The sequence below is a fragment of the Adelges cooleyi genome, unplaced genomic scaffold, assembly GCF_023614345.1.
Source record: "Adelges cooleyi isolate 19-005CV unplaced genomic scaffold, UGA_ACOO_1.1 ACOO_flye_CR_arks_rails_tigmint_CR_PRNA_247, whole genome shotgun sequence".
In the NCBI taxonomy this organism is placed as follows: domain Eukaryota; kingdom Metazoa; phylum Arthropoda; class Insecta; order Hemiptera; family Adelgidae; genus Adelges; species Adelges cooleyi.
This window is the reverse complement of record NW_026095912.1, coordinates 3,827,330-3,971,508: the sequence shown is the minus strand read 5'-3', so window position 1 is coordinate 3,971,508 and position 144,179 is coordinate 3,827,330. Positions and strand designations below refer to the sequence as shown.

Sequence of the window (144,179 nt, the reverse complement as noted above, 5' to 3'; positions counted from 1 at the left end):
TACTAGATTGACAATGTACAAAATAAAATGCAACTAAAAAAACCTTTTCATAGATCCTTAAAATGTAAAGGGTGGGATAGTGAAACGGGTTTTACCATTTAAATACATTAGAAAATCGCCGTTTTACTGCCTCATCCTGTATAATAATTTCTTGTTATTTTCTAAAGAAAAATCGATTTTCTTACATTTAAATTAAAATAAATCGTATACTGGTACTGTGATGGAGAAAACAATAAATTTTACCTACATTTATTACTTATTAGTTAAATATTACTAACGTGTATAGCCACAAGCAAACGGTGTGCAGGTGGTTTTATACGAAGGTGGAAATTTAACACCGAAAATTATGTAAAGAAAATATTTTTTTATAATTAAATATTTTTTACAATATGTAAATAAAAATAATAATACTCGGAACGACAGCGGATTGACACTCCGGATCAATTTTAAATCAATAACTGATAATCGAATTATCGAATGCTGACTGGCAACTACCTACAAATGTCATCACCCCCCGACCTCTCTCTCACACTCCATGACCGGCTCGGGCCGATAAGGGGTTTTTCGTTCCCACCTGTACCGTGTACATAAGACGGTGGACAGTTGATAACGCGATCGGGCGTTTATATGGTCACGATCGAATATTATTTTGTCTCGAAAATTGATAATTACAACAACTATACACTATAGTTTAAACAACTCATGTTATCATTTCTCACGTAATGGCTGCCAATTAAAATTAAATTAGTTACTTAAATTAAATTCAGTCATTCCGCAAAAAGTTCAAGTCCAAATTGATTTTATATCAACTGTGACTTAATAAAATCCACACCCAGTTAGTTATATTCTGTTGACAAATTGTTTTTTATTAAATAATGAAAATTGATAAAATAAACATCAACTACGTCATAAAAGTTTTATACAGCGCAATACAAGTTACAACCAGAATAAAAACTAGCGTTTTTGTAGAGATTTAAAAATACTATTTCAAACGACATACAATTTTTTCTATCATAACTGATTTCATAATTCATTACGGAGCAGATAAGAGCGCGCATCAATATGCCGTTCGTACACACGATGATGCCAATAGAACAAAAAATTATAATTTTTTTTTTCGTTTCTCACATCTGGTAGAGTGCGTTTGTACTTAAAAAAAAAAAAAAAATTGAACTTTGTGTCAACTTAAAGTCAAAAGTGTTACTTGAGCACAAAACTCAATAGTATCATTCTGCATAGATCTACATAAAATTGTTTTAATGATTTGATAACAATTTTTTTAAGATTTTAAGTGTTTTTTGTTAAAATATACGCAATCTGCGAAAACACAGTTTTCCGGCTATTAAAAAAAAACTGTAGTGCCGAATTATTTTTCCGTTTAATATGGTATGGATACATATGAGTTCCAACTACTGGCAAATTTTCAACCCAAAGGTCTTAAAATTACGGCTAAAAACCCCGAAAAACAAAAAAACCTGTACCCCCCCTAGGGGGGTGGGCATTGGGTTAAATTCAAATTTGATATAACTGACGTGCGCGGGCATACTAAATAAATATTTCTTATACATTTCAACTCGATCCGACTATTTTTCTCGAAGCTATAGCCAGTAAAAGTTCTAACTTAAAAACTCGTACGGTTTTTTTTTTGTTTTTTCAACTTTCGCCTGTGAAGAGTTAAACTTTTTCAACTTTTACCCCCCCAAAGTACCAACTAGATGAAAATTGCGATATATAGAGTTGCTATTCGAAGGAATTGGTCCAGTATTAAAGAAGTTACAGTGTATACAGATAAAAAAAAAACATACATCAGAGTAAAACCAATACCTTCTCGCTTTGCATCGAAGCTAAAAGGATTTTAGCATTTTACGTTTGTAACACGTGCACACTTAATATTTTAAAAAAATTCACTTATTTTCGAAAAAACGTGTGCTTCATTAAAATTTCCAAATTTATTAGTCTGTAACTAGAAAACTAGGACATATTTACCGTAGCTAATATTGCGAAAGAAATTTAAAAATTATAACAACTATAATTAAAGCAATCGTTTTTGTCTTTTGAAGTGTTAAAAATATTTATCCATCTTTTTTTCCCCCACATATTGTTGTAAACAGTAAAAAAAAAATGGTTTTATGTATGCTCTCGTTAAAAATGTTATGCCCGGAAAAACGTGCCGTACTGCCAGGGAATGGATTATGTGATAATTATAATAATAATAATTAATAACAATTTCTTTGGACTCCCGCGGAGATGGGCAATGGGGACAATTGGTCTATTTATGAAGCTTTTAACGTCGGTTAAAAATAGAACACCCACCTACGCGGTTTATTAATCATAGCGACAGTGAAAAATATAATTAGAAATTACCATTTAGTGTGGGAGTTTACAATTTGCTTGTTAATTGTTTACTGTTCGACAAAAATATTACAATATGTTTAGCTTAACCTAATCGCCGGATTGACTTATTGGCTAAGCTGTCCGGAAACTACCCTAAAACTGTTGTTTGATGGTTTTTTAGTTGCCATACCCTTGTATTTATTTTATAAAAATTGAATTTGACTAAAATGGACCCTAACCACATCTAGAAATGAGTTTAAAAATCTAAAAAAAAATATCAAAAGTTATCTTTTTGTGCAAATATTTTATTTTTAAGAAAAGAACAAAATATAATAAATTAAGGTTTTTTTGTAACACCCTAATATATATTATACAAGTGATTTTTTTTATGGCCACTTATATCTCACTGGGTTTAATTAATATTTTTTTTTATAGTGTTTTTAGATAATGTAATCTCAATTTTCCTCAAATTGGTATGCTCCTACCCCTCTCCCAAAATAATTTTTTTGATAGCAATTTTTGAAACTTAAATGGTTATGTACATGTTTTATTGGCTTTTTAAATAAGAATATTATACTAAAAATGTTGACTAGTTTTTAAACACTATTTTAAGAGTTTAAAAGTTAGAACAGGATGGGAAGAGCTCGCAGATAAAAATAATACTACACTCTACCTTTTCTCCTGTCTTGAACTTGAAACTTCATAAATAGTGCTCTAAGACTGGTTATTGAACAGTCAAAATTTTTAGTGCATTAGTGTCAATTTAAATAATTAATGGACTGTATGCAAAATCATTTAAGTTTTAAGAGTTGATAAAAAAATAATTAGTTTGGGAGGGAAGTAGGAACAAAAAAAAAATTGGGAAAATTAGGATCACATTATAAGAAAACCCTATGAAAATAAAAAATCAATTGTTATTTAAATCCAGTGAGATATTGAGTGATCTATGATAAAAAAATCACCTTAGATAAAGTTATTCTTGGCCATAAGGGTATTCCTACTGGTTTTTGATATAGTTTACATTTGAAGTTCTGCGAATTAATATAAAATCTAATGGATAATTGATCTTAAACATTTTTTAGATGTAAACCGACTTCTAATGGATGACTTTAAGTTAGTGGAGTTTAATCGGCGTATGGACCGTTTTAAACTGAAGTCATGCGAAAGATGAGATTAATATCAATTCTACAATTAGTTCCTTAAATCATAAACAGCACAATTATGATGTCGGGCTTGATAATGCTCTTTCCATTTTTTAACCAATGATATATATAACCAAATAATATACATATTTATACAAATACTAATCATAGTTAATTGTTGTCTTAGATAATTTGTCTAGTTTGTACTACATAAAATTGTTTTCATTACTTAAAGAGCCAGTTAGTATTGAAATTTAAATAAGAATTCAGGATTGGTTCAAATAAAAAAAACATAAAAATTATTATTGATTTGTTATCATCAGTAACTTTTTTATGAATACAACGGGTAAGGTGTCTAGAAATAATTACAGTTTAGATATTAAAATTATATTCTTACTAATAATATGCAATTTTGTGCAAGTCTAAGAAATACAAAAACCGACCGGAAATAATGACATGTGACACATTTTTGAAATTGACTATTCAAATATAATATTTAGCTTGCAAAATTTACACAATTAAGGTATTTATGCACATGTTATTAATCATTTAAGTACAAAACATGTCTATCACGTGGCTTATCAATCATGGTAAATAGACAGTAGCTTATATGTTAACTACTTTCCACGTTAACTGAAATTATTATTTCAAAAAATGATTTACACACTTTATGCTTCCCAGTTGACCTAACCACCGGATCCGACTTGTTGGTAAGACTTTCCATGACATTAGTTTTGATCTTGCTATCTAAGTGTAATCTAAATACGCACTCAATGTGTGCATTATGCACTAATATACTATTATAATATCATAAAAAAATTTGTTCGAACAAAAAAATTAGTTTTTTTTTTAAATTTTATTTGTATAAATTTAATAAAAATTGCTTAACAAATCATTGGCCATTGGATAATATACTTATAACCTGGAAAATTAATTTGCACAAAACTGGTATTTACAAGGGTCGCCTAGACCAGCTGGTTCAGTAGTCCTACGGTCAGTCGGCTGGTCGGTCGTCATTGGTAGCCGATATACTTAACTAAGTGTCGCTTAACACAAGATAAACACGAAACGATTCGAAAATAGTTAACAGAACAATGGTAATATAAATGGAATTTTAGATATTTGAACTGTTCAGTTTTAAAAAAAACATAATTAAGTATAAAATCGATATAGAATAAATAATAAAATATTCCAACTTATAATTAATTTACTTTATTTTACAGAAAATGTTGTTCAGAGTACAATAAATATGATACAAAAAAAAATATTTGTATGTGTGTCTAAAATAGGACACACCTGAAAATAGACTTTTCAGATAACAAGATTGTGTTAAGGGCTTCAAGCATAAATCACACATTTTTGCCCGTGTGTGTTCGTTTGTGTTTTCTAAGACTACCAGAATGTGTAAATGCCTTCAGGCAGACTTCACACTGGAAAGATTTCTCGCCCGTGTGTAATATTTTGTGATTTTTGAGACTATAAGAACGTGTAAAAGTCTTCAGGCAGACTTCACACTGATAAGGCTTCTCACCTGTGTGTGCCCTTTTGTGATTTAGGAAACTATTAGAATGTCTAAATTTCTTCAGGCAGACTACGCACTGGAAAGGCCTCTCATCCGTGTGTGTCCTTTTGTGAGTTGTCAAACTACCAGATTGTGAGAATTTCTTTAAGCATACTTCGCACTGATAAGGCTTCTCCCCTGTGTGTGTCTTTTTGTGAACTTTTAAATAACTAGATTGTATAAATTTCTTAAAGCATACTTCGCACTGATAAGGCTTCTCGCCCGTGTGTGCCCTTATGTGATTTAAGAGGCTTGTAGAATAACTAAATGTCTTCAGGCATACTTCGCACTGATAAGGCTTTTCGCCCGTGTGTGTTCTTTTGTGTTTTATAAAACTATCAGAGTATGCAAATGTCCTTAGGCAGACTTCACACTTGAAAGGTCTCTCATCCATGTGTGTTCTTTGATGCCCTTTGAAACTAGCAGGCCATGCAAATGTTTTCATGCATAATTCGCACTGATAAGGCTTCTCGCCCGTGTGTATCCGCTTGTGCATTGTAAGATTACTTGATTGTGAGAATACTTTTAAACATACATCGCACTGAAAAGACTTTTCATACGTTTTAGTATGTGCAACTGTTCTCAAGCATAAGGGACGTTGAAATACATTTTCGTTATGCTTTATGAGATCATCTCGGGCGGATGTAAATGGCTCTTCTTCAGTACAAGTTCGTATAGTATTTATTGAATCGCTAAAATAACATATTATAATATTTATTATGGTAGTGAATTCTCTATATTGTTTAAAAGTTTAGTGAAGCAATTGCATATCCTAATAGTTTATTAAGATCCTAAATAGTAAGATATTTTTAAATATTTATAAAAATCAATAGTCTAAAAGTCTGTTGGGTAGTAAACCCGTGTCATTCATTCATTATTTATTAAAATTGTTTTCACAACAAATATGTTCAAAAATATGATAACATTTTGGAAATTGCGTCACTACATATCTTAACATCTTATTTATAGCTGTTTTATAACATAAATATTGTGACCACGTTAACGGTTATCGTCTATATCCCATATTCAAATACTTTAACTTACTCAGTAATTAGACGGTCCACATGTTCGTCCTTTACAATTGATAAATCTAGATATTTTTCAATACCTAATTCAGGTTCAAAATAATAATCTTCAAGAATTTCATCGACTTCTGTTTTAATTATAGACACGTCATTTGAATATCTAACAATAAAAAAATATCCAATGTAAAATTATGTGTTACATAATGTATCCTAGAACATATTTTTATATTCGTAAAAATAGGCTGTGTTTGTTTTATTAAAGATTAAAATAAAGTGTAATTTGCCAAAATGATGGAGTAATCTACATATTTCTTTCAATTTAACTCGGTATTTAGATTGATATTCCAATTATACCAATGTAATGAATAAACCACTGTTTTAGAAACTAGTAAGATGCTAATAAGAAGAACTAGTTAAATGATCTAATATCAAAAATTAGGGTGATAATCTTATTATTAAAATGACGATGCCAAATACACTTACCCAGTAGTAAAAGGAACACCATCATCATTCTTTATAACTGCAAAATATTTATTTCCCTTTATTTCTACCTTAGATTTTAAACAGGAATCGCTGTCTTCTTCACCAAATTCCACTTTAATCAGTTTAGCTCTGTTTGATTTTCTAACAATAAAGAAAATTACTTATACATCCTAATGTAGTTATTTATGTCATCAAAACAAATTTTCATATAGTTAGTAATGAGGTACTCGAAACTAAATGGGTTTTAGTTAACGTTGCGTTGGTATTGACTCAAAATTACTTTGACTTACATACCTAATTGGTTTGAAGTTTGGTCCTCGTCGATTCATACGATAAAAGAAATGCAAACGAATAAAGGAATTGGTGTCTCAATAAGTTCCCCAAGTAGGTTTTTTCATAATCGGTAACCTAATTGAATCATCTAAGATTCCCGTTTACGTAATTTAAATGACTTTTCTTTGAGGGCCGTTCAGTAAAATCTTATCCCTACCATATATAGAGGGTTAAAAGGAAATAATAAGGCAACCATCATTCGTACTCTAACAGGCAAATGATTGAACCGGACGATCCCGTTGGCATACGACATAGTTAAAGAAGTAAATTTAATATATTTTTTTAAAATTACCTGTGATTTTGGTTGTCTGTCATATGCACAATTTTTGAACACGTTAAGCTCTCTTCTTCAATCATTGTTACATGTGTAATATCAATGAATACAAATTATTGAAATATCGATTTATAACAATTATTAAACATCAGATCACAGTTGTCTTGGATAATTTGTCTAGTTTGTTCTACATAAAATTGTTTACATTACTTAAAGAGCCAGTTACTATCGAAATAGGGTTTTATATAGTATATATTTAAAATGTTAAGTTTTTCTAAGACACTTGTAAAATATCAACAATCATCATAAAAATTGGATTGAAATTTCTACCAAGATATCATTTTTAGATTGTTCATTTATAATTCTTCCTCTAAAGAGCCACTAATAGCCACTAATAATGTGTAACTTTGAGCAAGTCTTAGAAATACAAAAAAAAAACCAGAAAATAATAAAATGTGACACATTTTTGAAATTGACTATTCAAATATAATTAGCATTTAAATATAAAACACGTATATCTACGTGGCTTATCAATCATGGTGATATCATGGTAAATAGACAGTAGACAAATATGTGCTTCAAAATAGTTAAAATACAGTGATTGTCTAAACTTTCTTTGTTAGCTGAAATTATTATTTAAAAAAAAATATTTACACACTTTATGCTTCTCGTTTGACCTAACCACCGGACCCGACTCGTTGGTAAGGCTATCCATGATATTATTTTTGCATTTGCTTCTATTTGGCTTGAGATCAGTGATTGGAAATCAATCATTCGCAAGATTCTTTACATCTCTCCGAATTTCACTACAAAAGTCTTTTTCGAGTGATGCACAATTTGCGTGTTAATTATTGCTGTTAATAATTATCCTAAAACTGATGTTTGATTTGCTGTTGGATGTTTATTTTAGTAGCCATAACCTTATATTTGTTTTATAAAAATTTTGTTTGATAATGTTTTTTCCATTTTTATTACACATAATGCATGTTTTTTTTAAATAATTCAGAAAATTGTAATTTAAATACGCACTAATGTGCAATTATAGTATTGAATATATTATAATATAATATAATATCTCGAAACCTACTATGAACTTTCTAAAATATTAGGTTTTTGGTGATCTTGTAACTGCTGAATTATTGGCAGGATTTGCAAGTAAGCAAGGTTTTCGTCCAAATATATCCGAATGTACTAATACATTAATTTTTTATTTATCCATTATTTATTTGTTTTTCTTACTATTAATGATTTTATTACTCTGACAATCCTCATTCCAGATTTTATATATAGGAGTTTGATTCTCCCTGTTTGTTTAATGGTGTTATTTAATCGGTTATCAACATGGTAATAGACTGCATTTGATTAGTAGAAGTAAGGGGATCCTTTTTTTTTTTAACTCTATGAAATATATTTTTTCATAAAATGCTTATTTTGTCGTTTCAAATTCAAGATAAATCAAAATGGTGAACAGCATTAGGATTTTATTAATTTTCTTCACACAGCTGATGTTGGAAATACGTTGTTATATATATATTAAAATTGTTATGTTTTTATAAGACACTTGTGAAAAATCAGCAACAATCACAATTTGTGAATTGGAATTTATAACTCTATAGTAAATCGACAGTAGACAGTAGTAGGTAGTTTCAAAATAATTGCAAAAGAGTTGCTGTCTAGCTAAGTTCAGTAGGTCAGTCGATCGTCGGTTCACACAAGTAAAAATCGAAACAGTCGAATAATTAACCAAAATAACAATTCGAAAATAGATAAAAGAACAACGGTATTGTTGATGGACTTTTAGATATTTAAACTATTCAGTTAAAAAAAAAACAAAGTATAAAATCGATATAGAATAAATAATAAAATATTCTAATTTATAAATAATTTACTTTATTTTACAAAAACTGTTATTCAGTGTACAATAGATATGATAAAGAAAAATATTCGTGTGTCTTATTTTTTCAGATAACAAGATTGTGCAAATGGATTCATGCATATATCATACATTTTTGCTCGTGTGTGTTCTTCTGTGATTTCTAAGACTACCAGGATGTGTAAATGTCTTCAGACAGGCTTTACACTGAAATGGCCTCTCGTCTGTGTGTATCCTTGTGTGATTTTTGAGACTTTTAGAATGTCTAAACACCTTCAGGCAGACTTCACACTGGTAAGGTCTCTCGTCAGTGTGTGTCATTTTGTGACTTTTGAGTTGACCGGATTGTGTAAATGTCTTCAGGCAGACTTCACACTGGAATGGCCTCTCGCCCGTGTGTGTCCTTATGTGGTATATGAGATTTTTAGATTGTCTAAATGTCTTCAGACAGATTTCACACTAGAAAGGCCTCTCGTCCGTGTGTGTCCTTTTGTGCATTATCAGAGTACTTGAATGTGAGAATACTTTTAAACATACATCACACTGAAAAGACTTTTCATGCTTTTTAGTGTGTGCAATTGTTCTCAAGCATAAGGGACGTTGAAATACATTTTCGTTATGGTTTATGAGATCTTCTCGGGCGGATGTAGATAGCTTTTCTTCAGTACGTATAGTTCGTATAGTATTGATTGTTTCGCTAAAACAACATATTTTAATATTTATTATGACAGTATATTCTCCAAATATTCAAAACATTAGTGTAGCAATTTTGAATCCCAATTGTATTTAATGAGATCCAATTAAAATTTTACAAAAATTCATAGCCTAATCTTTGTTAGGTTTCCAATGCAAGTCTTTCAATTATCATGTGATTATAATATAAGGTATATTAGAACATTTTTATATTCATAAAAATTGCCTTTGTTCGTTATTTCAAAATTAGAATGAAGTGTAGTTTACTGAAATGATGGAGTAATATAGATATGTATTTTAATTTACTTAGAAAAACACAATTGGTTTGAATTTTTTAAACTATACCAATCTAAAGAATTTTGGTTATATTAGGGTTCATTATTATTATTATTTTTGGTGTATGGCACATTTTGACCGCTATCATGCCCAATTTGGGCCTAGTCCGATCGCCAGATAGCGCATGACATTTTTGTCATTTTAGAGTACCTAATAATGATGGTGTAAGAAAATAACATATAAAATAAAAATATACTTACTGAGTAGACAGCGGCTGCGGAATGTAATACATCAAATCTGAACTATACTTGAATCCAGCTTCTTTGATGTTATGAAATGCTGTGTCTATATGTGACACAGATGCTTCACTAACACTATACAAATAACAAATGTTATGACAGTATTATCTAGAGATGGACAAGTGTGTTTTTATTCTGATTTATTGAAAAATATTGTTAAAATTATTTGTATTTTTAAATAACCTTACATCAGAAATAGGGTAATAATCTCGTTATAAAAATTACGATGACAAATACATTTACCCGGTAGAAAAAGAAACCACATCCCTATCCTTTATAACATCAAAATATTTATTTCCTTCTATTTCTATCTCAGATTTTAAACAGGAATCTCTATCTTCTTCGCCGACTTCCACTTTAATCACTGTCCCTCTGTATGTTTGTCTAACAATAAAGAAAATTACTTATGGTACCTTAATGTAGTTATTTATGTCATCAAAACATATTTTTATATAGTCAGTAATGAGTTATTCCAAACTAAATGGGTTTTAGTTAACGTTGCGTTGGTATTGACTCAAAATTACTTTGACTTACATACCTAATTGGTTTGAAGTTTGGTCCTCGTCGATTCATACGATAAAAGAAATGCAAACGAATAAAGGAATTGGTGTCTCAATAAGTTCCCCAAGTAGGTTTTTTCATAATCGGTAACCTAATTGAATCATCTAAGATTCCCGTTTACGTAATTTAAATGGCTTTTCTTTGAGAGTCTTTCAGTAAAATCTTATTCCTACAATACAGGGTGATTCTTTTATCATGAACCAGTCAATATCTCACTGGGTGTAATTAATAATTAAATTTTTTTTTTTTTATATTGTTTATATATAATGTGATCTCAATTTCTTACAATTTTTTTCGTTTTGACCCCCATCCCTACTTAGATATTTTGAAAGCAATTTTTGAAACTTAAATGGTAACGTATATATTTTATTACTTTTTTAAATAGAGAATAATTAATTACACATTTTGACTGGTCGATAACCAGTTTCGAATAACTATTTTTGAAGTTATAATAGTTCAAAAGTTAGGATGGGAGAGGAAGTGGAGTGTAGTATTATTTTTATCTGCGCGCATTTCCCAACCTCACTTCTCTTTCCACCGGAAGATCCCATTGGCATACAACATAGTTGAAGAAGTAAAGTTAATACCTTTTTTTTTTAATTACCTGTGATTTTGGTTGCCTGTCATAGGCACAACTTTTGTACACGTTAAGCTCTCGTCTTCAATCATTTTTAAAGGTGTAATAAAAATGATTACAAATTATCTGCTAAATTGAAAATTATCAATTATAAGTAAAGAAGTTTTTTATTTAAGCGTAAACGATACAACAACAAACATAATATTGATACAATTACTGTTCACAATTAATTGTTGTCTTGGATAATTTTTCTTGTTTGTACTACATAAAATGGTTTTTATTACTTAAAAAGCCAGGTATTACCGAATTTCATATACAAACATTCAGCTTAAAGTTTCCAACAAAAAATAAAATTATTATTAAAGGTTTATTTACAAGGACGAGTTTATAATAGAAAAAGAGAATGTGTTTAGAAAACAAAATTCACACTAAATACTTATAAGCAAAAGTCGTAGATTTGAAGTTTACATATTAAAAACCATATTCTAATATTATATTTTATTATAAAAAAAATAAATGTGAAAACAAGTGTTTAATGCATACAATTTAATTATGTTTAGTTATCCCACAGATCCCATAGTGCTCCTTGTTTACTTAACTCATATAGATTTTCTGTAAACTATTATTTTTTACTTATACTTTATAGAAATTTTGTTTTTGTTTGTGATGTTTTTTGTTTGAATACGACCAGTTGGATCTAGTTGATAGCGACTGAGGAGGTCACTGACTTTGGTCACATTCTTGAGGGTGTATTTTTGTTTTGTTAAAAAAAAATTATTACGTTTTGCTTGGGAAAAACACAAAACCAGTTTCTTTGGACTAGTCCGACAAGGAATTTAGTACATACTGATATGTGTACTTAATAAAATGTAAGGAAGCGACTATAAAATTAATAAATAAATAATATAACTGTGTGTTGTTGCACGTAGCATCTTATCAGCATAATAGCATCTTAAAAATAATATTTTCATCGTGCTCGAAGCAACAAAATATACCGTAAAATGCGTTCCGAATTTGTATCTGAAAATGTCAACAGTGAAATATGCAAAACTGCTCATAGCACTGTAATAACAATACCATCTTAGCTCCGGATCGAAACTAAAAGTAACATAAATCACTGAATTGAAGTATTAAAAATCTCTTTTTCAAATACACCAATATCGGCTTTCAGACACACCAAGTCGAGTTTAATAAGAAATAAAATCGTTTTCTCGCGTTCCCCTGAATTGCATGACGACAAAAGTGATCTGTCATAGCACACCGACCTTTTTTGTAGTAAAACTACCACACATATTATATAAATATATTTACAGGGTGATCCATCTGATGTAAGACACACAGGTACATATTTTAATATATTTGTCAATACTTTGAACATTGTTATCTTCTGAAACTGTTGTGCTACTCTTGTAAAAACCTAACAAATATTGATTTTAAAAAATGACTTAGTGAACGAAGAGATTGATGAAAATTAATATGTTCAAACCCTAACAATTTTTTAACATTTTTTGTCTGTAATATATAAAAACACAAGTCCTAACTTCTTTTCCATACAAGCGATGAAGGTGTTTATTGAAAAACATAGTAAAAATATGTACCTAAAAACGTAGGAAAAAAATAATTTCATAAAATCTTCATATTTTCCGAGAATATGAGTGTCTGACATAAGATGGAGCACCCTGTACGCATCAATTTATCTGCCAGAAACTATATTATGCTGTCCGTTATCCGTTCGTATCCCCATCGGAGCGGAATTCGATTAACCGACTCGAAATACGGCCTTTGCGGGTATAAAATGCCAAATGAGTCGCAGGAAACCTTGTGCCAATAATAATAATATTATAAAGCGTTGGTTATTATCTTTTCCTGCATTCCGGCCACGTCCCTTTTTGCCACGTCAGCATATTGTTGTGTATTATCGCATTTCCGGTAAAACCGCCATATTTTCCCTAGTCTTGTCTTTATTATAACGTTGCCAAAACGAACGCCAAAGGTTATCGCCTTTCCCGTGAACCTTCGTGACCTTTAACATTATGTTTACCAAGCCGGATCGATGTGTGTTTAGGTTGGCGGATCGGTCTAATAGTATACGTCTTACCGGAACCCTCGGTTTCTCGGCTCGGTTAACTAATGAGAAAAGGCAGGAAGTTTAAAACGTTTTAAATTAAGCCGAAATCTGCGTTCGAAAATGGCCTACACAATGATAATAATAATATACACTAATAAAACCGCAAATATGCGTATGATAATGTTTTTAATTTTAGTACATCAAGTTTAATAACAATTGAAATCACAAATTGTAAATTAAAAACCAAACATTTAACTAGGCATACTATATTTCTTTATTTGCCAATTATAGTAAATAAAATCAACAAACGAAACAAATTACCCAAACACACAAATTTAGTAAGTCGCTTAAAAAACCGATAAATAACAAACTACTAGTAAATACTGTGACATTCAGAATAAGAGGAAAAATTTTTAAAAATAGAGTTAGTTCTGGTTGCCAAACAAATGTCAACTTTTCATGTACAGTGGTCTTCCTAAAATATTTTGTAAAAAATGTTTTAAAACATTTCAAATACCAGTTCATTTATTAGTTTTTTATAAAACGAAATTACTATCAACTATGATATAATTTTTACTTTCGAAGATTTGGTTGGTCAGACCGAGTCAAGAGTTGTCAATTTGGTAACACTGATTAGATAATAATCTATAACTTTTCTTAGGTTACATCTAGGTTGAATACATGATTTTGGCCTTTTTGACATTTTTCTTTGCTATTGACCAAACTGATTCCCGATTCTGTTAGTCACTCCGAATCTCTTGATTTTCCTCTATTTTGAAAACTCCTATGTGGCTCTTTTTTGCTATATCTTGCTATATTATCCTCTTTTTTGTTCGTGTAGTGTTTATCGCTAAAATAAATGGAGAAGGTAAAATTACTGTTGTATTGGTTAAAACGTCTGTCTTGTAGCCTATGAAAATGGGTCACTGATTAATTTGAAATTCCATTATCTCTATAGGTTTTGACATGGTAATAATAATAATATTATAAACAGCCGTAAAAGCGTTTTCCAACGTTTAATATCCAAACACTCGAGTGCTTAGAGCCGTTAAGTGCTTTCGGTTTATTACATCATAGTGGTAAACGGTAGTATTGTCTATACATGTCATTTACATTCTACCAAAAACGACCCCGCACGAACGCATTAATATTTTTCTGCAAATCCCATTATTCATTTCAAAGTAAACAGTTAATTAACTGTTTACTTTGAAAAACATACAGTGGTTGGTTTAGCAGTTGACTGGATGTACTTAATAAATAATTGTTTACCGTTAAATTAATAACATTTAAAAAAGATTCGCCGCTTATTATAGAATGTGTTATCATCGTTAAAAAAAAAACTCTGTACAGTCCAAACCAAGCACAGTATAAATACACCTTTGGTGATTTCTTACGGTACTAGTTTTCACTGTGCTTGGTTTGTACTGTATGATAGGCAGAACTTAAAACGTATACTCTACTGGTTTAAGCTCTACTGATTTATACTGTACTAGGTTTGATTATAATCACTTTCCAATTAAATACCAATTAATTCTTGAACCACTATGCTAATTTATAATAATTGTCCATGGCTTATACTGTACTTGTTTGGACTGTACTGGTTAACACTGTGCTTGGTTTGCACTGTAATAGTTTAAAGACCTATACTCGGTTTGTACTAAACTGATTTAGACTGTACCTGCTTGGTTTATGCTGTACTAAGTTTTCGTTATTATTATGTCGATTTTGAATTGTCATTATATTTAAAAATGTATAAAACAACCTCGGAAAGGAGAACAAACAAAAACTCAATATTATAATAAATAATTGACATTATATATTTTAAACACTGATAAACCGACACCGGAAAGGAGAACAAACAAAAACCCAACAATAATATAATCAATCTTACAATCGAAAAATGTACTTAACTACAATATAGAATATGGTTGATTCCTACATGTAGCCAGGAAATCTATAGTTGATCTTGACTAGGTCGCGAATTCTGTTATAAACCATTCGACTGAACGCAGAACAATGTACGAAAACCGTCCTCTGTCCAAATGTCTTTGTCAAGCTGACGAGAAAATCTTGCGCTATCTTCAACAGTGCGGTATGTGATTTTTTCGTTTGCGGTTCTGTCAACGGGTCATATTTAAACATGGACTTACTTTGAAGGGCCCACTTAATTTTTTTTATAATATTTTCGTTATCACCACTTTCCACAAGTTTCACTAACTTTTCGAATTGTAGGTCATTTTCTAAAGCGGTTATGCGTACGAATTCGTTCAAGACGACGGCCAATTTACGTGTAGACTCTTGGGGCGATACCCTAACGTAACTCCACGCCAGACCTAGCATGACTGTTTTTAAAGCTTGGACGACCGTTATTTGATATAATCCCAGGTATTTTATACCTTTTAACCCGTCGGCGGATGCACCTTGTCTGATTTGTTCCATAGCGCTGAGTACGCGGTTCCAGTAGACATTCGACAAATGTCCTTTTGCCATATTATTGAAAAACGAGCCGTGACCCATTTTGTTGTTAAAATACAATACTTCGATGCCGGTAAATGTAACCGGTTCCGTACTCGCCAAGCCTTGGACATCTGCCATACTGTCTATCACGCTACTGTTGAACATGTACTTGTTGGATCTCACCGTCTCGGTTATCAGCCGATTGCACTTGCTGCCGGGCTCGTCTAACGCCTCCACAAAACGTTGATAATTATCACTGTATTCGGACTGCCTTTTGAAAGCGTCGTGTCCGTTGCAACCGGATTCCCTGATGTCGTCGATCAATTTTGATTCTACCAAATTGTGCATCTCTAAATTGTCCTCTCTGCACTGGTCAAGCCCGTACCAATTGGTTTTGACCGCAACGTTTAAGAAATTGTGCACCTTGTACGCGTATATGTAAAGCATCCAATACGGTTCCATTTCCATGTTGTTGTTGAACATGATGTTGACGGTCTTGACCACTTCGTGCTCGAACGAAAAGTCGTTTACCGGGAAGTCCGAAAGGTTTTCCAAGGCCATTGTGAAATACAAGACTTTACGACCTATCGGATCTTTGGTTTGAAAATTCATGCTTTTGGTGAAATACATGTGAAATTTGGCACTGTAAAAAATGTTACATTTGAATTCGGCAAGTGAATCGCTAACAGGGTCACCAAACAGTCCAGGGACAAGTTGGGCCATAATTATGGAAAAAGAAACGTTCCATAACAAATTCATGGTTTTTAATTTTAGAAACTATAACCTATTATAGTATTGTATTCGGACTGGCCGGTCAACGTGAACAGCTATATTACACTTGGCACGTTCGATACACTTTAAACGGTATTTTTCGGTTTTGTCGAAACTTAAAAGTACAAAAACAGTACAATCTGTCAACAATTGAACGCGGTTTAGTGTGTACAAATCGGGGTAGTGCGTCAGTAGAATGTATGTCAGCTTGAACAGTTGTTATTGACGTACAATGTTTTTCGGTTTTGTCATTTTAGAAAGACACACGTCTTAAGCTCTCCGGGAACTTTTTGCGAAACCGCGAAAAAACAGCGTGCGACACAGCCTACACAAGTATTGAAAACAACTACTCACAATAATATTATGACCTAGTTTTTTTAAATAAAATATGCTTTCTTTCTGACAACGGTTTTTGTTATGATTAATTAACTTGCAAGTATAATAGCTGTAAACCTAAGCCACGCTTATGAAAAACATGTCTGTCAAAAGTCACACGGGTTTGCTGGTGATTTTGGACAAACTTGTTTTTTTAAAAAAGGGTGAAAAAAAATTTGTTATTTTCATTTGGAAATTTATTATTTAGGTCATGACTAAACATAGTAAGACCATTTCCAGCCATCTGGTAACAGCACTTCATTGTCAAAATATATGTCTTTTAAAGAAATGTAACAAAAACTTTAAAATGACGTGTGATCCCTTAACTGGTATCTCTCGGTTTTGAGGATGAAGGCGCTGACTTATTTTACTTCTGACCCACCAAAGTGGTCCACAGGAAAACAAGTTATCGTGACTTCACGAAAAAATAAACATCTTTTAGCAAAAATAATACCTACTCAGCTATCGAAGCTAAAACATAATATTAACATTTATTTTTTTTTTGTATTTTACTCTTATCATAAATACATTATAAAAATAAACCTATAATGGGATTTTACGTCTAGACCCTAGTGTTACGATTTTATGAGATAAAAATATGTATTATTCATCGGTTCGGTTGAACTTAACAAACAAATGGTATACAAAACAATAATATTATTATTAACAGCTATTGTTTTTTTTAATATTCCTTAGTAGTACATGTTTTTGAACCAACTCAACGTCACCAATACCATCAAGTGTCTGTCGATTGACCGCTGGCTACTGGATTTCGATAACGATTCAAAAAGAGCTGGAAAAAAAAAAGTTTAAGAGAAAATAATTATACTAATTTGTCTAACGGTAAAAGCAGTATCAGGTCCATAAGGGATAATGTCGGTTTTTTTGGCAAAGTTGTGCATTATTTTAAACCTATACGATAATCGTCCAAGTGTTACACAACACAACTTGAACAATAATAAACATACGAGTTTGGTTACCCAAAAATTATAACTAACAACTCCAATTCCGATTGATTTGACACCATTGGTGGTGGGTTGTTAATTAAGAAGTTGTTAAGAGTTAAAACAGTGGATGTCAGGGAACAGCCCCCTTCCCCAATATTTTCAATACATGATGTCTGGCACCAAGAAAATAATTTTAAAATACCGAGACCGACCCTTGCAGACCAAAAGCCATGAACAAATAAGCTTAGGGTGTTTATACCGATATCTTCGTTGGATCTGGACCAACCGACCCTGTCGGCTTTGTTTTCGTTGATCAGCCATTGTGTGAGAGGCTTAAAGTATTCTATGAATGGTTGTACGTCCAAAGCACTCGTCCGTCCACCGGTGAGCATTTTTATCACTTGAGGCCAAGGTTTTGAATAACCCGACGCCATCACTTCACTGTAATATATAGAACAAAAAAATTACTCAAAAATATTTACTGAAATCGTTATCGGTTTTCCCATTTAGTTATATGTGCTATTGTACAGGGCGATTGGTCAACGGTGACTCAGTCAATATCTTAAAAGATATTAGACTACTTGCAATATTACTATTTTTCATACTTTTATAGCTGTTATTGTAATTGGCCCGAATTTGATATGCTTTCAACAATATGACCCATCGCCCCTTATGAACTCAAGATTTTCAAATTACAACGTATTACTAGCTTTAATTTTTAAATTAACTATAATTTGCTGAACATTTAAAGGTAGAAATTAGAGTTTGAAATTTAGGAAGAGAGCTAAAGTGCCCTTGTTCCATCGTTCTAAGCTTTAAACTTCAATAACTTTAAAAGTAATCGTTATTTAAAACCGTTTATCAACCAGTCGAAAAATTATTCTTCATTCTAAAAGTTAATCACATATATAAGTGCCCGTTTAAGTTTTAAAATACTAAAAGAGAAAACTATGTGGACATTGTATAATATTATAACTACAAAGTTATTTTCCAAGGAATTGCGTGTCTTGCGTTAAATGAAACCTAATATAACTGTTTACTTTTAGCGTTCATATTTATTACATTGAAAAAAATCACTGTACCGTTAAATTTCAATAACTCTGTGTGTGTGTGTGTGCTGAAAAAATTAATTAAACCATTCGAATTGCTCAACAATGTGTTCGACCTTCATACATATTATTAATATTACATTTGAAAATAATTGAAACTGCGAGCACAACTGAAGTGCAGAAAATATTGTTTGAAATACAACACCCAATTATATAGTTGCCACATTTAATATTAAACAAACAGAGCGCGAATGGTTAATAAATATTAAATTCATGTTTACTCAATGATTATTTTCTTATAAAACAATCCTGGATAAATAGTTAAATTAAAAACAAACAAAATCTGTCAATGTAATATGATTTTAAAGGTAAAGGTTAGATATACATTTTTTTATAAAATCGTTTATAAATTAAAAAAGTGTCAGCACTAAGAAGTATTCTTGGAAAAGAGATTTTATGGCTATTTTGCAAATTATAAAAAGAAAATACTCAGCATAACTTCTTTATTTCCTTACGCTTATATCATTTTAAACTTTTATAACGTGTGCTCGAAATTTACTATTTTTAACTTTTTTCAAAATTTTTAAGCGCACATGCGTTATTACTTACTTACTGTATTGCTATAAAATGTTTACAATAGTTACCTGAGTAGACGACCGGCTTCTTTTGAACGATATATATCACATTTGTGCATAGGTCCCACGTGTCCGGCCGCCGTGCATAAGGCGCTGTGCATTTGGAATTGGAGCACGATGCTGATGAAGTACCTATTTAATCAAACAGTCTTACACCGTGGTCAGGTCATCGTCGTGACAGGAATGTTATTAAAACGCTGAAACCCTTCCGGTAATTCACGTTTAAAATATTTTAGTAATAATAATAACACACTTGATGTAAGGAGCATCGGCTATCACGTGGTACTTGGAACTCGGGTCGAAATTCTTTTCGTCCCTAACCACTGGCGGAACGATTCCTTGGTACAGCAATTTCAAATCCCACCATCTAGCGTTCATACTGCCTTGGCCCTTGGAAAACACTCCCCATCGCCACTAGAACGGCAGTAAATTCAGCAATGGTTCTTTCAGTTATTTCGGTATTTCCACAGGCACAATTTTTGTGAGGGGGAGGAGAGGAGTTAAGGCAGCAAAAGTCTGTAGTGCTCAGGTAGAAGGTCGTGTCCACAAATTGCATAAACTATGTTAATATTTAAATAATGGTAACCCCATTTGTAAATAAATACGAAAATTGAATGACTTTATTTATATATTACTTGATGTAAAAAAAAAAATATTTTTTGTTGTGGGTAAAATGAAATATGTTTAATACCCATTCATCTTGGACTTAGGCCTTTAGCCGAGCACACTCAAAATGATTTGAGTTTTATACCAAAAAAAAAAAGGGAAAAGTGTTAAGCATCCCCCCCCATCCCTTATTTTAGCAAAACTATGTGAAATTCAGTTTTTAGCTCATAGAAAAAAAATAATATATAGTTATAACAGGAACACAATATAATAATTTATTATTATAGTTGAAATAACTTAACTATTTGTTAGACCAACTAAGTTTATAATTGCTTTACCTAAAGAATACATTTTGTTGTGTCTCTAAAATAACCAGAATTATAATAGATACAACTATAATAACGAATATTTTTATTTTTATTTTTTTAATGAGAAATTTGTTTTATTAGTTCATCTAGGCTCGTGCTTAACCTATTCTGTTAATCATACCAAAGATAATATTTTAGGTAAGCATTATAAGGTGTAACAAGTGGGTAGCTTCCTGTCACGACATTCAAACTATGTACATAATTGAAAGGAAAAAAAAACTCATTGTAAATTTAATTGTATACAGATGGTTTTTGTAAATATAAAAAAAAAATGTTTAAAAAAGGTAAGTATTAAATTAAAGCATTTAGACCAAAGGACTTAAACTGCTATACACAACAATCGCTTCGTTTAGAAAAATATTTATAAAAAGTTTTTAATTGCTTAATGGAAAAATATACTATATAATTTAATTGTTTTAATTAAGTATAATGTATTTATCGTAATTAATAATAGCCAATTACAAATAGTAACTGAATTCCAAACTACAACTAGCTGTGTAAAAAAAAAAATATTACTCACAAACCAATTAGTTAAAAACTATTGAAATTTCGCTACGTTAAAATTAAATGTTTTCCAATTAAAATATATTTTAAAAAATAATTCTAGGCGTGAAAAAAGTACACCCTTTACATTGCCTGTAATTCGATTTGCAAGTTTTTTCGCGTTTGAATTTTCCATGTCATGCTATGCTTAAAACTTGAAGTATTAGTAGGCCATTTACTAATAACTGTAACTTACAGTAACTAATAATAGTTACTTAACCCTTTGAGTCATAGTGGTATTATATTGAAACTACCTTTTAAATATTTTTTTTGCGATTGTGAATTGTAGAATCTTATTGAAACCACCATCAAAATAATTTGAAAAAATAAAACAAAATTAATGTGTGACTCAAACGGTTAATATTGTTATTAGTTTTACAAAATAGTAACAGTTTACTATAAAACAATGTAGCGTAATTAATTAAAATATAATATCTGAATAAGATAGAAACAAGTTTAATTGAAAAATAGAATAAATTATTGTTTAGATAAAAAAAAAACGTTTCTTTTCTCATAAAAACTTAAGCTGAATTTTATTATCTGGTCAGCTGACAAAACCTTTATAATTTATTATTTTGTCTAAATTTGTTCGACAATAAGTTTACACTTTTAACTTTGTGTAACTTTTTTAACTGCGTTTGTTGTTTTCAAAACGCGTGTTAGGTATGTAAAATGTTTTTTAGTTTGTTTTTTTTTTTTTTTTATGTGGAACACATATTTGACTTTGTCAACATATTCTAGAAGGAAACGTGCATATTCTATTTTGTTCATCTTACCAAGTCGACTGAATAAGCAAAAGGCAAGTACGCTATTTTATCCAACGCCATTTCCATTAGAAAATCGATTTGAGCCTCTGTGAAAACACACAAGGGACCGTTAAGAGGATAACGTTTCGACGTGACGCAATGGTAAAGTATAGAAGGGTGTCTCGTGTCTTGTTTGGAGTGCACAAGACAACACTATTCTACTTCAGTATAATATTATTATGTACACTACCGTAGTCGTCTGTAATGTTGTTTAACAGTCCGATCCTATGCAAATGTCGCGGTGTCGACACCGAAAGGATAATGGCGTCGCTGAGCGCTTCATGGAATCCTGAACAAAATTAAAAATTCTATTATTACACTTCGGTCGAGCCTATTTATGTACACTGGGACACAGGGAGTAATTGTTTTCCATTCTAACACGTTTTAACGACGCAAAAATTAATTGTTTTTTCCTTACCCGCGTTTGCACCGTCTTTGAACAGAAACGGTTGATCCGCATAATGAAGGTAATATTGAATGTGTGCCATTTCGTGATGGGTCGAGAACAGGTCGTCCATCGTCACTTCGGTGCATTGCTTTATCCTGAACACGTTTATAATATAGTTATCATATGTTTGGCAATAGGACCGATTAAAAAAATTACTCAATATTTGTACTATAAAAGGATTGTAAAATAAGAAATTGTCTTATGTATTTGTACATATTGAATAGTATGCTCTATCTTTTGGCAACCCACACGGTGGGCGGCTCACTTTGAATAAAAGTTGTTTCTCTCTAGTAGTAAAATTTAATTCTACAAGACAATTGGTTTTTTTTCAAAAACGCAGTATTGATTCTTAGTATTTACAAAAATCAATCTTTTTATTTAATTAATGTACTTGATTTTTTTTTAATTTATGACTTCAGTAATTTCTGTATTATAAATCAAGTTGAATTAACTTTTTAAACAACAAACATGCCTCAATATATAATAACAAATTTTTATTAAAAATATATTAGTGTAAAGTATAAGAATAATTAACTTGCACTTTTGATTATAATTATTATTATTGTAAATTGTTTTATGCAAACCATTCCTTGAATTAAGTGCTGTAGAAGGAATACGACCTTTTATGTACTTTTTTACTGATATTATGTTTGAAGAGAGAAGATAAGGAATTTTATTTTGTCATGAGACTTATTGTTTGTAACATTATATAATATATATATATACATACATGTTAATTTCTTTTAAAGTAATCAAAGTGAAAACATTCAAATTTGAGTCTAGCAGATTTTGATTGTAATATGATGTTTATTATTTGAAAGATGGATAACTCTTTAAATTTGTTTTATACTAAGTAAATCGAGTTGCACAATTATTATGTATACGTTTAACTTAAGATTTAGAAGTACCCAAATCAAGTTATAAAACATAATACCATTGAATAATATACTATAATAATATACTCAATGATAATACCAATTTACTAATTGTATAAAAACTATGAGTGAAAAGTATAATTATTCGTACAACAAATTATAAATTATAATATTTGTTTTTTTGTTAAAAGCTTTTTTATTAAGTCAATTTTACTAGCCAACTAAGACGAAAACTTGACACGACTTGGCTGATTTATGTTTTGCTATTTATACAGCAGCAATACTTAGCTTTTCATTATTTTAATAAAGTTAATTATTTTGTTTTGTTTATACTAAATGGTGTCATTTGTTAAAAGACGACAAGGCGCAAATGCAAAAAAGGTTGTTTTCCCAACAGATTAAGGTTATGCGCAATTATACAACACTAATGATTGTAATAATTTAAAATGCACCTATATTATAAATTATAGCGCAGAAATTCAACAGTGCTTAACTTATACCTAATAGCATATTCATAATCCACCCTGAATAATTATTAACCGCATCATGCCGTCATTTATTTATTTAAAACCTACTTAGTCGGAGTACTTACCTATACCATATAGATGCTCATAATTATAAATTTTATTTTGTTTGACAGTCAAGAAAATTAAATTTCTTGCTTAAAGCGCCACAACCCTTGATCGTAGTTTATAGGTTATATTATAAATTATAATATAATTGACAAATGGATTAGTATACCAAAAAATACATAGAAAACAAATACCACACGGTGGCCTTAAGTATAAATCCATAAGTATAGCGGTCTCTCGTGGAGTATTTGAACACTAATCGTTCAAAGTTTGGACGTTAAATCACAGAGTGGGCGACTAGTAATGTTCTCAGAGAAAATCTTTTGAGTATTATGGACAAACTGTAAAACACTATGACAGTACACGCAGTATATTATAGTTGACTGTAAATATTTTGGGAAAAAAAAGTGAAAACACTATTACAACAAATTTAGTATCTTTTGATGTAATTTACTCAAAAAACGTTTTACTCGATTTTTTAAACAAAATGATTCATATTTTACCATATTGTATTAGCCATATTTTTTTATACTGTGTGAAGGTATGATTGTTTATATTGCACGTTTCGTCTTCTTTAGAATTTATCCAGGCACTCTGTTTAGACTGTTGTGCGTGCACTGTGCATATATATATATATTTAACAGTGCTAATAGTTTTACCTGTAATCATGTTTGTCGCAAAAATCCCACGCAGACGCTTTACACGAAATTGGCCGATTGGACGGTTTTTCGAAAACCGAGTTGTGCCAAAACTCCACGGGCATTGCCTTCAGGCCGAGTGATGTAAAAAATTCTTCAGTTATTTGAAACATCCTATTCGTATACAACAGGTAGAGAGGTTAAATAACAAAATTATTGTATGTATTAATTGAGATGCATTCACTTTCCATCGACGATTCGTACTATACAAATGCTTTGAAATTCGACCAAAGATATCTTATAGGAATTAAATAAGACGTTAAGATCAAATCTATCAAGTATAAGCTATAACTGAACCAAACTATAATATTGTGCATCCATCTTCTTGACACGTTTGTGCTATAGACCCGTCTCAACTCCGACTAGCTTCACAAAATAAAGATTGGAGAACTAATCGGGGACCTTAGTGGGAACTTAATGGGAAGTCGAATAATTTTCGAAGGGTCTGAACTACCCACTTTCCCTATATTACAGCGAAAACAAATTGAACAAAGAGAAAGACAACAGAATAAGTCACAGAGCTAACATCTCAACACTGTACTTGACTACAAAGGTAATTCTAGATAATAACGAAAAATTCAAGTATGGACATCTTACTTCAACGGTGTGTATCCTTGACGAAGCATTTCGGCTGTTACATCAATCCGTCGTTTGCCGGGATACGGAATGACAAGGTCGATGATGTTTTTCCAGTTCTGTGCCCACATGTTCCCTTAAAAAAAAACAAATTTCAATTATAGTTCATCAGCACAGAATAAACACAAGAGACAGTCAATGAAAACACGAAATCGGTAAGATTTTTGAGCAAATCAGTGTAACTAGAAGCCGATCATAATAAAAAATGTTCTCCTTTGTGTCGCCAGAGATAAGAGAACATAACGGTAATTAGCCTTTTTGTACTGCCTACTCTGATTTGCCTGCAGTAATAGTAAATCTATCCCCTAATAAAACTTATATAGTTCTTGAAAAGTAAATCGTGCAATATTTTCCACGCTGCAACCAAATTTGCAGATGGTTTAACTATGTTAAGGGTGACCAATGACATACCTAGAAGATGAGCTGGAATAGGACCGTCTGGTTTAACCCTTCGAACTCCGTAATGAGAAACCAACTTTCTCCGGACGAACGAATGCAGTTGTTTATAAATGGGCTCCAACGATGACCATATATTTTCCAGCTCTCCTTTGAAGTTTGCGTTCTCGTACATGGCTATTTGCTGTTCTCCCGCGTCCTCGAATCCTGTATTAGTAAAACGCAATCAGTTCTCATTCACAGACGAACTTTGAAAAAAAAAGGAGCTTGCATGCTGCTCACATATTACAAAGAAGGAATCCCTAGCCACTATATCTTGCTAGCCGAACGAATAACGACTCCTCAGAGTAGCAGAGACAACCATTAGAAATACATATTTCACAATTCTAGCTAATCTATTCACTTCGCTCATCGCATTCATTTCTGCATTTTTTTCGCTTTTGAAGCTACTCCGAAATTACCTCGTATACAACTTGGTCACTTCACACATTCTTACTTTCAAGTGCTTTCGTTTTCCTTTTCACGCTAAAGCCAGAACCGACCAGTTTAAACCAAACTTTAATGAACAACGTCATTGAATCGTTCATTGATCTTAAAGTTTAACACAGTGGCTATATTTTTTAAGTTAGTATTTCAATTCACCGATATCCATTGCAGCACGGTTGATTAGCTCTACATATTTCGTGTACTTGGGACGAATTTCTTGTCCAATGCTGTCCCTCCAAGTCCTCCACGTGTACAATAGTTCTTCGTAGTCTCTGGAATTAGCCATGATTCTTACCAGATCTGCTCCGCAATTTTTAAAGTCAAATTAAAACAAACGTGTGTGTGCGTTAATGTGTTATTACTCATATTATCTGGTCGTACCTGGCTCGAGACTGAGTTCACAATAGGACGTCAATCGTTTACTGAACGGACAAATTTTCGTTTTGGCATAGATGTCCTTCATTTCATTGAGGAGTGTATGTATCTGCAATTGTTATAGAAATTCAAGTGTAAATCAGCGTGACTTATGGCGGAAGGTTTTTTTCATTAAATAAATTGTCTCAATTGAAATCACAAAACTAACAATTATATACGGAAAATTTAAATAGTACTTGACGCTCGTTTGGCATTAGTGTTTTAAACTCAAAGAGTTAACTAGAAGGGGTTGTTTGAACATTTATACTTAAAAATGAACCAATTTATTGCGAATTTTGTTGGGTACCTCGTTAAGTTTGCTATCCGGCATATTTGACGGGCCTTTAAGTGCCAATATCTTCAATTGCCTTTGCACAACAGGATCCGATATCCGAGTCCACATGAAATCTGATGCTTTTCGCCAAGATACCCTGTTGAATTTCGATTGTAGCTTTTGTTCGTCTGTCTTGAAAGATCAATAAAAATTATTACAGCCGTTTTGATATGAACATGTCTTTTGGCTAGGAGTCTATGACCAATTTGCGTCAGATTGTTTGTGACGATTTGTGCAACGCCACCAAAAGACATGATCATGATCCAAAGTCAGGGAGAGGTTTTTATTTCAAAGTCATCTTTGTATAACATTGATAATTAATAGCTTTCAGCTGTTAAATTAGAACGCTTTAGAATACAATATGAAAACATTTCAAGATTTGGGTCCATGTGCTAGTCTTGAGCAAAAATACAGACACGGTAGACCACCTTCTGTCAACACCTATTAATTGACTTACCATATGTTTTTTATTGTATTCAGTAATATTAGTGGCGTACGTCCATTGAGCGGTCGCAACTCTGTTGCATATTGTTATAGCCTCGTTTTCCCATTCTCGTAAGAACTGTACCGCTTCACCTAAGTTTGTATTGTAACCCTAAACGAAAACATCGGATAAGGTTAAACACTAGCAATAAACAGGGATGGAATCCGTTTGGGTTTTTTTATGTCATTCTACAATGGGTTTTCTAATTGTATTTGAAAATAAAATGTCGGTTTTGAATAACGAACTAGATTTTAATTTAGAATAGGTTTCCATTTTGGGTGAATAAACAGTTAAAACGCAAAAAAATTATTTTGTTTAAATACATCTTATAAAGTATAGTAAACATATTTTAAACTGCTTATGGACAAAAATTTTTTTTTATATCAATTCTATACTTTTTTGTCTGTGAAGTTAGTGTATGTTCAACTTTAAATGCAAGTAATAATTTTTATAAAGTGTCAATAGACCTACTCGTGTACTACTTTACTTTTTCTGGATTTAATTATAGTTATGCCCTTAATAAAGCTAAATTAATTTTCATCCTATACCATTACCACGGATTATATTATTTTAAGTCTAAATACATATTCTATTTAAATATAAAACAAAATAATAGGTATGACGTTAAGTCGTGATTTGTTTGACGTTTATAAAACAAAAATAATATAAATCTTGGCTTTTATAAACAGAATGCATTATTAAATATTTATTTTTTTGCACCAATGTTTTTGGATTTCAAGCTAAAATACTACTTACTAAAGCATTACTTTAACTGTAATAAAATAAAATTATTTAAAAAATGTGCAAGACTATTAAGTAAAAATATTTGTTATTTTAATTTTATATTCGATAAGAAAATTAATCATATTTTCCATATTATGTTATTTTTACTCTCTTTTGATTAGAAAATAAATGCTAATAATATCACTAATAGGACAACTAGATGATGAAATAGTCGGACCAACACCTATTAACTGCACACCTATCTAAAAAGTCATACAGACACGTCTAGAGGTGAAAGGTTTATCTACCCTTATGTGACGGCTAAAAGTTAGAACACAAAAATATCGATACCGATTTCGTGACCACAAACCATAGGACTCAGATTTGATTGGGTTAAATTTAGGTCAGGTATTACCGCTTTAATTAGTTTAATTTAACTATCAAACCTTAATTGTTTAGTTAATAGTTACTTTTTGATTGAAACTTAGAATTATTGACGGTTTATCTTAAGAGTTTACATTTTAGTTTAATTAATTGACAATCCAATTGTTTTATCTATAAAAAATATCATTATTTTTTTTATTTGCAAAGAATAAAATAAAACTAATTTTATTTATTATGAAAAATGTGCTAAAGTAAATAAACTATAAACGTAACGGTGACGATAATTATTATAAAAAAAATATTATTATTAAAGAAATTGTGATTAAGATGGTGTGATACTTAAAAACATTTAATTTTTTTTGTTTTGTTTACTGCAGTGACAGTTTTTTGTTTTGTAAATCTCAACCTTCAACTTGTCGTTGATAAGTTAAACTAAATTGGCAATAATATTCAACTATTGATTTTTGCATTAACCCAAGGTGATATTCAAAAACAACTATGGAAAACCTGATTAATAACCCAACAATTTAACTTGACCCATAATAATATTATCAGTTCATAGGTTCAAGTGTTTTCTTTTGTAAATTATATACCTATATCTATCGCATGACCCATTGAGCAGACACCACATTAAATGTGGTCAAAAGTATATTTTCTCATAATATTTACTTAGGCATATTATTGTTTTAAGCTGTTTATTGAACAGTTAACATTTTCAGCATATAGTTTAAAATTCGATTGAGTTCTAGATAATACTAAAAAAAGGTAAATATTAAGTAATTTTATAACATTGTATAATTACATAAATAAAAATATTTTCAAAATAAGTAAAGAAGAAAAACTACAAAACTGAAATTGTTTCAAGAACATATGAGTGTCATATCCTTAATGAATAGACTTATACTTTTGGTCGTTTTTTAATGCAGTTTCCAGAGGGTAAACCACTGTTGGTTAATTTGTACACCAGATTTCAGATTTCCAAACATTCAGATTTCAGATTTCAGATTTCAGAGTTTTCCAGATATTTCCAGAGTTTCCAGACATTTTTAAAGATTTCCAAAGATTTGTACATTGGTTTCCAAAGGTGGTTTACCCTCTGGTGGTTTCTGTCCTGTGATTATGTAAAGAGTCGTGCGGTTTAACCTGAATTTTCGAGTAATCCAACTGCACCGAACGTGGAACGGAGTAGGCGACAACAATTATTAACAGGGCAATCGGATGCCGGAAATAACTCGACGGTTCCATGGTTAAGCCCGCGGTCGTGGGTAAAAATGTTGGTCGCACTGATCGGGCCAGTTATCCTTTTTGGACGGACGGTTATCGCAAAATGTTCACATTTGAAAACCACCGGGAAAAAAAAACCAAACTAGAAGAGAGTATATGTTCAATACGGTTTACGGACGGCAACTGGATCGAGTACACGGTACCAGTGTTTGAACATTCTACTTTGGATGATTTTTTTTTAATGCTATTGCGACTGTCTACACTCTTCTACCTATCTAGTGTATCGTGATCATCGGCTGTGACGGACGGCAATTACTTTATATTATTATTATGCGTCGTCGATCGTAGGATGTGGATGATGCGTCCTAAAAAGCATAAACAAAAAACAAAATCTCACTGCAGTGGCTTTGCATATTATTATTATCATAACGCTGCACAGTGTCAAGAAAATATCGGTCACGAAGAGGATATATAGCTGTTATTAGATAACATAATGATGGCTTAGTGCACACTTGTTATAAGTCCACCTGTCACAATATTGAAATGAAATTGTTCAGGAGAGCGAATTCAGTTTTTTTAATTTTAATAAGATTGTAAGATTTCATTGTAAATGTGAATATTACAGAAAATATAAATTTGAGATTCAAAGGACTAAAACAAAGAGCATTTAATTTTCCATCAATTAGCATCAAAAAATGTATTTTGTGTGCACACTAAGCCATCGAGAACATCTTACCAGGGACTGGTTAAATCCATATAACGTTATAATATATATATATATATTTTTTTATTGGTTTCAGCATAATTACTACCACCTAACATTACAAAATAAAAATACAATATAATTGAGTTGATACAATGTCATCTGACCATCTGAGCAATGCTCGTATAATATGGTACTATGAGTTCTTTAACAATAGATTTACACATTTCTAAATTGTGTACCAACTAACAAAACTTAATAGTAATATATTTGAAACTTATTAGATGAATTATTATAATATATAGATTATAATTTGTTTCATTATGCTAATACCACTTAAATAGCCAACACTATTATTGTCAAAGACGTTTTCATGTATGTTTATGGAGGTTTTAGTATTTGATCGATACAAACGTTCCCATCTAGGCCATTAACTTTCTTACTATATTTAAGCTGGTAAGGGGTAGCTTAAGGTAGCTAGCTGTCTTTAAAATTTAGTTTATTTATAATTGGTAATGCAAAAAATATGCCGTAATATTTTTTTATTACAACCTATTAACATCATATTTATTGAAATTTTACAATAACATAATTGTTTGGATGTATCCTGGTGCACTTATAGCTCTAGCTAATGAAATTATTAATGGTCTTCTGTATAATCCTGTTCTCCTATCTAATATGTCTTCTGCCTTGTGAATACTCTGGTATGAATTTTAATAAGAATTGTATTGTATAACATTTTATTACACACTTCTGGTCCTTAAGTGGAATTGACATTTATAAATAAAAAAAAAGGTTTTACCATTTTTATAATTGAACACATCAACATTTTACTTTTATGAACTAATACTGTTATTATGTAGGTAATGGTATAAAATTTGTTTTTCCACTTAAATATTTTGCCCAGAACGCGTTGAAATGTTTAAATGAACTCGGAACGGATTTAAATACAATTTCAAGCGAACAGTCTAATTTGGAATAATATAATATTTTATACAAGTTTGGCGCATAAGGTGTGTTTCAAAGCGGTCCGTTATAGTCGGTTCATAACCATATGGCGGTAATCTGTTGAACAAATATAAGAGCAAACTGCAAAGCATATTATTCTACAACATAGTATTATGGTGGGGAGATTTTGCCCAAATGGCAAACGGTTTGGGATGATGATACAAACCGTATTGTGTTTTATTGCACGTTCAAATAAAATAGTGCGTTTCCTGTTGGATTACTCTGAACGTTTATGGTGACATGCAATAATTATTAGTTAGCAAATTAATTAGCAAAATAAATACGGCAAAGAAACTGAACTCTACCATAGAAAGAATTCAGATGTGGACATGATACGATAAATAAAAAGTTAAACATAAAATATACATTCACTGATTAAAAAGAAGTCAGCCATTATACCTACCTACCGTTGCTCGTTTGTTTCATTTAACGCTGTTGAAGATTGGCCTATTTTTGAATCTGAATCTTAAATATCCAGTATCCACTCCCAAAAACGATTTTAAAGAGACTATTTTTTGAATAAAACAAAATAAATTAATTATTAGGCAAATACTATTTGAACTTTTACGTTTGTCTTAATGGTAAATGAATTTATCCAACCGAAAGTATCAAAAATATTTAAAAAAAGAATAATCTTAGGTTATACTATTACGAAGATAAATTGAGTTGATAAAATAAAGTTTAAAAAAATTTATTTATTTTTCTAAAAAACTGTAAATTTTGACTTGAACAAATTTACAAAACCATTAAATAATTCATTTTTTTAGTATCTTATGCCAGTCCATTAACTTTTTTAACTTAAATGGTAACCTATATATTTATTTAACACTTTAAATATTTACTGAACATTTTTACTGGTCATTGATAATTACATCCAAAATTACTATACTCCACTCATGCCTGTTTTAATCATTCAAAACTGGTTTTCGACCAGTACACATTTTCAGTAAATAATTATGAATTAAAATGGGTAATTCAATATTTATATTCCCATTTCAATTTCAAAAGTTGAAAGTGTTCTGGAAAAAAATAATGAAGATATATTTTTGAATATCATCTAATATATTAAAATAACAAAAATATTTAATAACACTAATAATAGTAAAATCATCCGAAGTGTTTCCAGAATGAAAAACTACAAAAATAGCTAATAATTATCAGAGAAAATCAGTGTCTTATAATAATCTCTCATCTTTTATGCGAATATCTTTTTCTATGCATCCCGAATAATCTGGACTATAATAAAAATTAACTCTTTTTCGTTTTAACTGTTATAACGGTTACATTTTTTAAAAGTCAAACTCATTGCTCATTGGCAGATATCAGGGGGCGGGGGGCTTGGGTTTCTAAAATCCTTAAAACTTAAAATTAGAGCTAAAATTTTTTTTTTATTTCAACAAATCTCTCACTAAAAAATAAATGTGTAGGTATACTTTGAAAAATACTAATTTTAAGTTTTAAGGTTTTTAGTATGATCTCAGTCAACGGGCAAACTCTTTCTTGATTAAAAATCTATTTCGTTTTTGCACGTGACCAAAACCGTTATTAATAAAATAAACTTTTGACTTATAACTCGAATTGAAATTACCCGACACCGCCGATGATTCATCGAAACTGTTTTTATTTCTTATTTGTTTTTTTAAGTCGATAATCAAATTATTTTTTTTTTCAAGTGGCAATTTGCTCGCATCCTCCGACTCAGTGACTGCTCCGAAAGCGAGACGCCAACATTCATTTGGGTTTTTTTTTTTCATAGTATTATTATTATTATACCTACCGATAATATTCTGTCACAGAGTGACGTTGAATGTAATTAGACATGCCGCTCGTATAATCGTCTGAGACAATTAAAAAAATGTTTTACAGTAGTCAAAATATATAAATGTATAATTTAGAGCTAAACAACTATAGTCCAGTAGGTACCAAATTATACGTTTTAGCAGTTTGTCTTGCACACACACATATTCGGTCGTTGCTCGTTTCTAGCAAATAGTATAAGACACAACATAAGCTGACAAAAAAAAAACAACACACATAAACATGAAAATGTTTAATTGAATAAGTTAATCACATATATACGTTACCGTTTAAATATTAAAAGTTGATAGAGCTTCGGGAAGAAAATAAACATTTTAAACATTTACATATATTGTCTTATTTTAGATATAACATAAACTACAGTGTCTCTAAGTAAAAAAACTACAAATGTGCAATAGTTTTAAAAGAAATTTAATGTCATGTCTTTAATAGATCACCATGTATGTTTATTCAACATAGTTGAGTTATAGAATTGACTTTCGGTTAAAATGTTCTTAACATCAATTGATCAATCTCATAATACAATGCGGCCAATAATTGTGTATGTATTTGTAAATTTAGTTTATAATATACATATAAATACTATAATGTACTATATTATACCTTTGTATTGAACTTGTACTATATTAAATAATAGGTACCTACTTAAGAGTATTTTTATGCAAGAATTAATTATAAGTCATATGAAAAATGAATAGCCAATTATTCTAGCGCTATAATTAAATTCAAGGTAATAACAGCTGTTGCACTAAGTCACGATATTAAGATAACAAGACGTGTGCGATCAGCGATAGCTCCAAAAAAAAAGCGTAATTTTATTTTTATTAACTTTAAGTTTAAACTTTTGAAAAGTTGTTAATTCTGTTAAAACGAAAACAACGGCCCTTGAACATAATATATATATATATTTTTTTAAATCTATTTTCCTCGACATTATTACCTACCGTTTGACCTGTGGCCAATTATTTTTTTATAATTTTATTTTCATACTGTCACGACGTTGGGGCGTTATTACGGTAATCGTGTGGTATTTTAAACAAAATAATTAAAAATAAGAAGAAACACAAGACACATAAGACGCACATACGTGTCCGTTTAATCGATTTGACAACGCGTAACGATCCTTATGACAATTTTTTTTCTGTTTTTTTTTAACGGCCGCTATGCCTTCTCGTGTTATAATAACAGGAAGCCTCATTTCCGGTAAATGTGAACCGGCCTGAAACGCTCAGATTAAGGTGGCTCTACTTTTCTGTTATGGTCGTTTGGCACAAGGCAATCCCGTTATTATTATTGTAAATTATTATTTATGAAAACAATTATTGTTATATTATACTTATCTATATACCTTGTCCGTGTCGTCGTGCGGGATCGAGGTCAGAGGGTGACGGCTGTTTTGAAAAATCTGCATACACTAAGTCAGGCAAACTGCCAAACAGTCCCATCCCATTCTTCACATCCCAGCTGTACTTAACTTAAATGGTCCGCTAATCGAATTTGGCAGACTTTTTTTGACAGTGTTTTTTTTTTTTTTTAATATTGATAAAACTTGTCTCTTTTTTTAGGTTTATGCAACCTCTCCCACTGAAGAAATCGGTGGTCGAGTGGTTCAAAAGTTATATTCTGTTGTGGTCAGGTTGTAACGATTTTTAATAACATCATGACGTTATATACACATATAAGTATGTTACATAATATCTTAGTTTTGTGCTGTGAGTGGATTTCCACACACAAGTACTCTCGACACAACGATATCGTTGTGTGTTATTATCATTATTATCTAACAGTTCAATTGTTATTATTTTCGACGGTATCCTATATGAGTTTTTAATCAACTCCAGAGTAGGTACATCCGGCAGTCTTGGACGGTTTCTAAACGGCCAATCTCTATGCTAATCCACACCTTTTCCCACCGACTGTTGTCGAAAAAAATATATATTTTAAAACACATAAAATACTACTTTTGCTTGAAGGTATAACGAATCGGTCGTTTTCATGTTTTTGATTACAATATTTGTCAAATTTACAGACTATATCATATACTCTAATCCATTATAATATATATACCTCGGTTTGAAGCTCAAAACGGTTGTGTTTTAAAAATCAGATTTTTTAGTACAACAATAATTACAATTAATAACGCCCTGGGTATAGTTAAACAATTATTTTTTAATTATTACACTGAACAGTTCATTGCAAAGGAGACATTTTTAGAAGATGTATTTGACAAATTAATTACTGAATGAGGTTCGGTTAGGTTAGGTTAGGTGAAACGTTATATTTCAAATAATAATTGAACTTATAAATAAAAAATAAAAAACAAATTTTAAAAATATTTAAAAAACACTTTTTACAACAAAAGCACATAACAAATGTGTTATATTTAATTCCTCCGAATTAAACTCATTGTTTTTAACTTATACGCGTAGTTGAGAAGACATTATTTTGTGTAGAAAGATCATAAATTTTACCAGATAGAAATACTTTGTTGAGCGTTTAACATTTTAAAAGTTCACTCCTTCCCCTTTAAAATAATTTATGAAGTTATTAAGCTTACCGAGTTATGAGAGGAAATTTAAATGGTTTTGCTTATCTATGAATTATGGCAAAAAAGATTTGAAAAATTCATCTGTAGGTTAGGGCAAAAATAATGTCATACAACGTGTTCTATAATAAAACAAGTTATTTATAATTCATTTTTAATGTCATCTAAATCTTTGTTGTTGATCAATATGCAAGAAATTAAGTACTATTGTTGTTAACTATTAAGGTTATTCGTATGAAATATTTCACTTAAAACGTTCCTACTTGAAAAATTTCAATAAAATATTTAAAAATAAACATTTTTTTAAATATTTATTGGTTACGTTTCATTTCTAGGTTTTATGACTATGATCACACTGAGTACATATCTAATTCCCCAGAGATATCGTGAGTATGATATAAAGCCAATGATGTTAGTTCAGTCATTATTTGCATATGTTAACTGCATTGTACAGGACATTTAAAAACAAACCTCAAGTCTAAACTCAAATACTATGTAAAAAAACACAATGTTTTCAAAACGGATGCGTTCAATCGATTTAGTGAATTGGTATAATGTTAACTAATAAGCACAGAAAAAAGTATAATGTGTTTTTGGATCATTTATCATTATTGTTCAAAGGTATTTTTTATGATTCTATCTCCATGCTCTGGCGCACGTTCATAGTTATAAGCTATATCAAACGCTGTTTTTATTTTAAACATAAAGGTACCCACCTACTCTTAGAATACTTGAATGTACTTACTTGAAATTCGACGTTTTGTGAAAGTTTCCATCGTAAATTTTGTATGGATTACTTTAACACTCGAATATTATTATGTATTTATTTAATGAACTTTTTACAACTTCGTTTTCATCTCTAATATGAAGTTAGTAGCTCCAGCATAGAAACTAAGTAAACACGTTTGTTGTTAGTTACTAATTAAATGCAGCAAATTTCTAATTTAAATAAAGAGAACGAAAGAACATAATATAACATGTAAAGTGTAGTGTTGTATAACATTACTTAAAACAAATGCCATGGTTTACTTATACTCTCAAATTATCTCAGCAGTAATGCTCTGTGCATCTCTCCCTGTCAGATTCAGTCCAATATTAAAGAATCCGCCCCCCGTAGAGATCCACTCGAAATCAGTTGAATATTGGATCCGGTTAAGTTGAATCAGATGCGGAAAGCGAAAAGGGTCAGTGCTACTTTCTGAAACATGATTGATATTTGGACGATTTGAGACCTGCAGCAGCTACTGCAAATGTATTGGCGGTTTTCTTGGCCGACAAGAGTTCTCATTTTTGGCTTTTCCCGTTGCAAATGTGTGGCGCAGTCGTACAACAGGATGGTAAACGGCGATAAATTACATTTGCTAAATAATTATGGAAATGCGTTTCATGTCGGAAAATAAAGCGGAGTGCGTGTAAACAGAGGACCGACTGACCCGGGGTGGGGAGGGTGTTAACCGAAGAAGACCGCCGGAGGGTAGGTATACACCGTAGAGCCGTTTTCATCGGGAACGACAGGGCCGGCGTGGCGGGATGTATTTAACGGTTTTATTCCTCTCTCGTTGCCCATTAATCACGAGTTTTTACGACCGTTTCCCCCGGATCGGCCGGAAAACAGTTTTAATTAACAGCTAAACGTCTCTAATAGCTCCCCCGACATTACTTTAATCTGCAGCTAATTAGAACTGCGGCGAAAACTATACCCGCGTCGCCCGTTCGCATTGGCACGCCGGCGAACCGCTCGCCCCGCCTAACCGGGGGGGGGAAGGCAAACCACTTTTTAATCTCCGGATGCCAAATCGCAAACACACACTGCAGTTGTATTTTGCCTTTAACGTGGCCCCGGTGCTGGTATTTTTTTAGTATTTACAAAAAAAAACCCCTTTAATTTATCCCTGGTGCCCAACGGCGAGTTCTGGACCGCCAATGACTAAAATGCGAATCGCGCAGACTTATAAAATAAAAGTTAGCTAACTACTCAGTGTAATCCACTACCGGTGCTTAACACATAATTATCAAAATAAAGGCATCTGCTTACAACGACAATGATGTACAACTCATGGACTCTTTTAATAACGGTCCATCAAGGTGTAAAATTTTAAACATATTTGTCTCTGTTCAGTTTGCATTGACAGTTTTTTGTTTAGTATTTTCATGAATTCAAGTTTTTCAAATGAATTATTTTAAAATATTATATTATATTATTATATAACTATGTAATATGATATCGATGAAATGGATAGCCTTACATGGTATTTGATAACTTAATCCACTAATTTTTAATAATTTATTGAAAATACTAAAAAAAAAACTTCAAATCAGATCTACCGAAAAATTGAGGGTTAACATTAAAAAATCTTAATTGTTTAATATTTGAACGCATAGGTATGTAAGGCATGGGGTTATACTTTTGTAAATATATTTAGTAGGATTGTTTAATAACAATTTAAGGTCATTACTTATTAAATATATGGAATTTAATAAACTGGAAGTTATCAATAAGTACCAATCGCTCACGAATTCGGATCAATAGACGTTCTGCTTATAAGTAAGTCGGTTTAGAGGAAGTTATTGTGTTAACATACACAGCAAATAAACACATTGTATAACCAATACCTTCAGAGGGCTTAACAACGAAGCCAAAAACATTTGACAATTTTGCCAAGTCCAACTGTACTGCGTCCAGAGACAACAACTAAAATAATTCACAAAAAGAAATAAAACAGGTCATTAAATATTACTTGAATCTATTCAGCCTTCATTGATATATTTATAATTAATAGATACACATTTTTATATATACATTTTTTTTTATTAGTATTACGTTTTGCTGTTACATCTTGTTTTTACATTTAAATACAAATTATTTGCGCGCATGTTTGCATTTTCATGGGAACAAACCCATGCACGTGATCGATAGGAACTCCTAGTTTCTCAGCAAAAATATATATATATATATTTTTTTTTTTCACCTAACCACTATTTTTATTTTTCAATTAACTGTAATGATTTAAATATTATTACGTTTATACATTATATAATACTATTATCAGTAAACAATGAAAAAATAAAAACACACAAAGCATAAAATCATAGAAAAATTATTTATAATAACAATATTCGCCCCCAGACAAACGAGGAATAGCATAGACAAAAATACATTTAATATATTATTTAAATGAAAATATTTAATGGATAATGATTATGATGATATCAATATGTACCTATTGACGATGGACGATAAAGGTCGTTGATGTCTTTTTGAGGTTATGCTTGTCTAACGCGGTAAAGCGAAAGTCGTTTTACAAAATTCTACATACAAACGTTTGAATATGTATATGCGAATCAAGTATATTATATGAGAAAACATGTTTTAATTTCGCCTGCAGTCGATATTACATTGAATAAGTTCAGACAGAATCAACTGGACAATCGAATACACACTTGGAATAAAAGGACGGTTCTGTATTTACATTATATATTTTGATAATGGACGTTGTAAAATAAAAATGGTATACAACAGCGAAATAAGACATCAAATCGTACACGAATAGTAATAAAAGAGTAACTTTAGAAGCAGTGTCAAAAAAAAGTTGTTTACGGATAGTTTGTGGAATGAGTGGATTTAGCATGGGATAAGTAATCGAAGTAAATTATTGTTGCTTGGAAATTTCTTGTTCGACTGTCTTAGCCTCACGATCGTTGGCATCGTTTCAAACGTGTCCTTTATGAACGTTTATAGGAATGCAAGTGGTGCCAAAACACTAGGTCCGTATCTTAACGACAAATTGGAGTAATAGAAAAAAAAATGCATTACACCGACACCGATTCCGGAAAAGCAAAAGTCGCCGACTGACAGGTTAACCCTTCCACTACTGTACCCACTATGCGGGAAATCAGATTTAAAATACAAATAATAACGAGGGACAATTTGCAAAGGTTAAGTTATAGTCCAGGTGTTCTCCTAAATCCAACTGTGTTTTCAGAAACGCCTAAATCCAAGGAGATATTAGACTCGACTGCAGACGACATTGTGAAACGCCAAAAAAAAAAATGAAACAATAGTTATTTACAATAAATAAAAATGATCAATAGTAATTGTATGCCCCGGATTATGACACATAAGGTCGGTACAACGATTCGCAATTTACTTCTTGTTCGTGACGAGATCGTATCGTGGTATGGTAGTTGTTATGATTTAATTGAGCAGCTGTATTGTGGTTGGGTTGGGTCTGGATGGCCGCGGTTGCAGAAGGCATGGGACCATGATCGGTTTCGGAGTTTGGTTTCTCGTTGCAACCGGAAGTTTCTCTGGTGCCGTGCCCGTTTTTCGGATAGTGCTGGTCGTTGTTTCCGGTGTCGCAAGTCCGGACGGTTGGCGCAGTCCTCTTCTCCGGAACCGCGTCTTCCCTGGACGATATCTTGGCATCCTGGTGAGATTTTTTGCTGCGTTTCCACTTCATCCGCCGGTTTTGAAACCAAATTTTCACCTGCGAAACACATTAAAGCACGCGAGAGTTAATTGAATGGCATTATGCAGAAAACAACCATCCCGCAAAATCATGAAAAATGAGATACTACCGGATAGAAAATGTCATACTACACGTTTTGAAAAATGTAATCAAACTAAATGTTGATTGCTATCTATGTACCAAAACATGAATTTTTCAAATAGGGTGCTTACATTTGTTTTTGGAATTGTTTTCCCATAAAATATTGTCATTCGAAAAAGGTTTTTATTTTAGAGCTTACTAAAGAAAAATCTCAAAGGAATTCTTTAGTCACATAAAAAACTTGAGTCTTCTCTCCACTTGATCTAATCACACTTATTAGTTAATCCTATGTTTCACATCCTCATCTCATCAATCGTTCTTTTGTAGAAAATATCTTAAATACTTAAAACTCTCTACTTCGCCTACTAAGTCACCACTAATTATCATTATTCGTCTTGTACCGTCAGCCCCTTGTCCACTTCCTCCAAACTCATCCTCTACTAATCCTTAGTACCTCTCTTTCAAGCGCTACTCTCCATTTCTGAAGCCTACTTTTAACTTCTCCTAGATTTTCTCTTACCTAAACTATATAATCTACAAACTAACGAACAATCTCAGGTTTCGTTTAAAATGTTTGTACCTAAACTAATCGATTTATCTACGGAATTTTTATTTTTAAAATAACTTTGTATGGGCTTTAGCTATACCAATATTTCATGTACTATTCGATTTAAAAGGTAATAAATGTTGACTCATACCTGAGTTTCGGTTAACATTAAATTGGTGGCCACCTCGAATCGTTTGGGTCGAGATAAATATTTGTTCTGTCTGAATTGTTTTTCTAATTCCAAAAGCTGCTGGCTGGTGAACGCGGTTCTTGGTCTTCTCGTCTTCCCCAAGAGAGCGTGCGGATGTTGGCCTGAAAAACACATTCGACAAATATTTAATTACTGACATAGGTTAGGTTATTAAACCTAAAAACAAAATGTAAAACCATAAACGACAACCATCGTTGTTATCACTTATCATTACATATTACTATTGACAGAATTTCTGAATTTATCAACTTAAATTCCAGTCTAATGCCTCGATTTTTGTGTAAAATAACTACGTTCTAGGGTCTGATGAAATTAAAAGTCCTAGTTTAATATGAAAATGATAATTTTTTAATTATTTTGAAGAGGTTTTATTTTTTTTTGTCAGAAAATCAAATTGATAGAACATAATATTATTTGAATACAATTCGTTTTATGGTTTGAAAATAAAAACACTCATTATAAGAGAAAATATAAAGCTTCAACTTTTGTTACTTAAAATGTATATTCTTAACAATTTGTTAAAAAATTAATTGAGTTTTATAAATTAAACAAGTAGGATGAACAAACTATGAATGAAATTATGTTTTATATTGTATAGCTTTTGATGATCTTTATAATAAATTCTAATAATTAATTAGAACTGAACGATTATTACAAAAAATAGTTAATGAAAACTAATTTTAAAAATAAATTATTTTTCATATAGTAAATCGTTTAAACATACTATTATTTCGATTAATTCCTTTGCCACGGATTGCAAAATGTAACAATTTATTAAAACTTTCAAGTAATGGTAATTTAATTACATTAATAAAGTGTACGAATTTTCAGTTAATAAAATAGTATTTAGTTGGAAAATTGACGACAGTTATATTTTATTTTGAGCTCAGGATTATTTTTTTAGTGCAAATTTAGAGTAGTCTTACTCTTTTGAGCTCTTTAAATACTATTTAAAGTGTAAAAACTAAATCAAAATTATCCATCCATTGAAATTCCATAAGTCGTAACTTTATCAACTTGATCCCGTTGTGTTTACAATATTATATTTATGCACAATATCTAATGTTATGACTCACTATATATATATATTGTATCGTTAACAGTAGATTACTGGTTTTGAACTTAATGAAAATCACATAGCGTGACCAACCTGTAATGGTTCAATTACCCGTAAACTAATAACTGGTATGTAACAGAGCAGTTAATGTTATAAATCAATAACGTTTGTCGTGGATGCTTTAAACTAGTAATTAAATCAATAAATAAACTGATCCCTGCCAACTAATTAATGTTCTTTGTCATATTTTCAGGGCTTGCCGGTCACTTGTACAAACTGACATAAGCTGTCCACCCTTTGAATCCCTTCGGGCGCTTACATATTTTATCACGGCCAGTTTGATGGGTCAATTAGCAAAATATATTATTTCAATTCAATTGGCGCGAGGCCATAAATAATATTTTAATTGGTAAACAAGTGCCCGGCGATTGTGAACAAATGAACAAACAAAAAAAAAATACTATATCACAATAGGTACCTATACACGAACAGCGGGTCCCTTCCCCTTCAGCGCAATAACAATAATGTCTTAAGTAGAGCGTGACATGTTGCGCTCGGATGTGTCACGGTGGTGTGCTCTATTTATTTATTTATATTATATATATATATACACACACATTATTAACGAGTGTGTGTTTATATTATTATTATATTCGGTGACAATTGGCCGTGTGGGGTTAGCCGGCAACACGGATAATAATAATTACCGATGCTTTTTGCGAACCACATGCCGCGAGTAAACACAAGATCAAACCCTCCCCAGCCCCGTAAACCCCCGAGGGGATGAACAGTAAATGGCACTGCGGCATAGGACGACTTGTGACGGGTGTGTGTGTGTGTGTGCGCGGAGGGGTGACCTTTTTTTCTAATCGCACCCTTTATACAATATTGTGTGCAATATATGATTTGTGTTTATCCGTGAATTAAATTATCATAACAATGGCGCGTTTGTCGCCGACAAATGGTTAAACGTTTTTAGTCAATGTTGTCGTTATCTATTAACCCACCCCCTCCCCCAATCCCCTTGCGTGGTCCGGCCGTCGACACCCCCCCCCCCGCGTGGAGCCGGTGCCGCGGGTCGCTCTCTTGTGTCTCTTGTGATCTACCCTAGCTACCCACAACAACACACGGCTATAATAAAATTAATACAAATATAAAAAAAAAATTTTTTTTTTAAATCCTCCTGATTTAACGACCAACACACGCGGTAATCGCGTGCTTAATTTGCCTTAACCCAAGAGACAAGAGTGTGCGCGCGTTTTATGAAAATACCAAAAAAAAATAATGACTGTCTACCTCACCACAAGTCTATGCCTACCTTTAAATGATAGTATCAGACAGGTGTCTAACCAAAACTGTTGTTCGACTAGACGTCGTTTTCATTATCCATCTAATACAAATCTAACCTCACCCTATCTATCTAATCCAAATCCAAAGGTATAGACATGTCATAAGGTAGACTATTAGTTACAGTCTATGATATTATTTACATCCACACGCACCGCTCGCCGCAATTCATTCCTCGCTTTAACTTTAAATGCTAAGAACTCAAAAAGTATTTACTCAAAATTGGTCCAAAATGACCGGTCATCATTTTCATTACATAATTCCGCTTTAAATATACAATTAAAATATGTATGTTGCTGCTTGAATTTCAATAATTACCTACCGTTTAATATAATATTTTATTTTTTATAAATATTAAATATAATTTTTTACCATATTTAATTATAAATATAATAGTCATATTAATTAGGGTTTTATTAGAAAATGTTTTGAACTTTTACAATATGATAACAATTGAAAAAATGACTGTACATAAAAATAGAATTTTTTTCATTTTAAAAATATTTTACACATTATGTTATGGTTAGCGAATAACGGTAGATAAATGTTTTAAAAAGTTTAATATATATTTATCTCACAATTAAAAAGCGCTTAATGTGGTCATTAAAACGTTAATAAAAACGTTGAATAACATAATAAAATGTAGTTTTAATGTTTTAAATATGTTTGTTTGCTACTAGTTTCAAGGTCCAATTCCTAAAAGACGCCCTAAGAAAGCGAAATAAAGAAAATGTTTCTACCCTTTCTAGGGAAAGGATTTATGATTTTTTACTTGTGGACGTTTATCGGTAGTACTATGTCTAAACAAATTTCATACACATTTGGATCTAATTTGTCTATTATTAAAAAGAAATTCGTAAAGTTTTTGAGTGTTTTTATCGATTTTAAAGAAGTAGAGTTGAACTTTTTCAATTTTTTACTCAATATACTATTTTATAGCTACGATTTCTGATCTGTAAATCTGCTACATAAAGAAATCAGTTTAGCTGTTTTATAGATGTCGTTTAAATGTCAATTAAAACCAAGTAATTCAAGAGCTGTTGTTCCAATCACCAGAAAAAATCTGACCATTCTGAGTATAAATTACTAAAATGATTATTATTTTTATTAGGTATTTTGTCGCGTGCAAAATGGTTTCGGTTTAATGTAATGTGTGTGTGTGTATGTGTACACATAGAGACTGCGACGAAACAGGGCTGGTCGATATAACTATTATTACATTATTATATTTATTTGCCCGAGTCGCGTTAATTCGATTACTTTGGCTATCATTAATGATTGTTGCACACATATTTTTTGGGGGGGAAGGGTTAGGGTAGACGAGTGGGGGAGGGCCCGGGCAATTTGGTTTTCGGTCGGTTTACAAATAACGGCATAATTGATAGAGCCTTTTCGTGGGTAGGGGAGAAGGGCGAGGGGGGAGGGTTGTAATTTAGGACGTTTGGTCGAATGTTTACGGACGGAGCCGGATAGATAGAGAGAGAGAGAGAGAGAGCAAATTGTCCGCATCTGTTGAACTTTTTTTTCTTTTTCTTTTTTTTCCACCCCCACCCCCTATTTACCCCACGTCCGCACGTTTTCGTCGGGCAATATAAAACAAGGGACGACAACGCCCGGGTGAAGGAGGAGCAGCAGAAGAAGAAGAAGAACAAATAAAACTGGTCACTGCGCAGAGTCGACTATCTGTCGACCGGCCAAAAGCCATTTAGAGGGACCCCGGGGAGGAGGAGGAGGTGCGAGGGTGAAGGGCCGGGCACGGGGGGGGGCGAATCCCGGATTGCCTACTTAATTTAATCACTTAGCTTTTGGCCGTCGGGACCGTGTCGGGCGCAAACAGGAGGGAAGAAAAGCAGGCCGTGTACAAAGGGATAACGAGAAGTTCAAAAAAATTACAGATACAATCCGTATCAAACGGCAAAGCGCAACATAACGCTCTCTCCCCGGCCGGCCATTATACATATATATATATGTATATAAATTATACCATGTTGAACGGTATAACTATTATTTTTTCGACTAGAACGGTTATCGTTGCACTGTAATAAATAACGCTTCGGCCGTGTACAATAAGTATAATGATGATGATAATAATTGTATTAGATATAATATTACAGATGCCATGATAATTATTGCTTCATTCTTTCAGTTGCATTTTTCATCGAGATCTCTGTATTCAAAATTGTATCGAAACTATTTAGTTTTTATAACAACAATATCAGAAATATTAAAATAGTGATCCATTTTGATGTTATCAAATGTCTTATAAATATACCTTTTTTAGTAAAACAATTAATTATTCTAGGATATTCTATAGCAATTATTTAGCCAATAATAAAACTGCTTAAACGATCTATTACTAACAATTTTGATTAACTATGCCGATTTATAGTAAAGAAATGAATATTTAAACCCTTTTACTGTATAATATATAACCATAAACACTAAAAATAGTAGATGTAGAAAACTAGGATAATTTAGTACTATAAGAAAACTCTGTTAGTCATTTAAATGAGATCATGTCAATTATACATAATTAATCTTTTTGTTTTTTCTATATTATCAAAACAATCTGTATAATATTTATTTTACAATAAGTTTTTTTTCTTACAAGGATATGTTAATAGCTTGAATAAGTAGCATGCGAGGAAGCCACCCAGTGGTAACACCTCAGACATAATTAATTTAAATTATTTATAGTTGTAAATACTTATTGATATGGCTAAATGCCGAAAACTATAAGCCTATAATATAGCCCATGGGAGACTATAGTCTCTCCCCTCTTGGCTATGCAACAATATAAAACTATGTTTTTACATTTTTTTTCCAGGCAACGACTATTGTGGCCAGCCGATTTAGTTAAGGTGTGTACATATTATTCTACGTGCGTCATGGCTTAAAGCTAATCTAAAGTCCTTATATAAAAAAAAAAGAAAAAGTGAGAGAGTGTGTGAGAACAATGTGTTTGGGGGGAACAAACGTTATGTACAATTGCGTTTGGCCGAAATTACTTAAAATTCCATCTGATATTTATTCACCCCTGCACTCTGCGATAATTATTGAAAACGTCACGGCAAAGGTCGACCACGTGCCTTTTCGGTGGTCGAACCGCAAACCCCACGAGTTGGCCGATCCAAAGGTACTTATTAACGCTTGTGTGTAATCAGCAATAATTCGATTCTATATAGTGTTAAACATCAATGTATTTTAATGGCATCGGCATAAATGTTTTCCACCGTTGTGCACATCACACAAAGTATACAAAACGATGAGCGCATAACTTATCATAATATTATTCACACAACATTGTATCGAACTTTGTTAAAATATGTTTTTTCAATTAGTATTTTCAAGCGTTTCAAACCAGTCGTTTTAATATCTTAGACGAATCTATTACCTCGCTATTACCTCGTCATTATATTTAAATATATAATGTGGTTTTGATAACTATTCATATACAAATAAACAATACACAATGATATAAGCATATAAGCCAGAGAAAGTTTTAGTAAGACAACTTTTAAATAAGAAACGCTAAAAAAACAATTGTTCTTTAAGGGATTAGTATCACTATTATTTAACTGTATTGCAAACCTTCAACTTTTAAGGACAGAATTATATAATATATAGTATGTTCAAAAAATATTAAAAGTTATGTTGGGCAAAGTTTTGAAAATATTTCAACTATGTATGTGTGTGTTTTTTTTTTTTTTGGTTTGGGTAGATTTCATTTTTAATTAAGTATAACTATGTGAATATACTTTTATATAACCGTGTGTGTGTATTTTTTTTTTAATAGATTATTATTAAAAGCAAATTGTTACCATTATTTGACATCGAATTCGCGTTGGCCGTCACCGACCGAACGATTATTGATTTTAGACAATTGAACCCTAACCGGCGACACTGCGTTTAAGTAGATGATTGCATCAATAGAAAAACCTACAGTCGGGGATGATAATACCCCAAGCGTTAAACTGTTATGTCGCGTGTAATCCTGTTTATGCCATCTGGTGTCAATATAATAATTTATTCCCCGTCTCGTTTAGGTGATAATACGTTATAGTATTACATCTACACCGCAACAGAGAGACCGGCACCAGCCAGAATGGTGTTTAACTGAGCCCTTGCCTTGTATTGAGGTGAATCCCAATCACAGTCTCCTGGCATACATAAAATATTATTTTAAAGGGTAATTGTTAAAAGCCATATAGCAACATGCACATTTTAATAAGACCAGAATGGTAAAAGCATAATGGCGCAATGACAATAATGACTGGCCCTTGTCCAGTTTTGAATAAACACTCTTTGGGAGATTAGCATTTATGTTTAAGCTAAGAAGGAAGTGCTGGATGAGTAGTACACGTGAATATAGGTACACTTAAATAACATTACAGTCTATCTCATTCTCAGTCTATACTATCTTGTATCGACCAATCGTTATTTTCATAACATGATTCTGCGTTAAGTTGGTAAATCCATCGCATAGGTCGCTAATTGACTTTTAACAGTGACCTCCTTAATGTTACCACCTTAAAATAATATTTTAAACTCGATTATTAAATATAACTATTGATCATTTGGACGTAACAGAGATTTTTGAAATTTGTTCAAAACTAAACACAAAACTTATTGAAAAATTAGCTAATAGCTGTACAAGCTGCTGAATCTGTGCATCCTGTAAGTCGTGTGCAAGGTTAGGTTATGTGTATGTGTGTGAGTACAAAGCAAGTGTGGAGGTTATAAATTTTGCGCGAAAATCCCTCGAGATGTTTTCTCTTCAGCTGGGAAGGTTTTATCGCCGTGTCCCTACACCGCACTGTCGGTATGGGATACAAATCTGCAATTCAAAAGAGCACCGTGCACATGAAATCTCGTGCTTTTGTTCCCCCCTTTGACTTTTTCATACATACCGCAAGTGTTTCAAAACCTCGCGCCGGTTATTCGATTTTTATGTACAGGCAAAGATGATGATAGTATAATAACATTTTTGCAAAACCGATAAAACTGTCGACCATAATGTTGTTGTATTGCCCGTACAGGGCTCATTCGATTGCACGTTAAAGTAGTTTTTTCAAAGAAAATAATATTTGTGTTAGCTGGTGAAGTTTCAAAAAAAAAAAATCCTTACTACGTTTCACCGATCAACGCTTGTAATATTAATATCGAGCTTATTATTTTAAAGAGGTAATATTATTAAAGGGTTTAATTTTATTAAGGGATGAATTTTTCACTTATTATATTTTATTATAAAAAGTATAACGTTTATACTTAGTAGAAAATATCTTAATTTATCTTAAGGCTAAAGTTAAGGGGACGTACCTAATTGTTAAAAGTGTTGTTAGCGTTTAAAAGTATGGACTGAGAATTGAGGCAGACCGTAATGTTATTTATAATCCACACGCACCACTCAACCGCTCTACTTTCCTCGCTTAAACTTAAAATGCTATCAACTCAAAAAGTTACTACTAAAAACTCGTTATCCCCCCTTTCAATCACAGTCAATTACATCAATTTGCTGTTAATGGATAATTAAAATATGTAAGTTGCTCTTATTGTCATTTAACGATCTTACCCTGTTAAGATGGGTAATAGTTATTTTTACTTTATATGATTTTTTATCATTAATTAATATAGTGAGGATTTTATTAGATACCTTATCCCCAAGTAACATAGTTATTTTATAGAAGTTTGGAACAAATAAACCACTAGCCACCGTCTTAGGACCTAAAACGGTAGTGAAACCCTATGTACCCTATGGTTCTACCCTTGTACCCATATTTATTAAATAATCTCGATCTTTATCAATTACATCTTTATGTCTATTACACGAAATCGTTGCAGAATGACCACCAGCCCAAAAACATATCTATGTAAAAATAATATCATGTCAATGGTAGTTTTTAAGGCTTAACGCGTTAGTTAGTTTAATTTACCAAGTTTAACCTAACCTGACCGAATAGTGCTAATGATTATTACCATAACCGAGCAAAACGATTCTTTTGCTGTTGGAAAAAAACCAAAAGGAAACGGACTCGTGATTTGACTCACTCGGGTTACACTGGCACATTTCTGGGTTGCTGTATTTTATCGTCGTTTGCCAAGGAAATACATAATAAGTTTGTATTGCTTTTAATTGCGGAGGAGCGACGGGCACAATAAAGTGATCGTTGTTTTAATTGTATTGACGTTGTTTACTTTAAATGGGCTGTAACTTGTATATATACATAAATATGTATAGGTATGTATACAAAACGACGAGGAAGGGTGTAAACGTTTTAGATTAAAGCAAGCGAATTTCAATTATTATTCAGATGAGCATTATATATATATATATATATATATATATATATATAATACCACCGCCTCCGGTAGTCAAGATTTGCTCGACTGTATTGTACAAATAAAGACAACGGGTTTAAATTGTATGCTAAAAGTTTTCACCCGAAATATACACATTCATTATCATTTATAATTAAAGACGGAGCGAGACGAGGCTAATATACACGAATAGAGGGTTTCATGCTCATCAGGAATTTAAAATACCGAATCCCCTGGCCCGTCCACCCCCACGGGGAAGGTTTAGCGCGCTTTTAATGTGTTTAAGTATCTTTAGCATAACAGCAGCGCACAAATAACCGTAACAATAATAATATTATGAATAATTAGACCCGGCGATTTTCGGTCACGGTTGAACTTGTGTCTCCCGATTATTTTTCAAAGCTTGTCTTGTACAAAGGTCAAAGTCACAGTCTGTCTGAGTCTCGGTTTTAGCTTTTAACGCGATTAGCCAAAGTGCTGTATATTAACAACGTCTTAGGTACAGCTCGCCCGAGTCGTAATTCGGTTAAGGTAAGATGATAATATATTCGCCGCCGTTTATTTGCAACCACAAGTATTGATAAACAGTCTGTAGAAATATTTGTCAGAGTAGTATTACCTACGGTGAACGTGTTTCGAATTTTAATAATCAAATTAACTTTTGTAGTTGTCGCGCCCAAAATGGACTCGAGATGAGACGGTAATATCGTTTTGTGATTTTTTACACTAAAATAATACCTTTGAATGTAAATATTAACGATTTGCAATATTTGATAACGATAGTAAATATTACCAATGTAAATTAGAGCATATATTTTCATTGATGTAACTTCACTGCCTCAAAGTATACATTTGTTTGTAGATTACTTTTTGTATAAACTTAAAAATTTTACATCGGAAACTAAAAAGTAAAGACAAAATATGATTAAGTCGTAACAAAAAGGAAATAGTGCAATTTGAATTGAAATATAAATGTTTAACTCAACTAAAACCTTAAAGATCAATCACTGTCAATACAGTCTTGGACCAATCTTCCCTTTAACTCATAACACTGAAACGCACTCTGTTCAACTTTAATTTTATCAAAATAAATATTTCTAATCCGCAGGTGTTAATTTATTCGACGAATACACGTGTACCAAGTTTTATTAATTTTATATTTTTTTAAATGAATTACTTGCAAACGTTAATCGTGAAATTTTCGACACTGTCCTCTAAATTGTTTCTACTTCAATCATATTTTCCAATTTAACCTAACCCAACCTAGTCGTTTTAAGACAAAAATACAAGCCTAACTAGGTAGGTACTTTAGTCGAGTAAGCTAATTTATAAAAGCTAATTATTCGATATTGACACGGTTGACGATATATCTATAACGTTTTAAATTTATGCAAAGAATTTATGTAAGAAATAACTACAAGGGGTGGGATGGGGGTTGGGAATGAGGTATAAATTTAACAGTTTATTTTGTCTGTAATTTTTATTTATTCGGACTACCTTACCAGAGGAAGAGAAAAACTTCTTTGGTACCACTCAACCGATACACACACACCGGTGAACTATACGGTACGTTGTTATGGAATGCGAAGGGGCAAATGGTCAAAGGGAGGAGAGCATAATTATTACCATAGCAACCCCGTCGTGGCGCAATCATGGCGGTGGCAGAGTATTATACGACAAAACCAATATAGCGTTACTTTAAAACAAATACAATACCTATCTACCGGTGTGCCTATGGCCGTTTCCGGCGCATAATATTACAATATAATTATCATCCGTTTGTTCCCGGCCAACCGATTCCACCTGAGATGTGAAATAATACACCGGATAAAGCGATAAACCCAATACAGCTGCTATAGTCAAATTATGCCTTTATTTATATAATTGTTTAGGAATATTATATTAATAATTTAACTACTTAATGCGCCCAAAAATACACACCAGTAATCGCACAAACTGCTACTAAATTTAACAACTACATTACAGCGGAGCCGTTTTTTAAAGAAAATGCATATTGTTTTTGTGATGGCTGAATAAACGAAATAGAAATGGCCACATGGAAAATATGTTAGCGAGATGTCACGTCAATATATTATGTTTGGACGGCATTAAAGTCAGAGTTGTGCACATTTTTATTAGAACAACAAACGAATTATTCGAATAAAACGGTATTCAAATGTTTTCTTTTTCACAATTATTTATTCAAATAAAAAACGATTAAACAAATTTAAACAATTTAATTTTAATGCTTTGTATGCATATTAGGGTTTAATATTTTTAAATTTAATATTTTGGTACAATACAAATTTTGGTAAAATTGTTTATTACACGTTTAGATTTCTAAATTGTCGTTACTAGTAGCACAGCCCCAACATTTTCAATAGATTTATGCTTATGTCTACACTAAGTTTATAATGTTTTTTATGAACTCATATTTACAGGTTCATACTAGTTAGGCTAATTGAACAGAATTGTGTGAAATCAATAATAATTAATTAACTATGTAAAATAATTATTTCTGTTGTTTAAGCCAAGGAGGGCCAATTATTTTACTTTTTGTAACTTTTGGTAAACGAGCTTAAAAAACGTTTATGTTAGCATACGGTTCTGTTTTTTTTTTTAACTCTTAATAACTTTTTTCAAAGGTTTCTCCTGAGTGTCAACTTGCCGGAAAATGGCATTGACCATTCCTGATCGAAACTGCATGTCTGTTTTCATATTTTTATGTATATTTTTTTAAATAATAATTTTATAGAAGCATATTATAGGTATGATATTACTCTGTCGGTCACAAGCACCCATATTTTCCAGGCAAAGTAATACCTTATAATTGTGTGAAATAATATGAAATGTTCATATATTTTACTGACGGATACTAAGGTTTTTTTTCGTTTCGGTTTAACGCGTTATAAGATTTTGATCTGTTAGATTGAGACATGATGATAGTTTTGTCGAGGATACAGTTATGAAAAATTAATTTTTCCAACTAACGGTGACTTCGACGGTTTATTTTTTCTATACATTCGGCAAAGACAAATTAATGATAATTATCGCTAAAAAGTAAGTACCTGATGGCCGCGGCGAGTTCATGGTAGATTTTCTGGACTGACTGGGATAATAATCAATTATTGTCTAAGCTATGTTCGGTCGTCCGGTAAACACTAGATCTTAGGACTTTGTCTTTGTCACGAGACGGGTGATAGGTAATACATAAAATAATATGATGACATCCGGATTTGTTTTAACGATTACGCGCGTAGGTAGGTGGTAACTTGATTTGTGTTTGCAGTGGTAATATTGTTTTCACTTGTATCGATAAAGCATACAAATATCGATGCGCGGTTTGAGTTGATAAAACAAAAACAATAAAAACTGCGGTGTACATTTTTGTGTTTGCGCTCGACGACGTTGACGAGACCGCGCTTTTGAGCAAACACAAACCGTAATGCCGCCACTGTTGTGTTTGAACAATGGATTCGAAGAAGAATCAGAAAACTCCAAAACCGACCTGTATATAATAATAATATATAGGTAGGTACTACTTTGGGTAGTCTCCTTGACGGCTCTGCGAAATTTTTCGGTTTTTGTATACTTCAAAATTTCGTCCGGGTTTTCCCCAAATGACACGTGCAACGTTTATTTTCGCGTAGAAACAACAATGGCTGTAGTATCGTTAAAATATATTTTTTAATAATGATAACCATGCTAATTAGAGCAGAAACCACAAGGGGAAAACCCAGTACATTGGGCATGGGGCATACAGGGGTGGGAGGCCACCGGTATAAGATACAAGTGCAAATGTCGATAAAACCATTGTAGTGGTAATAATTTCCTCCAAAGAATGTGTTCTAAGTTCTAGGGTTAAAATTCTGTCTATAATAATTTATTGCCTTTGTTACCCGTATGCCATGATTAACAATAAAATTAAAATTTCACTGTTGATTCACTCACGCCTAGACGTTTACTACAAAGTGTAATTTCCCCATTTTTGTAGTTTTCCTTAGTAATAATAAATTTAAAAAATGTTACTACTTTATAATTGATAAAATTGTGCATTATGTTCTGGTTTAATTTCCAGACCTAAGCCCAGGAACTCCACTTGAAAGGGAAGGATGAACTTTGAATTTTTGACCCAATAAAATAACCTTTCAGGTACGATTTATGATCCACAGATTTGCCACATGAAGACGGTTTAAAAGATAGCCAAAAAAATATATGAAAACATATAATTGTACAACCAATACCTTCTCAGCTCCACATAGAAGCTAAAATACAGTTTTATCCAATAGTTAGTATAATATTAAATAGGTTGTGTTATTTCTGCAATAACCGTAGCAGTGACAAATTCGACGGCCAAGTCCAATACACAAGAAAATCTCAATTTTTTCAAATCAAACAATTTAATAAATTGACCCGGGTAGAAGGTCTTGATTGTTTGACGCATGTAAGTAGTATTTACCTGAGTTTTGTCTGCAAACACATTTCTACAAATGTAAATAAATTAAAAAACTGAGTAACGATGAATTGTTTACCTTCACATTTCACAACACAATGATTTCATTAAAAAACAAAATAATAATAAAGATTTGGGTTCAAAGACATTGCTAGTAAAACATTTAATACAAACAGAAAAAATATATGTATCAGTTTGTTACATTATTGTGTCCATTATAAAAGTTTGGTTTATTTTTGTAATAAATCCGCTATAAATTTCCAACGGTAGTTCATTTTCTGACAATGGTAATCGTTTATAAAAGATACAGATTGATTTAAATGCCATTTATTGATATCCATACACTATTCTTTATATATTTATATTAACCATTTGTATTTTAAATGTATAGAAAACAACTTGTAATGTAATCTTATAGACACAATAATTAGTTTCTCACTTCTTCGTCCTACATAGAACATCATTAGGTACCAATTACGTTTTCAACTCTCTTAACAATTATGCGAATTTATGTGTTTACAATATTGTGTTGTTTACGGATTCACTCAAAACGGTACTTAACTTAGTGTAAACATTACTCTCTTACTCGTCTTCGAATATAATTTAAATAACTTCTTTAAGAATTACAAGAATTGAACGGTTTCTTTTTTAAGTATTTGTTACCGAGTTTTGATATTATCCTGTTAAAGTATCAAATGCGTATCCAAATAATTGTTACTTTTTAATAATCCAAAAAATTACATTTTTTATGTTAAGTATGTTAGAGTAGGTTAGGTTAGGTTAGGTTACATAATAATACAAACAATGACATTCGATGCCTTTAAATTCGTTATGAAGCATTTTTATTGACCTAGTGCCCAGATTAAATATTTATAAGACTGTTTACTATTGTTTGAACTATTTAAAATACAATTTAGGATCTAAAAAGTTTCAGCTCACAAGTAAGAGCTTGCTAGATTTATTTGCAATGTAATTTTATGATATTAGTAATTTATTGCATCACAACACCAGTAAAACTACATACTAACGTATATTAACTTCACTGAATATATTTTCACATTTCCTTTGAGCTAATCAACACTTGTTAGTTATAAGCTTTAAAAAAGACAATTCCTTTATCCGATTTTACTGTAGCAACACATTTTAGTGTGTAAACTAATTAGAAAACCAAAAACGTTTCAAGATTATTTTTCCTTTGTGGTAATCTGTTTAGACAATGTATGGAGTTCTAAATTAATAACAATACTTATGATATAAGATGCAAAATTCAAACAGAGTAAATAGCAATTATTCCAAAAAGTTGTAGGGACAAACGTTTTTCGAGGGCTAATTTATTCGGTGTCAAAATTCTAGTGTCTTGGAAGGCAACTGAATAAAGACAATGCGTTATTTGTCTACTGCAACATGATCACGTTATACAAACGTTTAACAACCGGACAACTATATAAATCCGGTTATAAACATTCTCAATACACACATAAAAATAGGTCCATTAGATACTAAACATCCAAAGTACTCCGAATTCGACCAGAGCCCAATTATTACTATCTTCAGAGAATTAATTTACAAGTGGTCTGTATAATATATTATACACCAATAATCTATAATTGAAGACCTTGGGGCAACAACAAGACATATCCTTTTTTTTTCAAAACGTTTTAAATTCTAAAAAAAAAATTTTTTAGAATATTTTGAAAACAATTTTAAAAAAGGACATGTCTTGTTGTTGCCCCAAGGTCTTCAATTAAGGTAGAGAAAATTGATATTTACCGGTTAGACTTGGATCTTGTGGTTGAAAAAACGTTAATCGAACACGATTAATCGGCACAATTCAATAAGTTCAAACACAGTTTTGTTTGTATTGTTTGAATTATCTGATATCGGTAAGCAGTGCGGTAAAATGGGGCTATACTAATGCAACATACTTAATATATTATTCGATAAATATAATTATAGTAAATCATTTCCACCAGAATTCCTTTTTTTTTTTTTTTAAGTAATATCAACTTATAACTATTTATGTCTAGAATAACTAGAAACTTAACTTTAACTAACATTAAGACAGTATATTTGGGCTTATGCTAAACCAAAAACATTCAAAATATTATCTTTTTCCAATACAGGAAGTGAGATCTGCCATGCTGTCTCTCTCTCCCTCCACAATCTCCATCTTTCAACATCTCTCAGCTATTCCTTCATTCTCCGACATAACTCATCCCACGGGAACGAACCCAATAATTATACAACTCAAAATCCAACGTTACCCGTTAAGTCGTGCAGTCTGGGTCCGGCGTAGAACATTCCAGCCCTGGCGAACCACTCGAGTTGCATTTGCTGCAGTTGGCCCGCCGAAACGTTGGACCGGTTGGCCGTGGCCGCGGAAGCGGCGTTTGTGGCCGGACCGGCGGCTTGGACCGCGGTCGAGTCCATCGACCGCGGTAGTGGTTGAAAGGCTGACGTACCGTGGCCCACGAACCCGAAACCAGTGCCGTCACCGTTGCGTTGCCGGACGGCCATCGCGTAGTCAGCCATGTAGCTTTGCGGATTGCCGTAGGCCAACGACGACGGCGGCGGCGGCTGCTGCGGCGGCGACGCTGACGGTCTGGCCGCGGTGTCGTTCTCATCGCCGCTGGTCTGCCGGTCGTCATAGCCGTCGTAGGGCAGCAGCTGTTCCGGGCCCGGCGAAACGCTCCGGCTCGAGCAGGGCGTCGTGCTACAGTCGGACGAGCCGGTGGTCAGCGATGTTTTCCGCGCCACCGGCCGCTCGTCTCTTCGGCCTAGCAGTGCCTCGATACAAAAAGAAGTCCTGTTGTTGGTCTTTGACGGCACCGGCGGCGGCGAATCGTTGACCGCCGCCAAAGGCTTCTGTTTCAAGTCCAGCGGACTGGCCGAGTACCGTGCCCTGGCCCGGCACGTGGTGGTGTTCTCTTCGGCGTCCGGCGTTCGCGACATGTTCACCCCGGGCCTTTGCGAGAGGTGTCTTTTATTTTATCTGTTTCAACCCGAAAAATACTTTTCCCTCTATTTCGTCACGACCTTTTTTATTTTTTATTACCGTTCTTTTATACTTCCAAAAAATAAAAAAAACGATAGTGGGTAATAATAATAATAATTATCGACGGCGTTCGACGGTAAAGTGCGTTGGTCGGCGTTCGGCGCGCATGTGGTCGACCGTCGTCGAACGGTTGAGCGGATTGAATGGGCCAAAAAAAAAAAAAATACAAATAATAATAATACAAATGAAAATCGTAGGCCAAAAGCGCGTCCGGCTACTTAACGGCGACGGCGGCGGCGGAGAAAAGGGTGAGCCCGACCGACGGATCTTATTGGCCGGCGGTTCGCCCCTACGAGGCCGCGCCCACCGCGACTCACGCGTTGCCGGCCGGGGTGGGCACGGCCAAAAGGGTGGGCGGGGGTTGCGGGCTGCCGGTTTACGGGCTTTTAACAACTTGTTAGTATCTTCTTATACACCGGCCGTTTTTTTTTGTTTGGCTTATTCATTTGCCGTTTGTCGACAACGATGTGATTTGATAATATTACCCGTCATTTATACGACGACCGATGGCTGTTTGCCGACGCAGCTGCCTGTGTATTATTATTATTACTATTACTATCACCATATTATAACGCAGGTAGGCACTTCCCCTGTGACGGAGTAGGTCCGGTGGTTTTTGTTTGAATAGGGAAAACCGAAAAGGTTCCAATGTCCCAAATAAATTTTTGTATTTTTTAACCCACTTTTTTGGCTGCTATCCGGAGCCGAGAAGGTTTTTTTCGCTTTTCTTCTCCACCGCTGATATCTATTTGCCAAAAGTCAGATTCGAAAAATTCAAATTCAAAAAATTAGGTTAGTGTTAAAAGTTTGTTTATGTTAGACTTGGATTAGTCATCATAGACTGCAGACCATTAGCGACGAACGAAGGGAGTGTTTGCTAACAGTTATTAACATTAAGAGTTTGAAAACATTTAATCACAGGTTTATATGGTGGCAGAAAATCGACTTTGGCTTTGTCGGAAAATAGGTAGACATAAGCAAAAGTATATTCTATATGCCCATACGATAAAGAAGCTTCCGACTTTTTAAGGAGAGCTACAGGGGTCTGGATAAAAAAACTGTCCGTCGATCATATCTGTAAACATAATATCATGTTATAAACATAACGTGGACATTATTAGAAAAAAAAATCACTTGTAATATTATGTACTATGCCCTTTTGAAGAGTTTTTTCGTCATCATGATTTCTCTTTGATCTAACTAAAGGCACTTATAGCATTTTTTTCTGCAAACCGATTTGCTCGAGTGGCATCACTATCGATCAGCAATCATTCGTACATAGGTGGGTCATAAGTTGAAAAAGTCAACTTGTTCTTCAAAATCTGTAGCCAACATTTTTTGTTGGTGTAAACGGATTAGGGGTTGAACCGTAAAACGTCTCACCCCCGTCGCTAGCTGATTATTTTCGACTTGGCTTTCGGTAATTTACATTTATACCGCACACGTTATCCCTTGGCCGTTCATACTCGGTTGACAGTGCCGACGTGCTCAGACTGTTCACAATAATTCCGTCGTATATTATACGGTTTCCGTTGGTTTTATACATTGTACTCACGGAGGAAAACCATCCATTTAGAACGATTGCTCTCCCTATCGCCGTCTCCACCAACCCCTCAGCCCTCTCGAGCTCCTCTCGTTATACTTATTACCCGACCGAACAACCGGCACGCATTAAGACTTCAAATAATAAAATACCGTGCCACTAAATTGCGCATCATCATCGTTGCCGTATATAAATTGTATAGATTTATTGTTGTTGAATAAACGCACAAAAAAAAATTAAAAACGCTTACCGCGTTATTATGAAACTTTTTTTTTGGCAGGTAGTTGCTTTTACTTGATTGTCTTTCCTTCGCATCTAACAGGATCCTTTTTTTTGTGATTTCCTAGTAGCCAATGGTATTTCAAATCCTGATCCTTTTAATTCGGTCCCGAATATTATTACTGTTATTTGCTGATTTTCTCTTGAGCGCTGGTTGCACTACTGATAATACTATTTGTACATAAATTATTTTACTATAGTCTTCCACTTTTATGTTCCCGTGTATCTATTAGGCCATTATGTCTATTTTGATATATTATTTACTAGTCACTTTTTGGGTATCAATTGTGCACCTCACGACTATACTCCAGTTGCCAATCAACTTGGTTTATCCTCATTAGCGAAACGCAGGCGAATTATGGGTGCAAATTTCTTGAAAGGACTGTTAGCTGGTGGAGTAGATTCTCCAACCTTACTGTCCTGTATACATTTTAAAGTTCCTCAACGCACCTCTACTTCCACTTCGAGTTTCCATATTCCACTGTGTACCGCCAATTACCTGTTAAATGAACCTATAAGACGTATGATGTCTAATGCCAATACGGACCCCACCTTTCTCATTTAAATCATATATAATTATATTATAATATCATTATTAATTGTGCATTTTGTAATCTTGTCTGTTGTAAATTATTTGCTCGTTGTTTTATAATACTTTTCATTTTTTCGTTATACCTTTAGCTTTATATCTTTATTTCTAAATTATATTTTAAACCGTTTTATACTGTATTACCTGTTATTTTATTCGTTAATTGTATTAAAAGGACTCAGCCCGTATATTCATAATAAATAAATAAATAAATTATGTAATTGTTGAGTCGTTATGTTTTATAAATAAAGGCTCTAGATATATAGATATAATAAGGCCCCTAGAAGAGGTGGACAAATTTTCTTCGTGTCTCTTTTTTAGGTGTAGTCCTAGAGCTAAAGATCTGAAAATAAGTCTGATGTAATATTACAAACGATGGCCACGGGAATCTTTAGTTTAACTATTTTATTTTTTTTATTAAGGAAAACGCTCAAAGAAAAATGGGGAAATTACACTTTGACTGTTAATACATATGTGAGTATAATCCGAATTCCAAAATATATTACATACATAAATAATACATAAACTGTATGTGCCTTGTCGAGAAAATATCGAGCGGTGTACAATATCCAACATGGCTTCACCGGCGGGGCAATAAGTGGCGGATCTGATCTAATCAGAGTCCGCACGGCCTGCGGAGCAAAACAAACACCGCCGACTTGTGCTTTGGCCATTCCGGTCACGTGCCAATAGCAGACTCTGCAGTGTGCAAGTATTAAGCTGTTTATCGTTTTCCACGGCAACTTATAATAAAATATATATCCTACACGGCCGTATAGGTATATAGGTACATGTACGGGGCTAAGTCTCGGTGCGGCTCCTGTGAAATATTGCTTTTGTTAAGAGACAGGTCTTACTCGGCGGCCGGTGAAAAACGATGGTTATTGTTGTATCATCAATACTCGGCCAAAGTCCAAAATGTACGGCCAAGTCGGTAGCAGCGTGGTTCCTGGGAAAGAAAAGCACCCGGAAAACTTATCCGACAAAGGCTAAATTTGATCTCTAGGACCCGAAATTTGGATATGATGGTAAACACATAGACTGGCAATTTTGGGACTATACTTAGAAGTTAGCCCGATCATGAAAACGTGCAAAATGTGTACAAAAATATGATTTTTCGTCGTTTCATATACCGTCTATATAATATAGGTATATAGACCGACATAGGACACAATCAGTATTTGTGTTGGCGAAACGAGCACGGTGTGTTTAAACAATGTGTTAATGGACGTTTATTATGTCTGTGGACGACGGAAGGTGTGTGTGTGTGTGAAGAATAGATATTTTCTCCCTTGGGTGATATACACACATACTGGGGGTTGGTTAAAATCAAATTAGCCGACGCTTCGTTACGTTCTTGCTCGGGTTGCTGATCATATTATTGCATCAAAAATGGCGACTACATGCTTTAATGAGCCTCTCTTTTTCTACTCAGACACATGTTGTATAGGTGTGTGTATCTACTACCTACGTGTTATTAACGCACCGAAAATCATTAACCACACTTGTATTTTCTTCTTCTAACACAAGTATTTATTACTATTGGAAATAAAATCAATTTCACACACACACAATACTAAAAAACAGAAAATAATTATTTAAATTAAAAAAAATATATATATTAAATTTACCACGTTTTTAAAACGGACTTAAAATATAAATTAATTTAACCCCATATAGATTGTTCTGAAAATGTGTGATCGTTCATTTTTAGTGGCTATAAAAGTACTGAAAAACGTTGGGCGTAGTGTTGTATAGAATACTACAAAAAAAACAACACAACAGTTTATATCATTTGCAGTGTAGTAAAATAATTGTCAGTGACTATTAGCTATTTGGTGAACCGTTCATGTATCAATTATCTATTGCATGCATCCCACGTTTTTCGTTTTAAATCTTACTACTGGTATTTTCATAGCTATTAAAAGCTTTTTAAAATCACAAATTTTCAAGACAATCTATTTGGGGTTAGGAGAAATTATTTTATATTTTATAGTCGGTTTTAAAAACGTGGTAAATAAAAACAAAAATTGTTTCTTGTGTTTAAATAATATTTTATGCAAATTTCTACAATTCGACTTCTTATAAAAATATTATAATAAAGCCGAAATTTAAGTCAAACATTCAATGTTATTTGTAGATATTTTATTTATTGTTGGGTTTAAAATTGATTTATCTGCCTTTCCGTTGGAACAAATATGCTCTCAATAACATTATACAGTAACTCATATAGTTTTGATTAAGTTGAATTGTTTAAATATTATCAAAGTAAATAATTTAATTTTCAAACTTATTCGGAACAACGCTCGTCATTAAAAATTCCAATTTTTTTCGATATAATTTTTTAATTTTTTTTTTGGTTATAACTTGACTTATGAACACACTGTGTTAATAGGCAATTTATAAGAGTGGGCATGACCTCCGCTGCACGGAAGTACATAAAAACATGGATATGTCTTAATATACAAGTATAGCACCCTGGTACTTTTCTAGTCTCTAATGCTTATCTCTAATCTTTCCCCTCCTCACAGATTACGGACAAACTTTTAGGATGACACCTAGCGATAAGACATATCCATGTGAAATTTAAATATATTGGGCATTTTTTGGATGTAGTCAAATGGTCGGCATTTGACTACATCCAAAAAATGCCAAAGTACTCTATATTCGAACGGCAAGCAGAAGACTTTTCTCTTTTCTTGCTTAATAAAAGATTGTCGATTGATTTTAAAAATGAGTACCAAACTTTAGCTCAGCTACATCAAAATGTACATAATTGGAAACCTTTAGGATAGAACATTAATTATAATTCTCATCAAAAGATTGGCCATATTAAAAATACTTTCCACAGAGCAAAGTAAAAGCGTTGTTAACCATACCGGATGATCCTTTTAACGTACTACACGTCTAGTTTACTCATAAAATAATCGAAATTGTATAGATAATCTTTTTGTAAACATTTTCGTTTATATTGCATTAAAGTTCTTCGTTCCACGCAAACAGAGTTGCCGTCACAACGGCAACCGGTGATGAAAAACAAAACAAGCTTCAATTATTATATATACAATTGCCAATCATGTACATACCTCTTATGTTGTCACTGACGTGGTGCGTTCTGCATCCTGTGGGATCCAGCCCTGACGACCAAAAGAACAAATCTAACTTGCCGATAGTAAGCACAAGAGACACTTACATTTGGACCATGATAGAGCTGGGGAGGTGCTTTGTATGGTCTAAGACATTGCCCTACCAGGAACGGTTGGACTATCAGCTGGCTCTGCAGCGCAAAGTAGGTACCTTAAAAACGTTTTATTGACTTTTATTTAATTTAGCGATCAACCCGATTAAAAGGAGAATAACTTTTTAAAAAAAAAACCGAATTGTTTTATTCGCTCCACGGAAAAAAGTTTAATTACGAATATGTTATCACTTTACAGTGATAAGAAACAGTTGATAACAGATGCAGACAAGTGATATGAGATCAGTGATAGAGATAAATTTAAAAGGACATCTGATAACAGCTCCTGATAAGAGAACATTGATAAAGGACGGCTGATAATGGATTCTGATAAGAGATCAGTTAGATTTTGATTAAATAGTTGACGGTAATGTTAGATTAAGGTTAGGAGGGATCTATTGGATTGACAGGGGAGGTAAGGAAAGAAGAGTATGGTAGGACCGTCAGATAGGTCAGAGGGGAAACACATACCAATGTTTTTTCGTGTCTTTTATTAATGTGTTTTTTTTTTGTGCATTTTAGATTTTAGACGTCCAAAACCAGCGAAAGGATCCTTATAAAAATTATGTGCCGTTCGACGAGACGGAGGATTCAACTGACTGTAATTTTGTTGAAGCAATAATAATTGTCGTCTTCTTGTTTTTCCTTTGTCGGTTTTTGTGCATTTCATTAAACTAGAACAAAAAAAAAAATATCCCGTAACTTACTATTGTACATTATTATTAACCATGTATTATTCTCGTTTTTTTTTATAAGCCCATATACAGCATAAGATATTAAATAATTTTATACTAAACCACTACTATTTGAATCTTTTCAGATATCACCTAACCCGTTGAAAGCAAACTTAATACAATAATATGTTTATTCTATTTTGTGAACACTTTTTTTGTATAGTTGTTTATGTCTAGTCGATATTAGTTTTAGAAAAAAAAAATCGCATACCTACTACCAAAAATTAAAAGGATAATATTGATAACTTTTTTATGTTAAAAGGACAAAAGAAAGGCAATAATTGATTAAATTTATCTAGGATGTCGTTTCTAATTTAATATGACAAAAGTTAAATTTTAAAATTAAACGAGTATGACATTTTTCTAGTTACAAAACTTTATAAGTTATTTTTCAGTGAGTTATGGAAAAAGTTTGATAAAAATAACGGCATTCGTAGAGATCATTTTATAGAGTCAATATAGAGCTAATTGACGGATTTCATTTTAATATTTTTTTTGTAGAAAATTTGTTGAAATCTATAAGAAATATTTATTTAGTATGCCCACACATGTCAGCTGTATCATATTTAAGTTATACCCATTTCCCTTCCCCCTTGGGAGGGTGCAAGTTTTTTTGGTTTTTTGGGTTTCTTAGCCGATTTTAGGACCTTTAAGTTGAAAATTTGTCAGTAGTTAGAACTCAAATGTATCCATAAGATGTTAAACGGAAAAAAAATTCGGCACTTCAGTTTTTCATTAATTGCCGGAAAACCGTGTTTTTCGCAGAATTCGTATATTAACACCTAAAATCTGAAAAAAATGTTAAAATCACTTTCGAAAAAACGCTTTGGTGGAAATCAGAAGTTAGTATTTTCAAGTCAGTACAGTCCAAACCAAACACAGAGTAAGCCAGCCAAGTTAGAAAGTATTAAATTGATGTACTGTATTTACAAATAGGCATCAAAGCGTTTATTTGAAAGTGATTTTATCCGAGAGGAATAGTACAGTAGAGTATAGTCATAATGGAATCAAAGCATAGAGGGGACGGAGAGGTTACACGTCTACAGGAATTATTATAAATAAAAGTGATAATAGTGAATAAAATAATAAATAATATAATAATAAAAAAATATAAAACAATAAATAAAATCACCATAATAACAAATGTTTTCTTAAAATATTTTTATTAAAACTGCCGAGTCATCATATCATGTTCACAGGACATTAGCTATGTACTTTTGCTAGGTGCAATTTGAGAGAAGATTTGTGTTTAAACATTTTCATACATAAATCGCACTTATAGGGCTTATAAATCGCACTTTTCGCCTGCATGGACACGCTCGTAACTTTTTAGGTTCGAACTTTGGCTAAAAGTTTTATCGCAAACTGTACATTTGAAAGGCTTCTCGTGATTATGTCTTACCAATTCAGATTTATATGGAAAAGATCTTAAGCAGACATCACAACTAAAACGGCTTTTGTCGATTCTATTATACACATCACTACTGATATCTGGATTTTTAATTGTAGTTTTTCTATGAGAGAGCTTTACCTTTGAATTGCAGTTGTTGGATTTCGCAAAATGACGGACGATATTTATTTTTTTAGTAAACCTCTTTTGACATACATTACACTGAAACGATCGTGATTTATTTGGAATTGTCTTTGTTTTTTTATCCGTACTGGTTAGCTGTCTTAATATTATAGCGCTTCGTTATCGTCTCCGTTTGAGGTGTTGCAATTACCCAGAGTATGAACACTAAAATAAATATTAAGTATAGTTATTAAAAAAAATTATTATGACCCGGATATTCATGTTTATCTTTCACAATGCACCCATTTTTATATAAATTTGAATTTGAATGATGACGCTGTACATGGATTAAATAAAGGACATAAGTAACTAAAAATTATGTTTAATTTTTTTTTTTTTAATCAATTAATGTTCCAAACTGACAAACCCCATGTAAAATGCAGTAATGTCATTTAATCGACTTGTTATAAAGTTTATAATGAGTAATTATTTATTCTGGATGAAATTGTTTATATTAAAAATGGATGCAGCACACTAGTAAGTTGTAGTGTTAAAGCAGAGACTGGCCAACGAACACTGTTGTAACTACTGAATTGTCATTGAAAAATATAGAAAAACATTAATTAATTTTTAAAGCTAAGGTTGTTTTGGCATTTTTCAGAAAATTACTAAAATTTATTAGATCGAGTTATTACAAATTTAAATAAATTTGGGTTAAACTACTTAGGTTAGACCAAGCATATTAGCTACTTTATGTATGAGTATTCTTATGTATATTATAACATTTTCCTTACCTTTGTTGATTTTTTTTGTCTATTGGAGAAGTTGGCACGTCAAAGGGCCAATTTTCTTCTATTTCAATAACGGATTCAAACCTCCATCTTCCCGACTTCTGTGTTGGGTTAGTTGCATATTGCTCTTAGATAAGAAAATATTTACAGCTTAGATATAGTGTTGTAGCAAATAGTTGTCTTTAAAAAATCATATTACTTGTTCGTGTTTCCATCGATTTTATTTTTCTTATTAACGGTCGAACTACTACTCTGCGTTCCTTTAAAGTAATTTGGTTTCATATTTTCCAATGAGTTATCGCTTGGTTGTCTGTTTATTATCTTCTTTTGGTTTTCTCTTTGTCACACAGTTACTCTTACAATGTTCCTAATTTTGTTAGATTTTGGTTTTAATTTCTGTGTACTTCCAGTAAATTTAAAAAATCGGACGTCGTCGGATAAAATATGGTCGTCAAATTATTAAAATAAAGTACCGCTAACATCTGGCCGTCAGATATCTCCTTGGGATCGGACTGAACTTCTTTACCGCGTCTTTGGACGCATCAGTTGCCAAATTTTCCCACATTTGTTTATAAACGGATGAAAACTGTTACGCAGGCAAGTTGCGCTATTTGATGCTATCGATGTGGTTATCACGTTTATGGGGTGTATCAAGTAATAATTATTATGATTAATTCTGACAAATATTTCATTTTTTTTTTAATTTGTTGTTGTTTCAATAAACAGTGAAAATTTATTGGAAAATCGCAATACATTTGTATACCGAGTACAAAATGAAATAATCAATAATAATAAATGAAATAATTTTGTGGCGTAGACGGTACTTAGAGAGTATAGAGAAATGCCGAGAGTAAGTGAACAACACAACCTACAAATTAGGAGATGTAAAAAAATTATTGATGGCGTGTGACTGCTGACATGTGGAAAAATTGTATCAACTACACAAAAAAAGAGGAATTAACATTTATTAGTTGTTTCAAATTACAATAAACAATTATAGGTTTATGTTAAAATTAGTACTTATAATTTATATTTCTTTTATAACAACTTCTAACTACATATTAGTGCATTTTTTAAAAAGAAAATCGAATACAATTTTTTTTTAAGAGTTCGGATAGTTTTCTGTGTTTTGCTATTATCATAAAACTAATTTAGATTATAATTTTGTATCTGTTAATAATTTTTGGTCTAGACGTTACATTAATTTTTACATATTATACGCTTTATACATAAGTATAATATAAATTTATAAAGCAATATTCATAAAGATAAAGAAAAATCTCGATTTTTAGGTGTAGTAATAGTAAATAATAATAGTAACAAGTAGTAAAAGTCTGATGGATGATTTTAAAAAATTGTATTGTCCGAAAACCGCCGGTTTAATCTTACACTGACTTGACTGATAAAAATAAAAGTATTGTACATAATGACAATATTATGAGCTTAAAAGTTTTAGTATTCGAGTGGGTACTAAAAAAAAAAAAAAAATTTTGAGAAAATAGTTCCAAACCTTTGTTCCAATTTTCAGACTCAAATCTCTAAAACTTTGCTTAAAAAGGTGAAATAAAGAAAAAACGTTTATCCCATATAGGGCAGAGGGCTTATGATATTTTTTTGGTTTGTAACTGTTTAAAAAATATTCCATACAAATTTGGAATTAATTTCACTATTTTTAAAAACTCTATTGGACAATGTAATTTTTAGCTGAATAATGTGTACATTTTTTGGGCGTTTTCTCGATTTTAAGGGGAAGGGATGAATTTTTTTAAATTTTTAGTCCAATAAAGTACCTTTTAGGTACAAGTTCTGATCTATAGAGATGCTACACAAAGAACCGATTTGTGGTGCTGTCTTAATGCCTAATAAAGATAAAAAAAATTGTCTTGACAAAACTTTAGATAACAAACATGTAATATTATATTATTATACAACGAAGGAATGGGCATAATAATATAGTAATATTATTAAGATAATTCAGATCTCTTCGCCTCCTTCGCCCTCGCCCTCGACTGAGTCCATGCCCACTTCCTCGTAGTCCTTTTCCAGAGCCGCCAAGTCCTCTCTGGCCTCGGAGAACTCGCCTTCTTCCATGCCCTCTCCGACGTACCAGTGGACGAACGCGCGTTTGGCGTACATCAAATCGAACTTGTGGTCGAGCCGGGCCCAGGCCTCGGCGATGGCCGTCGTGTTGGACAACATGCACACGGCCCGCTGCACCTTGGCCAGGTCACCGCCGGGCACCACGGTTGGCGGCTGATAGTTGATGCCCACCTTGAAGCCGGTCGGACACCAGTCCACGAACTGTATGGTCCGCTTCGTCTTGATAGTGGCTATGGCGGCGTTCACGTCCTTGGGCACCACGTCACCGCGGTACAGCATGCAGCACGCCATGTACTTGCCGTGTCTCGGGTCGCACTTGACCATCTGGTTGGCCGGCTCGAAGCACGCGTTGGTGATCTCGGCCACGGACAGCTGTTCGTGGTACGCCTTCTCGGCGGATATCACCGGCGCGTACGTGGCCAGCGGGAAGTGGATGCGCGGGTACGGCACCAGATTCGTCTGGAACTCGGTCAGGTCCACGTTGAGCGCGCCGTCGAACCGCAGCGACGCCGTAATGGACGAAACGATCTGGCCGAGCAACCGGTTCAGGTTGGTGTACGTCGGCCGCTCGATGTCCAGGTTCCGGCGGCAGATGTCGTAGATGGCCTCGTTGTCCACCATAAACGCGCAGTCTGAGTGTTCCAGCGTGGTATGCGTGGTCAGGATCGAGTTGTACGGCTCGACCACCGCGGTGGACACCTGCGACAGAAAAATCAAGTTTGTTTAACAAAGACATTTTCCCCATTGAAATATTATTTATAGCGTGTTACCTGAGGCGCGGGATAAATGGCAAACTCCAGTTTGCTCTTCTTGCCGTAGTCGACGCTCAGGCGTTCCATGAGCAGCGACGCGAAACCCGAACCGGTGCCGCCGCCGAACGAGTGGAATATCAAAAAGCCCTGAAGGCCGGTGCACTGGTCGGCCAGCTTCCTGATGCGATCCAACACCAGATCGACGATTTCCTTTCCAACGGTGTAATGTCCGCGGGCGTAGTTGTTGGCGGCGTCTTCCTTGCCGGTGATCAGTTGTTCGGGATGGAACAGTTGGCGGTACGTGCCGGTGCGCACCTCGTCTGCGAATCGTCGAGAGAGGACAGATCAAGGTCAAACACGGATCAAGTAAAAAGCGGTAAGTGGTAAGGGCGTTTAGGTCAGTCCCCCCCTCCCCCCCCCCCGAAACAACTGCTGAGAAGGGGAGAGAAGTGGTTCGAAAGGAGAGAGGATGAGAAGAGAAAAAGGAGGGGATGGCGTATTGAGACAGAAAATCAACTGAACATAAGACGTATTTAATAAGATATTTATTATTACCGACGACGGTGGGTTCCAGGTCGATGAAAACGGCTCTGGGCACGTGTTTGCCGGCTCCGGTCTCGCTGAAGAACGTGTTGAAACTGTCGTCGCCACTACCGATGGTCTTGTCTGATGGCATTTGCCCGTCCGGCTGGATTCCATGCTCCAGACAATACAGTTCCCAACAGGCGTTGCCGATCTGCACTCCGGCTTGGCCAACGTGCACAGAAATACATTCACGCTGGAACCAGGCAAATTCGATTAAACCCATAACATTACAACTTATGGAAACTGGCGACCATCCCCCTCCCCTTCTGCTCTATTTTCACGGGCAATAATGGGAACAAAATAACAATTACTTTTTAGATAAATTAGCAAACTTTATAAAATCCAAGAAAAAGATGGATTAATCACTTTGATTTGTTTGCGTTTGTTTGTCTATCTTATATATTATTTAGTCTATACATAATATATTTAAAAAACATAATAATACTTTTTTCTTAGTAATTAAATCGGTTTTCCGCTATTAAAGAAACATAACAAAACTTTTCCAGGCAAGGCAACTCAGTAAAACAAATATGTTTTCAATCCCTTTGAGAAAATACATTTTTGACGAATTAGAATACATTCTTTCACGAAATGCGTTTTTAGAATAACACATTTTTTGCATATCTAAAATACAGTACATGCTTCCAAAATACAACAGACCGGGCAAGCGTACAAACCTTTCAACTTAATCGGCTCTAATTTCTAACATAAACTAATCGTATAACGGATTATATTCTGTAGGGTTATTAATATTATAATTATTAACGAGACTGGCAATACACTAATCGGACAACAGCTTTCGAAACAAAATTTGCGTTAAAATTCCGAAAGACTGCGATTAAGAAATAACAAGACAATATTAGTCAACACGACCAGCCGACAGCGCCCTACCTAACCGTAATAATATTAGCGCTGTTATAAAAAATAATATATAAAGTACAATGATTTAATACTCACCATTATGAAATGTTTATCGACGACAAACGAACAACAATAATATCAGAATACGACAAATAACACGAACAGACGCAATCAAAATTTAACGGATGAAAATTTTCAAACGATCAGAGTCAAATTGAAATTGTGCTTGTAAAATGTAAAACAGTAAAATGGTTTCTACCAGCACGACTATAATATAGCCAGCAAACTTCTTGTACAAGATGGCGGAAAACAGCTGACCGATGTGTACCCGTTGAACACATCGGTTATAGTTAATATTTTGCAATAATAACGGCGGGAAATTTAAAAATCGAGGCGAATAACATTGCTCAATTCGCATTTCTTTGGTGTTCGGCTAAAGGGGGTATAAGACAAAACTCGATAATTTTGGGAAAATTTAAACACAAATTTGAAAATTGTTTTGGTCTGATCCACCTATATAGAAACAAATCGTACCTGCTAGTTAATTAAATTATTTTCAAACTATATTACTGTACCGCAAGGCAATCATTTCAAAGTTAGTGAACTTAGACAAATTGTAATGAAAATTAAAAACATATTTTTTTTGCACATAATTTTTATTGTCATATCACAAAAGCCAATTAACAAAAACTAGTTATGTCAAGGGTATCAAAGAGATAAGTCAAATTGGCCCAGGCTTATAATATTATGTGTGCTTCAAGGGGTAAGTGAGCTATCCACTTTTGAGCAAACTTCAGCTTAAATATTTTTGTACTAATAACCCCAAATAAGAGTTATGAAAAGTGACCGTACATTGTTAAAGAGTTTAAACGATTTTTTTTGTTTTTAAAATAATTAGTACCTTCTTAAACCTTTTTAAAAAAATATTCCTACTGCACAAATTACACGTTATGCATTGACAACAACTTTGATTTGAAACTGAACTAGAAATACACTTTTTTTTCAATTTTTAACTGAATCATAATTTGGCATCAGATTAAAAAAAAACATAATTTTCTCACTTCGTTTTGTCTTTTAGGCGATGCCATCTATTTATTAAAACAATTCGGTTTTAAACTAAAACTTGAGTTTATATTTATTAATTATTATTTACTAGTATGACGATTCCTTATTATTGGCAATTTAATACAATTTAAAGAACTAGTAAATTTAAGGCTGTGCGATTTTCATACTTTCTTAGACATCCTTTTTAAACTGTCAGTTATTAATTTGGCATTCAACACTTTTTGAAATTTTTTTTATTTTATAATTCCAGTGGTGTTTTACATAGTATAATTATTATGTAATAGTTGTTTTCAAAATTATTTTACTGACCAATTGGTTACATTTGAAGACCAGTCCGATGACGGCCAAAACATTTTTCAATCTATTCTTTTCATATTTTTAAATTTGAATAAAAGTTTTTTTAACAATATTAATTTTTTATTTACATTTTGTAAACTATATAATTTTTAATTGAGAACAAATTTGTTTTAAATTAACTCGACATACAGAAGTCAAACAGTGAACACCTCTATATTTCTTCCAAGCAGCGTTGTAAAACATAATTTTTTATTATATATTAACATTTGAAGTATATCAATTACAAATATACAGACAATTTTAATAATATTCAAATAATATCACTGGAATAATTTACAACACTGCTAACAGTATTTATGTGCAAATCAATGTTGTATACAAATTTAAAATTAATACATAACGTTATTCTTTTGGATCAATATTACACATCATTTATTTATAGACTTGACATTTTGCTATTAACAACTAAGTTCTGCAATTATGCATAGTGTAAAATAAATCTTAAAGAACTTACAAAACATTATTACGTTACCTATAGATTTGTATGTTTAATTATTATCGTAAAATAAAAATATATGTTTTACTTAATTTTATGTAATTTTAAACACGTTTAAATAAAAAAACACTTAAATTGTTGTGTAAATATTTCTTTGTTAAAACATTTTTTTTTCCCGTTCCAAAAAAAAAATTATAGGAATTATGGTAGAATATATTTGTATATATTTTCTTTATGTTATATATAAGGTTCAATACAATTATACACAAATAAATCATCATTAACGGTAACTTTCCAATACACTTTTTATTTCAGTAATATATAATTATATACTTTGCAATGGTTACAAATGTGTAATACGCAAAAACACGGTTAATATTATACGTATCAATCAAACAACAATTTATACAACTATATTTTAGCATAATAGTTTTTACGAATGTATAATATTGGTCTGTATCGTATTTTGGAATATTCACAATGCCTATAGGAATATAATATTTGTATTATTTTACACAATAAAATGATTATCAATTAAGTACATCCAACATTACTATAATATTACTATTTGGTTAAGTACACAAATCAAAATACAATCTACAATAATAACCGAACATTAAAAGTTATTTAACAATAATAATTATTATTATTATTAATTAACATAAAAAATAATAACATATCAAGTTAGTAATTTGAAATTTTATTTATTTTATTTTGCGCGTGCGTTACCAAAACCAGTGACGGACACAATTAACGCTAAAATGAATTACTTTGAATTGCTTTGTACACGTTTTATCAAATATCATCACAATATTAGACGTACGAATAGAAAAATAAACTTTACAACACAGTTAGTTTGTGCATTTAATTACAATCGATAATAATAACTAAAAAAAAATTAAAAGCAATGTAAAACAAACAAAAAACAAAAAAAAATCAAAAACAATAATTCTACAAAAACATTTAACAATAATAGGGGCAAGTAGTAAAAATAATAAAAAAATAAAAACAAATATATTTTTTACGGAATGTATGCAAGATACTGTTATTTTGAGGAGAAAATAAATAAACCGTGAACTTGATTTTCGACACAATGACGGATCTCAATTATTATCATTATTTTTTTTTTTTTAATTTTATACAAATTATTCTACGTCTATCAACCATCGTGCAATACAAACAATAAAAATTTATACTATATTATATCTATGAAATATATAGATTAATGGATACACAAATTTAGTACACACATACAAATAAATATATATATTATATCTCTCTATAAATGTATTTCAAAATCTTAACAATTGTTGGAACATCGACCTGAAAATATTTGTGTTTCATTCTTGTGCGAAACCTTCGGTTTCCTCGATAGCGTAGTTGAGCTTCTCGACCAGTTGATCGTAGTTCTTGTATGGCGGCAAGTCGAGACGATTGAAACACGTGTGAGACCGCGGCAGCCACGAGTCCTTGCCGACTTTCTCAATGCAGAACCTTTGTGCGCCGTTGCTCCCTGATAATAATTAAATTTAAAAAAAATATATAGTTTATTAATTATTTGTAACACAAGTAGCGTTGGGTATATTATTATTTGACATTCTAACAGATAATAAAAAGAAAAAATTCATTTGACGCGTTTGCTTTTATCTGTTGGACCGATTTACTCAAGTAGCCTTCGGAAAGTGTACTTTGGCATGTCAAAAGTTAAAAAAAATTCACAGATTCCTATTAAAAAAAAAACCCAAAACACAATTTTCCATTATATCAAACTAAACTTCTAAGTTTAGTCAAGATTTCAACGACACAACTCGAGATATAATATAAGTTACAGGAAAAATAACACAAAATATTTTATTTAGCCTTATTAAGATTAATCGACTCACTTGATAAAAGTTTCGTAAAAATTTCAACTTGATCGGAGTTTTACCAAAATAAAAATAGAAAGATGAAAACTATGAAAACATTTTTTGGGTGTTTTCCCCAGTTTTGATTGGGGAAGGTGAACTTTTTCAAATTATATATCCTCTTAAGTAACGAATAGATACAATTTCTGAAATCGGTACGGCGGTTTTACAATTTATAGAAACTAATATGAAGCACTCTTGACAAATGGGGCAATAGGGGGGGGGGGGGTTGTCAAAATTAAAAATTCTTAACCAGTTTGTTTATTAAAACAAAATAAACAAATATAAGTTTAAAAAATAACGAATGAAAGGTAAGAAAATAATTTAATAGGTTCGAACCGAACAATTATTCGAACATAAATACATTTAAACAATTGTATTTGAAAATATTAAATATATAAATTTTTTTTAACTTTTATTCGTTATTTCAACATTTTATCTGGATAACAATTTTTTCCAACACTGTGAATATTGCAAACAACATACCCATCAGTTCAGCGAAACCTCCGACAGGTACTCTGCACGTTCCGGTCACAAACTGCAAGAGCCGTGCACGTTTTTCATTGTCTGCTTGCTTTACAAACTGCCAATTAAACAAATAACACAAACGGACATAAATATTTATAGCTAAGGCGTAAACTAGGTTTTTGGGAGTAAACATTTTTGCGTTAATAACATTTTATACCGTTAATCGTTATTATTAAGTTTGCCATTAAAAATAAGTTACAAGTAAAATATAAGTAATACTATTTAACACATAAATGCATTTCAGTTTTTAGTTCATAAGTACATATGAAATGTGATAGGGTTAAATATTAGTTAAATATGATCTTGAATAACCCGACAAGTTATTTTTTGGGTAGTTGGAAACTCATTTTTAAATAAAAATAAAGAGGTAAACGATACGTAATCGTCATACAATATAAAGTATTTATCATTCATCTTTAATAAGGTTTCTTAACCATAATATAAAAGCTGGTTGATATTTTGGTAGTTATTTAGGTACAAATACATATTATGATGCGTTTTACCTGCCAAAACCAGTTGATTTGTTTGCTGTTTCGATTGTAATGCCTGTAAATAGTGTTTTGTTGCCAGTCTTCGACGTCGATTTCCTGCATGCCACAAAGCATGAGCTCGAGTTCTCGTTCGTCGAAATATTTGAGCCATTCCAGCGCAACAACCTCGTTGAAACCGTCCAGTAGAGCTTGGGTCTGATCTTCGATTCCACGAGTCATCCGCCATTCAGTCATTCGTTTAATGTATTCGTCTTTGTTTTGTTCGTTGACTTTCACTTTGTCGCCGTTGTCGATGAGTTCGTGGTGTACGACTTGGCCGAGCACTTCGAAATCAACGCCAAAGTACATCTCAACGTCACTCTCTTCTAGGTTGTTGTCGCGCACCCAAACTAACGAATTGTAAAACTCTGGATCAATAGTCTCTATGTCTTTCATAGTCAGCTTTTTGTTCAACATGCGCTTGTAGAACGGCATCGTAAAACCAGAATAGATGAAGCGTCCGTGGTAAAGAGCCTAAAATTTTAATCATTATAATACCCGATCGATAAGTTTTAATGTGTTTGAATACGTACCATAGCGATGAAGCGACCGATAAATTTAAAGTACAATAAGTGATCTGGATTCACGTACGACGCAGGATTTATTTGCAAACTATAATTATTTTTGTTGGCGTACTCAAACAAACAGTACATAGGATTGAGTACTTCGTGGGACAATAAAAAGAACCATTCCCTGTTGAAAATATATATTATAATGTAATACAAACTGTTCAATCAAATTTAGCAAAATATTATAAGCGTACCGTGACACGCCACCATAATCTAATCCTTCTTCTCCGCGGAACACAATATACAATCGTTTTCTCATTTCGTAGGCGGCTGATCTCATTATCTGATGGTACGAATCTTCGAACAATGTTTGCCTGGAAACGGTTATTTTTATGTGACTGGATATCGCGTTGCTCTGGCACAAATATCGGAACTGACTTAGCTTCCAGCGGAACGATCGTTCGTACATGATTTGCAGTCCGTAAGCATTTCCAGTTGTACTAGATTGTAAATATAAAAATTAAAACATCTACTAACAGGTATACAGCAAGTGACATGTACACGTACCGGTAAATACCGTTAGTCTTAATACGAGGATCTTGAAAAGTGGTTGTGTGAGTGTTGTGATCGACAAAATACCTAACACCTTCATTGGTTTTCCTGACTTCCCAACCGGTTGGCAGATCTTCATCGTCGTCGAGTATTAGTTCGGATCTACATGGAATAGATTAGATCATTTTTAACATTGATCATAATTCTGGATATTATACAAAACATTTTGAAGAGATTGATAAAAAATTATCTTTTATCTAATCATTTAGTATTAAATTATTTATACAACAAAATGGTTATTTATTATTAGATTAATTTGATTTATTAAAATAAATAGTTTTATTTAATAATTGTTATTTGTTTAAATGTCTAATTATTTTAAATACAACTTATTTAATTAAATTTCATTTTTTTTAAAAATAAAATTACAATTATTATAAAAACAATCGAGTATTACCCTTGGGTTCGGGGATCCTCCCATTGAGTGATTCGACTCTTATGATTTACAAAGTATGTTCTGCCGTCGGGCTGCACACGCTTTTCCCAGCCATTGGGTAGTGCACCCATTCTGCGGAGTATTGTAGGATCGTCGTCTGGTACTTCTACAGGGGGAGCTGCAGCAGCTGGATCCGGTCTATTGTTCGGTCCTGATCCGGTACCTAAAGCATGCTAAAAAAAAAAAAAAATCATACACCCAAAGTTTAGTTAGTTACATTGTTTTAACATTCTAAACACCACTAAAGAAATCTAACAACATTGTCGTACTTGAGGGTAGAGGAACCGTTGATTTCCTTGCTGTACCACATGGGCACGTTCGCCCTGCCATTGTTGGTAATGCTGGAGTCGTTCGCTGTTAGGTCGCTGCCACGTAGTAGTGCGAGTGTTATGATCGACATAATAAATGCGGCCTCGGTTATCTCGTCGAACCTCCCAACCGATCGGTAAGGGTTGGGGTCGTTCCCAAGAAGTAGACTTTGTATTATGATCCACATAATACGGTCTTCCGTAGAGATCATATCTCATTTCCCAACTATAAAAAAAAAAATAATAATTAAATTAATAAAATACATTTTGAATCATTTTACAATGATGACATGGAATTTACAATGAAAGTTTTCTTAGTAGTATAATTTTATGGCGTACCCGTGTCTCTTATGGAAAACCGATAAAAAAAACAAAACAAATTTACAAATACAATAATTCTTTGACGCTTAGTCAAAAAAGCTCAAGTTTAAAACATAAATGTATGAACTTATAATTATGTAATTATTTTATTTGAAGTAAGTTAATTTATTGTTAACATATTTTTTAAATCAACATTTTTACATAACTCATTTTAATTTAAATCATTTCAATTAACTCTCTTTGAGATTTTGACTTAAATCATTCTTATATTAAATCAGAAAAAAGATAAGGATCAAAATCATCTCGCTTATGAAAAAAACAATGTTAATTTTAGAAAACAATAGCAACTGTAGTTTTTTTTTTTAAACATATTTTTGTTGGGGTTTTTACACAAGTCGACTAGTCAACATTTTCTGTAGAAAACTCTCCACTTGAAAAGTTAATGAAATGAACATGTTACTATACTTAAAAAAAAAAGGTAAAAAATCATATATTTTGAACACAATTTTTAAAAATCAAACAAAATGATTATGAACACATCTATTGACTATTGTCAAAAAAAATTATTTACTGGCCTGGCTTTTAATTAGGATTACTCACCCTGACGGCAATGGTTCTTCTGTCTGAACAGTCACGGTACCGTTTTGATGATGCACTGTAATCGTTCCTTGAATGGGAGACGTATGAGCTTCTGGCGTTTGAGGACCACCAATATCATTACTATGCGTCGGGCTACTGGTTTGATTATTTGACCCGCTCGGATCTAACACGGACATCAAGTGTAAACGACAATATTTTACATAAATACACTTTACTTGTTTTATAGTTATAATTAAGTACCTGTCGGTAAAGGCAAAGCAGGCGGAGCCGGAGGTATCGTGGTCAAAGAACGGCTACGGGCTCTGATCCCATGACTAAATTCATTATTAGACCCTACAAATAAAAAAAAATTAATAATAAACAACAATTACATACAAGCAAATAGTCGGTAGACAGTTAAAATATTGCACATTACCTGGTACATAAGTTACTCTTGTACCAAGATCTTGTGGCGGAGGCGAAACTTTAGTCATGTCAATTCGAACACCGTGTAGTATAGTAACCAACTCTCCAACTTTGATATTATTGTTGGCGGACGACGAACTCGACGTTAGATCATGGTGGCGTATTCTCATCAAATCTATAGTCAGCTCCAAATTATCACAGACACCATTATAATGACACAACACGTCATAGAAGTTTATGTCTTTTTCGGCGATAAGTACGTCTTTTTGAAATTTACAATAGTCTAGTACACGATAATGTAAAGTAGAATACGGCGTAACCATTCTACAATAACAAACAAAGGACGTTTTAATAATATTGTTAAATATTTATAATTAAGCTAAGATGTTGTCACGTTTTACTTGACTTACACAGTAAATTCTTCATTCCATTTGGGTTGATATGTATTTTTGATCACTTCAGTTTTATGCCTTTTGAAATCGTCGACGCTCAATTCAACATACGGATGTGGTTTTATCAATCCTCCATTGTTCTTTAAATGTGCACATTCGACTGAAAATAAGATAAATTAACACGTTGTTGCGTGTAGTCATTGGTTAAGTTTCAACTCGGCTTTTAACTTTGGTCTCACTATCAATACTTACTCGTGACGATTAGTTGATAACTGCTCTGGTCGGTAGGTACTCTTGCAGAAGGTACTCTCTCAGGAGTCGTATGTTCGTCGAGTGTGAACATTTTCTATTTGATTTTATTTTACACCCAGAAGTGAAAAAACATCCAGCGCTTGTTTAATTGCGTAATCTAAAATTCAAACTATTGTTATAAATATATATTTTAATATACATAAATCAAAATTGTAATCTTAATATAATTTGAAACTAAAAAATACAAAACAGAACGTTGGCTGAAAGAAGTTCCTACCACAAGAAACATAATTAAAACAGAAATTGTTTAGACCACATTTATTGGAAATACACATTTTCACAGAAGACGAGTTAGCGTTGTCATCCAATCGGATTGAGCGAGATAGATGCCTACATTTTATCACAAGAGTAAATAAGATAGCATCTGAGGACGAAGGCCAGTAAACTATTCCGTCATTGAAACAGACGACATGTGCCAAAGTGAAATCAAATCTGACCCTCAAAAAATTTTTTACCAGTTTACATACGTCATCATAGTATATTTTCTACCTTTAGTACATCGTCGTACCATTAAACAATTAATTTTAAACAATGGTTCTCTTTGTAACGTTTCCAATTTGAATTATTCTTTCAGAAAACATTTTTTATAAGGGCTGACGCTTGTTTCTTTAACACCATCTACTGAAACACTAAATATGTCTAACATACCGAGTTCATTATTTTGATTATACCAAGATGTGTATGTTATTCACAACACTTGTGTTTAATATATTATTTTTATTTGTCGAATAGGGAAAATAGATGAAATTGTAAAAGATTACATTTTTGTTATATTATTATGAAGAAAAAAAAATTAATTCAGATAACAGTGATATATTGTGATAGTAACAATAACACTTGAAATAAATCCATACGAAGGTCACTTAGTAGATTATGCTAATTTAATTCCTATTAAATGAATGATTAGTTTTGGAATTTTTATGAATGAATAGTCAAAATTCAACTAAATTTTTCTCATTATAATCAATTAGAGCAGTATCAAATTCTGTAAAACGTTCATACTTGATAAAACTCCAATTGAAAACAGGAAACAACAGAAGAGATTATTTGTAAAAACATTGTCACAGTATAAAAATAATAAATAATAAATGTCTCAGTGATACAAACTGATAATTATCTTTTAATCAATGATTTTTACCATTGCTGTCAGATAGGTTACAAAGAAAAATATATATGATTATACGCTTTAAAAAAAAAAATAATAATAACTTATCTATACAAATTGTACAGCTTATGTGCATAACAAAAGAAGGTCAGAAATTTCGCTAACCAATGAAATTGGTTCTAGTGAATACGACAATATTTAAACTTCACTCACCTCGACAAAATTATCTCTCGTCATAAAGTAGATAAACCCAAATGTCGTGATTTGTACACAAAAAATTCCTAGCCCGTTACACGCAATATTTCAGTAGATTGTTTTCTATAACGTTTAGAGCACTTTATATAATCGACAACTACCTTAGACACTACGTGTATGTATGCCCACTTGATGGCAATCAAACAAAAAGTACACAAAGAGGCGTATCGGGAAAACAACAGTGTGCAAACAATTTTGACAGGCACTCCAAATAAGCTTAACGAGGTAAGCCTAATGTCGTACAGCAATGCGGGCGACTCGCTTGAGCCCGCGACAACATCTTGCGATTACTTACCGACAGCGCATCCGATCGGACGAGCAAACCAGCCAACCGGGTGGGTTTGCGTCACGGACAGCGGACAACTTTCACCCGGACAACGTTGGGAACGCGACGGCACCGCCTAGACGTAACATTCGCGACGCGTCCGTTGGCCGATATCGTGGACGGCGGCGGACTTACCGGTTTCGGGCGGCTGCCTATAAAAGCTACTTGGACGACGGCCACTGAATCGGTTCGACTTGGTCGGCCGCCGACAAGAAGATAACGCGACACCCGACGTTTGTTTTTTATCGAGAAGCGCACGCGACGGCCGAAAAACCAACTCTACTGCAATACCGCGTTATTAAATTTAACTATTTTTGTTTTCTCTAAGTCTTCCGACCAATTAGAAAACTAATAATTCAAAATATTTATTATTATAATTATTACATCGCTCGCGCAATAATAATGTTATAGCTCACTGCTGATATTACACCATTATCGTCGCGGGTCGTCCGTCTGCGTTCGTGTGTGTGTGTGTGTGTGTGCTTGCGTCGCTGGTGGGATGTGTAATATATAGGTATAGTATTAGTGCGGTTAGTAATAGTTTGCGTTATCACCCGTGTAATGGGCGTTGAAAAGGACGGCCACGATTTTCGACGGTGCGCATCGGCGCGCACCGATGCGCACCGGTCCGCAACGCAATGCACCATTTGCAACATTCAAAAGGAAGCTACCCTTAATTAACCACTCTTCAATGGCCAATTATTTTAATATTATTTTATGATATAAAACTCTTTTACATAGATTAAACCATCAGAAATTCGAGAAAAATAAAGTACATATTTATTTGTTATTTAATTGTAGAGCAAAAAGCCAGATAAAATTTAATTTACTAGTTTGTTAAAACTATACATTTTTAATTTATGCCTACACTTATTAATGTTTTTTTTAAATAAAAATAATATTGGACTAATAATTAAAAAAAAAAAATCAACTACCACAAAGGGAAAATGTATTAGATAAAATTACATAATTAAAACTTAATAACATAAGCATGTAGGCAGTATAGAATTAAAAATCAAATATGTAATTAAAGTTGAGGGGGTTAAAAACTTGGGGTAAATACGAACAAATTATTTTTCAACAATGTTTACAAACATCATTAGGTATTTTTTTTTCTGCTGATATTTAAAACGAGTAAAATTGTAAATATACAAGTACATTACCACTGGGCAAATTTGGATAGTGAATTGACGGCTTGGTTGTCATTATTATATTCCAACTCAAACAGTGAAGTATTACCTATAATTTTTTTAATTCCATTACAATCGCCTTACCTACTTGAAATATTATTTCAAAGAATAAAATTCGGTTAACATAACAAAAATCGCAACAGTCTCATGTCGGTTGTGCTAGGTATATGGCCGGTTGTCTACCAGAAAATAATACTGTTATTGTTCAGTCATACTTCATGTGTGACTACATCTGATAACACACAAACAAATGATCGTTTGCGGATGCAAATAAATGTAGGTATATTAAAAAAAAAAATTTAACATGACCTCTACCGTAATAACATACAATAAAATAACAATAATACTTTGACTACAGGTTTTTTGAGAACACTGTATGTTATGTTATAGCTCCCCCCCTCCTCATCTAAATATATCTTCAGTCAAATGTTCAAACCTCTATTAGCTCTTAAACTAGGTCTTAAAACTCTTAAACAAGAGAAACAAAGAAAAGGTTTCCACCCTTTTTGGGGGAAAGGGGAAAATTCGAGAATAACACAACAAAAATATACAAATTTTACAACTTAAAATTAACAAAACGCTTTACATTTGTGAAAAGTAGTCAAATATATATATATTATATAAATCTTTTTTTTACTAAGAAAAAACCGGGAAAACTAAAACACAACAATTACAGCTGATACATTATAATTCTTATATAAAATTAAATAATGATTTACTTGTTGCGATTTTTCTTGGTGGTTATTTTACAATGCTATGAAATTTCCAAACGACCAGACAAAAAGTTTAATATAATATTCGGATCTTAAAAAATAATAAAATACATTTTACGTCTATTTACAAAAAAAAAATCTCTTTTTTTGCAAATCCCACTTTTAGAAGAAAATTTCAAATATACCACTTGTTTGTCGATAATACTAAGCTTGTAACAGCACAGAATGGTAGGTTTGGGTTCGTTTAATAGATACCAAAGACTGGAGACCATTTTTTTTCCCATCCCCATATTTGACATACTTATGTCGTTGGATGTCCCTTTTTAACATTTATAGCGATTCATATTATATAGGGTTATATTTAAATTGTCTTACCTAATTGGACGCTAGTCGAACATTCGGCGGCACCGGTGCACAGGTAATCTGTTGTCGTTTTTTATAATGAATAAAAAAAAGCTAAAACCAATAACTAGTATCTACACTAAAGCCGTTACACTGCGCTGACTGTTCTCATTAAATAACTGTCTCGTTGAGACTCTGTTAGTGGTATGCGTTAAAACAAACCACAAACTACAACCACTAGTATACAAAATATTGAGAGAAAAAAAAACACCTAAAATACAACCTACTCTGCTGCACTACAAACTTACAACTTACAAGTGGGAAGTTCCAGCTAGCTAGACGCCGCCGGCGGCCCGGGTCGCGCCGGGGCGAATGCCAGGAATAGTGCGCGCATGCTCGAAAACAGGGTTGCCAACAGCTATTCTACACAATATTGTAGCGCTTACTTACATCCAAGTATTGTACATTATACTTCTCCCCTAATGACAGTGGTATACTGGCTTTTTTTTTTAGTATGACGCTTCATAGTTTCTTTCATCTCCACCCTCAAAGAAAGGAAATTTTAAAAGCTTTACACCAAAGGAATATATAAACCCTTATATATTCCCTTTTTTTTTTTTTTTAATAACACACTCAGTAAATCTTTAAATCAACAATTAATTTTTTCTTATACTACCATTCATTCTTAGGCAATTTTATAATTATCATTAATACATCAACATTATTATTCATAAATAATTACATTATAATTTCAAAAATTCAAGTATTAAATCAAATAACTTTTCACCCTACTTTTGACTAAAGGATTAATTATCATTTTAATTAATTTTTGAAACCTTAAATCGTCAAAATATTTGTTCACTACATTTTATATACTTTTTATAATATGTAATCTCAATTAGTTCTCATTAATCACTTATACTCATAACTTATTTAGGTACTGCATTCTCTAGTACTTTTTTCCCAACAACTTGCATACAAATATCATTTTATTTTTCCTGCCTTAATTATATAGTCTTTAATATTTTAATAATTTTTTTTAATTCCCATAATACTTTAAAATATACTCTCATATAGAAAAATCGTTTAACATTTTTTTTTTAAAGTTGCATTTTTCAATCAATATTGTGTATATACACCATTTTATTTAGGGGAATCCCTCACCAAAAAAAAAAATAATAATAATAAAAATAAATAAAAAACGAGGATAAAAAAAATTAAATTACACTAATGAATTTCTAGTTCGCTTGTGTGAGGAATCAATAATCTAATAATAAATTTGGGGAAGGAGCGAAAAACGTACAGGGAAGACGTATGACCAATGAAAAACAAAACATTTTAAATTTGCAAGACAGTATACATTTATTGTGGTTTAATGGAAATACACTGTGTAAAGTATACATACTTAGATAATAATTACAAATTTATTGAACGTTTTTATTTTCGTTTTCTCTCTGGATCTCAGCTGTGTAATTAAAAATAAAAAAACAATCATCATTCGTAGCTCAAACATAACTTGTTCAGGGAAATCGATTTAACACAATACACTTGGATAATAGTTACACATTTATATGATTTCTTTTTGAAAAATGTCTATTTATTCTAATGTATATCTCGTATAAAATCATGAAATATTTCGCTTTTAGTTATAAAAAATGACGAAAAGGTAGGTATTGCCTTTACAATGATTTGATTATATTTTTTATCGTTTGAACGCGTATCCACGAGTAAGTGTTCAAATTGTGAATAAGGTCTGATAGTAATTAAAATATCTTCTTAGCTTCGATCGAACTAAAATTTAACATAGTTTTTTAGATTCTTCTATTTATTTTAAAAACTGTGCTACTTCGCGCACACGTGTGTTTTATATTGCCTATCCGTCACGAAGTTTCCAGAACATTCCATAATATGTGGGGTGGCACTACAAACTTATTTAGAAGTGGAGAAAAATTAAAATTAAAATGTTTGGAAAATTAACATAAAATTACATAAAAACACTATTAAAAAAAATCCAACTTATAGTTAAACCCTATGAGATATTGTTTGGACTTTGATAAAAAAAAACACCCTCTATGTATAAAACAAATGACTTGCATTAAATGAATTACTAGGTATCTCTCAAATAACTAGATAATCACTCAATATCTCACTGGGTTTAATTAATTTAATCAAAAGTTGCTATAAATAAAACTCATTTAGAAGGGGGGGGGGGATTTAAACATAAAAATTTGTGGAAAATTATGATAAAAACAGTATAAAAAAAAATTCAACTATTAGTTAAACCCTATGAGATATTGTTTGGTCCTTGACAAAATACCATGTATGTATGTATAATAAAGTTGGGTTAAGTTACCACAATCCTTAAAAATTTTCCAAACTCCACGATTGTTATCCCATGAAAAGTGCTGACCAGGGTGATGACCACAATGTTCATTACGAGAGTTGACAAGGGTAATACTTTCATAAACTTCTTTGCTATCAGGTCTACCTATCCATTTATATTCAAAATGAGTCAGATGACCATCACGATCAGGAAACCCTATATAAACATGTAAAGTAATTTGAACATTAAATACATTTTAAGTACGATGAAAATTATTAATCATACTTATTTAGTGTCAAATATAATTGTATTACCCTAACGTGCAAACAAATTATAGTGCACATAACTTACTAAGCTTTATGTATAGATACATAACATATTAATTAAGTACAATAAATAGTTTATGTTATAGTTTAATACTATATTAGTATAAAATATTTATGAAATTAATTAATCAAAATTATATTAGACATATTTTTACCATAAAACGTTAGAAATGTTATCCAAGATATTCAATATTAATCTGTTTTTATTGTGAAATTATTGATATTGTCACATAATGGAGCGAACACAATTATTAGTTCTTTCATAATTAAATAGATTTAGATAAACATTAAATAGATTATTACTTACACATAACTAAATAAACGTTAATAATTAAGCATTGAAATTTCCCAATTGTAGGAACTGATAATATGTATAAAGTAGTCATAAAAACATACCTCTTTTCATTAAGCTTATCGAACTATGATCTAAAAATAACAATAAAATAAAAGTTGGAATGGTCGACAAAATTATACATTTTGAGTATTATTTAGCTTATGTAATATGAAAATTATGTGTTAATGTACTTTAACGAGGTGTAGAATTCCAAAGCAGCCCCAAAAGTTACTTATATTAAAAATAATCCATTATTCCAATATAACGGCAGTTGGATTAATGAATTATAAGTAATCCACTAATCTAGAATTACTGATTTTGTTAAATTTTTAAAATTAATTAAATTTGTTATTATTACAAAAAACTTTATCATGATTTTATTATTGTTTATCTTTAAAATCTGAAAAATGTCATATTATACCATAATCAGTTTAACATTTTTAATATTCAACTTTGGGCTGATAAAGTGCATTACAGGTACATTTTTTATTTGTAGACTTGCTGCATGCAGAAAACGGCTCAGTGGTTAGGAGATATTATCGTACCTCCAGAAAAATTACTTTTAAAAAATATTTTTACGTATTAAATTTTTTGTTTATCAATATTTTTTTACCCATTACATATAAAAGAATATATAGAATTTAATAAACTAAATTCATTATGAAAAGTTTATACAATTTTTTTTTACCTAATTGTTCATAGTAAACTCCAAGATAGACGAATATTTGATTTTTACTTAAATAATTGTGGTTGGGACTTACACTGGATGAGAACCAGCGGATGACATTTTACCAGGAGTAGGCAGAAAATGTCTAAGTTGGGAATACATTCTAACTTAAGAGTTAAGATAATATACATAGTATATACAATATGTATATATATAATAATATAATATATATATATATATATATTATCCATTAGGTAATTACTAATTGCATAGGCTATACTGACCGCTTTCAGGAATTGGCGTTCCTTGCTCTGTGACGACGACAGGCTGGTCACCTAATTCAATCAATTACACAAATAAATTTACTGTTAACTAACTATAAATTGGCATAATGTGAAGTAGAAAATAGTACTGTAGTACATTTTTACATGCTTTTATAATAAACGTAGTACAGCTTTTACATGAAAAAATAGTATGTTTTTTATTTATCAGCCATTTTGTTTAGCTATGGTGTCAAGTAATACACCAAAAGCAAATTGATAAATAACTGTTATCTCTAAACGTACAGTTGTTTAGTACAAATGTACAAAATTAATTTAAAAAATATACGAAAAACTATGTACAGCTTATTACCTTCTGTAAATTTTGAGTTTATACTTACAGATTTTACATTTCATAACTGTGACCAAAATCAAAATAACCAAATTAGGTGACAATATAATTTCATATTCACGTAAAAAATGTTGTTTGAACATTTTTAGTAGGTCTTTAAGTACTTAACTCGTTTAAATAATGTTTGCTAACATTAAAAGTGTGTAAACAAAAGGTTTTAAAAAACAAAACTCTTTTTTGGTGCATCTTTTACATTAAAAAATAAATAAATTTTAATTGAAATATTTTAGTCGTTTCTATCTGTATATATATATATATATATATATATATATATATATATATATATATATATATAATTATAAAACGTACACATTTTAAATATCACAATAGTCTATACTGACCTGTTTGGGCGTTCGAATAACTTCCACCTAATCCAACAAATAGTACAAAAAAATGAATGTTATATTTTTTGCTATATTATTATATTAGATACTAAAATACCATAATATTATAGTGTTTGATTCATTTCGGATAATCATTCTGAGAATGAACAATTGTAAAAAAAATACAAATAAATATTACCGGAAAATGATTCCAAAATAATACCAGCCATAAAAAGAATAGCGATGTTTTTCATAATGTAGTAATTGTTTTTTTTTTGAAAGAGCAAATCGTACGAACGACAACCTTAAAATATACAGAGATAAATGTAAATGAACATAACACTATACATTATTTAGCAAGTGTTTTACCAACAGTATAGACACAGTTTGGTTAAAGTGTGACGCAAGTGACTATGTTATTTGTACAATAGCACAACGAGATATGTTCCTAAAAAATATATACAAAGAGACTTATTAGTAGACTATATTAATTATATTTTATTCTCAAAGTGTTAATATATTATTCTTCTAAATGAACAAAATTTTTATACATTATTTAGCAATTGTTATTCTGACTATATAGATGCTGTTTTCTATTTGGAAAAAAAAATTCTATATAGACAACTCTTTGAAACATGTTTGCAAATTTTATATTATCCATACATTGTAAATGAACATTTTTGTTGGCCTTTTTCATCATTTTTAATTCTCAAAATAAATTTGTAGATATGGACACATGTGTCATACATTATCGACAAACAAATTATTATTTCAAAAGAACTGTAACTTTTTATTGTAGTTGATGAGCCATTTTTGTTTTTATAAATCCAGATATTGAAAATATTATGGAATCGATGCTGACTGATAATTTTACCATCTACAAATTCGAAAACGTTAATTTGGAAGTGTATTTATCACTTCAGTATACATTTGGAATCGACCTTTACCAAATGAATAAAGATTATATTTGTGGTGCCTAGAACACAAGGGATATATTATAATAGCATGTGCCTAATATAATATACCCCTTGTGTTCTAGGCGCCACATTTGTAATTATTTCTTTATTATTTTAAGACGCCGAAAGATAATGTGTAAGTTGGTTCTGTTATTTATAATATGTATTAAATAAAACAATTTAAAAATTTATCTACAATTATAGTAAAATCCGGGTTCAACAACGATGCAAGAAAATCAATAGTTCTAACATACATGTACACATATGACAAAACAAAATATTTTAAGAATCAACTTGTTTTCGAAAAAAAATAATAATAGTTCTGTTGTAGTAGTTTTAGTAATGAATAATGTAAAACTTGAAAATGTATAATACCTACAGTTGTTTGTTATTAATATACATTGCAACAGTTTTTTGTGAAAAGCAAAAATATAAAACTATACAAATTGTTGAAAAATACTGTACAATATAATGTAAGAAAGTAAATTGCTTGCTTTTGTGTAAGCATAAGATTGAAATAAAATTCATAACACAGGTTGAATGCAGAAAACATTAATGGTTAGATCTCAAAGGGGCAAGGGCACTACATTTAGTTATATGACTAATATGGTGAAGTAACATAAATTATATTAGTATATGTAATGTCATAATACTTTAATTATTTTAAAATAATTTTAATAAATATTTGTTTTCGATCAAAACGAAACTATACATTTGATTTTTTTTGTTCAATATGACATTGTTGATAATGTTAAATTTTAAAGATTGCAACAACAAACATTCATAGGTATTTGTCATTTGTTTACATTACTGCAGTAATTTCAGAAAAACATTTGCATACACAAACGACAAAACAAAATATGAAAACAACTTGTTTTTGCTAAAGAGGAATAATAAAGTTCCCAACAGACATTTGTCATTTGTTGTGAACTAGTCAAAAAGATACGTGTAGGCAAAATGTATTAAAAATTATAGCAAATTATAGCAATTTAATATGTCAATAAAATTAAAACATATAAAAATATAATATTAAATAATAATAGCTTCTATGTCTAAGTTAAGTTTGGGAAACCAATATAATTTATATTTTGTACCGGGTGATTGTTTAACTATGACCCACTCAATGTGTTAGAAGATATAAGACCTTTTTTAATTTTTTTTTTTCATACTTTTATAGGTGGGACAAATTTGATATATTTTTCAAAATTATAACACCATCCCTTTAGCGTTAAAACCATAACAGCTTTAGATTTTAAAATGGACCAATAATTTTTTTTTTTGATGATGATTTATTTTTTTTTAATTTAATTTTAGGTGTAAAAACTAGCAAAATTCAATTGAGTAGTTAATGAGATACAAATTTTTAAAATTACGGGATTGCAAAAAATAAAATACTACTTTAAATTTAGGTACTTAACATTTTTTTTTAAACGTTTTTTTAGACGTCAAAATGAAACTAAGTAATACAAGTATTAAATGTATTTTTAAACCCTATGAGATAAAAGAACTATCCTGTATATTCGTCTCAATACGGAAAAACGAAAAACTTCAAATATCGTAAGTAAAGTATGAAGAGTGAAATACATAAAGTACTGAGATACGATTAGTTTTCAGTGTATATATATTTTATACTGCTATAATTTTAACTTGACAGCGTTAAGATTTATTATTTTGTAATGGATGATTCATTATGCATAATTTTAAAATAATCGTACAATTTCTATTAAAATAATATTATAATGGACGGGACGGGGTGGGGGTACCACTTAAAAAACTAACTAAAAACCAGGATAAGATTAAATTACACTCATCAATTTCCAGGTCTCTTGTGTGAGAAAATCAATAAACTAAAACATTTGTGAATGGAGCGAACAACAAGGTAGGACACGTGAAAAAAAAAACATTTAAAATTTGAAAGACAGTATAAGTTTATTGTGGTTTAATGGAAATACACTATGGATTTTGTAAAGTATAAATGATTATTTAGATAAGAATTGCAAATTTATTGAGTGTTATTCTCTTTGTTTTCATTCATTTTTATCTCTTCGTTTTCACTCACTTTTATCCATTTGTTTTCACTCATTTTTATCTCTTCGTTTTCACTCTGCATCTTCTTCTTTGCTGTGTAATTTATAAAAGAAACGACATCCTTTTTCGCAGCTGAAACATAAATTGTTCAGGGTAATCAATTTAACTAATTTAGCAAGGGGGATAGAAACATAAAAATATGTGGAAAATTATGATAAAATTACATAAAAACACTATTCATATAACTAAAAATCCAATTATTAGTTAAACCCTATGAGATATTGTTTGGACCTTGACAAAATACCCTGTTTTATGTAAGTATATTAAAGTTATGTTAAGTTACCACAATCCTGAGTAACTTTCCAAACTTCATTATCTTTATCCCATGAAAAGTGCTGACCAGAGTGATGACCACACGGTTTACCATGAGAATAAAGGGTAATAGGTTCATAAACTTCTCTGCTATTATGCCAATCTACCCATTTATGTTCATAATGAATCAGATGACCATCATGGTTAGGAACATGGTTAATATGGTCCTTGAAATGTTTGAGCACTATACAAACATGAAAAGTAATTTGAACGTTTTATAATTTTTAAGTACAACAAAAATTAATAATCAAACTTAAAATTAACACTAATGTTAAACTTAAATGTACCAAATTAGTGGAAACAAATTATAGTGCACTAAACTTACACAACTGTATGTATGGGTGTAAAACTTATTAAATATTTGTTCACATTTAACTAGAGTACAAAAGCGTTCTGCCCCTTTTTAAAACAAAATTCCATTAACTATTAATTATTTGACAAGTTCGACGTATTTTACACGGACATTAAATAGATCATTACACACAACTAAACAAACGTAAATAGTTAAGTACTGGAATTTCCCAATTAGAGGAACTGATAACATGTATAAAGTGATCATAAAAACATACCTCTTCGCACTAAGCTTATCGAACTATGATCTAAAAATAACAATAAAATAAAAGTTAGAATGGCCGACAAAATTATACATTTTGAGTATTATTTAGCTTATGTATTATGAAATGTATGTGTTTATATATTTAAATGAGGTGCATAATTCCAAAGCAGCCCCAAAAATTACTTGTATTAAAAATAATCCGCTATTTCCATATCATCAAATAGTCCAATATGGATTACAAGTATTCCATTAATCTAGGATTACTGATTTTGGTAAATTTTTTTAATTATTTAAATTTAAAATGTTTAAAAAATTTGTCATTTCAACACAATGTCTAGCTGAAATAAAATAAGGATACATAATCCATAATTCTTAATACAATATTTTAGATTACAAGAATAAAATAAGTAGTACTTTTTAAATACTACTTTCTAAAAAAACAAATAATATTTCTACATTTTAAATTTTGGCAATTTTTTCCTCCCATCACATGTTGAAGAATATGTAGACATTTAATGTACTACATTTATTGTGAAATAATTTTATAATTATTAAAATGTACGTGCTATTTTTGTTAACCTAATTATTGTTCACAGTAAACTCCAAGATAGTCGAATATTTTATTTTTACTTAAATAATTGTGCTTGAGACTTACACTGGATGCGTATGACATTTTACCAGAAATAGGCAAAAAAGGTCTAAGTTCGGTTGCCTAGCCATTAGATCATTACTAATTTCATAAGCTATACTAACCTTTTTCAGGAATTGACGTTCCTTGCTCTATGACGACGACAGGCTGTTCACCTAGTTCAATCAATTACATAATTAAATTTACTGTTACCTAACTATAAATTGGCATAATGTGAAGTAGAAAATAGTACTGTAGTACATTTTTACATGCTTTTATAATAAACGTAGTGCAGCTTTTACATGAAAAAATAGTATGTTTTTTATTTATCAACCATTTTGTTTAGCTATGGTGTCGTGCAATACACCAAAAGCAAATTTACAAATAATTGTTATCTCTAAACGTACAGTTGTTTAGTACAAATGTATAAAATTAATTTAAAAAATATACAAAAAAATGTATTACGTGCTGTAAATTCTTAGTTTTTACTTACAGTATTCACATAACTCAACTGTGACAAAAATGAAAATAACAAAATTAGGTTTGAAAATAATTTCATATTCACGTAAAAAATGTTGTGTGAAAATGTGTAATGAGTCTTAAAATACTTAACTCGATTAAATAATGTTTGCTAACTTTAAATGTGAGTGGAAAAAAAAGGTTTAAAAAATAAAATTATCATTTGGTGCATCTTATACATGAAAGAAATACATTTTTATTGAAATATTTTAGTCTTGTCTGGCTAAACTCGGTGCACCTTGCATACAGTAACTCAATATCAGAGTCAGAACGGTTTGAAAAGCTCCAAAGCCGAAAGTTTCCCGTTAAATCTGACATCTTGACTTTTAAACTGTAATCACTTGGTCTCCCAAATCAATTACTTAAAACCATCATATCATTAATATTTAATCGAGCGTTTCAAGGTAGAGTGTATAAAAACTCCAACTAACACCGCAATGCGCCAGGCCAAGTTCCAGCAATGTCAGTGTATCTTTACACAAACCATTTTACTCAGTTTTTCGAACCCGCATACCTGTGTTTCCTTTTAAGATAAGCTTTTGACATTTTTTAACAAAGATTAAGCTCGAGTATCTTAGGATACTGTAAAATTTTGAGCCCATAATGGAAAGCCTTTTCAAAAGGGAATAATTACAAAGTTTTTATTTTTGTTACTGACTCACACATCATCAAAATTATAAAACACTTCTTGTTTGGGCGGAAACGTGAAATTTAGCACAAAGGTAGGTCTTATAGTGTAACTAAAAGAAAAAATCTGAAAGATGCAATTTTCTCAAAATTAATGCCGCTTTAGTAGTTCTAACGTACATGAATATGGTTTTAATTAGCACGGGTTTTTATTAAATAAACACAGGTTCCTGCGCCGCCGAAACAAATGTTCTCCTTTAAATAGTGTAACAATATTATGGCAATAAGCAGTTGTTTGTTATTTATAGTAAATACTTATCAAACGTAATGTTTTGTAATTTTGTTGTATTTTATTTCATTTGAAGTAAAACCGAGAAATAAAAATTGAGGTCTTTTTTTTAATAACTCATTTGCGTATGCAAATGAGTTATTAAAAAAAAAAAAAAATCAATATATATTACAAAAAAACCTGAAATAACTCAGTAGTCTTTACTGGCCTTTTTTGGCATTCGAATAACTTCCACCTAATGCAACAAATAATACAAAAAACCTATGAGTAATGAAATCAAACGGGCTCAAATATATTTTTCAAAATAGTTATTCAATTTACTTAGATAGCTATAAAATACATATCATTTGTTGTATTATTTGCTATCATCCTAAGAATGAACTATTGTAAAAAAAATACAAATTACCGAAAAATGCTTCCAAAATAATGCCTGCTATAAAAATAATAGCGATTTTTTTCATAATGTATGTAAGTAATAAATTGTTTTATTTTGAAAGACCCTGTAAATTGTACGATGTACAACCTTAAAAGACACAGAGATAAATACAAATGAGCATAATATTATACATTATTTAGCAAGTGTTTTACCGGAAATATAGACACAGTTTGGTTAATGTATGATTCAAAAGACTATGTTGTTTATACAATAACAAAGCGATACATGATTTTAAAAAACCTGTGAAACAGAGCAAACATTTTGTTAGGAAAAAACAATTTCGGTTAACGTTGAAAATACAATTATTAATAGCTTTAAATGTACCGAATAATAAAAATAATAATTGCAAAAATGTCAAATATTCCAAATATTTTTCGAATAGAAAAAGTAAAAAAACGTTTGTTGATAAAATTGTCATATCGAAAGAGACTTATTGATAGACTATATTTATATTTTATTCTCAAAGTGAATATCTCACACATTCTTTATTCTCAAAAGAATATATTATTTCGAATATATTGAGCTAAAATATTATACCGAGCCTCAAGTAAAGAAATATTTGTTGATCGAATTCACTTGCCGAAAGAGTCTTTTTAATAGTCTATAGTTTTATTCTCAAAGTTTTGATGTACTATTCTTCATGTAGTTTATATTGAGAACGGGCGGCTGAATGAGGACTGTTGGTTTAAATGTAGTCACACGTTTGACCATAATTTACTTACTAAGAATGGCAATCACATTCCCATTAAATTTCCAAATGGTATGGAAAAAGTCTATATTTTATATATCTATAATTTATAATTGGTGGTAATTCCTAAATACGTTTTAAATTTGATCTATTATTATTTATACTGGATATTTCCTTTAAGGATATTCCAATAAACAGTTTTAATTCTAACAGCGTTTTATTGAATTAACCACAGGGCTTAAAGTGGGAAAAAATTACAGGGGGGACTAATGTCTACATATAGTTTTAAGCGTTCCATATATAATTTTATGTATAATGCATATAGTGTATGTAATATAGAAACAGTAATTGTGTAACATACTCATCCCACTTTTATCCCTGAATAGTGTTCAAATTTGTAATTTATTTCATAAAAAAATGTAAACTACAAATAATACAACATTTTTTAAGAATAACTCGTGTTTTATACAAATTTAACATTTTGAAAGAGTATATTTTTTCTTTTAATATTAAGTTGTAAGTAGTGGTTGTCTTTTAAGAAAACTAAAAAATCACCCAGACAAAAAATATATAAATCATAAAAATGTAATGTTTTTAGTGCTTTAAATTGTACAAGAAAAAATTCAAATTCTACGCATGGTCGGGTGAGTATGCTTAAAAAAATCACACATTCACACTTTACCTATATATATATATATATATATGTTATCACTTATGGGTTAATCGAATACCTATTTATCACAGTATAGCCACTTACAATAACTAATAAAATCAATTATTTTTACACATATATTAGATAGTCCATTATTTGTATTAAATACATTTGATAAAAGTAAAGTAACAATTGATAAAAAAATAAAAACCAAGATTTAATCTCAACGGAATTCTGAATTATATTGACTAATGTTTGGTTATAATTGGAGCGGTACGGCGTACCTTACGAATATTTTTAGAACTGTTCTATACTTTTATGTACATATTTTTCAATACTTTGTAATTTTTATCTTTATCATAAAACAAACATCGACCTAGTTTTTTTCAAACGGCAACATATGTTTTTAATTCTATAAACGCGTAGACAAAATGTATTAAAAAATGTTAGCTTTTGAATTGTTAATTTACACCAATCTGTTTTTTTATGCGTTGAATTAGGTTTCAACAACTTGTTTTCAATAAAAAGAACAATGATAAAAGTATACGGATTATTTTTTATTTTGTAAAAGTATGACAAAATGTATAATGAAACATACTTGAAAGTATGTGATGCTTAAAGGTTTTGTCATAGTTTTACATTTCAATAGCCATTGTAGACAAAAACTAGAGCTGGATTTTTATTTTACAACCCAACTTCCCAAAATTGTATCGAGATTAGTTTACTAATTTTATTTTTGTAACACTTTTCCGGTTTGCAGCAGTATTTAAAAGCATTAAGTCACAACTTTCGTAAAATAAAAATTATTTTTGTAAAGGATATATGACATTTTTTTTGTCGTTACTTTTGATTATAATTGAATTGTAAGGCTCATCTAAGTAAACCATTGAATCTACTATTAATTAATTCCTACATTTCTATATTACATTATATCATAAGTATATAACGAACATTTTTGAACAAACATAATAATTTTAAAAAAAACATGATGATGCGGCAAAATTTGAACCATTGTTAGGTTATCTGTGTATCTTGTACTAAAATACTTAAATGATCTATTTATAACAACACTATATTAAACAGGACTTATTGTACATACACTATTAAATATTAAAAAATAAATTAAATCTATTTTCAGTCGTCGGTCCCAGTTAGAACTTGCCTCCAAAAAAATATATATCCTTTTTGATAAATAACTAAATTGTTAAGGACTTAATGATTCAAACACACAATAAGTATCCTTGAAAACAAAGACTATTATATTTTTATGCTATACATTTAATTACTATACGTCCTTAAAAATCGACGATTTTGTTTATAGTTTCAAAATACTCGTATAATTTATTTTGAATTTTCTCTTAAAATAATATTATAATGGACGTTAAGTTAAGTTTAACAACAATAAGTAATAACAATTCAAATCAAAGAAAAAAAATATTTACCATTCTCTTTATAAAATTATTCCTTACCGAATTGACATATTTTAAACAGCGATAATTATAATAATTATAATTTTTTAATTATATTGATTTAATATTGTCAATTCCCAGGGTTAAGTAGTACAACTTGTTCAAAAATATATGATATAAACATTTAAAAAATATATTATTTTACCATTGAAGGCTTATGTAACTTTTAATTTTATTTTTAAAAAAACTACGAAGAAAATAACGTACAAAAATTAACTTAAACAAAGGTAATTATTTAAAATTGAATTCTTCACTAATTGCAGTTAAACTTAATTAAAACATGAAATAACACCATTAAAAAAACAATTGTTCAAAAATGTGTACTTATGCCTGATATGATTTGAGAGAAGATCTGTATTTAAAGACATTTTTACATATATAACATTTATAGGGCTATTTGCCGGTGTGTACACGCTCGTGTATCTTCAGTTTGTTGAATTGGTAAAACACTTTCTCGCAGATACTACACTTGTGTAATGACACTCCGGTGTAAATGGGCTCGTGACATTTCAGGCTAGAACTTTGGCTAAAAGTTTTATCGCAAACTGTACATTTGAAAGCCTGGACTCCTGTATGGATAAGTTCATGTGACTTGAGGACATTTCTATGGCGAAATCATTTCTTACAGACACTACATTTGTAAGGTTTTTCTCCTGTGTGTACGCGTTCATGAGACTTCAAGTTATAGTTTGTGCTAAAAGTTTTATTGCAGACAGTACATTTGTGTGGTCTATCACCTGTATGAACACGCTCGTGACTTTTTAGGTTCGAACTTTGGCTAAAAGTTTTATCGCAAACTGTACATTTGAAAGGCTTCTCGTCGGTATGTACGCGATTATGTATCACCAATTTAGATTTACATGGAAAAGATCTTAAGCAGACATCACAACTAAAACAGTTTTTGTCGATTGTAGTATTCTCAATTGTTTGTCTATGTGAGAGCTTTACCTTTGAATTGCAGGTGTTGGATTTTGCAAAATGACGGACGATATTTTTTTTTTTAGTAAACCTCTTTTGACATACATTACACTGAAACGATCGTGATTCATTTGGAATTGTCTTTGTTTTTTTATCCGTTTTGGTCTTAGTCTTAATATTATAGCGCTTCGTATCGTCTCTGTTTGAGGTGTTGATCTCTTTGTTGCAACTACCCAGAGTATGAACACTAAAATAAATAATAAGTAAAGTTATTAAAAATCATTATTATGACCCGGATATTAATATTAATTTTTCAATGCACCCATTTTTATATAAATACGAATTTGAATTATGATACTGTATATCGATTAAATAAAAGACTTCAGTAACTAAAACAAATGTTAAATATTCCTTTTTAAATAATCAGTTAATATTTCAAAATGATAGAACCCCATGTAAAATGCAGTAATGTGAAGCTATGAAGATAGTTTCAACCCAGGTAATACATTTGATTAAACAACTTTTTATAAATAGTTTAAAAGGAGTAATTTTTTTTCGTATTTTGGGACTACTGGATAAAATTGTTTATATTAAAAAAAAGATGCAACACACTAGTAAGTTTTAGTGTTAAAGTAGAGACTATCCAACGAACATTGTTGTACATACTGAATTATTAAATTGTCACTGAAAAATTTAGAAAAACATTTTTAAAGCTAAGGTTGTTTAGGCATTTTTCAGAAAATTACTAAAAATTATCAGACTGAGTTATCAACAATTTTAATAGTTTTACGTTTAACTGCTTAGGTTAGACCAAGCATATTGTTTACTTTATGTATGAGTATTATTGTGTCTATTATAATAATTTTCTTACCTTTGTTGATTTTCTTCATCTAATGGAGAAGTCGACATGTCAAAGGGCCAATTTTCTTCTATTTCAATAACAGATTCAAACCCCCATCCTTCCAAAATATCCCCCTCGACTTTTATGTTGGGTTGTTGCATAATTCTCTTAGATAAGAAAATATTTACAGCTAAGATATAGTGCTGTAAAAAGTATTAATCTTTAAAAAATAATATTACTTGTTCGTGTTTCCATCGATTTTATTTTTGTTATTGACGAGTGAACTACTACTGTGTGTTTCTTCAAAGTAATTTGGTTTCATATTTTTTAATGAGTTATCGCTTGGTTGTCTGTTCATTGAAATGGTTTTTTTTTCTTTGTCATACAGTTACTCTTATAATATTCCTAATTTTGTTAGATTTTGATTTTAATTACTGTTTAATTTCACTAAATTAACATATCAGACGTCATCGAATGATCGAAATTGTCGTCGAATTATTAAAATCCATAGAGTACCGCTAACATCTGGCTGCCAGATATCTCCTTGGGGTCGGACTCGACTGCTTTACTGCGTCTTTGGACGAATCAGTCGCCAATTTTTCCACATTTATTTTAAAACCGATGAAAAATCTTACGATGGCAAGTTGCGCTATCCGATGATATTGGTGTGGCTATAACGTTTATGGAATGTATAAATTTATTATAACTATTAGTTCTGGCAAGTATTTTTTATTTTTTTTGAAAATTATTTATTATTTCAATAAACAGTGGAAATGTATTCGAGTATCGGAATACATTATTATACCGGGTACAAGATTCAAAAATACTCAAATAATGCCATTGATTGTAGTATAGAATATTGATATTTCATCATCATAATAGCCTTATATTGATTTTATTTTTAATCATATTTGATGCAATATTACTTTATAACCGTTATGTTAGGTATACATTTTGGGATAAAAATTGATAATTTTCTTTTGATTAATACAAACGTTACTTACTACTCATTCAGTAAGTGTTCTAAATTCATTAATATAAACTTATTTATTTCATAATATTTATTTTTTATTTGTAATAAAACATTCATTAATATTTGTCTTAAACTATTAATAAAATTAATTTTCATTATAGTTAGATTCATAAACATTATTTTTAAATAATTTATTTTACATTCCGAGTCCATTATTTTATAAACGTGATTTTCAAATCAACTTTAACCAAATTTAAATTTAGAATCAAAAAATAATTTTAGAGTGTTATTATTGTGAACAAATTTTAAAAAGCCAATTTAACCTACTTACGCTTGTTTTCAATAGATTTTCTATGTAGCTAAAATGAAAAATAATAATAATATATCTTCCAACTTTTGTAGGGCGTTGAATAAATAGAATACCCGTGAATTGAAAATATTAAAATGTTAGTATGCCCAGCAATAATAACAATGAATGAACTATATTTCTAATGTAAAAGAATGATTAAAATTATTAATAACTAATAAAGTCTAGAACGATAAGGGCGGCGAAAACTGTGCGCTACACCTATAAAATTCAAAAACATTTTATATTCGAACGGCAGACAGTTGGTTTTCTTCAACATTGAATTTGAGCCGATCGATTTCGTTTGTGCTGGCACCATTTAAACCGTTTAGGATCACGTTAGCCCTTGTCTTCACTCTTGCTAAAATGTTTTTATTCCCTCGTAGTCGCTTATTTTTACAAACTTGATTTCTGATATAACAGCCACAAGAAAGTCATCTTTGTACGCCGTTAATTTCAATGTTTCGTGGACAACGGTATGTATATGATCTTTGATGTGCTTTAGCGCCTGTTCGCCGACCATAAATAACTGTTCTTCATAAATATGCAGTAAAACCAAAATTGAAACAAATAATTCCAACATCGACAATTTCGATCAGCAACAGTTGGTGGTCGAGTCATCTGTACGGTTTGTAAATCCAGGTGCGATTTTCCATAAATCCTTTGGTAATAGCCACCTCGACTTTGTGTCGTTGTGTCACCTCACCCCATTCGATATTGACTTCTCTTATATGTCTGAACAGTAATTGATTGTCGTCCCAAAATGGTTTAAGAAACAAAAATTCTATTATGACCATAACACGGTCGTTGAAAATATCCGTAACCAATCCGGATCCAAGTAGAAGGCGGAACATATTAGTGTATATACTATGATTTTTCGAAATAAAATCAGATTCCATTGCAGTCGGAGGAAGGTAATTTTCAACCATACAATTTTCGATGACATTTTTAATACCGGTTGGCAGTTGATCGGCTTCGAATGGGTTATTTCGGATAAAAGGTTTATTATCACCGTACTGACTAATGGCGACGATTTTCAACAAATATATCCAAAGCCAGACTCTAAATTTAAGGACAGTAATATATGAAGTAGATTTTTGGCTTTTACTTTACTACTACATTAGATGTCCAATTTATAAACAGCTTCGGGTTTTAGTTTTATATCTTTGTATATCCGTTCTCTAAGAATGTTCTGTTCTTTAGTTTAAATAATAATTGGATCTTCTTAAAATGTTTTTAAGCGATTTGTGGTATTTACATACCACTCAGTACATTGCGGAAAAATACATTACAAATAGTAGCTATGAAAAGAAACCAAGTTGGGGTTATTGCTTAATAAATATTCAATAAGTATTATTCAACTATTTTTAAAAAAAAAAGTATCATGCTAGAGCAATTAATTAATTTGCTTCAAGATAAACTTAGTATATTTCATTATGATGCAGCTGTTAAATATAATATAAAAAATAATATTTTATATTAATAATATTTTTTTATTTATATATTTTTTATAGTATGATTTGACTATATTGTCTGCAATGCAATATGATGATGTTGATGTGTTGTAAGTGTATTTTAACAAAACAACATAGTACCTATACTTAGATAATTTGTAGAATAATTTTTTTATTATTATAAATAATTGTAACGCCAGTAATATTTTTTATATTATACAGTTGCTATCAACCGCAAATTATAAGATCGAAATTGATTCAGAGAAAATTATAGTTAAAAATAAATTCTTACCTTGCGGTTACCTGCTGACTCGATTATTTCTATACTTGACGTTATAGCAAAACCACACAACATAAATGCATAAATGTTGATAATCATTGTTATTTGTTTTTATATTATTTTTAAAAAACGTATGTATTTCGTAAAATATGTTGTATTTAATACTACATAGGTTTATTATAGATTGTGTGGCGAATATAGTTGTATATTCCCACATTGTGCATAATATACAATAGTCAATCACTAACTTAAAAAATTATAATATCAAAACAAAAGTTCATACAACCATCAAACGCGTGTTTTATATACTTTTTATAATATGTAATATCAATTAATTATCATTAATCACTTATACTCATAACTAATTTACTGCATTCTCTAGTACCTATCTTTACTTTCATTCCCAACAACTTGCATACAAATATCTTTTTATTTTTTCTGCCTTAATTATATAGTCTTTAATATTTAATTAAGTCCATAAAACTATTAACCTGTTATATGTGATCCTGAGCCGAGCAAAGTAGAGATTTTGGATAAAATTTAATATTGAATAAGACAGAAGGGTTTAAATATTCCATATTTATCCAGAAGTATTACATTTATTTTTAAACCCTATGAGATATTAAGTGGCCCATGATAAAAGAATCATCTTGTACATCCGTCTCAATACGGAAAAACTAAAAAATTTCAAATATCATAAGTAAAGTTCAAAGAGTGAAGTACATAAAGTATTAAGATACGAGTTGTATTTATTTTTCAGTGCATATATCTTTTATAATGTCATAATTTTTCACTTGATAGCGTTAAGATTTATTATTTTGTAAAGGCTAATTCATTAAGCATAATTTTAAAATACTTGTACAATGTTTCTTAAATTTTCTCTTAAAATAATATTATAACGGAAGGGAGGGGTAGAATGACCCCTAAAAAAAATTAAAAATGAGGATAAAATTAAATTACACACATTAATTTCCAGGACTCTTGTGTGAGAAAATCAATAAACTAAAACATTTGTGAATGGAGCGAACAACAAGGTAAATCATACAGGGATGACATATGACCAGTGAAAAAACATTTAAAATTTGAAAGATAGTATAAGTTTATTGTGATTTAATGAAAATACACTGTGGATTTTGTAAAGTATAAATAATTATTTAGATAACAATTGCAAATTTATTGAGCTTTATTCTATTCGTTTTCACTCATTATTATCTCTGCGTTTTCACGCACTTTTATCCATTTGTTTTCACTCATTTTTAAATCTTGGTCTTTACTCTGTATAATCTTTGCTGTGTAATCTATAAAAGAAACGATATCCTTTTCCGCAGCTGAAACATAAATTGTTCAGGGTAATCAATTTAACTAATTTAGCAAGGGGGATAGAAACATAAAAATATGTGGAAAATTATGATAAAATTACATAAAAACACTATTCATATAACTAAAAATCCAATTATTAGTTAAACCCTATGAGATATTGTTTGGGCATTGACAAAATACCCGGTATTATGTAAGTATATTAAAGTTAAGTTAAGTTACCACAATCCTGAGTAACTTTCCAAACTTCATTATCTTTATCCCATGAAAAGTGCTGACCAGGGTGATGACCACACGGTTCACCATGAGAATAAAGCATTATAGCTTCATATTTTTCTCCGCTATCATGCCAATCTACCCACTGATATTCATAATGAATCAGATGACCATCATGGTTAGGAGCATTGTTAATGTGGTCCTTGAAATGTTTTAACGCTATACAAACATGAAAAGTAATTTGAACGTTTTATAATTTTTAAGTACAAGAAAAATTAATAATTATACTTAAAATTAACACTAATGTTAAACTTAAATATACCACCCTATAGTGCACATAACTTACATAACTTTATGTATGGGTGTAAAACTTATTAAATATTTGTTCACATTTAACTAGAGTACAAAAGCGTTCTATCTCTTTTTTAAAACAAAATTGCATTAACTATTAATTATTTGACAAGTTCGACGTATTTTACACGGACATTAAATAGATCATTACACACAACTAAACAAACGTTAATAATTAAGCATTGAAATTTCCCAATTGGAGAAACTGATAACATGTATAAAGTGATCATAAAAACATACCTCTTTTCATTAAACCTATCGATTTTCGATCTAAAAATAGCGATAAAATAAAAATTAGAATGGTCGACAAAATTATACATTTTGAGTATTATTTAGCTTATGTAATATGAAAATTATGTGTTAATGTACTTTAACGAGGTGCATAATTCCAAAGCAGCCCCAAAAATTACTTGTATTAAAAATAATCCGTTATTCCCGTATAACGGTAGTTGGCTTAATGGATTACAAATAATCCAATATGGATTAAAGTAATCCATTAATCTAGGATTACTGATTTTGTTATAATTTTTAAATTATTTAAATTCATTTAAATTTTAAATTTAAAAAAGGGTTATTTTTACACAATGTTTAAAAGGAATAAAAAAAGGATACATAATCCATAATTGTGAATACAATGTTTTAGATTACAATAATAAAACAATACCGCAACATCCATAATTTTGAATTACTGGAATAATTTTAGTTCATCATTCGATTAATCTTAAATTAGAAAATTCTTAATTGGAATTTTTTTATGTATTTTTATCATTTCCATCGCTACAAAAATTGACTAATTTTTTAAATACATATCGAAGAATATGTAGACATTTAATGTACTACATTTATTATGAAATCATTTTTTTATTATTAAAATGTATGTGCTATTTTTATTTTTTTTTTACCTAATTATTGTTCACAGTAAACTCCGAGATAGTCGAATATTTTATTTTTACTTTAATAATTGTGTTTGAGACTTACACTGGATGAGTATCAGCGTATGACATTTTACCAGAAGTAGGCAAAAAAGGTCTAACTTCGGTTGTCTCAGAGAAACATGATGAATGATTTCTAACTTTAAAGATTGAATATATTACATTTATTTATTCATTAGGTACATTAGCTACTAATTTCATAGGCTATACTGATCTTCATAGATAGTAGGCAGTTTATTTAGGTCTGTTTCTATGACAAGAGGCTGGTGACCTAATTCAATCAATAATTTTGGTTGGGACTTACACTAGATGAAAACCACAGGATGACATTTTACCAGGAGTAGGCAAAAAAGGTCTAATTTCGGTTGCCTAGGTTAAGGATGAAGAATGATTTCTAACTTTAGAGTTTAGATAATATATATATATATATATATATATATATATATATTATCCATTAGGTAATTACTAATTGCATAGGCTATACTGACCGCTTTCAGGAATTGACGTTCCTTGCTCTGTGACGACGACAGGCTGTTCACCTAGTTCAATCAATTACACAAATAAACTTACTGTTAACTAACTATAAATTGGCATAATGTGAAGTAGAAAATAGTATTGTAGTACATTTTTACATGCTTTTATAATAAACGTAGTGCATCTTTTACATGAAAAAAATAGTATGTTTTTTATTTATCAACCATTTTGTTTAGCTATGGTGTCGTGTAAAACACCAAAAGCAAATTGATAAATAATTGTTATCTCTAAACGTACAGTTGTTTAGTACAAATGTATAAAATTTATTTAAAAAATATACAAAAAACAATGCAAAATTAATTTCGTGCTGTAAATTCTTATTTTTTACTTACAGTATGGACATAGCAGAACTTTTGAGTCTAAAATCAAAATAACAAAATTAGGTATCAATATAATTTCATATTCACGTAAAAAATGTTGTGTGAAAATGTGTAGTAAGTCTTTAAATACTTAACTCGATTAAATAATGTTTACTAATTTTAAATGTGTGTGGAAAAAAGGTTTGAAAAATAGTAGTATTAATGAATAAAAATTCTTAAGGTTCCAAATAGCTGACATCTTGACTTTTAAACTGAAATCACTTGGTCTCCCAAATCAATTACCTAAAATCATCGTATCATTTATATTGAATCGAGCGTTTCAAAGTAGAGTATGTACAGATTTCGGCCAGTTTCATAGGATTAGAGCTTGGGACCCTAAGAATCTAGGACCAATCTAGAATTTAGAAGAATCTAGGAATTACTAGCACAAACACTCTTTAATATCAATTGCCACGAAATCAACGAGCCCCCTCGTAATGTTGCTGACGACACAACTATCATTACTCAGGACAACTCACTTGTATCTTCAACATAAAAACTCCAACTAACACTGCAATGCGCCAGGCCAAGTTCCAGCAATGTCAGTGTATCTTTACACAAACCATTTTACTCAGTTTTTCGAACCCGCATACCTGTGTTTCCTTTTAAGATAAGCTTTTGACATTTTTTAACAAAGATTAAGCTCGAGTATCTTAGGATACTGTAAAATGTTGAGCCCATAATGGAAAGCCTTTTCAAAAGGGGATAGTTACAAAGTTTTTATTTTTGTTACTGACTCACACATCATCAGAATTATAAAACACTTCCCGTTTAAGTGGAAACGTGAAGTTTAGCACAAAGGTATGTCTTATAGTGTAACTAAAAGAAAAAATCTGAAAGTTACAATTTTCTCAAAATTAATGCCGCTTTAGGGAGTGTAGTTCTAAATGCATGATGTGAAGTACTGCAGTGCCGTATTTCAAAGTAAACACTATAAGCTATTGTTTAGGGCGGCAATTTCTCAGGGGTGGCAAATAATTTTTAATATTTTTTTATTTGTAGTTAGATCTACATGAAATGAAACTAGTTATACATTTTTTTAGATCAACGGGATAGTGGTAATATTTATTGTTATAAGGGGATTTTCAATTTCAAAATCATAAAATAAATCGTCCTATTAGCATTGCTCCATTATTATTCAATTTGTTATTGTCATTAATGGCGGATCCAGAGATCGTCCAAGAAAGAGGGGCGAATTTTCGTTTTTTGTAGGTTTAATAAAATTATCTTTTTTGTTTTTTACGTTATATTAATTGTCTACAAAATATTTTACAATGTATTAATTATTTTGATTAGTTATTTTTTAGTTAATCATTATTAATTCAGTTTAATTTTGATCCAATAAACTTTCATAGAAAATAGCTACAACAAATTTGTTTAAATTCAATACATACTTATAATTAAGTAAAGTACAATACTCAGATATTTAAAATATAAAATCAATGCCTTTTTTTTTCTTTAGCAAATTTTTCAATAATATTATCTACATTTAAGGGGATTCGATACTGGCCGTTTTTTTTCAGTCAAAACACATCATTTTTTGTCCATCGCACAGGCCGAACCAGTAATCCGATAAGTAATTTGAATACAGATTTAAATTTGGCGTGAAGTTTACTTAGGATCAGTCAAGGTACTTCTTTTAATTTTAATTTTAACCCTTTCCAAATTTGATTTTAAAATTTTATAAAAAGTACGCTGACTGATCTCAAGTAAAAGTTCATGACGAATTCAAATCTGTTTTCAGCGACGGAACAAAACATTTACTATTATATTAACTAAAATGGCTTTTGCTCATAGACAAAATGATTTAAATTGAAAATAATACCATAAAGCTTATACAAATTAACTGGTAAATTAATTGAAATGGTCGAAAATTATTACAACCACTTTTTTCTTGGGCCAAGGGGGGGAGGCGATCGCCCCATCGCCCCCCCCTCAAATCCGCCACTGATTGTCATGTTGTATTTATGACTTGACAAGGATACGACGATCATAAAATAAGATATTGGTAATAAATTAGAAAACCATAGCATAGGTTGACAATCGTGTGTTTATCTTTTATCATGAAATCAGTTTTTATTTTTAAGTCTAAAATATGTTAATATCACAAAATATAATATTTAACAAAAACCTAATCATAAGACGATGCATTCGCGGATGGGCGCTTGTTCGGATGTTTCATAGTAATGCACGTGTTCGATGTTTAATTTTTTAGTGTAGATGAAAAGTTAACGTCTTAATTTGTATGAATATTTAATTTTTTTTTTTTTCTGTGATTTGTGACTTTTTTAATAAAATCTTTAGGAAAATGAGTGACGGTGGATCACGTCTGAGTGGGTATCAGTATAAAAAAATCGCGATAGAAAAAAAAATAAACAAAGTAACTTAGTGCGAAAAACCCCAAAAATAGTTTCTTTTTATAAACTTAATATTATTATAAATTAAGTTGACACTACACGAGAAAGGTTCGCTAATTGTTCAAACTCGGATACTTATACTACGGTCATCACTTTTGTTCAAAATGTTACTTCCTCAGAAAGTTATTCAAATGAAATTAATGAAAAAGAGGATGTACCAATAGTCGATTTAATTATCATTGTGATTTATATCATATTTTTATCATTAAGTTTTTCATGTGAAATGTATGTATCATTTTTATGACAGCTGTATAATTTTATTTTACATCATTCAATTGTTTAGTAGTAAAGGAAACATCTATATTTGTATGCTTTAATAACATTTTTTAGACTTAGAAAATATTTATATTATAAGGCGGCAATTTGTTTAGTGGCTTACAGCGGCACAATGGTTAAATCCGGTATTTATTAAATTAACAGATTCTCGCGCCGTCGAAACAATCTTTCTCTTTCAAACAGTGTTACAATATTATGGCAATAAGCAATTGTTTGTTATTCATAGTAAATACTTAACAAACATAATGTTTTCGTAATTTTATTTCATTTAAAGTAAAACCGAGAAATATAAATTGAGGTGTTTATACACAAATGAATTATTAAAAAAAAAAAATCAATATATATTACAAAAAACCTGAAATAACTCAGTAGTCTTTACTGACCTTTTTTGGCATTCGAATAACTTCCACCTAATGCAACAAATAATACAAAAAAACATAAGTAATAAAATAAAACGGACTGCACGTGTATTTAAAAAAAGGTATTATTTATACTTAGATAGCTATAAAATATATATCGTTTGTTATATTTTTGCTATCATCCTAAGAATGAACTATTGTAAAAAACAATAGTTCATTACATATTACCGAAAAATGCTTCCAAAATAATGCCTGCTATAAAAATAATAGCGATTTTTTTCATAATGTATGTAAGTAATAAATTGTTTTATTTTGAAAGACCCTGTAAATTGTACGATGTACAACCTTAAAAGACACAGAGATAAATGCAAATGAACATAATATAATACATTATTTAGCAAGTGCTTTGACGACAATATAGACACAGTTTGGTGAAAGTAGGACTCTAAGACAATGTTATTTGCACAATAACAAAAATGATCTAAAAAACCTGTGAAAGACCGAGCAAAAATATTTCGTTAGCAATGAACAATTTCGGTTAACGTTGAAAATACAATTATTCAATGCTTCAAATATTCAAAACAATGAAAATAATAATTCCCAAAATTTTAATTATTCCAAATATTTTTCGATTAGAAAAAGTCAGAAAATCTTAAAAAAAAACAATGCTATCATAAACTAACACATGAAACATTTTTACAGATGTTATATCGCCAACATTTTATTAATGAATTTGTTTGTTGGCTTATTTTATTAAGTCGATGAACAGAACTAGTTGAAATGTCGAATATTTTATAATAAGAGTCTTGTTGATAGCACATATATTACGACAATATCGGCACATATTAAGCCTTTTCAATACCTAGGGTAGAATTTCAAATTTTGTTACACACCCACTGATGCACTTATCATCACAATTTTAAGGCACGTTCCATGTAGGTAGAAACGTGAGTTTGGCACGAATGTAGGTCTTATAGTGTAAATGAAGGAAAACATCTGAAAATGTTTTTCTAGTTCACCTGTCCTATTTGGTTATCAAGACCCCCGGAGGGTTATTTTATACTTTTTAAGGCGCATAAAAACGTTATTTTTAGATTAATTTTTTTAATTATTTTGTTCTTTTTCGTTTTCGTGTGTACGTATCTATATATTTAAATATACAACGTTATATAATGAATATACATGTTATTATACATAATATATTTATCTACACATATTTTACATATAAATAATATTATTACAATACTATATAATAAAATCCGTCCATTTCGTCTGTAAGCGGTGATTACATTAGAAAAGGCTGCATGGTCAGAAGGATTATCATAAAAATGAGTAATCAATTTAAAAGCTTATAATTTTAGATTTATTACTGTATAAATTATCATAAAAGTTGAATAAAAGTTGTAAGAAAATGCAGAAAAGTGTAATGACGGCAACGGGTTTGAACCTGGTACCGCTCACGCCTAAACGCAGCACGCATAATTTTTGCTGGCGGGTGAGAAATAAGTCTTTTTGAATTCCAAATTTCCACCCGGAACGACGGACAAGAAATCGACCCCATTTTAACCCTCTTAGGGGTGAAATTTTCAACCTTTTGTGGATTAATAATGCATTGTCATCGAATTGTGAGCTACACTGAAAATTTCAGCCGGATAGCTAATTGGGAAGTACTCGGAATTTGAGTTGCAAGATTCCACCCGGAACGACAAACAAGATTGTGTGTTCATAAAAACGTTATAATTATAATAATAAAAAAACGTTATAAAAATAGCGAGCGCACATCGCCGTGTATACTATACACAAAGCACCGCAATCCCATTAAACGCGTGTAAATTTTACCATAAATTTCGGAATGATTTTGTGGGCTGGACAGAAATGAACGTATGAAATATCAGTAGATTGAGAAAGTTGTGTAGATTGGATCGAGTAAATTAACATATTGATAGGTTGAATACGTTCTTAGTTACAAGCAGAACAGTACAACATTTCTGAGGTTTCGAGATACTTGTTTTAGTCAAAAACTTATAAAAATATTATTGAATAATGTAATAACTATTCATTTACATTTTTTTTTTAATTAATGGCCATTTCAATTACAAATATTATATTATAATATATTAAGTAACAACATACTTTAGATGGTCAAGTACATAGTCAAACCATAACGATAGTTCAATATAGTTTATAATTTATGGAATTTGCAATTTTATCATAGTAATACCGCCGTCAAGGTCATTGGCAAATGGAAATTTCTGATGAACAAGATACTCATTGGTTCTAAAAAATAAAAATTATTGAAACCGGCATAAATTTGACCATAAAATAATGAATGTTAAAAAATAAATCATATCATAAACTTCAAAGTCCAATCAAATTGTATTTTACTAAAAAACAAAAAATAGATTAACATAAATTTCTAAATTTATTATTCATACAAGTTGCTGTAAGATATTGCAAAATCACCCTTCCCTAAAATCCTCTTGCCGAAGGGGCAAAAATTACAATGACCTTGAAATAACACTGTATTACAAAAAAAACCCAAAAACAATTCACGTAAAATGTTTTTTTTTATTATTCTAGAAAGTCGTCAATAAGTCGGGTTGGCCATGAATTTCTTAAGACCTTGAATTTTTCGATTCGTGTATTTCAGTTTATGTAAACAGTGGAAATGGGAACGCACATCGAACAACCCAAGTGTTTTTCTATAGTAAAAAAAATTGTGTTTTCGAGTCAATGCTTAGGCGAGAATTCGATAAATAATACTTTCATAGAAAATCGTACATATAAATCTTTATTTACTTTTGAACTCGTGTAACTTTTGAAAAACATGCACCAATGTGCGAAATTATACAAAATCCTCACCCTCTAACAATTATTAAAATAATTTATACACCTGGTCTTATCATTAATGACTTATTGGTTTGTATTGGCCTAAAACGGAACCCCTAATTTGTTGAAAATCGGCCACCATCTCTTATGGTCTCTGCCGTTTTAAATATTTTTAAATTGAGCAAAACACAAAGCAGCAATGGGTATTTTTAAAATTAATTTAAAAAAATGTTATTGAACTCAAACCGAATGTTTTCGTCATGGTTTAAAGATGGAACAAGTACGCTTTAGATTAATTGCAATTTTGTAGTATTTCTTTTTTGAAAACATTTTTGGTTATCATATTTTACAATATTGTAAAAATACTAAACATTAACCTTTTTTTTTATTATTATTTTCTATAAGCCTATCAACTTTTAAAAACTTAAACAGTAACTTGTGTACATATTTAATTTACTATTTAAACTGAGAATTATTTTCTGAATAGTTTACCGGTCGATAACCAGTTTTGGCTAATTACTTTGGGAGTTATTAAACATTAAATTTTAGAACGAGAGGAAGGGTGGAGTGAAATATTATTATTTCTGCTGGCACTACGCTTCTGTAAAAATACCGAGCTGTGAAAACAAAAATAGAAAAGGTAAATGTTTAGTAATAGTTTTATAATATTGTAAAATAACACCAGCTTAAGTGTATCCAATAATTATAAAAGCTACAAAAATGCTATTATTTCGCGTTTTTCTTTTAAATGTGGTGACCAGGTTAGGAGCTCGTTAAATATTAAGCCTAAATATTTAATTTGAGAGCATTGGTAAATGGGAGTTTCATTTAAGGACACAGTGTGGCGCGGGCTGATTTTATTTCGTTTAATTTTATTTTACAATTTTTTAGCCTGGTTTCTAGTGAGACCAGGTATATATAATATATATATATATATTATATTGTATGTGTCGTGAGAGAGCGAGAGTTGTGGAGAAACATATTCTGGCTGGCCACAATCACATTGGTATCGGGTTGGCTTAAGTAAGATTTTTGTAAGAACAATTCAGAGTACGAAAATTAATCCTACATATTTTAATTTGAAAAGTACTTTGATTTCATATTACTTTTCAACACGTTATCGTGTGCTAAATTCCAAGTTTGTAAAATTGTTTTTGTGTGGGCTATTACTCATATGTTATTCACTTCGATACGAACCCGAGAAAAATAAAACGCCAAAAACAATGATAAATAATTCTGTTTTTACACCCAGTACTTCAATTGGAAACCTAAATTTGGGCCTCTGTACAGAGTTCTGCACACGTTGAGAAAAAGTCGTTCTAGATAGAATAAAAAAAAAATATTATAGGTATATTCTTTTAATATTTATTAGATATATCATAAATATCCAGTAAAAAACCAAGTTTTGTATAAATATTTATGGTGTTATTAGCATTTTGAGAAATAGACTGGAGGACTATCGTTAGTAATAGAAATTATTAATGTTTTTTTGTTTAAATTTTAGACAATTAAAACAATATATCTAGGTCAATGGTAACGACATGTTTTTTGTTTTGGATAAATTTCTTATTTAGTGCAAATGGTATATGACTATCAGGTAACTGTTTGAACAAGCCTACAAAACATCACATCAAAATAATATGGTTTCTTCTTATTTCAATGAATAATACTTAAACTGTGTTTTCGTGTCAGAAACGAATTATACTTTTTTTTGGAAAAGTAATAACAATAATTAAACCATATATTGGTTTGAAAATGCTTAGATTCGCAGACCACATCGCTTTAATAACCAAAAATTGAAAAGAGATGGAAATTGCATTAGAAGTAATGCAGAAGTGTTGCATAGACTCCAAATTGCAGTGGAAAATAACCATTTAGATTTTAAACGATATTGGTTAATAAATATTGTTGTAACAAATTTTGAATTTTTTTTCAAATATATAATTTATACGGGTGTTAAAAATTAAAAAATTCTTAAACCATCCGTTAATCGGATAAACTATGTCATTACATATAACTTGTAATTTAATCGGGTAATTTACAAAATTACTAATATAATTTCAAATTTGTTTTAACTTTTGCAGTCGGTTTTTTACACTATTTATTTTTAGTATTTAAAGCATTTTCCATTTTGCAGTAATAAATTACTGTAATACCTAGTAAAACTGCATATAAAATTCTTTCATGATTTTTATGTGGTCAGTTTTGTATACATTTGATCTATTGATTTATTAATCTGCTATATATAAGTTAATTAAACTTTAAGTAAATTAAATATCACTAAAAGCTTGCTGTTATCTGGTATTGCTTACTTCACGGGCTTGGTAAGCAATGGTAAACAGAAAGAAATGTTTAGAGATCAGTCGGCTATATGTCTGGTATGGTGTTCCTATGGGGAACAAAACTTTTTCAAACGTAGTACCTATATTATATGGGTAGATTATTATATTGGTCGAATTAATCTCCTAATCCTACACGCCGTCCACGGTATGTGGAAGTCAGTGCACAGCGATTCCGAGAAGGTGTCGGGCCAACGCATAGTGTCTTAAAGTAATGTCGTTATAATTCATAGTACCTATAACTAGCTATCAGAATTCATACCTAGGTTTAAGAAAATATTTTCCAAGCTAACTAATTAACTGTAGTGTGTCTAGTTATCTGTTAGATCAGAAACGATTTATGTACCTATTAAAATTCGAGTGGCTGGTGATTAGATTAAAAAGTATAAAAATAGTAGATAGTAAAAAAAAAATGTATATTTATAAAGTACATAAGGGAGGTGCTTGAGATATAGCCCCCTCCCTCTTTATATTTACCTTGTGTGTATGGCTGTTGTTCAAAATCAGATTCAATTCGTCCTCAACTATATTACTACAGTGATTTTTATCTTATGTGATATCGTTTATTTTTAAATGTACTACAATTTTGCCGTGTGACTAAAATGTGAAATGTTTAGAAGTATTACAACGTCTATTAACTGTTTAGTAACTGCAAAATTATTATTAACTTAAATATGATTAAGTTAGTATGACATCATGACATACATCCGTCACATAGTTATAAGCGTAGCACCGGTATAAGACACGTTTACGGTCCAATGTCTTTGAAAATATTGGGTTTTTCTTAAAAATCTGGGTGTACTAAGTCACACACCAATACTGGCCAAAGAGAATATACCGTTTTCGAAAGTAACTGTTAAAAAACAATCGTTAACGACCAAACAACCACTCGCTGGCGCCTAGCACACACACTATGGTGTTATTATTTTTATTTTTTTTTTTTTAATAACTAGGAGAGGAGAAACATCAACACATACAAGAAGAAACGAGAACGATAAATTCAACAAGACATATAAAAATTAAGAAAACAATATGGACTCTTCTTTTAACTGTCTCATACCGCCCACCGTGTTCGAAAGCAGCTTGGAAATCATTTTGCAGCTGGCCGTGACCCTGTTGTTCGGCGGCATACGGTATCTGACGGCCGACAAAGCCGGCGGCCACCGTGCGCCGAAGAAACGAGTGCCGGCCACCGCCGCTGCCGAAACGTGGACGCCGGACGCTTCCGAGACGCTGGCGGACGTGTTCAAAGAGCGCGCGTACAACCGCCCGGACGATTGGACGGCGTCCAGGCCGACGGTTTTGGACGCCTCGACGGGAGACAGCGAATCGGAGTACAGCGACGACGACGACCGCGACAACGTCCGAGGCGACGACTACGACGTGGACGACGTGGACGACGACGACGACGGCGGCCAACACACGTCGGCCGGCATGACCACCGCCGGAATACACAGGGTCTGTCAGCTGTCCACCCTGTTGCACAGCCGGGACGGTTACCCGTACGGGCTGAAGTGTCTGATAAACGCCGAGTATTGTTTCGGTAACGGGGACGCCGAAAAGGGCATGAAGTACCTGCTGAAGTTCCTGTTGGAAACCGATTTCGACGACATGGTGGTGCAGACGGTCCGGAGACTGCACGCCGACAACATCCAACGCGTAACCGGACCGTACGATTCGGTTATATAAGACAGTATATATAACCGAATACTTGCCATTACTTAACGCCCGAAAAAACGATATTGTGATCAAAATTTAAAACGGATTTAAAATAAAATTATTTTCAAAAAATATATAACAAAAGCCAAAAAAAAAAACCCTCACATCGCATAAGTTACCTCTGCTTTGTCCGCAATATGATTCTCTCTTTAGGACACACACATTTCTCGAGCACGATTAACGTCAGCTTTGTGCGATTTTCTTCTTTTTCGTTTAGATCAAAAGTGACAGGTGTATTCGCGGCTGGCAAACGTCAGATTGAATCACAGTTATTACATTAAGTAGACTTGCCCAAGTTAAACTAGGCACGTTTATTAGCTGTATTGAATCAATTTGTTTATGTTTATAAAATTAATTTATAGTTTTAAACAAAAAAAATGTGAATTGAGAACAATAACTTCTAAAACATCGTTATCGTACTAATTTGTATTTTCATTCTACCAAAAGTAAAGTAGTATTTTGCCTGTTTCTGTGTTTATTCAGGTCAAAAATGGATGACTTATTAATAATATTGTTGATATGGATTTCCGTTTACAAGTGGACAATTATTATTTACATTTTTTATTTCAACTTATGATGACGTGACTAGCTTAGATTACAATTAGTTACAATATGTGTGCAATAATTATTTCAAGGACACATAAATATTATCAAGTAGGATTAGATTCTACAATTTTTACTCAACGATATTATTCATATCATTAAGCCCAAGCCCGCGCATACTGATTTGATTAGATTAAAATATAAAGCATTAAAAAATGAAAATATTCATAACAGCAACAGCTCAATCGTTCAATCTTGACGAGGTTTTTCGAACAGAGGCTAAAACAGACGGTTAAAGTCTAAGACTGACAAAATATATCATAAACCAACCATTAGAAACATAGAAAATAATTATTAATTTCTGAAAAACAATTTTTAACTCATTTTTGGTGCTTGTTTACTGTGTTTCCAAATTTTGTTTCAATATATTAACAAATTGTATACATTATTATTTGGTCGCGGTCCGCGGATTAAAATTCTCTGAAAAATACTCAAAAGAGCAACTATATCATCAAACAATTTTTTTTTAAACGTGAATAAAATCTTTAAAAACTGCTTTAAAATTAAAAAAGTATGTTTTTTGTTAGAAAAAAAAATACAACTTTTGTATAAAAATACCAATGTAGTAACTCGTTTTTATGTTTTTTTTAATAGCTATAGTAATAATTAAGTTATTATTCGGTTATATTACAATATGAGGTAGTCTTATGATACTAAAAAGGAACTGTATTTTATAATGATAATTATTAAATTTAAAATAATAATCTTTAAATGTTTTAAGAGACCTAAATGAATAATTTTATTCGAGTTAAAAAAAAATGTTTCATCTGTATACAAAAGTGTTTTTATTACATTTATACTGGTAACAAAATGAAGGAAAATTTAAAAAAAAATGTTCTAGCAGTACTTAGGTTTTTAGATAATAACTTTATGAAAATAAAAAAATATATAAGTACATCATTTTTCAAAACGGTTTTTTATTGCACTAGAAAAACATGGAGTGATTTAACATTTATATTTATAACAGCTGTCGCTCGAGTCCGTTTGTTTATTGCCAACGGTAAGCTGTTTAACTAAATAGTTAACACAGTATTATGTAGGTAATGCAAAAAAAAATTAAATTAACATTCACAGCAGTCTTTGTGGGGGGAAAAAACTAATGTAAACCCATTACTGATTAACATTTCACAGTATTGGTAAGTAAATGTAATTAATTAATACAGTTATGTCATTTGAGTAAAAAAAAAAAATAAACAACAACAAAATTCTGGTCATAAGTATTATGTTAAAAAAAAAAAAATCAAAAACCTAGCAGTTATATAATACAGGATTATACCTATATAATTATTATTTAACTACAATGTTTGTGACGGTTTTAATCAAGTGAAAAAAAGAACAGTAATTTAAAAAAAAAAAAAACGACACATGCCGGTTGTGTTTTGTTTTACAAATGTTATATGACTTCAGCAATATTATGTAAAACCTATATAAACTTCAACTTACTGAACTTATCACACATCACAGTAAACAAATATATATGTAATTTTCTAACAAATTAAAAATGTCGAGAGACGATTTTATAAATTAAATATAATTCGAATGCAGATGAATCGGTCGCGTACGGTTATTTTGTTCGTTACAATAATTTGGTTAGATCAAAATTTGTTTTCGATTGAAAACAAGTTCATTTTAAAACACTAGTTTATATATATATAACAGTAATATTATGTACAACGACGGACTAGTCAACAACAACAATTTTATTCGCGTTACGTCTAGATTTTTTTTTTTTTTTTTATTAAACAAGCGTCATGACAATAATGATAATATTATAATAATAATCATGGTTATAATAATAATAATAATAATAATAATAATTATAATAATAATAATAGCCAAAAAACAAAATCATAATAATGGTTCAACATTAAAAATACGGGGGAAATATCTATTGCGTTAATAGAGATGATAAAAACTCATACGGGTAGGTATATAATTTATCGTAATAAGTTATTGGGAGTTTGTTTTTGATTCGTCCATGAGTGTTTGCAGCGGCCTAAACGAAAAAGAATGGTTACTATTGGATGAGTCGCCACTACTACTGCATATGGATTCAGTGACTAAGGTAGCATCCATCGTTGTAGGAACAAGACCAGACACTTGCATCGGTTCGGGTCTAAATTAAAAAATAAAACAAATTAATTTAGATGTTAATCGACGAGACAACAAACAAAATATAATATTATAGCTATCACTCACCTAGTGTTGGTAATCAGTAAACCCCATTTCTTCGTTATCGGTTCGTAATCGTCCATTTCGCACTTTCTCTTCACCGGTCCCAGAGAGCTGGGTCGCATCGATATAGGGCTCAGGCTTCGACTAAAATTTTAGCGATAATATAATACATACATAAGAAAACAGTTTGATAATAATTGTCATTTTTTTTTTTTTTTTAATTTATTAGACAACAATTTAAGCTGATTTATTAAAATTAGACAATATAAAAAGGTATTTGAATTAGTAAAACGATTGTACACAATTACGTTACAAGAATACGCATGGCAAATTTTTGTATTTTCTAATGGGTTGGTCGGTATAGACAAATTTAAAAAAACAAAAACTTAATTGAGGTTTTATCCAATCAACAATGATGTGCAAACACTTTTAAAGTGTTTATAAAATTTTATGTCAACTACAAATAACAAAATAGGACGTGTAAAGAAATAGCTAGTCTTATACGTAAAATTACCATTTTAAAAGCTAGGTAGCTGATAGGCCGATACAGTTTTAGTAATTTTAAGTATTAATACCAAGATGATAAAATGGTCAATTAAAAAAAAAAAAACAACGACATACCACTAAATCCGCTAGGCCTATTTAATTAAGTTAAATACTCCAGTAAGATATCAAACCAATTTGTGACTAATGAACCAACAAGTAATTGAATAATTAAATTTTTTAATTAAACACCTAAATCTGTTCCAGAACCGTAAAAAAAAAAAAAAATATACACACAAAAAATTTTATCCAGAAAATTCTATTCGGATACGGTTATTGTAACATCTTGCTATGGCCTGTACAATATCTGATAGAATTAAACCAACAAAGAACTTGTCATTTATACAGAACATAATTCAACGCTGAATTGAAAATTATAACAACAAATAATCTTTGGTAAACAATCAATAAAAATGTACAGCTTATAGACAAGTTTTGTTTATCATTTAATCTAAACTTGATTTTGGAACAAGTTAAGTAATTTCCAACAAACAGAAAAAATATAAATTTTGTTTATTTAAGACAATATTTAAAACAGTTTTATTTTTACTGGAAACTTTAAATTTGTATAAGACTTTAATGCATTTCGCTATTAAATAAAACAAAAAATCGACTGACCTAATTAAATACAAGAAAATTAAAGTATTGATGGCGAAAAAGAAAGAAAGCAATATACGTCGTATTCAAAATTAAGTAAATTATCCACATCATTTATCTTTGATAGATTTGACCTGATTATGGATACAACTGTGTTTGACAATGTTATCATCAACGTATTAACATTGTTAAACTATTTTTTAAAATTAATTAACAGCTATGACATGAATTAAGACTACGATAGAGAAACTGACAAAAATCCTCCCCCCCCCCAAAAAAAAAAAAATGAAGAAACTACTCTTTTACATTATTTGATAAAAAAAAACGAGAGAAATTTTTTTTTTACACACAAAATGTATACAAACAGAAATCCGATAAGTTATTTTAAACAAGTTCAATAACAAGAAAACCAGATGGAAAAAACTTATTTCGATTTGATTTAGCAGAAATTATAACTTACGAATTTTTTTCTTTGCACTGTAAGGCGTAAGCAAATCTTTACTTTGAACCAAAATGATTTAAAGACAAAGATCATATTTTTTTTTTTTAATATTAATTTACCCCGAAGTAAATGTTTTACGAGTAGGACTTGGCGACAGGCTCGGCTTAAATAACGACGGTGAAACGCAATGCCTCATTGACCTGGTCGGTGATGGTGAAGACGGAGCTGAGGCCATAGATAAATTTAAATGCAAAGGATCGTACAGATTAGATCTGCCGGTAGGTTTTCCATATTGTCCATCCCCATCTACCTAAAAATGAACAGTTTTATTTTATTTTTTATGATAACTAATAATTTATGTAAACCTCATAAAATATCATATAATATACAGTTCACGTCGATCAACATAATCATTTGTAAAAAATGTTAATTTATTTCAAATACAATTTTTATGCTATATTGACTGATTAAAATAAAATGTTACTTAAAATTATTTTTTGAAATAATGATTTAATAATTTATGGTTTTTATTTAGATAATTCTTTTATACAAGTTATTATTATTATTTTTGTTTTTGTCTAAATATATTAAAAATAATAATAATAATAAAAGTTTGTTTAAAATTATGTTTTATGTAAACCTTTTTTATACAATTTCAACTAAGTTTGACTTAACTATATTAATTACTTTTGAAGGCGAATCTATCATGATTGAGAGATCTTCCCAAGATTGTGATATTTGCATTGCCGAGTGTATTTCTCTCTCATGAGCCACTTCACGGTTAATCAAGTCGATAGTTTCTTCTTGTCGCAACTGATTAACTCGGTGCACTAATTTTGGAGAAGTCTGAAATAAAAAAATGTAATTATGTTAAACCATTTTCAAAAAAAATAGTAATTTAATATATTATGTATTTTTTGTTAACTACAATACACATACATAATCTTAAAGTATTATTACAATAAAAATGTGTTTTCTAAGCATAATATAAAAAATATAAAGTTGATGAATTATTTAATAAAACAATAACATAAAACCAATTACTCAAAATATATACATAATACAATAGCAACGTACTATTACAAGTTACATTTATCACTTTTGTATTTATTATAATTATTTTGAAAATTTCAATAGTTAATGTTTGTTTTAGCTAGTTAAAGAGACGGTTTTAGTTAGTTATGAAATTGTAAATTGTGCCTACTGGTTATATGTGTATTCATTATGAATTATTAAATAATTATAAGGGTACTGTAATCTTAAGGTTGTTAGTAAAATAAATTTAAGTAGGTATTCGTACACAATATAATAACTTACATGAGGAATTATATTTGGACTCCCACTCGTACTAAATCTACGGAACCGAGGTTGTACAGTTTTAAGAAATACATTACATTGATTTTCTCTGTAACAAAAGTAAAACAACTATTAGGCAAACAAATAGGTATGATCAGTGGCAAAATGGTAAGTCTTAAGAGTCGCAATGACTAGTAAAAATTATCTCAACTAAAAATTGTTGTACAAATATAAATATTTGTTTTCTTTTTCCCACTTTCTATGTGGGTAGACATCATTATGCTGTCGTCTCTTATGACGCTTTGCCACTAGTTAAGACAGTAATAATACACATGTAGTAAAAGCACCCATTATTTTTAAAATGATTGCACTCGGGTTGTAAAAACAAACCGTACGAATAAAAATATTAGTTTTGAAATACATAAACAATGAGCGGTACTTATGAATTACAGTGTGTATTACCTAGACAACGGAGTGCCTGATGATGCAGTGATTGTGTTATTAATGTCGTTGATCATTGGAGCGCTGTTAGATCGCTTCAGGCTCGACGGGCAGTCCACATCCATTTTGACGACGGGTCCATCTTTGACAGACATATTACGATATTTGTTGTAGGCGACCGGTGAACCAAACAGAAGACATATATATATATATATATATATATTTATATAAATAGACGACAGACTACAAAGTGAGTGCTGCAAACTCGGTTTTTGTAAATGGTAATTCGGCTGGCGATACGTCGTAGAGGGAAGACGGTAGACAATTTTTTTCCACGGAAAGAAAACAACTTATTTCTCAAAAAAAAATTAACAAGAGAGTGGAAAATCGAAACGTATAAAAACTTGTATCACAGACGTGGAACGATGATGAAACGTCGTCAAAGCGTAGTTGGTCGGACAGCTCTTGTCATTGGGGTTATTTTGTTAATTCTTCTTTTCCAGCAGGTACAGGTCGGTGGCTTTTCGTTATTCTAGGCGGCCGAGCGGCTGACAGAGATATTAATAATTGGTATATTATTAATATTTCAAATTTAACATAATGTAAACACACAAAGCCAGTGGCTGAACCTAACCCGACCGTCGTTTTCGCCGATTAGATACTAATTTTAATGACAACGGTATCGACGAAAGATGACGGGTCGACCGTGTTTTTTCATGATTGTTATGTATAATGTATTTTTGTAATTATTATCGCGTTAAAAAAATTTTAGAAAAAAAAAACAGAAAGTACAAACAAACGAAGGACAATATTCGAAAAAAAACAAACACTCTCCTCTTGTCGGCAGAATAAACGATCCGGACCGGACGGTCGTTTGAAAAACAGCAAAAAAAAAACGAAAAAACGAACTATACGGTAATAAAAATAATATATTACAATATATAATAATTTTTATATTATATTATTATATATGGGTATATTAAAAAAAAAAAATGGTTGTTGTGATAACAAAATTGAAAAAAAAAGAAGCGATTAATGATGTAAAAAAATAATAATAATAATAATAAAATTCTATATGTATAGGTGTATATACATATATATTTTTTTATGTTACAATTCGATTATTATTATTTGTTGTTATCGCGTTTATCTGCATTGTACATATTATTATTATTTTTCAAACGGAAAAAACATATGTGCGTGCGATGCGGCGGTGTGCGCGCACTACGTGGGAAATGATTCAACAACGCGGCGGCAACAGACTCGAAGCCCGAAACGCATATATATATATATAGATATATAGATTATAATTTATATTATTATTATTATATAGAACCCGTAGTATGCTGAAACGTGAAATGTGAACGTCGGAGCGTAGTTGCTATAATTCCACTGTACATTATTACTACTGTGTTATACACAAGCATATATATATATATATATGGCACATGCAATAATCACGGGACCGTAATGCGGCAATGCGCGTTTGGCCAGGCGGCGGCGGCGGCGGGTGATAAGAGACGGTTCATTGGTTCCCAAAATCCCACGGTCAACGATGCCGATGCCGCGTTATCAGCAACAGCCGTAGTCTCTTATCAATGATCAGCGCTATGCCGCGCCTCGGTAATAATGAATAATAATAAATTACCACAAATTGTGTCAAAACAAAAAAAAAACAATACCGCATACTTGGGCTCCGATATAATAATATAAAATGTACGGAACACGAAAAAATGTCGGGGGAGGGGTGGGGGTGGTACATTGAAAATACTAGTAATGGTTCTAATACTAGTATTTTTTTCTTTTACAAATTACAATGGAATAATTAAACTAACGTGCCGAAAAAATTGATCGAAAAAAAATGGAAAATTTAATTATTATTTCACATATTATTCATAGCAATTCAGGGGTTCATATAAGGAGGGTCGAAGGGAGAGGCTATAGGTACCCTCTCTTATGTACTAAAATTGTATTTCTTATAATATCAAATGTTGGAATGTGTACTTTTTTTTTACTATGTAAACTTTAAATCTATGACTATTTCGTATGACGTGAATTTTTGTAATTCCTAGATCCCTGTATTTTGTGAAAAAGAATATATCATGTCAATATGTAAATGTTTAAATACAATACATAATATACGCTCTTTATATTTATTTTAATATTACTATTAGTTGTACATACTACTTTTTGTGTTTCATAGTTCAAACACCAGCCAACAGTTAAGTACTTCGATCATCTCTGAATAGATTTCTTGTACTTGTACAAATATTATACCCGTCTTATTATGTATTGTTATTTTAATAAATCAAACCGATTGTGCGGTTCGATATAGATAAACATAATATATAATTCATAAAAACCTATTAAATTAAACGACGAAACCAATTTGACAATTGACCCGTTCTCCGGTCTTCGGGTCAATTGACAAACATTTCGGGGTCAAAAGCATGAAACGCAGTTTTAAAACACAACTTGTGGTGTAATCATTTATATCTATTATTTGTATTGTTATAACACTGAACAAATATGTACATGAGCAAATGGGCATTTACCAGATAACCCAACCAAATACTGTTGCCTATTCCTTTTATTTGTAGTATGTAGAAATTATAATTTGTAACAAATTATAAAATAATTTTAAGAATGCTGAAGTGGCCTATTTAAACGAAATGTAAATACTATTTTTCAATTGTTTAGAAATTGTTTGCTCACAACAAAAAATAATATTCAATAATTTATTGTTGAAATCAGTAGAATCCCATCTGGTTATTTCGCAGGGAGATTATTTTCAAATATATTTTTTTTAAAATTAAAACAGGCTATGCCTAGATAAAAAAATCTAATAATCGGCAGTTATGTATAAAATATAATTTATTTAATTTTAATTAGATGTTGCATACACTGAAATATAACATGCGTGAGAACCGCAGATTATAATCACTAATTAACACATAATATAGGTAGTAGACATTATAGAAATACACACACTCACACCTATATACATATAAATATATATCTATATAAGTGAATTTTATTTAAGATTTTACATGCCTAAATAATATTAACTGGTTAGATAACATTACGGTTGTAGCAGCAATAGGAGGGTCTTTCAACTTTCAAGTGGAGCTAAAAGTCATTGAACTACTACTCTATGGGATAACGTGGATAAGATTCGTCAAACAAATAAGATTATTTGATTATTTTGTAAAAAAAACTAGAATTTTTTATAAACCTGGAAAATTACGAGAGTGGAACACTACAAAGATATCACATTGAATAGCACATAACTTTTTCATTATTATAATGCTTTCAATGTTATAACAATAACTTACCAAATAAAAATTAGAATTTTCTAATTTTCTTTTGTGTCCAAACAAAACTACCATTAACTCTAAATTTGTATTCTGAAGTCAGTTCTAAATTTAGGGAATAATTTAAAATAAATTCGAAATTAATTGTAGACAATTTTACAAACTAGTATAACTGTCTCGAAACTACCCCAAACCGGGTTTTTTTTTTTAAATTGTTTGGGGATGAAGTTTTGACATCTTGTTTTATTTCTACGGTTCCTAGGAATATCTGTTTATCTATTGAAATACCTACCTAAAAACGAGAAAGCCGTTTGGGTGTCTGTTATATAGGTAAATCCTACAGGACTCTCTATAAAGGGAACATGGGTACTGTATCCGTTTAACAATGTGATTTCACCATATTATTTCAGTGGTTAGGACTTCCAACAGTACCTACGCGTTATAGGTAATGTTAATCTAGGTATAGAAAATATTGGCCAGTATATACAAACAGTATTCAGGCACCTACCTAATAAAATAAACTACACATGACACACGTTTTGTGGGTATGCACGTCATGTAATATTATTTAGTGTCATAAAAATTATTTTTTTAAGTACCTGTAGGTATAGTAGGCGTAAAGTATCTAAAATACTATTCAAATATTTGTTTTATACAATGTGCATGAATATTATATACGACAAAATTCTGAAAAGTATTTAAGATAAATTTCGATTATTTTTTATTTTTATTTGAGGAAAACAATCTCTACACACAACGCACAATAGGTATGTTTGTAAGATAAGATTATGGTGTATAATAGAACTATAATAGACTTGATTAGGAAGCCACCCAAAAGCAACACTTTATTTGATTTTTTTTTTTTATTATTTTGTTATATTTTTTATTTTTTTTTAATGTAAGCATAATTATTATTATATTTGTAAGAGATCGCGACACAATCTGTTTTTTTTAAAAGATAATTAGTACCTACCAGTTAAATAAAAATCTTTAAAACATTTGCAAAATTTTAAAATTAAAGAAAAACTTTTTTATTGTAATAATATAGGCCAAATTATTGTGTATATATATTTTTTATACGAGTTTACGATTTTTTACAAAATAATCTAAGTCATTTTTTGCATAATATTTTGGATATTGTACAATTAAAGTACATTTAAAACAATTTATGCACTATAAATACACCATATAGGTATAATATGATTTATAGTGTATTACACTATAAAATATTAAGGCTATAGCAGTCGATTTTCTGCTTTTTGTTTGTTTTATTAAACACTAATAGTTTTGTAATATTATTCACAAATAAAATTTGACATTTCATATTATAATTATTCAATTGTTCAGTTTTAATTTTAGAGATAATGTTTCTAGAGATTAGGATAGTTTAAGAGAGAATGAATTATTTGTATTAAATAACACAACCAATAGGAATCTGATATCTGTTAAGTTATAATCACCGATAAACGAGTGGTTCATTAACTATACTGATTGGCAATTACATAACTTGATATTGTTTCAGTTGAAATATTATTAATAAAGTTGGGTGAAATGAAATCCGAATGTCTTCATTATTTTTATAATTAAGGAAATTATTGTAAGACAATTATGTTAAGGCCTACAATGTAAAAACTATTATTTTTTCAATGCAAGTATTAAGCAACTTTAAACTTCGAGCATGAGTAGCGATGGTTTTATTACTCTATCATGTTCTAAGGAGCTAAAAAAACACAATGAAGGATTAACTTGATAAAAATTAATTAAACTTATTGATATTTAAGACATTAAGTATAAAAATATTAGTTTGGCTCTGTTAAAAAAGTAAATTGTTCTTTTTGTTAAAAAAAAAAAAAATAATAAATAAATCAAATATGTAATACATAAAATCATTATTAACTATATTATTATGCAACATTACATAATACAATAATATTTTAATAACCAACATGAACCATGTCTATTGGACACGCACAAAAACTATTTACGTTACCAGCAACTTAAATAACTTGGTCAATAAGTACATTGACCAGACATTGTTTACAATCTGTATTTATCACAAATTCGATAAATTTACAAATTTCAACATAAACAACCACACCTTACGGATTATCACAACATTTACCTACTTTATTATTTAAACAACAAGTGCTTTTGACAATTTAGTTGACAGACTTATGAAGAGTCATTGTATCTACTTTGCTGTATTGTAATTAGTTACAGAAGAATTGGTTACTGTACACATCTTTACACCATATTAATTATCTAATTCTTCTAATGAATTATTTAAATGGTTAACCGTTCTACTTAATTTGACGTAACTAGCAATATAACTAATAATCATAAATACAAATGAGACTGGTTCATAACTTGGAATAATTGTTTTAAAAATATTTTTTTAGTTGCTTGTAAATTACATTTACTTTGAGTGCTCATTAATAGATGTAATCAAACATTGTGTAACATGCTATTCAATATTAAAAAAAACCTAGGATATGAATACAAAAACAAATCACACCAATTTTACTTATTTGGGTCAGTCAGCTTTTTTTTATTACTAATGCTGTGTTAAAAAATTATGTAGATTCAGAAATTTAAAAATCCTTCAATTAATAAATAAATATTATACAGTAAATAACGATAAAATAAAGAAATCATAATAGCTGGTTGAATCTGTGAATCATAATAATAACTTTAAATAGCTATAGTCGAAAAGATAATAATGAATCGTACAGATAATCACTGTAATTAACACATGAGTAAGGTTAGTTATAAATTGTATAATTGATTATTGATAATAGATTACTATATAGGTGTATACTTGGAAATAAGGATGTCAATTAATTATATTTTGACCATGATAATTGTTGTCGAATATGAATGATTTTACAAATGTAAATCCAAACAGCTATTAAAATACACAAAGTACACAACTATAGAGCCAGCCAGTAATCATCAAACAAACAACAGCTGTTCTAAGGAGATCTATTTGTAAACCAATATTTATTAATAACAGTCCCCAATTAATTATGTGGTTGTACTTATAGTCTAAAATTAATCTCCAAAATTATCCAAACGATACGCAGACGACGTACCTACCGTTTGCAAAACATATGAGTTTTCCTAAGGATCTATACAAACCGTCTTATTTACTATACTTTATTTTACATTCTACCGGTAAAATACTACAAAGAAGAGAATTAGAGACTAGAGTGTCAATGAAAAGTAAAGAAAAAGACTAAGGTTTACCAAAATATGATAACGTCATCATATCAGTTATCTAATATTGATAAGAATGTTTTGACTGATAAAGTGATGTTATCACTTAACGCGATGATTATATTGTTTGGCACGTGTTTTTAGTTTTTACTGTTGACGACTTACGTGAGATACGTCGAGTGAACAATAAGTTAAGTAAGTAATAAGTTAATTTAAATTTTAAAGCAAATAGATATGGCAGAACAGGACAAATCGGTACGCGGCATGCCAAAGTCTGGAAGATTTTGGAAAACGCCAAAAACCAAGTAATTCAGCGTTATGATAATATTTTACAAAACATTGTGTGCCGCAACTTGGGTACAACCGGACGTACCTATCACACATTTCCTTGCAAGCTACACATATTATTTTCAAACGTTCAGAGTTGGCTCTAAGCCTCCAAAAATAGTGGACAACGAAAACGTCCTACGCCCTCCCAATAGTTGCGGCTCACTTAAATGTATTTTTCAGATATGATAATTATAGTTGAATAACGATTTTTAGGTTTTCTTCTATTAACAAAACAAAAGGCCTCAAGCTGTCTTTCGAGCGTAAACAACATTTGAGAGCAGATATAAAAAAAACGAGAGAACTGTCAAGAGCCTTAATTAACGAGAGAAACGCTGAAAACGAAGCGAGAAAAGAAAGGCGGCGTGAGAATATTAAACGCCGTGCGGAAAATCAGAAGAAATCAGAAATAGTTCAAGTGGTATGAATTAATCTATCTGTTATTGTTTTTATTTACATTTAAACACTTTCAATAATTTGGGTATTTTATTACTATGGTTAAAAAACTTATTGAACTAGTTTATTATATTTTATATTGTTTTTTAGGTACATAAATAATGCTAATAATAAAAAAAGAAATGAATTAAACTTTTTATATATCTATTTTATATTTTTATATATCTTATATAAATCTATATATCAAAGGTTACACGGCAAAAGGGTCTAAGCGACATTTTCCATAGTTTTCAGGAGCAAACATTTTTTAGAGATTTTATATAATTTTTTTTTTAAATAGCAATAACCTGAATAAATTCTAATGTTATACATAATAATAATATATTCAAGAATTTATTCTGGTTATTGCTATTTAAAAAAATTTGGATAAAAACACTAAAAAATGTTTGCTCCTGAAAACTATGGAAAATGTCGCTTAGACCCTTTTGCCGTGTAACCATCGATATCTTTTATGTATCTTTTTATATTTTTACATTGCCAATTTCAAGATTGGCAATGTGTCTTACAAAACTTTTTTATCTATTTTTTTATAACCAACCTAATAAGTGTGATTATTTTAAAAATTGTTCTTGCCAAATTAATAATTTTAGTAAAACTTTTTTATTTGTTTTGAATAGAAATGTTTGATATTTTTTAGTTTTAATTTACAATTTTACAATTTATTAAGAGGTTTTTAGATATGTGTTGTTTTATTTAAATGCAAACAAAATTAATATTAACCCTTAAGAGTTTTTGAAATGTATTCTCTTACTTGATAAAGACATTGTTCGATTTTTTTATTATATTTTACTAAATTATTAAACAACTTGTGTTTCAGATTAAAAATCCAGCCAAAATTAAGCGAATGAGAAAGAAAGCCATGCGGCAAATAGAAAAGAGAGATACGCTTAACATGTAACTTCAAAATAAACATTTTTTTTTAAAAATAATTTTTGTTAAATTTTGGTTGTTTATGAAAGATTTCCTGATGATTCCTGATTGTGAATATTTAATTGTTTACAACCAAATTTATCAAGCGTATTCTTTTCATTTGTAGATAAATTTTTTTACACAAATGCATCATAAAAAAGTGATTGTAACAGATACAACAAAACTGTGTAAAATCGCTAAATCTTAGTTACTGATACATAACTTGTATGAAAGAACATTCAAACCTTGTTCAGTCATCTTATTTTACAATGTATTAAATTTTAAGGTTTTTATGATAGCTAAAAATTGAGATTGACGAGCCAATAGTCTCTGTCTTTCCCCATTTTTTTTCTCATTAATAAGAAACAAAAAATTGAACAAAGCATATATTTAAAAACAGCTCATCTACACAAAGTAGATACAGCGTTAGGATATTTGCCTTTTGTTACCATTATTATTTTGTTGCTACCTTATTCAATTTTTTATTTAAAATACGGCTTTATGATCAATTTTATTATTACAAAAAAACGGCTTTGTACGGTACAAGTAACAAGTTGAACGGTAAAATTTTCCAAACTAATTTACTTTTAATCTAAGACGATACAGTATTAACTGTAGCATAAATTATTTTATTTTTGCAAATGGTTAGCACAAATTAAAAAAAAAAAACCTGAGATTAATAGAATTTTGATATAACGGAAAAGTTATGGAATAAATCTAAAAAATAGTAATTAGGTAAAAAAATAAATGTTTAAACCTTTAATGTAAATATATCAATGACTTCTATTAGTTATAAATTATAACAAATATTTTTGGTGTAATAAAACCAAAAGAATTTTTAAAAAACTAGTAATGTACCTACTTACTTACAATTAGTACCGTGAAATTCATTGAATCGTATCTGAAACGATACCTAACTAACCATCTACACTGATTAAACATTAAAGATTCTAATCATTCTTTCTTGATTGTACTAGGCACTTAAATGTGTCAATCCATTTTTACTATTTTTAATAATTTTAAAAATGAACGTTCACAATTTACTTGAGTGCAGGAGAGAGATTTTAATGATAAATATAAATAAAATAATGCTGTGTTTAATGTGTAGGTTATATTTAAATAAATGTGATAGACAACCGCATCATCCTTTATCAAACTGACCAAAATTTACTTTTAAATTTTCACTTGATTCTACAGAACTATCGACAACATTTTCAGTTTCCAAAGTAGTACTTGGTATAAAATCATTGTAAAATTCAATTGTATGTTTTGCTTAATGTTCTCAGCCTAATTAACTATAAACATTTATTACGACTAATTTTAAACTAAAATGCCATCAGCTGTTTCATTTATGAATATTGTAATTTTATTTTGTGTTTTCTTGTTTTGTTGCATTCGGTCAAAATATTATGGTGACATCTAAACTTCCCATGGACGTAAAATATCCACATAATAATTGCTACAACCAAGTGTTTCGCCAATACTGCTAGTGATGCTAATTTTCAATTTATATTCACCGTAGAAAAATACCTTTGGAAAATTATTATCCTTAAACTTTTCCATGTCGATTTCAGACGTCGCATAAACTCCCTGTGTATGAAAATTATATAAGAATTAATAATTGTACACCACGTTTATATTCCACATGAAATTGATAATATTTCAATTATAAATATCTGTTCAAGATTACCGGTTTTATTGGGCAGCCAGTCCAATTAAATTGTTTCTTTAAAACAGAAAATATACTTCCCATTATCCAATTCAATTTCGAACAAGCTTTGGGCGTCGAGTAAATGTGAAAATTTTCAGCCCAACCTCCAATAGAGCCTCTTTTAGCAAAACTCAGGGTAAGCTGTAAAGTATAAACAGCTTTAAAATATATATTTTAAAAAAACAGTATATTAAGGTAGGACCATGGTGGAGAGGGGAGTTTACTTGTCTACCTGACTGATTATCACTGAATGTAATATAAAATCACTTTAAAAATACGCTTCGAGGCGAATTTATAGATGATTTATAGTGCTAATATAAATTCTTTAAATTTCAATTAAAGTGATAGTAATATGTTATTTTAAACAGTCGCTCTTTAGAATGTACGTAATGAATCATTACATTTATTATACATATCAAAATTATTAAACATCATAAAAGAACTTGTAATTTTAGATAGTAAAAGTAACAAAAACGATACCCGTCGAAGCTTAAATGTTCAAATATAAAAAATATACATTTAAAAAAAATTAAATTATTATTAAAAAAAAAACAAAAGTACTTACGGACATAGAATCGTCAAATGGAATTAAATATGTAAAATTGCCCTTCATTACATATGTAGTAGCATTTGTCCTACTTACGTAGAAGTTTATCTGTAACTTAGCATGTTCAAAGTGCTCACAGACACTGGCAGCCTTTATTTTAAATTTATATTCGCCCTAAAACGATTTTGAACATGGTTATTTTCTATTGGTTAATACAGGGTGATCCATTAATAAAAATTCTTAAATTTGCTCTTTAAAAATTGCAATCGTGTATTTTTGACATTTGAAAAAAGTGTGACCAAAAATTAATAACGAAAAAAGCGTTATCACACGGAGATGGGGGTTGGGGTGGGAATAATGATTGGGGTGGGAGATAGGGGCTAGAAGATAAGGGTAAGATATATGAGATAAGAGATATGTTGTACGTTAAACGTTCAAATTAGAACTAAATGATAAATTAAAAATAGTTTAAGGGCTCAAATATATGGCTCTATGAATAGTTTAAGGGCTCTATGAATTGTTTTAAGCCAGATATTAAACACTATAATTATTGTTACTGCTTCTTAATATACTAGGTATATTATTATCTATAATTCCCCCACTACTCTAAATTTATTCGGTACTTCAACGAGACATGAAAATGCTATTTTGTGGTTGCAGACTCGGCCGAAAAACTTTTTCTTTTTGATGACTCTTTAGTTTATTTTGTTTTACACTATTAGGCAATATTCAAAGTTTACTTTTTTTACTTTATTTCAAAGCTCTATCAATTTTTAATTTAAAATTTGAGAGTAGACATATATATGTGTTTCAAAAGTAAGTAGAGCTTAGGAATATACTAAAAAAGAAAGATATTCAGTCATTTTATGATATTGAAAAATAACATATATAATAACAAAAATGTTTTAAGAAAGACACTAGAAAATTGTAATTTATTTAATACATATTGAGTGTCTTATTCTAAAATAATTACTCTGTATTGATAAAACGGGCGATTTTTGCATTACCATTGGGAGATTTGGATAGTACGTCGGTGGTTTTGTTGCTGGTGCCGTGATCATTTCAATACAAATCAAAATCATGATATTGTGTCCAATCATCTTGCTAGTTGTATGTATATTACTCAAACAGTGTTGAACGAATCGGGTCGATCGACAGTAGAGCGATCGTGGACTAATACCTAACGTTGGAACTTGGACTAAACAGCCAATTGACCATCAGCTAATAGTTTTACAGACGATCATTTTAAGATCAATCTACAGTTGAAAATTGCAGTTACCAAATTCGTATAACTGTGATCATATCTTACGGCCTAGTCGTTAAATCAAGGATTTCGGAAACATATAAATGCAAACAAAACACATAACCGCAAATGCGGTAGCAATAACAATAGAAATATCAGTTAGCGTACAGATAATTGCATTTTTTGAAATAAAGTCATATCGAATAAATAACAAAATTGTTTTAATAGTACGCATCGTTATCGATTCATCGGATCGGTTTGTTTTCACGTCGTTTAGTTTTATAGAGGTTCCTGTAATAATTTCCGCTAAGCAGTGTAATAATATTAAGGTTGATGTAGAAAAGAATAATTATCATGTTTTTCATGTACAATAAAATATAAATGTTTTATTACACGGTTTTTCAACTACGACCGGTTTTTTTCCATAAAAGTCATTTTTTATGGAAATATTTGATTAATTGTTTTTACTATTGTTACCGATATCTGCGGTTTTTTTTTCAATATCATAATTACCTAAAACACTGTCAGATTAAAACGCAGGCACGTAAACTGCGCTTAAATTACCTTGTTTTAGGTAAACTGCACCCAGCTTCTTTCATTATCATGAAACACGTTCAATATAATTTAAATTACGATAAACAAAATCAACTTTATCGCCTATGACATTACAGATTGTTAAAATGTTGTTTATTGATTCATAGTAGATAGCTGCAGTTTTGATTAAAGTGACTAATTTAAAACGAAGAATGACTCTTAGGTTAAACTTCGGAACGCTTAATCTTATTAACACATTACAATAAAATAATCTTATTATTGTATTGTAATTATCAAATTGAATTTAATGATCTTCTGAGCATAGCCCGATTTGACGCTAAACACAATCGAATGTTTCTAAATTAATTTTGTATTTCTCTAATAAAACATATGTAATCAAAAGGTACTTCCTCTTTTGCATTATTGTTGTTGTTAGTAAATGTTGTGATACCCATGCGGCGAATATTATAATAATACATACAATTTTATAAAACTATAGGGCTACTATATAAAAATCTATTTGAAACAAAAAAAAAAATTTTAATTAAACAATTTAACAAGTTCAAATTTAACTTAATTAAATCATTAGCTAAAATTTAATTCTAATGCAAATAATGATGTCTAACAACTCAAAGTATACATTCCCTTAGTGAGTAGACAAAAAAATTAAAAAATCTAAGTTTGAGTCGATAAATTCCCTTAAGGTGACCGCTTTACCCACCTTTCTCTACTCTTATTCAGATTGAAAAATGTCCCGAGCCATTTTGTGTGTCAATTTCATAGGAAGTAAAAATGCTACCTATGTTACTTTTCCATGATACATATAAAAAAGTTAGGTTAGGGATGGTAACCCCGTCATATATAATATATTTGAATCATAGAAAAAACAATAGATATTATGGACAAAACAATAACTTTTCACAAAATGGCAGCCTTCTACTAAGTAGACGTTTCCATAAACAGCCGACTACAGCCAATACGCGTTCCATAATATATTGAGTTCAATGGATACAGTGTATTAAAAAAACGGCACATGATGTTTCTAAACAATGTACGTTTTACACAACACAAATCAAATAACACATTTTTTTTTCTTGGACATGATAATATAATATTATCATTGATTAAAATAGATAGCGCAAAACAATGTAAATTTTAGAAACACGTCAAGTTATATACATATTAGTAATTATCCTTAAATTCGCATACAGTTGGACATTTCTTTTCTTATTTTCCAACATTTTGTTTGTTCTAAAGATGGCTATTTTCTATTGATATTTATACCGATTAAAAATTAAAACTATAAATATACATTGTCATTGGCCAAGTTAGCGGCTTGATAGTCATTATTATTTCAACTTCATAAGAAGTACATATTATTATAATTTTTCGTAGTCACATTATAATCACCAAAAGTGATAACTTCTCTTAACTTTAATCCCGTTTTTTCCACTCCTTCAATACAGTTACAGGTTATATATTTAAGTAGACTATTGGGTGCAGGATATTTGAGTTCAGTAATTGTAGACAATAAACCGTTTTAAAATTTCAAACCTCATTTTCTGGATAATTTTTATTACCTAACCATAATAAAATTTGGAAATATACTGATGACAGATAAATTATATTTTTTATTCAACATTTTATGAACATATTAAAATCTATGTTTGTTTATAGTTATGTCGTTCTGTGGTGCTCCGCATATCGGAAGAAACTTAAAATTTCATTATTTTGATATTTCTTTGTGTGAATAAAATGGATTATAATGTAGTATTATACATGGAAATAACTGTACTTAAATCTTTTTGTTTTTTTAATGACCGAATACATTTTTTTTTTCATTTTGAAACAAAACAGATGTTGTATCACAGCCAGGTAGCGCGCAATAAAACAATATTTATTTGACACCAGTAAGGGAATAGAGTAAAAGTAATTAGAAGAAATAAATAAACAAAATAATAAAATACAACTGGGTAAAAAAATAAATTATTAGTAAACAAATAGAGGATGAAGAACATAATTTAGGACAAAATAATAGTTACCAAAACTAGTTAAAAGAATGGAACTTTTATTTAGAAATTCCTTAATCACCCTGTATTGATAAAACGGGTAATTTTTGCATTACCATTGGGAGATTTGGATAGTACGTCGGAGGTTTGGTGGCTGGTGCCGTTATCATTTCAATATAAATCAAAATCATGATATTGTGTCGAAGCATCTTGCTGGTTGTATGTATTACTATATGTTCAAACAGTGTTGAACAGTAGATCGACCGTGGACAAATAACGTTAGAACTTGGACTAAACCGCTAAATGACCATCACCTAATAGTTTTATAGTCGATCACTTCAAGATCAATCTACAGTTGCATTGCATGTAGCAAATTCGTTTAATTGTGATCATATCTTATGCGGTAGCAATAACAACAGGAATATCAGTTAACATACGGATTTTTTTTTGAAAAAAACCTTCGAACGAATGATTAAATATGCATTTGGTATTGGTTTGTTTTCGTGACGTTGAATTTTAAATTTTCCTGTACAAATTTCTGCTAAACAGAGTAACAATATAAAGGTTGATTGTAGAAAAGAACAATTATCATATTTTTCATGTACATTATATTATAAATGTTATATTACACGGTTTTTCAACTACGATCGGATTTTTTCCACAGAAATCGTCAGTCATTTGTTATAGAAATATTATTTGTTTAATTGTTTTGAATTGTTTCCGATCTCTGCGGCATCTATTTCAATGTTATAACTACCATTAATATTCAAATTTTAATTGGTACCGGTTTTGTGTACAAATTTCATGTGCGTTTGTGTACTAAAGCACTATCAGATTTAAACGCAGGCCGTACAATTGGGTAGATGCCATCTAGGTGTGACCGTTGATCGTCACTACTTAGACTATAAAAGCATTATGCTTTAGAAATTATTCCCAGATAGACATTTGGCTCATTACACAGGCTGTGTGATGAGCCAAATGTCTATCATAAATGCTGTAGTCTATCATAAATGCAAATAAAACACATCACCGTGACTGTGGTAGCAATAACAATAGAAACATATATTTAAATTGTTTACTTAATATAGCAAATGTATTTACCATTGTCCAATTAAATTTTGAATTGGTCAAGTAAACGTGTAATCACCCGTTTTATCAATACAGGGTAATTAAGGAATTTCTAAATAAAAATTCCATTCTTTTAACTAGTTTTGGTAACTATTATTTTGTCCTAAATTATGTTCTTCGTCCTCTATTTGTTAACTAATAATTTTATTATTTACCGAGTTGTATTTTATTATTTTGTTAATTTATTTCGTCTGTTTACTTCTACTCTATTGCCTTACGGGTCAAATAAATATCATTCTTATACGACAGTCAATATCTTTTAAAATAATTGCAATTCTTTAGTGTTTCTTTTTGAAAATCTTTTTACTTATGTTAGAGCTCTGGGATGATATAATATAATAAATTTTAATTCATAAGTTAAAGCGTTCCTAAAAAAGTAAGACCACTAAAATTGCAATTAATTTAATATAAAATGAGTGTATTCTTCTCATCGAAGCACCCTGTAAAACACCAGTGGAAAATAACCATGTTCGAAATCGTTTTAGGGAGAATACAAATTTAGAATTAAGGCTACCGATCAATGTGAGCACTATGAACACGCTAAGTTACAGTATAACGTCTACGTAAGTAGGACAAGTGCTACTGCATTTGTATTAAAGGGAAATTTTACATATTTAATTCCATTTGACGATTCTATGTTCGTAAGTACTTTTGTTTTTTTTTAAATAATAATTTAATTTTTTTTAAATGTATATTTTTTATATTTGAACATTTTCGCTTTGACGCGTTTCATTTGTAATCCTTTTACTATCTAAAATTACAATTTCTTTTATGATGTTCATATATTTTGCACATATAATAAATGTAATGATTCTTTACGTCCATTCTAAAAAGCGACTGCAAAAAATAACACTATTACTATCACTTTAATTGAAATTTGAAGAATTTATTTTTAACACTGTAAAATACCATCTATAAATTCACCTCGAAGCGTTTTTTGAAAGTGATTTTGTATAACATTCAGTTATAATCAGTCCTGTACACTTGTCACCTCCCTGCTCTAATATGGCCCTACCTTAATGTACTTATATATATAAATATATATATATATATATTAAAGGTGTTCATACTTTATAGGTTTCCCTAAATTTGGCTAAAAGAGGTGCTATAGGAGGTTGGGCCGAAAATTATTACATTTACACGACGACCACAGCTTATTCGACAGTGAAATGGTTATTAGGAAATGCATTTTCTGAATTCACTAAAGCATTTAACGCGAGTGATTGCCCAATAAAACCTGTAATGTTGAACATAAACGTGTTGTATAATTATCAATATTCTTTAATAATTTTCATACACAGGGAGTTTATGTGGCGTCTGGATTAGACATGGAAAAGTTGAAGGATCATAATTATCCAAAGGTATTATTTTACGGTGAATATAAAATGAAATTCAATTACACTAGCAGTAATGGCGAAAAACTTGGTTGTAACATTTTTTTATAGAGTTTTTACGACCAAGTTTAGAATTTAGATGTTACTATAATAATTTGATCAAATCCAACAAACATGGATTCCCAACATAAAATTAATTGACTAATATATTTGTAACGCAATATTCAAGCATTTTGTTACCTACAGTGTTGTCGTTAAAGTCATAAATGTATATGTAAACTCTAAACCAAAAACAAGATTATTATAATGTTGTATTACGGTGAAAATAGTTTGTTACATATAGCAAAATATCAACATACTTAACTGTATTCTATCGTGTAAATATATGTTCACAAAAATATTATGGTCTTCGGCAGAATGATAATGATGAGTAGCTATTTTAATTGGATTTTGAAATTTTAAAGACACAATTTATTTTATCGCTGTTTAAAAATTGAATAGGAAAATTGTTGATCGTAACACTCGTCCAATGGATTTTTATTAGGGAATATAAAGTGCAGAAAAGTGTGTTGAGTTGCCTATCTAAATATAAACAAGGAACCTCGTTTTCATGTTTAAAACAAAAACATCTGAATTTGGAGTATGCGACTATCTAAATGCAGCTGATATATTTGTTTAAGCTAATTCAAGACTAGAGATATTTTTTATAGCTTGTTGAAAAATGAAATAAAAATATTCATTTGGGAAGCACACAAAGCATATATTATTTTTTGATATTTTGTAATTTGATTTGATTACTTAACATCATTTAATAGCTATTTAAATTATACATGTCAATAAAATAATTTTGATGAGTTGCACAAACTGAAATGGTTTAATAAACCGATATTGGGCCAATCAATTTAATTATTAAACAAGTTATTAGTTCTCTATTAAAACCAATAATTAATGAAATTGTTCTAAAGGTTTGTATGAATTAAAAACTCAAATAATAAATTAATAAATTTTGTTTTTATTTCAAAAAAGGTTCAAATAGATTTGTATTAAAACTAATTTAATCAACACGTATAATTTATTTAAATATAATTTTATTAATTAATTCAAATAGTATTTTCTTCCGACAAAAAAATAAAAAATGCAAAAATTAGGTTATATTAAAATAATAACTGAAAAAATAAAGTAAATTAAATTTATAAATATTATACTGCATTATTATTATTGCATAATTCATTCTCTAATAACCGGAAGTAGATTTTAAGACGTAGTTCGGCCGTCTATGTTATACTTACATTTAAAATACAGAAAAAACTACTTATTATTTTAAAACCAGTTATTTGAAACGGTAAATTATATGTTATGATCAACACAAAAATATATTTAAATAAAAAATGATAGATGCTCTCTTAAGTAATAGGTGTATATTTCAAATAATTTATTATTATTTGTAGCTTAAAAGAAAATTGCCCAGGTCTAATCAAATTTCGGATCATATTATTTTATTAATTCATCAAAATATTATGTATCTTTTCTGTATCTAAAAACACAATATTGTTGTTAACATATTAAAGTAAAACAATTTCAGTTGACATTTTAAAAATGTTATAATTTTATTGTAACTATTGTGTAGTGTTTTAGTATTATGTGATAATGGATTTTGAATTATTTCCAACTGATTATTCCATGAATACCAAAACTTATAATAAACTTTTGATTATAACTTACTAGAGTAACTTATAGTCGAAACTAACCTGAATTAAAAAAAAGAAATATGTTACATGATAAAAAAAAAACAAAAGTCAATGTTTTGTAACTTGAACTTACACGTTTATTTTTTAAGGCGTTATAAATCGCTTGTATTAGTGGATATTTTATGGAAAACCACGAGAAAAATATTATTATTTTTCCCTTTGGCATTCTCGTTAAACATTTAAGTTACCATTAGAAATAACATAAAAAATATTTTATCATGGAAAATAATATTATGTACTTCTGAATTTGATTATTTATTGTTTTGAAAAGTGTTGTTGATTCGTTAAGACAGAACCATCATTATCATAAGCGGTAAATGGACGTAACCATATACCACGCGCCAACCACATACCAAGTGATAATGATAACTGATAACTGAGAACTATTTACTTAACTCAATGCCCATTTTTACCATTCAATAACATTTTTATTTTTACTATTTGTCTGTGAGAAATATTATGATGGTGGCAAAATTTCTGGGCAAACAATTCAATGATCTCTGCTAATATATTTTGTTAAAACTTGAATAAAATACATATTAAAACGCAGGTAACAAGTATACCGAATGCTACGTTTAGTAAGAGACTAGGTACAATATTGTTTCATTTTGAAATTTTTCCCTTGACAACTGACCATTTTTGCAACAGCCGCCAAATCCACGAAATTCAAAATGAATTATTATGACTTCATAAAAGGTATCGGGGATATTAAAAATTACCACTAACCGTAGAATATACATATAAACTTATACAAGTAGGTGCGTTTTTTTAGCGGATACCCAATGAAATGCCATCACTTGGTTTTTTCTCTTCCGTTCTTATAATATTCTTCTCATCATCATGTTTTATTGTCATGTTGTGTACATAATAATTACCGTGTGAAAGGTTTGCTCCGGTCATATTATATGCGGTTAAAAAAAAAAATAGAACAAAAAAAACAATTGCGGTAATTATAACACAATAATAATACTGTTTTCGTATTATTATTCTTGTACAATAATAAAATAATTGTATTTTACAAATATAACATGTCAGAATGCCGAGGTAGTTGTAATTACGGTATACTTGAAATTATTTTATTTCTGTTCTTGTTTTTGTTGACTTGATTATGTCTGAAAATCTATTTTTGTGACTGATGAATTTCAAACAGGTTAGCAATTTAATAATTTATCAAAATAGTTGACGTCGGCTGTGAATAGTTTTGCTTTTTGCAAAACATGACTTTTAGATGAGTAGAAGACACTGTCTAGTGGTGTGGTTTACATTCTAAAAGAGTGTTGAGGCCGAAGAAGTAGTCAGTCTTAGTCAATAACTACATTTATAGAGTTGAAGAGGATTTGGTGCTTCTCGTTCAATGAGCTTTCAATAGCATAGGAAGGACATTAGCCCAAAGAAAGTTAAGAGAATAATTTACATACATATTCATTGAAAAATTCAAGTAGTGTCCACCTCTGGAAATAGCTAAGTTCGGCAGATTTGAAAATAAGTAGATAATAAGATGCTAATAGTATTTATGTTTTTTTTTCAAATGTTTTAATAATTTAAACACTCTTGTAGTACTTTTGTATTTCAAAAAGAAAGTTAAACAATGACTGTCAGCTGCTAATATTGCGGTACTTGTTTATTTTAACAAGGTTATTATATTTTAATGATTTTGAAAAGGTTGGTTAGCGATACTCAAGTTCTATATCAGAAGCTAAGACCACTTTTGGCATTATTGATAACTTTCAAATCAATTGTATTATTTATAATTTGTTTTCTGCTTTAGTATTATTCGTTAACATAGTGTTATACCGATTTGGCACCTCAGGCACAAAAACCACCGACAAAACAACTGAAAAATATAGTTTGTGTTGGAACCGTGAAATTTATAGGTAATAAAAATATTAAATAAACATATTTTTTTTTCATTAGTTATAAATATAATATATATTTTTGTTCAATTCATACATTCATAATAATAATTATACCTATCAATATCAAATGTTTATATTTTGTACAGTATTTATTTACAATTTATATTTTAATACTGGTTTGTCACAAGACAGCGTTCATGCGTATACATAATAATTTATTATAATAATCATTTTTAAATACACATTGCATAACATTTTATAACACGCTAAACATAATGTTATGGGGTTAGAAATGGGGAAGGCGAGGGGGGGGGGCTAGAAGGATTAACCACATTGAAGAAGATACCGAAAATACATAATATAGGCGCCTAATTAAGAAAAAAAAAATAAAAATAATAATAACGCAGTGATAAAAAATATAATGTACCTATATTATAATATTATAACCGATTGGATATAGTTATAGATTTAGGTTTACACAGATTGCCACAACCAATATCATAATATTACTGGTGTAAAATTACATTGGTTTTGGTGCGTGCACACGTATAGAGAAGAAAGCTTAACAGAAGAATAACAAAAAAAATATATATATTTATATATATTAATATGTATAATATATGTTCTAAAAAATAGATCACAACCGTTTTAAGAACTAAACAAAATATATTATATATGTATAATAATAATGATATTGAGAATAGTGTATTAACATTTTAATATTACCATACACTATAATATAATACATTATAATATTATGTCTTTGGCATTAACCGTATGTACACGAATACTGTGTTCACTGGTAAGGTAAAAAGCGAGGGATGAAAAAAAGAAGGGTAAGGAGAGGGGTGAAGTGGAGAGGAAAAACAAACCGTTCTCGTGTAAAATTCACCTAACCTAACCGTAGGATAATATTATTACTGCTTGGTGGGGTGAAGTGAGTGTATAAACATAGGTAAATAGAATCAGTCGATAGCGATGGAACCAACGATGAAAACAAAGTGGTCGACCAAAAAACATACAACACCGAGAACTAGACTGCGCGCCTGACTTGTCTTCAAAAACCCTTTGTGTGGTTTTTTGTTCACGAAAAAATATATTTGTCTTTGTGAACAACAGAGAAATAGACGTTATTTGGTTTTTTTTTATATAAAAATAGAAATTCCCACGAAAAATTAATTAACTTCTGTACTTTCCCGCAACGTTTGCGATTATCCTATTATTTGAAAGCGACAAACAGAACACGTTACATCATAATATCATATTTTGTTGCGTTTAATTTTTTAAGTATATTAATTTTTTAATCACATATTTTTTGTGCATTGCGCTGGTTAGGTTGGGTTTCTCAGCACGATTTTAATTAGAAAATAATGTCTGTCGACGATGTAATGTTTACAATCACACTGCGATGCACGAATTCCGTGATTGATAATAATAATATAGAACCCACTTATTTTTTACTGTCAACCGAGTGAATCCGCTGAAAATCGTCTCTTAATTTGAGCGAACAAGTCACGTTTATTTTTATTATCCAACCACAATCTGGTCAATGTCAAAAGTTTTATAAAAATTGCACAAATATGACTCCTAACCCACAGACCTGTTGACTCGTGGTCACATACTATGGTACTATGAGGGTAACGTTTTTGTGGCCATAAGAAAAAAAAAAAGCTATATGTAATTTTTATGATTAAAATTCCATGAAAAGTTACACTTTGCAAACTTAGTCGTTTTACACGTTAATTAGACAACCATCTATCCCTGTCCAGCGCGCAGTCTATATCTCGTTTGGTAAGTATAGCCTAAGACATAGCTTACAATATAAAGTATACAAAAATATCCAGTCGCCGAACCAAACCGAACTCGGGACGGCATCGAGCACCTTGAAAGTTTAAGTTTTCAGATCTGTTTGCGGCTTGCGTGTCGTTGTGTTTAGGAAGAGAAGTTAAGTACACACACACAAGTACAAAGATTAAAGTACCTACGTCTTTACGACCGGGTTTTGTTTGGGTTTTCTGCGAGTTTCTGACCTATGACGTCACTGTTGGCTCCGGTCAAAGGCGTGATTGTCGTGACGTCATTGGTAGTCTTTGATGTTGGACGGGTGTTGGTCCCAGTGCACGTCGGTCTGCATGGGCTGCAGCCGTCCGTGCGAGTGTTGCGCACGCATGATCTCGTCCGTGTTCTGCACGTGGTTCCGGGGGCCGGACTCGGGCGTGTACGTGAACGTGAGTCCGGTGGCGTAGATGATGCCGTCGTTGCGGACCAGCGACACGGGCACCTGGGTGGGCTGCCGGACCCACAGCCAGTCACCCCTGAACGACGATATGTCGGGCACGACAGCCAACATGCTCTCTTGGCACCGGTACATGGTCTCGGACTCGACGTCGCCGAACCACACCTGCAGGTGGGGCGTGAAGTTCTCGCCGGTCAGCTCCAGCATGGCCACGTCG

General features: G+C 30.8%; 10 protein-coding genes across 12 annotated transcripts in view; 1 reads left to right on the top strand and 9 right to left on the bottom strand.

The window, feature by feature from the left end:
- Positions 1–17,632: 17,632 nt before the first annotated feature.
- On the bottom strand, positions 17,633–29,903 carry LOC126836730 (angiotensin-converting enzyme-like). The gene is made up of 15 exons (XM_050570345.1): positions 29,650–29,903; positions 27,373–27,510; positions 26,889–27,047; positions 26,549–26,651; positions 26,324–26,467; positions 25,697–25,888; positions 25,247–25,361; positions 24,611–24,763; positions 22,475–22,599; positions 22,247–22,345; positions 22,027–22,103; positions 19,987–20,147; positions 19,743–19,865; positions 18,309–18,490; positions 17,633–17,895 (listed from the first exon to the last, which is right to left on the bottom strand). The coding sequence occupies exons 1-15, from the start codon at positions 29,749–29,751 to the stop codon at positions 17,795–17,797; spliced, it is 1,974 nt and encodes a 657-aa protein (XP_050426302.1). The 5' UTR covers positions 29,752–29,903; the 3' UTR covers positions 17,633–17,794.
- Positions 29,904–39,219: 9,316 nt separating this feature from the next.
- Positions 39,220–57,239, bottom strand: LOC126836732 (homeobox protein Hox-A1a-like). The gene is made up of 3 exons (XM_050570347.1): positions 56,552–57,239; positions 41,053–41,213; positions 39,220–40,291 (listed from the first exon to the last, which is right to left on the bottom strand). The coding sequence occupies exons 1-3, from the start codon at positions 57,237–57,239 to the stop codon at positions 39,914–39,916; spliced, it is 1,227 nt and encodes a 408-aa protein (XP_050426304.1). The 3' UTR covers positions 39,220–39,913.
- A 10,764-nt stretch (positions 57,240–68,003) lies between these two features.
- On the bottom strand, positions 68,004–70,523 carry LOC126836731 (tubulin alpha-1 chain-like). The gene is made up of 4 exons (XM_050570346.1): positions 70,424–70,523; positions 69,437–69,659; positions 68,900–69,201; positions 68,004–68,828 (listed from the first exon to the last, which is right to left on the bottom strand). The coding sequence occupies exons 1-4, from the start codon at positions 70,424–70,426 to the stop codon at positions 68,004–68,006; spliced, it is 1,353 nt and encodes a 450-aa protein (XP_050426303.1). The 5' UTR covers positions 70,427–70,523.
- Positions 70,524–72,489: 1,966 nt separating this feature from the next.
- LOC126836729 (E3 ubiquitin-protein ligase Su(dx)) lies at positions 72,490–81,190 on the bottom strand. Of its 2 annotated transcripts, none has more exons than XM_050570343.1 (14): positions 80,698–81,190; positions 78,983–79,139; positions 78,749–78,890; positions 78,349–78,662; positions 78,174–78,266; positions 77,934–78,096; positions 76,974–77,238; positions 76,666–76,877; positions 76,224–76,370; positions 75,911–76,156; positions 75,681–75,840; positions 75,121–75,621; positions 74,576–74,672; positions 72,490–73,698 (listed from the first exon to the last, which is right to left on the bottom strand). In XM_050570343.1, the coding sequence occupies exons 2-14, from the start codon at positions 79,071–79,073 to the stop codon at positions 73,526–73,528; spliced, it is 2,604 nt and encodes an 867-aa protein (XP_050426300.1). In that variant the 5' UTR covers positions 79,074–79,139; positions 80,698–81,190; the 3' UTR covers positions 72,490–73,525. The 2 variants fall into 2 exon arrangements, with proteins under 2 accessions (XP_050426300.1, XP_050426301.1); XM_050570344.1 differs by lacking the exon at positions 80,698–81,190 and adding an exon at positions 80,361–80,493.
- A 3,118-nt stretch (positions 81,191–84,308) lies between these two features.
- LOC126836733 (uncharacterized) lies at positions 84,309–87,957 on the bottom strand. Its single transcript, XM_050570348.1, has 7 exons — positions 87,817–87,957; positions 87,636–87,662; positions 87,284–87,301; positions 86,907–86,957; positions 86,018–86,047; positions 85,326–85,511; positions 84,309–84,437 (listed from the first exon to the last, which is right to left on the bottom strand). The coding sequence occupies exons 1-7, from the start codon at positions 87,869–87,871 to the stop codon at positions 84,397–84,399; spliced, it is 408 nt and encodes a 135-aa protein (XP_050426305.1). The 5' UTR covers positions 87,872–87,957; the 3' UTR covers positions 84,309–84,396.
- Positions 87,958–90,575: 2,618 nt separating this feature from the next.
- LOC126836984 (uncharacterized) lies at positions 90,576–109,971 on the bottom strand. The gene is made up of 7 exons (XM_050570708.1): positions 109,872–109,971; positions 108,435–108,461; positions 92,651–92,668; positions 92,283–92,333; positions 91,543–91,572; positions 90,945–91,157; positions 90,576–90,733 (listed from the first exon to the last, which is right to left on the bottom strand). The coding sequence occupies exons 1-7, from the start codon at positions 109,969–109,971 to the stop codon at positions 90,576–90,578; spliced, it is 597 nt and encodes a 198-aa protein (XP_050426665.1).
- A 6,826-nt stretch (positions 109,972–116,797) lies between these two features.
- LOC126836431 (P2R1A-PPP2R2A-interacting phosphatase regulator 1) lies at positions 116,798–122,662 on the bottom strand. 2 transcript variants are annotated; one of them, XM_050569806.1, is made up of 6 exons: positions 121,416–122,662; positions 120,975–121,062; positions 120,333–120,503; positions 119,777–119,967; positions 118,100–118,219; positions 116,798–118,016 (listed from the first exon to the last, which is right to left on the bottom strand). In XM_050569806.1, the coding sequence occupies exons 1-6, from the start codon at positions 121,547–121,549 to the stop codon at positions 117,851–117,853; spliced, it is 870 nt and encodes a 289-aa protein (XP_050425763.1). In that variant the 5' UTR covers positions 121,550–122,662; the 3' UTR covers positions 116,798–117,850. The 2 variants fall into 2 exon arrangements, with proteins under 2 accessions (XP_050425763.1, XP_050425764.1); XM_050569807.1 differs by having other exon boundaries at positions 120,345–120,503; positions 121,416–122,404.
- A 5,387-nt stretch (positions 122,663–128,049) lies between these two features.
- Positions 128,050–129,633, top strand: LOC126836754 (coiled-coil domain-containing protein 86). The gene is made up of 3 exons (XM_050570379.1): positions 128,050–128,229; positions 128,468–128,672; positions 129,525–129,633. Exons 1-3 carry the CDS (start codon positions 128,159–128,161, stop codon positions 129,603–129,605), a joined length of 357 nt encoding a protein of 118 aa, XP_050426336.1. The 5' UTR covers positions 128,050–128,158; the 3' UTR covers positions 129,606–129,633.
- Positions 129,634–130,748: 1,115 nt separating this feature from the next.
- LOC126836878 (uncharacterized) lies at positions 130,749–133,007 on the bottom strand. The gene is made up of 4 exons (XM_050570551.1): positions 132,882–133,007; positions 131,893–132,048; positions 131,307–131,468; positions 130,749–131,206 (listed from the first exon to the last, which is right to left on the bottom strand). Exons 1-4 carry the CDS (start codon positions 132,972–132,974, stop codon positions 131,036–131,038), a joined length of 582 nt encoding a protein of 193 aa, XP_050426508.1. The 5' UTR covers positions 132,975–133,007; the 3' UTR covers positions 130,749–131,035.
- Positions 133,008–141,813: 8,806 nt separating this feature from the next.
- The window catches only part of LOC126836891 (recombining binding protein suppressor of hairless-like), an 8,281-nt gene continuing 5,915 nt past the window's right edge, over positions 141,814–144,179 (bottom strand). The window contains exon 2 of the mRNA XM_050570601.1: positions 141,814–144,179. This exon is cut by the window's right edge and continues 1,179 nt beyond it. Coding sequence (XP_050426558.1) covers positions 143,804–144,179 — 376 coding nt within the window. The 3' untranslated portion in view covers positions 141,814–143,803.

Coding starts and splice junctions, on each gene's coding strand:
- LOC126836730 (XM_050570345.1), bottom strand. CDS start 29,751: ATGGAACCGTCGAGTTATTTCCGGCATCCGATTGCCCTGTTAATAATT. Junction 27,511..29,649: donor TGGATTACTCGAAAATTCAG/GTTAAACCGCAC, acceptor GTTTTCGTTTAG/GGTTACAATACAAACTTAGG. Junction 17,896..18,308: donor CAGATCCAACGAAGATATCG/GTATAAACACCC, acceptor TTTTTTTTCCAG/CTCTTTTTGAATCGTTATCG.
- LOC126836732 (XM_050570347.1), bottom strand. CDS start 57,239: ATGTCGCGAACGCCGGACGCCGAAGAGAACACCACCACGTGCCGGGCC. Junction 41,214..56,551: donor CAGACTGCACGACTTAACGG/GTAACGTTGGAT, acceptor TGTGTTTTTCAG/GCCAACATCCGCACGCTCTC. Junction 40,292..41,052: donor TAATGTTAACCGAAACTCAG/GTATGAGTCAAC, acceptor TGTGTTTCGCAG/GTGAAAATTTGGTTTCAAAA.
- LOC126836731 (XM_050570346.1), bottom strand. Junction 69,202..69,436: donor CCTGGAACCCACCGTCGTCG/GTAATAATAAAT, acceptor GACGATTCGCAG/ACGAGGTGCGCACCGGCACG. Junction 68,829..68,899: donor CCATTTATCCCGCGCCTCAG/GTAACACGCTAT, acceptor TTTCTGTCGCAG/GTGTCCACCGCGGTGGTCGA.
- LOC126836729 (XM_050570343.1), bottom strand. CDS start 79,073: ATGTTCACACTCGACGAACATACGACTCCTGAGAGAGTACCTTCTGCA. Junction 78,891..78,982: donor TTATCAACTAATCGTCACGA/GTAAGTATTGAT, acceptor TCTTATTTTCAG/TCGAATGTGCACATTTAAAG. Junction 74,673..75,120: donor AAATCAACTGGTTTTGGCAG/GTAAAACGCATC, acceptor TTTAATTGGCAG/TTTGTAAAGCAAGCAGACAA.
- LOC126836733 (XM_050570348.1), bottom strand. CDS start 87,871: ATGAAAAACATCGCTATTCTTTTTATGGCTGGTATTATTTTGGAATCA. Junction 87,663..87,816: donor TATTTTGGAATCATTTTCCG/GTAATATTTATT, acceptor TTGTTGGATTAG/GTGGAAGTTATTCGAACGCC. Junction 85,512..86,017: donor GATAAGCTTAATGAAAAGAG/GTATGTTTTTAT, acceptor ATGTTTATATAG/GGTTTCCTGATCGTGATGGT.
- LOC126836984 (XM_050570708.1), bottom strand. CDS start 109,971: ATGGGGTCGATTTCTTGTCCGTCGTTCCGGGTGGAAATTTGGAATTCA. Junction 91,158..91,542: donor GATAAGCTTAGTGCGAAGAG/GTATGTTTTTAT, acceptor ATGTTTGTATAG/TGCTCAAACATTTCAAGGAC. Junction 90,734..90,944: donor GAAAGTTACTCAGGATTGTG/GTAACTTAACAT, acceptor TTTATGTTTCAG/CTGCGAAAAAGGATGTCGTT.
- LOC126836431 (XM_050569806.1), bottom strand. CDS start 121,549: ATGTCTGTCAAAGATGGACCCGTCGTCAAAATGGATGTGGACTGCCCG. Junction 119,968..120,332: donor CTTCAAAAGTAATTAATATA/GTTAAGTCAAAC, acceptor GTTCATTTTTAG/GTAGATGGGGATGGACAATA. Junction 118,220..119,776: donor CGTAAAACATTTACTTCGGG/GTAAATTAATAT, acceptor CTAAAATTTTAG/TCGAAGCCTGAGCCCTATAT.
- LOC126836754 (XM_050570379.1), top strand. CDS start 128,159: ATGGCAGAACAGGACAAATCGGTACGCGGCATGCCAAAGTCTGGAAGA. Junction 128,230..128,467: donor TGGAAAACGCCAAAAACCAA/GTAATTCAGCGT, acceptor AACGATTTTTAG/GTTTTCTTCTATTAACAAAA. Junction 128,673..129,524: donor AATCAGAAATAGTTCAAGTG/GTATGAATTAAT, acceptor CTTGTGTTTCAG/ATTAAAAATCCAGCCAAAAT.
- LOC126836878 (XM_050570551.1), bottom strand. CDS start 132,974: ATGATTGGACACAATATCATGATTTTGATTTGTATTGAAATGATCACG. Junction 131,469..131,892: donor CATTTGACGATTCTATGTCC/GTAAGTACTTTT, acceptor TATACTTTACAG/CTTACCCTGAGTTTTGCTAA. Junction 131,207..131,306: donor CTGGCTGCCCAATAAAACCG/GTAATCTTGAAC, acceptor TTTCATACACAG/GGAGTTTATGCGACGTCTGA.